Below are 114,349 nucleotides of genomic sequence, written 5' to 3'. Positions count from 1 at the left end.
ATACAAAGGTAAACTCAAGCATCCGTTGGTGAACTTGGTGACTTGAAACAAGATAAAAATGTAAACTCAAGCGTCCGTTGGTGAACTGGTGACTTGAAACAAAGTAAAAAGGTAAACTCAAGCGTCCGTTGGTGAACTTGGTGACTTGAAACAAGATGAAAAGGTAAACTCAAGCGTTCGTTGGTGAACTTGGTGACTTGAAACAAAGTAAAAAGGTAAACTCAAGCGTCCGTTGGTGGACTGGTAGCTTGAAACGATTGATTAGTGACATCTTTGGAACAGATATACTGGGGATGACACCTTTGAATTTGAAATTGATTGATTTGACTCAAATCGCCCTTTTGTCGGAACTAGCCACTTGAAATTGATTGGTTAGTGACATCCCTGGATCAGACACACTAGGATGACACTTTTGATGATAGAAAGGTAATTGTCAACCGTTTGTTCATAAAACTTGTTGTTTGGCATCGTGATAAACGAGGACTTGACTGAAAGGACAAAACCAAAGTTCTGGGTGACCAATGCGAGCATGTATGAATGACATTGTGTATATGTTGCGTATGCATGAATGTATGAATACATGAAAGTATTTAATGTATGAATGTATGGATGTATGAATGTATGAGTGTATGAATGTATGAGTGTATGAATGTACGAGTGTATGACTGGATTGTGACAGGTGAACTCGATGAAACGAGACAAGATAGGTAAGATGGAAAGTGGGTTGACGTCACAGTACAAACACTCGGCAAACTTCCTTGGAGATGATATTATTGTGAATAAATCGAGCCGTTGACGGGGTGAAACCTGGCACAAGGTAGCAACTGATGCCCAGGGGGATAAAGCCCATTGTTGACGAAAAGTCTGGAAGAAGTCGTCATTTGTAGACCAAGCGCACAGTGTTCCTTTATTGGTATGCTTCAGCAGTCATGCTTTTCTTTGAAAAATCCCTAACTTTTGCCTGGACCGCCCTTTTGGGTTCGTAGTCCATCGGGAGTATATTCCTTTTTTTGTGCCCCAAATTTTTTGTCTGGACCGCCCTTTCGGGTTTTCAGTCCAACGGGACGCTCTCTATTGCCTAAGTCGCCTTTTTAGGTTTTCAAACTTAGCGAGCTTTGATTTATTTTTATTTTTTGTATTTTTGGATTGTGACTGCATCATGCTCAAAGAAGAGGTCCTCTTCATAGTGCTTAGCCGTGTTTTTCTTCCGCAGTGTAACTGTTCTCGAGGCGGATGCTGATGCACTCTTCACCTACTCACGAGTTCATAGAGAGTGTGTTTGTTGTTTATACTTTTCAAAAGATGTAAAAAAAAAAGTTTTGTATTTTGAAAAAAAAAATTGCTTCAAGTATTGCTATCAAAAATAGAAGAAATTTTGCAAATAGAATAAGTGAGAGTTCCAAATAAATGGGCACATGTTCAAATTTGATGAATTGAGTGGTGGCCTGCCAATGGCGTGGCTCCATGGATCTTTGAAATTTTTTGGAAAATGGTAAATATAATGGGAAGGGTACATTGAATACAATAACCGTTATACTCCCTAACAACTTTGAATGCCCCTGTTCCGAGTCTTTGATCTGCAGATGCTTCGAATCGGAGGTCTTTCCATAGTTGGATGCCCCAAGTGGATTGTGCTGACTAATGCAGTTACTTTGTTATGATCCTTAACTTTTGCATATATCGCCCTTGCGGGTTTTCAATCTATCAGGATGATCATTTTTATTCATGTCTCTAATTTTGCCTGGACCGCCCTTTCGGGTTTTCAGTCCACCGAGACGCTCATTTTTGCCTAAATCGCCTTTTCAGGTTTGCGACTTATCGAGCTTTTATTTTTTTTGTCAAAGTATTTCTTGATTGCATCAGCGTTCATAGGACGTGTGTGTTCGTCACCAAGAGTCATCGCACATGGGCCTTCATAGTTAGGTGTCCACTTGCCCCTGGAGTCTGGTTGGGAAGATAGTACATTTTTTGGTACAAAGTCTCCTTCTTGAAATTCACAAGGACGAACCTTCTTGTTGGAAGTTTGTTTCAACCTCTTTTGATATAGTTGTACAAGGTCATCATGCATTTTAAGTTCAATCAAGTTTGGACTTTGGCAGAACTCCTATCGTAGGGACTTCGACCTCCACGGGAAGCACCACCTTCATGTTGTATACTGAGGGATGGAGGGGGGGTTGCCCCTGTTGAAGGGTGTACTGCAGTACAATACTCATAAAGTGCAAACGGTAGCATTTCGTGCCAATCTTTGTAAATGAAAGTCATCTTCTGGACAAATCTTTCTTGATATTTACTTGCAACCTTGATGGCTAAGATGCCCCGGTATGCGAGAGATCTCATCGGGAGTCTCTTCATTTTCCTCTTCTTCATCTTCGGACACAGAGAACTCAAAGTTGGAAGATAGTACATGGTTATTGTATTCAATGGGTTCATTAATGCATGATTTGATTATTGATTTAAACAATATGATTATGCAGGTATGTTGAACTGATTAAAGAAAAAGAGATTTTTCAGGTTTTTTGTGTTACCATTTTTTCCAAAAAAAAGCACAAAAATAAAAACAAAGTCGGGATCAAAATGACTTTTTAATTAATGATGAAAATACATAAAGCAAAAAGGCCCTAAACAAGTTCACTTTCGTCTTGGGTGGGACGAGAGGATTTTTTTTTGAAAAACATAAAGCAACAAACAAAACATATTATTTGAACAAATGAGTAGTAGAAATAAACATCAGCAAAGACCCAATTGCATCTAAACATTCCATGTACCACCCGAAGCTTATGGACCTCTTGCTGAAGTCGATCCATCTTTTGTGTTTGTACGAGTGTTTGCATATGCGAGCCGAACTTGGATAAAGACATCGGACCACTTTACTGATGGATTGACCGTTTGTAGATAGAGACACAATATGAGACACGGACTAGAAACTATGAATGCACATGATGTATGAAATGCTTATGCAAAAAATGTACAATTTTTTTTTTGTTATCGAAGGATTAGTCAAGGTGAATTGTAAACATCGCAGATGAACATGATTCCATTTGAAAATTTGTAAAGATATTGCAATCGGTTCTATTTTCAAAAGGTAAGAACGAAACCAAGGAAGAAGTTCTTAACAAAAGCCAAAAGCTTAATTAAGATTTTTAAAGTTTGTATTTCTTGGTGTTCCTCTTTTCAAGGTGGAATATCTCTGATGTTTACAAAAACTTATCTAAGTCCTTCGATGTTTTGATGAGAAATTTTTTTATGAATGAATGCATGTATGCATGATTATGCAACAAGAACAGTGAAAACATGGTGAGGTTAGGTCCATAATGTTGGAGTCAAGGGTAACAACGCCATTTGGTAAGGACTATGGTTTAATTTGCACTTGTAACAAGGGTTCTACCAAGTTCCCAAATTATAACTACCCTTATGAATACATCGGTGTATAGGAATGCTCCTATTCCAATATCATCCATAAGGGAGTCTAGTTTGAGTGTAGTATCGCGTGACAACTAAAGTCAAGAATGCTCTTGGTTCAGCCACCACACTACGTCCTAAAAAGGCCAAGATGGGTTAAGGGTTATTAAGGTCCACGACTTCGACGGACACTCACATTGAAAGTAATAACGTTAACACGAATGCTCATGTTAACAAGACTACTACCTTCCGTGAGGCCTCCACCGAGTAGGGTTATCACTTGTAAACATGGTCCAAGAATGCTCTTGGTATGTCACTATGATTTTACCCCGTCCTAATCTTATGTTTCACTCAAGCCCGGGTATAAGATTTATTTTCTCACCACTCACGTTAAAAGAAAGAAGAATGAAGAAGGTAAAACATATATGCATGTAATTTCCATCTTTTATTTAAAACATGTTTTTTTTAGCAAGTTTATAGCACAAAATTTAAATAATGCGAAGTTAGGCTCAACCCTCTTACTTTTAGTCCCCAGTGAAGTCGTCATTTCTATCGCGTCATTTTTCGGACGGTCGAAGGCCATTTGATTGGCGTTTGACCCACTTTTGATTTCACGACTGAACATTTTAATTTTTTTAAGAAAAGGGGAAAAAAAGTTCAAACACCCCACATTTTGAAAAGATTTAGGGTTCGGGGGGTTAGTTACATAAAGGGAAGGTGTTAGCACCCTTTATGTCTGTAGTACTCTACGGGAACCTCTTGGTCTTATTTAAATAGTGTGCTATAAACTTGCTTTTTTATTTAAAAGAAAGAACTTAAGAATAATGATTAAAAGAAAAAAAAGGAGACCTATTTATCTACATTTTTATTGATTTGGAAGGACGCACGTCTTTTGCCTACGTACCCGTGAAGGATCAAAACCTCGTAGTTCGGGGTAGAAATTGACGTTTGATTTGTTTTGTGTTTTTTATTAGTTTTGAAAAAAGGTTTTAAAATGAAAAGCCAAGTGGCAAATTGGGATTTGTTTGTATTTTTGATATTGAAAGAAAATAGACTTAAAGTAAAATTAAAATTGATTTGAAATTTGATTAAGAAAGAAAGTGAAATGAACGATCACTTGATTTAGAAATCAAGGTTTGTTATGAAAATATTTTTTTGTGATTTTTGACTATTTGAATGTTTTTGTTATTTTGAATAATGATATGAAAATTATATAAGCAGAATGAGAAAAATAATGTTAAGCTGAAATATAAAGTTATTTTAACACGGACCAGAATACTCTGGAGAACGATTATATAAGCAGAAATATAATATTAACAGTTGATTTAGGACCAGAGCACTCTGGATTAATTTAATTGACAAGGACCAAATTGTTCTGGAGAATAATATAATATTAAAAGTTAATTTAGGACCAGAGTACTCTGGATTGAGATGTGTATTTAATGACAAAATTTAAATATCCATATGATAATAGTAGACAATAGGATATAATGCATAAATAAAATAAAAATGCATGAGAACGAAAATATAAAATGCAAGAGAAAATTAAAATGCATGAAAAAGAAATAAAATTAGATGCAGGGGGTGTATGAAGTGATATGGGGGGTGCAGGGAGTGAAACAAAAGCTGTTGGGCTTGTAAAACAAGAAAAGGGCGCTGGGCTTGAGGCAGACCGGTTCAAGCCGGTTCAAAGGCTGAACCGGTTCGGCCTGATTATATATATGTGTAGTGCCGGTTTTTTTCATTTCCCTCTTTCTTACCTTTCTCTCTCTAACTCATTTCTAGAGAGATAAACTCTCTCTTCTCCCCTCCCTCTGTTCTTCATTGCCGATGAGGATTCCGGCCACCTTGAATTATCCGACGCGGTGGTTGGCCGGCCGGAGTGGCGGCGCCGCCGCGCCAGAGGTAAAAGTAACTCCTTTTCTTAATTTTTTTCGTGCTTTCTCTTCTACTCCATCTCCTCTATACGTTTTTGACCTTAAAAATTTCAAAACAAAACCCTAAAGCCCTAGATCTATGAAATACGAATAAAAAAAACTACCTTTTCCTTCTATTTGAGTTCGGTTTCGGGTTTGGATTGTGGGTGGTTTCGACTTGGTTTATGGCTGATGTCTGATTCGGATTCGGAAATGTTGATTGGTTGAGGCCGATTTGTTGGTTTGAATGGGGTTTTGATGTACGGCTTTGATGTTATGTGTTATGTATGTTTGAGCTTGTGATGGGTTTATGATTGATTCTTGTATTGTGAATTTCGGTTGTTAGTGTTGTTTGGATCAAAGTTGCTTTGTTATTCTTTTGCTGGAAATTTTTTTTGTATGATGCACGTTTTTTACTTCTGTTTGTGTTGTTCTTTTCTGGAAAAATCTCCTCCTTTCTTGTGTGTGCAAGCGTCCTCTTTATAGAAAGGTATGAGACATCCGGTGTGTTGAAGGAGCGACAGAAATCTGCCTTGGCTTGGTACAAGGGGACAGGACACTGTTGCGATGAGCTGTTATGGACCATTCAGATATTTTTGGACAAAGTAAATAATAATAATAATAATAATAATAATAATAATAATAATAATAATAATAATAATAATAATAATAATAATAATAATAATAATAATAATAATAATAATAATAATAATAATAATAATAATAATAATAATAATAATAATAATAATAATAATAATAAAAGAGTAATTAACCTAAAATTTAAAATTAATTAACTACAAAAAAAATATAAAAAATAAAAGTAATAATAAATAAAAATTGAGAGAAGAGGGCCCGACTCGGTACCAAATATGAGGTATTTTAAAATACCTCTCTGCCGAAATTTCCGCTGAAAAGTCAGAGACTGATTAGGGTCAAAAGACACGTGTCGGTGTATGAATGTAGGATCCTTAGGTCAAAAATTGGGGTATGACAATAGTATAAATTCTATGATGCTCGAGTACATCAAAATATGGATTACGTACTGTATCTGATACGTATCTTGTACCAATATCTGTCCTACATGCCTTGATATATATTTTTTGAAGGAAGGAATTGATATATATATATATATATATATATATATATATATATATATATATATATATATATATATATATATGACATATCAAATGAGAGGAGTAGTTACAATGAAAGATGAGAGGAATTAATTTGGACGGTTAGATTTAAATCAATGGTTAAGATTAAAAGGGGAATTAGTCACTTTAGTCCCTGAATGGGGAACGATTCGTCAATTTAGTCCCTGAATGCAGATAAATTGCAAAATAGTCCCTGAATGTAGACTTTGTTAGTCAATTTAGTCCCTGAATGCAGACTCCGTTAGTCAATTTAGTCCCTGAATGTAGACTTCGTTAGTCACTTTAGTCCCTAAAATTGACCATGCAGGGACTGTTTTGCATATTATCTACATTCAGGGACTAAATTGACGAATCGTTCCCCATTCAGGGACTAAAGTGACTAATTCCCCAGATTAAAATGCCCTTCAAAAAGGGTCAAATACTGCAACATGTACCCTTCTTCTCATTTCATCGTTCTCTCTCTCTTTGGGTAATTTCTATTGGTTTTTTTTGGGTCTCTTCTTATTTTCATGGTTTCAATTTCACAATTTAGTAAAAACAAAAAAAAAACTTCACAATCACTATCATAAACAAAAAAAGACCCAGTTTTTAATATCACAGCTTCTTTCTATTCCAGACCCGTTCGTCTCCCATTTGTCACAGAATACAGTTTGAGATCTTAACCTCTCTCATTTGTTCTCCAATGGTTTCATGTTTCAAGCAATAATTGGATGATGTGATTATCCCAATTTCTCTTAATAGTTAAAAGATTAACAATAAATAGATTTTATTATCACAATTTGTATTTCATTGTTTGAAAATAGAACCAATTTTGTACGGAAATTGTATTGTAAAATAAATTTCCCCTTCAAAAAATGATTTTCCATATGAATTTTGGGAATGGGCTTTGTTTCAAAATTGGTTCTTTTCATACATAATTTGTTATTTCAATTTCCTAAGATTCCATGTGTTCTAAGGATTAATCTGAGAATCGTTATTTTTCTTACTTTGTTTGGTGTATGATTATTTGTTTACAATGGATGGGGATAGAATCGATGGCATGTTCATGTGTGAGAGAGAAGATAGGAAGGAACAGACATAACTGTGCATGTGAGGCGAGGGATTGAAGGTGCAGCTTAAGAAAAATAATATCTCAACCGTTTGTTTTAATCATGTGGCTATATATCGAGAGTATTCAGAGATTAAATTTTATTTAAAAAAAAAAACAATCGTCCGATACTTTTAAGATACATCGGGGATACGTTAGGGATGGTGCCATTTAGCCTGGGAAAGACTAGTTTTTTCCCACCATGGGAAAGTTGGAGTTAAACCATTAGATTAAATAGGAACATAAATTTTAGGCAAAATTACACAATTAGTCCCTTAACTTAATTTTAGGTAACATTTTCGTCATTTATCTTTTTTTGTAACGATTTAGTCCTTTTATGTTATAAAATTACAATATTTTATCATTTTTTATGAGATTTTTTCAATGAAATTTGATTTTATAGGCTTGTATGATGAAGATTTGCGTTTGTCTATGAGTTTGATGAATTTATTTTGGAGTTTTTGATTATTTTATTCATAAAAAAGGATAACTATGTTGTTATTTTATAACATAAACATAAAGGACTAAATCGTTACCAAAAAAAGATAAAGGACGAAAATGTTACCTAAAATTAAGTTAAGGGACTAATTGTGTAATTTTGCCTAAATTTTATCATAGTCTGACTCCACTATATTTTTTTCACATTGTCTTCAACCTCCATGGCACTGAACTTGACCCACTGCCACCAGCAGATGAAGCCCATCACCTTCATTCTTTCTTTTTCAAATGGAAATAAAATTGACATTAGTTTTATACGAAAACTGAGTTTTTCTTTGATATTGTTAGGCAATAATCACTCATAGTCCTTCTTAAAAATCACAATCATAGAAACAACATATAAATTCACGCCAGTTTTTGTTTTCCGTTTCTAGAAAAAAGACTTCAAACTAATTCATTTATTAAAACTTAATTGAAAAAAATACCAAAAAAGCATTAAAAAAAATTTGATTCAGAACCAAGGTATTTCTGTGAAGATCGGGGTATTTCTTCATCTTTCAACTCCAAATTAACCTACCTCAACTAGGCATGGTAACAAAACTCATACCCGTGGTTACCTACCCGAACCAAACCCAATTTGACGGGTTTTTCTCGTTTTGACTGGGTTTGGGTGTGGGTTTGGGTTTTCCCCGATTTCAAAACACGGGTATGGGACGGGTAACGGGTATATAGGTACCCACCCTGAACCCATACCCAAACCCGTCCCAAATGCAGAAAATTATTTTATGTTGATATGCCATGTTATTTTGTTTGATAATTGTCGTGTTATAAAAGCTACCATTGATATTTAAAGGAGCAACTAAATCAACCGGTCTAAAAAATGTTAAAGTGAACACATTGTTGGATAATGCATTACAATATTTCACAAGGGGTTGCAAAAAAACTTATATTTTTTATTAAAAAATATTATTCAATGCGGGGATGGGGCGGGGATACCTGAACCCGTTGGGGACGGGGATGGGGTTCAATTTCTCATCCCCGTTGGATATGGGTAAGGTAACAGGTAAGTATAGGTAAATATATGAGAATCGGGCATGGGGATGGGGAATGTAAAACCCCACCCCACCCCACCCCATTGCCATGCCTAACCACAACGACAACAACAAGAAGTAGAAGTGTGTGTTTGAGGGAGAAGGAGAAGAACTCTTAAGATTTGCAGTAAAGAATTGTTCTTGTTGATTGCACTCAAGCAACGTATTTAGTTTTATGGGTACAATTTGGTAAACAACATTCAAATTGCAAATTGTGAATTTATTCATGAACAAAAACGAAAACCAACGTTTGATTTACAGCAAAAATAGTGACCCATTTTGCATAGAAAATTGAAGTAAAAAATGTAGGAAGAGAGAAGAAAAATATTTAGAGCAGGGTGTGAAGATTTGTGTGATTAAGTTGTTGGAATGGTAGCCAGCCAAAGTTTGTCTCATCTCATCTTGCCATAATTACTTGTTCTAGTAAAGGAGTGTTCTTGTTGATTCCATTAGAACAAGAATGGTTGTTGTGGTAATTTCAAGCAATTACAATGAAGAGTTAATGCCAAAATCGGTGGTGCTGGTGGGGTTTATTTGTGTTGGTTAATGATGATAAGGCTGAAGACAAAGGTGAAAAAATTTATTGCAGAGAGACTATGATAAAATCAATGTTCCTCTTGAATCTAATGATTAAGATTTACTTTCCCGTGATGGGAAACAACTCTCCTTTCTCATGATATGTTTATGGAAAATCGATACTCCATCCGTTTTAAAATATAAGCAAAATTCACTTTTTAGGTTCATTCATTTAATGATGTATATGGTCCATATTATGAACCACATACATCATTAAATGAATGAACCTAAAAAGTGAATTTTGCTTATATTTTGATACGGAGGGAGTAACTCACTTAGATGATGTTTTTTTTTTGTGAGATATCATATATGTAATTGACTAAGTGTCACTTTTTTTATTATCAAAATTATTTATATTTATATTTCTTTGTTCGTCGTCTATTTTGTGTATTTGTGTTTGTTTGAAAACGCTACTATTGTTGAGTGTGAATTTTATTGTTGTGTCTTATCGTTGTTCTTTGTCTAATTAGTCTATGTTTTGCGTCTATTTTTTTCTTTGAGTTTTTAGCACATAGATTATATTTTGAGTTTTAATTGTAGTTTAAATATAATTTTTTTATTAAAATATCTCAACCATATCATATGCTAAATTTTAAAATTTATATGTTTCGATCTATCAGGGCCATATTGTATCAACTATACAGACTTCATTGTAGTTATTGGATTATATCTCATACTCGTGGTAATCGTTGCGATTAAAAAATAGAGATAAAGGACACCTATCTAATGGAGACACCTAATATATATTTTATCAAACAAAAAAATCTCCATCATTGCTGGTTCCTTATTAAAAAATCTCCATTATTGCTGGCCCCCTTTAATGCGATTAAAACCGACGTGCAAACCTACTAAAAACACATAAATACCTTTTTTTTTTTTTTTTTACAGCAGTACTTCCTTTTTTCCCTTACTTTATTTCATACTAGTGTAGTGACCCGGCGTTGCCCGGGATAGTCATAGAAAATATTAAATAAGGTTATGTTCATGGACACATACATGAAAAAAAATTGAAATGATTTAAATTTAGAAATAAAAATTATTAACGAACATAAAATAAGCTATCTAATCTTGGAATACAAAAGTAGTAGTTAATAAGTGTAGTATGCAAAAATAAAATATAATAATGTGATCATTGAAAGGAATAGTACTTTGTCGATAAAATTAAATCCCAACTAATGTATGAAAGACAAATGCTACATATCTTGCTATATTAAGTTTTCAAATACTTCTTTGTATACAACATTAATTGTTGTATTCGGAAGAAGATCAACACTATTTTCAATAAGTATCCTTAGCCCTTGCTTACTTTTAACCCTTGAAAGAGCAACTTACAGTTGACCATGACTAAAGACTGGTCTTGGAAGATACAACCCAACAACTGAAAGTGTCTGTCCTTGAGATTTGTTAATGTTCATACCAGAACAAATGGATACCGGAAATTGTCTTCTTTTAAACAAATGGATACCGGATATTTTGTAATTTTGTCACTCCACACAATGCATTGAATCTTGCTTCCCTAGAATATTAGAAAGAACAAAAAAGTCAACAAAAATTGTGAATAATAAAACAATAATAAAACAAAATAAATAAAAACCGGTAAAGATTAATGATAATATAAAAAATAACTTTAAATAATGTAAAATCATGTTAGTTTGTAAAAGTTAATAAGGAAAAAGAACCGATGCATACTTTTTCATCCATGAAAACCATATCAATTAAATCAACCTGGTCTCTATCTTTAAAGTTTGGCATTCTCCATATTCTAATGATCCTAATCTTGAATCTCCATACTCTCTACTTATTATTGATTGTTATGCTATCAATGAGGTCAAATTTTGCAGCCATAATTTCTGAAAAAGAAAATTAGAAACCAAATTGATGAAATTTATTGGTTAAATAGGAATCAAATTTGAATGAAGGTATTGCAAGTGTGCGTAAACATGATTAAAATTTTTTAAAATGCTGTTTAAAAATTCGTCTACAAAAATCAAAAAATAAAAATAACAAAAAGATGAAAACATGTTATATTAAAAAGCAAGATTAAAAAGTGGTTGATATATGTATAAAATAATTATTTAGAAATAAGGACCTGAAATAATAGTATAGGTGTTATCATAAAATGATAGTATAAGTGATTAATAATATTAAAATGCTACTGGTGAAATAATAATAATATTTTAGGACCTGAAATATTATTATTAAAATCAAAACGCTACTGATTAATAATATTGAAACGAAAAAGACCTGAAAAAATAGTATATGTGATAATAGTATAGGTGATTAATAATATTAAAACGCTACTGTTGAATCGAAAAGAGAAAAAAATAGTATAGGTGTAGTTCAAGGACGTGAAACAGAAACAATAGTATAAGTGTTAGTTCAAGCACCTGAAACTCGTAGGTGTTTGTAATGGATGTTAGCAACATTAGTTCAAGGACCTGAAAGAAAGAAAAAAACAATCGGTAAACTCACTCGTAGGTGTTAGTTCCCTCTCATATTATATATAAAAATAAAAATCTAAGCATAAGTAAAAGAAACAATAATATAGGTGTTCGTCAAACCTGAAGAAAGAAAAAGCTTAGATCAAAAGAAGGTTTGAGTTTCAGTTTCTGCTCAAAATATGTGTTTACGTGATTAAAAAATTCTCCTTTATTTATAGTTAAAAAAAAAAAATTGAAGCCATTTTTTCCTCAATGAAAAAAACTAATTGAAACTTCTTTTCCTAAAAAAAAGAAAGAAAAAAAGAAAGGAAGATTTAATGGATAGTATTGAAAGTATTATATATAGTTTGTTGAGATATTTTGGCTACACAAAATATTAGGAATTAAATATAAAATTAAATAAAATATTTAGTGGATAAGATCAAAAGTTTGCTGAGATTTTTATGTCAAATAAAATATAGAAAAAAATATAAAAATATTGAGAATAAACGTGGAAGCGACACGTGGCATAAAAAACCTTACTTTATATATATACTATTGATGTTGAGTGTAACTTTTAAAAGTAAAAAAAATATTACAATGACAGTTGTTTATTTTTTTAATATAATATTAATTTTCTGTTTAATTTTGAATTCAAGAAAATAATTTTACTTCACTATATTATAAAAATAATTTGTTTATATTATAAAAATATTTGATTCCACAAAGACTATTTCCTCAAGTTCTATATTCCTTCCACTTGTTTCTTCATTTTTCACCTAAATTTCATAATTTTATCGATGTAAGGCCTTGTCCAATAGGCCAGTCTCCACAACCACGTGGCCAGTGAATTTAGTGGCAGATCCATACATAAGGTTGTGTGGGCTCATGTCTGTACAAACATATCTTTAGCATCCCCCACCATACTTGTAATATAGCAAAATTAGATTTTGTACACTTATTCACTTTATTTTGATTTCTCCCGCCATACTTGTAATATAGCAAAATTAGATTTTGCACACAAATTAAATATATGAATTAGAAAGCACTCAATTTATTCACTTTATTTTGATTTCCCCACCACACAAATAAAACATCTCTCTCTCTCCCTCTCTCCCTCCCCCTCTCTCTAGTGAGGGAAATATTCACCTCAGTAATTATTAAAACATTCTTATTAATTATATAATTAGTTAAATGGTTGAAATGTAATAAATAATAATATGCTAGTGAAAAGAATAATAAATATTATATTTGATATTATAAAATAGACAAATAACTTAAGAAAACAGTAGTAAAAGCTAAAGAGACCTAATTTATGACTTAATATTTTTTTTTAAGGATTGATATATTTTATCAAATAAAAAAAATCTCCGTCTTTGTGAGCTTAACTCAATTAGCAGAGTCAATGCATAATATATACAAGGTTGTAAGGATAAGGTTCGAACGCTGAAAAAAAAAACTCCATTATTGCTGGCCCCTATCAAATAGGGAAATTAATCAGTGAGTTTGCTTTCCTCGCCGATGGTACTGGGTGGTAGGTAGGATTAGGTTGCTTTATTGTGATTAAAACCCACATGCAAAATGTTTAAAAAAAAACCCACATGCAAACGTACTAAAAACACATAAAAATACTTTCTTTTACATCAATATTCCTTTTTTTTCTTTTTCTTTTCTTCCTACTTCCTATTTCATGTTGAGCCAATATTTTAGTTGTCCAACAAATTATCTTAAAGGGTTGTTCAACTAACATTATTCCATTAAATTAAATTTATGCTCTTCTCCCAGTCAAAACACTCGCGCCCTGCAGCTTTGTCGAAAATGTCCCTGCGTTAGTTAAGTAACGCAAGTGTTAAACTCTACGTTACTTAACTAACGTGGCGTGAGTTAACTAATTTATTTACTTTATTAAAATTAATTTATTTACGTTATACTAATTTACTTATTTACTTTATTCTAATTTATTTGTTCACTTTATTCTAATTTATTTACGTATTTACTTTATTCGAATTTATTTATGAACTTTAAATAAATATTGATTCGAATTTATTCATTAAATAAATACAAATATAAATAAAAGGAAATGAACTAAATTAATATTTATTTGGATTTATTCATTAAATACAAAATTAGAAAATAAAAGCAAATATAAATAAAAAGTAATGAACAAAATTGAGGCATATAACATCTCATTTTATTAATAGAATTCATAAAATAATTGATACAATAATTTATTCAAATTCACTAAATAATCTACTTATTTTCTTTTTACCCTCTTGGGGTAAAAAGTGAGCAGCATTCTTAGGGTAAAATAGTGACCAACCATCCTGGGGGAACATCATCAACTTAGATTTAGATTTTGTTCTTTTTTATACCCAAGAAGATTCTTTTTACCCACGGTAAAAAGTTTTTGGGTAAAAAGAGGCAAAAAATCTGCTCACATTTGCCCCCAAAGTGACTATTAAAAAAAAAAAAGAGAAATAGAGAGAGAAAGTGAGGATGGAAAGAAAATGATATGGTGTGAGGTAATAGGGAGGTATAGAGGGGTATTTATAGGTGGGAATGATAGTATAGGTTATAAATACCATTAATGTGGTAAAAAAACGTGTAAATTTGGTAAAAAAAACGTGTAGATTGAATATTGAAAAACTGACCAAAGACAAAAAACGTTTGTTCTTCAGTTTTGACCACCGACCAATGTGCGTGAATTAACTCGCGCACATGCAGTGGTGCGTGACTTAAGTCACGCAGTGTGACTTAACTCAAACAGGGATATTATTGTCTTTTCAACTGGGTGCGAGTGAAAAGTATATGGGAAAAGAGAAGAATTGATTAAATTAGTATATCTCCTCCTACTCGTGGCAATCATTGCAAATTAAAAAATGAGAAAGGATATTTATACATCCATTTTGTGACAACTTTTAAACAACTTTCTCTTTCATACTCACATTATATTCTTACTTTCTCTCTTCCTTTTTTTTCTCCATTGTTTTTGATCAATAAAAAGAGAAAAAAAGAAAGATTGTCAAATAGATTGTATCAAATAATTGTTCAAACATCGTTACTCACTAAAAAAAATAGAGATAAAGGATAGTATACCCATTCAGCGGAGATTTCATTATTTGAATTTGGACAGATGCTATCTGCCAATCTGCAAAAGCACGTGGCCTGTCATAAAAGATAGATAAAACTAGCCACACAGGCACTGGCACATATTCAGTCGTTAATTCTTAATAAAAAAATATTCATTAGTTAATTGCTTTTAATGGCAAGACCAATTTTATATAAAAAATATTCAGGGTCCCAAAATTTGTTAATGTCTGAGGGATTAAACATAAAATATGATATGTTTATAGAAACAAAAGCTTATATAATTCAACTTTTTATATCGTTAACATGTTTGAAAAAAAAATCATTGATTAAAAATCAATTTTATGCTAATATTTCTTTAGGTTTTAACACTAGTTTAAGTGAAACTTCATTCATCTTCAAAAAATTCAACTGTGTCATCTATTAAGGGACGGAGAGAGTATTTCTTTTGAATGCAAGACCCGTTAGTTGCTCATGAGAGAATCTTTATATAATTGTCTGTTAATTAATAGGTACCCAATTTTTCTTCCTCCAACAAGGGTCCTTAGATTAGAGTGAAAGGACAATCACTATCTCTAATTAGTTTATTAATACTACTATCTTCAAAAGATTAATCCAAAGTGTAATATTAGCGCAGAATACATGGCAGGAGGGAGGAAACAAGTTTATAAATATTACTATTTTCCAAAGAATGATGCAAACAAAAAATCTTCAAAAACAGACTCGTTTCTACACTTCCAAAAGATGAGCATCCCTTCCCTAAACATCGTTTCTGCATGTTTCATTAAACCATATCCCCCAATCGAAGACTCAAACCAAATATGTCATTTAACACATTGGGATATTGCCATGTTATCTACACATTATAACCAAAAGGGACTTCTCTTCAAAAAACCAACATCATTACTAAACCAACAACATTTCATAGAGAACCTAGTGGACAAACTGAAACACTCCCTTTCCCTCACGCTTTTCCATTTCTATCCCCTCTCAGGTCGTCTTGTTACTAAAAAATCCGAAGATCCTCATTCTTATACTGTTTTCGTCGATTGCAAAAACAGTCCCGGAGCTAAATTTATTCATGCAACTTTAGATATTACTATCAATGATATCCTCACCCCCATTGATGTCCCACCCATTGTCCAATCGTTCTTTGACCATCACAAAGCAGTCAGCCATGATGGACACACCATGTCTTTGTTATCTATTCAAGTCACAGAATTAGTAGATGGTGTTTTCATTGGTTGTTCCATGAATCATTGTCTTTGCGATGGAACATCTTATTGGAATTTCTTCAACACATTTTCTGAGATATTTCAAAATGATATTCCTGTTTATGGTCCCATTTCACATCAACCTATCCACAATAGATGGTTTCCAGAAGGTTATGGTCCAATTATCAACCTTCCATTTAAACATCACCACGAGTTTGTTCACACATATGGAACACCCATTTTAAAAGAGAGAATCTTCCATTTTTCAGCGGAATCTATAGCGAAACTTAAAGCAAAGGCAAATGCAGAGTCTAATACAAACAAAATTTCTTCGTTTCAATCTTTATCAGCATTAGTTTGGAGATCTATAACTCATGCACGTCGACTACAACAGGGTCAGAGAACAACTTGCAAAATGGCTACAAACAACCGAACAAGAATGGAACCACCTCTTCCTAAGGAATATTTTGGGAATTCAATTTATGCAGTGAGTGCTGAAACGACGGTAGAGGAATTGCTGGAGAATGATCTAGGATGGGCAGCATGGAAAATTCATGTGGCTGTTGTAAACCATAATTATAAAGTGGTGCGTAGGTCGGTTGAAGAATGGTTTCGTTCTCCATTTGTGTATCGAACAGATTTGTTTTTTGATCCTTATACTGTGATGATAAGTGGTTCACCGAGGTTTAATACGTATGGAAATGAATTTGGAATGGGAAAAGCTTTGGCAGTTAGAAGTGGATATGCTAACAAATTTGATGGAAAAGTAATTTCATATCCAGGTCAAGAAGGAGGAGGGACCATAGATCTTGAAGTGTGTCTTTCACCTGAGAAAATGATGGTGCTGGAGACAGATGAAGAGTTCATGAACTCAGTTTCTGTGTTTAATCCTTTGTTCTAATCTTTGACTATTCTATAATGCTCTTTAATGGTGATGAAAAATTATTGTATTTCGATATAAATAAGTGATTTTTATATAGATTTAGGTTGTTTTCTCCGTGATTTCGTTGTTTCAGTGCAATCATGTGTTGTTTGTTGTTTTGTGCAACATTGTTTGATTTTCCATTGTTATAGTGTTCATTTTATGGATAGATAAGTTATTCAATCAATTATTTAAATGTCAACGTTGCAGATCCAAAACATGAATATTCCGGTCACTTTAATTTTATTATATTTTTAGTAGGTGTTTTACCATTGTATGTTATTAACTTGGATGTCACAAGTTTGTTTGCAGATTGATCTTTTACGTTTTTAGCGATGTTGAATGATGTACTCTGTCAATTTCAATAAATAAATATAGTTTTGTTTTTGTCAAAATAAGAAGAAAATAAGAGCCAAATAATGAATTCTAATTTAGAATTTGGTGTTTAACTTAAATCGCACATTCCAGTTTCCCTCTAAAAAAAACTTACAATAAACATTTAGGGTTTGTTTGATTGACTTTTCAAAAACTGTTTTTAATTTTCAAAAAGTTAAAAACTAAAAAAGCTGTTTGGTAAACTTGTTTTACAAAACTATTTTTAAAAACTGAGTTGTGTTTTCTAGTTTTTAGAACTAAAAAAGGAAAATAGCTCAAAGTAGTTTTGCTTTTTAATTTTTGGTTTTGGAAACAGCAAAAAGGCGGATAAGGTGCCATTTTTCATTAATGGCAAATTGAGTAATTATGACATTTTTTCCTACACTCTGTTTATATTTGCTCGTTCAATCTTCAATGTTATTATTTTTTGAGAAATGATATTTTGACAACCACTTTTTGACAACTTTTTGACAACTTTCTCTCTCATACTCACGTGATGTTGTTATTCTCTCTCTTCCTTTTTCTCTCTCCATTGTTTTTGACCAATAAGAAATGAGAAAAACAAGGTTGTAAACAAAGTTGTCATCAAATGGATGTCAAAATATCATTACTCTTATTTTTTTTATACAATTTGTTACTATTATTGCTAAAGCTGAGAACAACTAAACAAATTGCTCATAAACTATTTTTAAATTGTGACTCCCATATTTTGTGAAAGGAAAAAAAAAATACATGTAACTCACGCCTACCAAAAACAAATCAACAAATAAAACTAAAATTAAAACACATGCATTCAAATTCAACCAAATATAAAATTTAAATGAAAATCAAAACTAATACTTTTTGTCTCTATAAATATACAATGTATATTTTTTTTTCATTTTAGTCTCGCTAAAATTTTTCTTCATAAGCTGGGTTAAAAGTATGAACCAAAAATTGTGATGGAAATTTTTTGGGGCTATTGAAGAATTTTTTTAAGAGGACTAAACCGAAAAGTTGGTATATTTATATGGATCGATAACGTATTTCACCCTAAAATGTATACTTTTATGTTTCTAGTGATCTGAAAACGATCAACGGCCGACCAAGTTACGATGTGATAAAGTGTGGTTGTTTTTCATTGAAACATGGTGGATGTACCTTCAAAGACATTTCAACATCCAAATTAGTGATGATTTAAAGAACTTTGAGGTATTTTCTTGGAGCTCTCGATTGGGTGAAAGACTTGGAACATCAACAAGTCATGTTTGAGGTGGATAACAATTAACAAGGTAGTAGCATACCAAATTAACAAGCCAATGAATAACATTTTCACGTTTGGAAAACAATATTATGGTAAGTGTTATTGTATAATTTATGGATTTATTAATTCGCTTTGTCTCTAATGTCAAAGCTTAGTTGCCATCTATCATAAAATTAAGCTTATTTTTAATTGCAATGGTATACTATTTTTTCTTAAAAAAAATAAAAATTGCAATGGTACTATATTTTGATGGGTTTCTCATTTTTAAATCTTATAGTGCTTGAAAAAAAAATTGATATTGCATCGAAATTTTTTATTTTTATTTTTTTTACAAAATTTAGTTGGTGACTAAATTCTACATCTAACAATAAGTATCTGAAATTAATTATTAATTATAATAAAAACTTTTTTACGTTTTATCATTAATAGTTTTTATTAATTTAAATAATAATGATGATGATGATAATTATAATATTAGTTGTAAAATTTGATCTGTTTAAACAATTAAGTTGTACAATTTTGATTATATGATTGAATAAATAAGTATTAATATGTACATAAAATATAATTTATAGGTGGTGCACTTAAAATAGTTTATATGAAATATAATTTAGTTCAAATAGATGTACATTCTTGTAAAAAGAAAATAAGATATAGATTCTAAATTAGTTTTTAAAAATTTGATTAGCAAATAGATTTTCTATTTTTCTCTTTTCTAAAACACTTTTGAAAAGTCACATTACCAAACAGATTTTTTTTCTTTCTCTTCTCAAAAACAGTTTTCTAAAATTGATTTTTAAAACAATTTTTAAAAACTGAAAACAAAAATTGTTTCAAACAAAAAATAATTTTTTCTTCAAAAAATAAACATTTCATTTTCTCATTTACCAAAAGAGAGATGATATTCTTCCTAAAAAAAAAAGATGATATTCATATAACTATTTTGAGACAAATTTTGGAACAATTCTCTCATACTTTTCATTATGTTTTTACTCTTTCTCTCCTTATTGGATTAGCTTGAAGCCATTAAAGTTTCAAATGACTTTGAAGGTAGGATTACTATATAATGGCTATTATCAATTGCCTTCATTCTCAAAAAGTAAGTCATATTATTCCTATCTCTCTTTTCAGAACATGATTTAGTACTCCTTTCTTTCTCACACTAGGTGATATATCTCACATCAATCTTTTAACACCATGTGTTCTAATGCTGATTCTTTCTCACAATTTAAGTCATATCCATCCTATCACCCATTTCTCATCGTGTGTTATGGTAAGTTTATTTTCAAACCTTGCTAAAGTTGGTTCTTTCTCAACATGCCTTACATTAAGGTATTTGTCTTAACGGTGAAAGACTTGCCCCCCACCCCCCCACCAAAACCAATCCTGTGCACGGTTTAATCCACAAAGTGGGATAGTAAAGGAAAACATTTTTTTTGTGAAAACCATTGGGTGAAATCTATAGTCTATTATTCAATCAATGATAGTAGGAAGATTGAGGGTTTGTCGGAACATCCTCCAAAAGGAGTTTTGTAACACAAATACCTTTGTGTTTCCACTTGGAGGATATGTAATGGTTTTGAGTTGTTACACAAACATTCCAAGACTATTTAGTGGTTTACTTCCCTTTTTCTATATCATCTGTGTCTCTTTAATGTAATGTATCGAGCAATTATAATTTGTTGTTTTTGGATTTCCAAATATTTGAATTTCCAAATTCTATTATCTACCGAAGTTGTTACTAGATTGAGTCACGACCAGGTCGCTTTCTTTAAGACGTTTCGTGGCACTACCCAAAATTGTGCAAGGTAGACTATCAACCACGCCGCCTCCAGGATAAAACAAGTCCAGCTACAACTGTGCGGTTAACTACTGCACCGTAGAAAACCGTTCGAGAATTACACCTTCAAATATGGTACTAAGAACACTCTTTAACACTGAAACCACTTTAATATGGTATTATTACCATTCTATTATGATGCTAAGACCACTCAAATATGGTGTTTCCACCATTCTAACCTTTAAGTTCTCCAAACTAACAATATGGTACTATGACCACTCAAATATGGTGTTACCACCATTTCTCCTCAAATAGAAAAATATTGTTATAATACCGTTAAGATCATTCTTAATTCCGACGGGACATTGTTTATTCCAAATAGGGACTATGATCTTAAAAGTACTCTTTATTCCGAAGGGACATATATTATCGAAGGGACTATGAACTTAAGACCATTCTTAATTCCGAAGGGACATTAAACCGAAAAAGGAACTATGGTCTTAAGAACACTCTTAATTCCGAAGGGACATATATTATCGAAGGGACTATGAACTTAAGACCATTCTTAATTCCGAAGGGACATTAAACCGAAAAGGGACTATGGTCTTAAGAACACTCTTAATTCCGAAGGGACAGAAAGGAGTAGAAAAAGGAGAAGGATTTGTCAAACAAGTCGAAGGAGGGAGAAGAGATGAAAGACTCGTCAACACAAGTCAAAAAAGGGAGAAGAGAGAAAGAGTTCCCGACAACTCAATGAAACTCTTTGGTGTGTGGAATGGAGCTCTTTATTTATAGAAAAAATTCACAACTAATATGTGAGAAACTTTGGGAACAAGTAATACATTACTTTGTCATTAAGTAATTCACATATTAGATCTAGTAAAAAAATATCTCAATTGAGTACCAAAATATATTATATTTAGTACAAAAATATTTTAGCAAAACTTGGGGACTAAGAAAGCACTTTCTAATAATGATTAAATTAATTATTTAATTTATCATTTCCAAATAATAAAATATATATCAATATATATTTTTCTCTAGTGCTTATGTACCCCCATTAATTATAGGTACACTCCCACTATATAAACACTACTAATGTGTGTGTTCCATCCGATGTGGGACTTCCACTTTTTTCAATTCACACAACACTAGTTCTACCCATCATGGGAATTTGTGTTTAGTCTTTTTACTCAATTTCCACACATGTTCCAACATAATTTTGTCAAAATATGTGAATAAATATGTTTCATTTAATTTCTATTTCTGTCGAATATGTTAAATGTAGCAAATGCTTCATTATTTTCTATAATCAAGTATGGTTTAATCACACTTAAGCACTAAAATCTTAATAACCCTAAAACTAATAACATAATCAGATCGTATATGTTCATGAAATTCTAGACAACACTGTTTCATCTAAAATCATGGAACTCAAATGAAAGAAACATCGTAAGATTCATAATATGTTCCATTACCTTGCCCGATCCACTAGAAATGAATCTATGCGTCGAAGGATGCGAGTAACGACAACCTCACAGATATGACAACCTTCCTTCTCATCAGCGATGACGAATCTGGCGCTGTAATCGATTACCAGATCTTGGAAGAACTGATGATGAGCTAAGTTGTAAATGTTTTTTTGTTTCGAGAGGGAAAATATTAATGTTGTTTTTATGTATAATTTTCAAAAAACTTAATCGACCATGTAGTAATAAAAAGATTTGATTTTAAATACTTGAATTTCCCTTCAAAATAAAAAAAATATGAATATACTTGAATATATAATGGAAAAAGAAAAAGAAAAGGTATTTGACGGATGGAAGAGAGAAAATGTATTGACTTTGATTACATGATTTGTTGAAAAAATACGACATTCTAATTGGTTGAGAGCGGTGATGGATTTAAATCCATTCAAATTAAAGTGACGGTATGATACAAACTCATTTGTGTATGGTACTCAAATTCAATAACCTTATTTTGAAATTCAATCCTCAAATCTACGGTTAAGCCTATTTTAAATTCTTATTATTATAGTCATAATAAAAACATGTCTTTTGTCCCCAAAAAAACAAAAAATGTCTTTTCTAATAGAGTAACAAGATTGTCAGCAAGCTATTTTTATTGGACAAGTTTTCAGCTAGTGTTCTGATGGGTTAAACCGCAAGTGCACGGTTTACCGATGTAGTAATAAAAAGATATCGTTCCGACAGGGAGTTATGAATTCAATTCACTTTTAACCAATGATTAGATTGAAAGTTTAAAAGGTAGAAAGTTGTATTTTTGTTTAATTAAAAGAAAATAACAAAAGTAAAATAAAAGAGCATTGGGATTATTGGTTCATCATAATGACGAATCCTTCACAAACAAACCCTTAAACTTATAACTTTACGTTAGATCTAATTTCTAAAGACAAGTTTCTCTTTGACCTATCACATCTCCTTTCGGTCTCAGTGAGTGTGTCCTCCAACAACCACGCCTATTTTCATGGGTGGTTGCCTTTGGAATCCTTGAACTCGAAACTTTATGTGTCTCAAGGTTTGCTAGACTATTTTCATGTTTCGCAATCCTTGTCTAAATTCACTTGTTCGAATATCAAAACTCCACTTTCGTTTTATGAATTGATATTTGGGATAATGAATTAACAATTATCAAACCCTCCACTTTCGCTTCTACAGTTTGATAATGGTTAATTCATGTTAAAACGGTGAATTTAGATTAAAAATTAGGGTTACATAAAATTAAGGTTTAAGGCTTGGTTTGATTAGGATTATGTCATTAGACTTATCTAACAATCCCAAGACAAGATAAGTCTACTCACTAACGTTCATTGTAGACATAGAAGAGAAGAAGAAGAAGAAGAAGAAGAAGAACATAAAAGTAAATAACAATAAAATAAAGGTGAACTTTTATTCCAAGAACAAAAGATGAATGTTAATGATAGATGGCTACTCTATTTATAGTCTTATTGTTGACTTAAAACCTAAGCAACTATACAGTAAAATGTTCTACAAGAAACCACGGGCTTTTCGGTCAAAACAGGTAGCTTGCACATGCAGCAAAAGCAACAACATTTCATTGAGAACCTCGTGGACAAACTCAAACACTCCCTTTCTCTCACACTTTTCCATTATCATCCCCTCTCAGGTCGTCTTGTTACCAAAAAATCCAAAGACCCCCATTCTTACATTGTTTCCGTCGATTGCAAAAACAGTCCCGGAGCTAAATTTATTCATGCAACTTTAGATATTACTATCAATGATATCCTCATCCCCATTGATGTCCCACCCATTGTTCAATCGTTCTTTGACCATCACAAAGCAGTCAGCCATGATGGACACACCATGTCTTTGTTATCTATTCAAGTCACGGAATTAGTGGATGGCGTTTTCATTGGATGTTCCATGAATCATTGTATTGGTGATGGAACAGCTTATTGGAATTTCTTCAACACATTTTCTGAGATATTTCAAAATGATGTTCCTGTTCCCGTTCCCATTTTACATCAACCTATCCACAATAGATGGTTTCCAGAAGCTGGTTATGGTCCCGTTATCAACCTTCCATTCAAACATCACGATGAGTTTGTTCACCGATATGAAACACCCATTTTAAGAGAGAGAGAAACTTCCATTTTTCAGCAGAGTATATAGCGAAACTGAAAGCAAAGGCAAATGGAGATCTATAACTCGTGCCCGTCAGCTATAACACCGTGAGAGAACAACTTGCAAAATGGCTACAAACAACCGAACGAGAATGGAACCACCTCTTCCTAAGGAATATTTTGGGAATTCACTTCATGCAGTGAGTGCTGAAACGACGGTAGGGGAATTGCTGGAGAATGATCTAGGATGGGCAGCATGGAAAATTCATCTAGCTGTTGTAAACCATAATGATAAAGTGGTGTGTAGGTCGGTTGAAGAATGGTTTCGTTCTCCATTTGTGTATCGAACATATTTGTTTTTTGATCCTTACACTGTTATGATGGGTAGCTCACCAAGGTTTAACATGTATGGGAATGAATTTGGAATGGGAAAAGCTTTGGCAGTTAGAAGTGGATATGCTAACAAATTTGATGGAAAAGTAACATCATATCCTGGTCAAGAAGGAGGTGGGAGCATAGATCTTGAAGTGTGTCTTTCACCAGATAAAATGATGGCGCTGGAAGCAGATGAGGAGTTCAACTTCTGTTGTTTGCTCCCATGTTCTAGTCTTTGAGTATGTTATGGTTGTGATGCAAAATCTAAGGTTTTGTTTGGGAGGTTGGAGGGGAAGGGAGGGGAGGGCTTTGGGGGTTGGAAATATATAGAAAAATGGACAAAAAATTCATATTTTTTGAAAGAACAGTTTTTTCGAGAATGATAAACTAATACTTCTGATTAATATACTTTTAATTTTAAGAATATAATAACAACATAGATTGGATTTGAAAAATTCATATAAACCCTCCATAACCCCCCAAAACCCTCCCCCAATACAATTTTTGAGTTCCCTCAAATGAGGGGGATTTTTTATTATGAGTAAAAAATTAACCTCCAAAGCCCTCTTCTCCCAATGTCTTTTATTTCTTCCACTTGCTCCTTCCTTTTTTCCAAAACCTTCCCCTCCCCTCCCCTCCAAACTCCCAAACAAATCCTAAATTAGTTTTAGGAAAATAATTTGTTGACGCCCATTTCACACCTTGAAAGAAAGAAAATGAGATATATATATATATTAATGATGTGATAAAAATTGAGAAATAAATGTTTCAGAATAGAGTGTCCAAATATCATTACTATTGGTTTTACACCGGTATAATACTTTTTTGTTTGCTTGAAGGAACCGGTATAATACTTATATGGTCTCTACTTATATATACTAGTATTTCTATCCCAAATATAAACTAGCAAATCACATGTGCACTCACACTGGTCGAGTGTTTTGTGCTAGATAGTTCAATTCAACATTATATTAAGGTAGAAAATATATTGATTTTAATTTTTTATAAATTTGTTGTAAAGCATTATTAAGACTAGCAGAAAGACGGACACTAACATGCCAATTTGTCTGCTGTTTTTTTACGCGCGCTTAATTATGTTTTTTTGAAATGGCAAAATATTATTAATCAACGAGCCCGTGCAAGGCGCACTAATAAGCTCGGGTGGAGAAAAAAACAATGAAGGGGAAATCGGTTGCCGTATATATCGTGGCTCGAACAAAAACCCCTTTAAAAACCACCCCAAAAACGGATAACAAAACAAGAGTGATGACGCAAACGTATACAAGTTATAGACCACAAGCATACCCCCGCGCGCTTAGTTATGTATAAAATGAGATATCAATATTAACATATACTATGATAAAATATGTTTGGTAAATAAGATTAAAATAAGTTACCTAAAAAAAATTAAAATAAACTCTTTTATAACATATAATATTGTTCATTTGTAGTGGAGTAGTTCCTATTTCCCTTACTGGGAGCCATGATTTCCACTAAATCGAAGATCCAACACACAAATGATTCGTGACTGGTATCTGATGAAAAAGTTCGCTGGAAATAGCATCACTCATATTTTCTATTAATAAATAAATTACCGTTGATATATTATAATTATTCTTATTTTTATTTAGAATATATCAAATAATTAATAAATTTCACTTATTGATTAGTGACAAATATTTATCTCATGCTTTTTTTATTTATCAATGACAATTATTTGTCTCATATTTATTTATATTTATCAGTGTTAAAATTTTATTTATTTATTTATTTTTAAAAATCAGTGACAAATATTTATCGAATTTTTTTATTATATGAATGGAAAATATATGTCCTGTGTTTTTCATATATTTTATTTATATTTATATTTATCAATGACAACTATTTGCCTAATTTGCTTGTCAAAAAAAAAAACTTTTGTCTAATTTTATTTTATATATCAATGACAAATATTTATTCTTATTCTTCTTATTTGAACCAACATTTTGTTTTTATCCTTATCTGTCACTCTTACAAATTTAGCACAAGAATTGTTACATTGATTTCAAGTGAATGGAAGCAAGCAAAGTAGAAACACATAATCAATTTATTCCTAGCTATTTCAAGTGAACGTAGTGAGCTGCAATAACAAAAAACGAAGAGAGATAGCAAAAGAGAAGGAAGAAAGAGAATGGTGGGCCTGAGGAGATCTCGTAAAACAAAAAGAAAATAAAATTGAAAATCAAACATTTTAATGAAAATTACATTTATATCCTTTAGTTTTAGTTTTTCCAAAAAACAAAAACAAGGGTCTTTGTGTCCAAATAAAAAGGTGTTAGTTGCTAAAATAGACCTTCATAAAAATGAGTGGGTCTATTGTAGCAAACCTATATATATATATATATATATATATATATATATATATATATATATATATATATACACACACACACACACACACACACACATACATCCATACATCCATACATATTAATAAACTCTTTTTAATTTTCAATACTTTTCATTTTGGTGTAGCCTATTTAATTTTCAATTATACCCTTTTTAGTTTTAAACTCTTGCCGCGCCCACTTATTGGTGGCAGTTTTCTTTTCAAGTTTTTTCTTACGTACCACACGTGGTTATGGATGGTTGGTGCAATTAATTGTACAGTTAATTTTTATGCACTGTTATTTGAAATTAGATACATTTTCTTTTACCACTATCTTCATTCTTCATAAACATTTCTTCTTTGTACCCTTTCTATCAATTTTCTCACACTTTCTCACCCATTTGCAAACTTATTGTGAGAACCAAAACTTGAAATGGCTTGCAACTTTCTGACATCAAATAAGGTTTGACATTTACATTACATCAATTCATGCCACTTCTTTATAGTGTGTACGTACGTATGTTTATTAACCACTGTATTAAATTTCAATTTATGCATACAACCAAAATCATCTTTGTGACACAACAAAAGAGAGGGAGGAAGATAAGAAGAGAGTAAGGAACATGGCTAAGAAAATAGGGGACCATGGAGGCCACCTCTGGATGATGGAAGGTAAAAGTGGCATTTGACACCAAAGGGTTTACTTATTATTTAGAAAATGTTTGGTAGACACCCCATTGGATATGTGCTTTGTAAATCTCTATTCTTAATTTCATATGTAAGTAATTTTCTTCTTCCCCTTTAATTTGTGGACAATGAGATTGTAATGTCAATTGAAATGATTAAAAAGTCGCAAAATTATTGTGCTTCAAGGGATGTAATTTGAAAAGTAAAATGCTTATATTGGACATAATCAACCATCAACTCACTACTACTGTTGTAATATGAATCAATGTGAGAATGTCATCATGATACAATTTAAAATAACAAAATAATTTATTTTTTTTCAAAAGCAATAATAGAAAATAGAAATAATAAGTTAGGATGGGAGGAAGATTCACATTTAATTGCAAAAAGGGAAATATTTCAGTGACTTAGAAATGGTGTCATTGGTGCCATAGCAGAGATCCTGGCCGTTGATGTGTGTGGGTCCGCGTGGGGATGTGTGTGTGATGTGTGTGTGTGTGGTGGAGATGGAATTGGATGGTGCCATTGGTGCCATTAATGGCACCAAAGTGGAACCCCTAGGGGCATCATCAACATTACTTGGAAAAACAAAAAGATAGTGTATCAACTTTTTCTACGATTCCTATGCCCATATATATGACTATTTTATGTACCCAAAATACTTCATCCAGTCTCAAATATAAGAAAAAATTTCTTTTTTAGGTTCATTGAATAATTAATGTTTTTGCTTTATAATGTAGACTAGATACATTAACTACTCAATGAACCTACAAAAGGAATCTTTTCTTATATTTGAGACCGGGGGAGTACATTCAATAAACAAAGATAAGGACCCAAAAAAGAAAAACTAATTTTTCCATTAATTGCCCACAAGTTTTATATAAGATCATCACATGGCAACTTCTGATTCGGGCACGTAATTTAGTCTTTCTTCCCACACCAACTTGGATACAAATGCATCTTGCTCAGGTACATGTTCCTCTAATTCCCTAACCAATTCCTTGGCTGTGAAAAGACCAAAAAATAGTGAGAATAGGGGGTTGCACCCTAAGCAAAGCCACCGAGAGAGATAGATAGAGATTTGAATATGCATACTCATCTATGGAGGATGAATATGCATGAAACATGAGTGGCATTTATGGGGGTGGGTTTGATGAAGACATTAAATTTTTTGATCCTTATATATGGGCATAGGAAAAAGTTGATACACTATCTTAAAGAATGCAAATTTGTTATTAAGTAACTCCATCATAAGGAGAAGAAAGATGAAACAAATTTGCATTTTTTATTTGCAAGATTGAGAGAATTAATGTTAGGTTTGGAAGTGATAAACCAAAAGAATTAGTTATGCTTGGAAGTGCTAAATCTACAAAATGACGATATGAGGCTCCGAAGTGATAAATATACAAAATGATGATATAGAGAATTAGTTAGCTTGGAAGTAATAAATCTGAAAAATGACGATACATAGGGAATAAGTTCGGCTAGGAAGATAAACAAAAATATATATAATAATTTTTTAAAGATGAATAAATTAAATTTTTATTTTGTAAAATGACGATTGAAGCCATAAAATTAAGAAGATTTTGAGTTTAATCGAGAATAATTATGAAATTTACTAGAGTAAGATTTTCTTATTTTCTTATTATAGTAGTAGTAGTTAGTAGTAGTAGTAGTAGTAGTAGTAGTAGTAGTAGATTAGTAGTAAAAATAGATATTTAAATTTGTTGTGTGAAATTGAAAAAATAGTCGTCCGTAATTATCATGATAATATATTGCCTTTTAAAAATAACAATTATAAAATTTATTGCCTTTTAAAAAGAACAATTATAAAATTTGGTTGGATTTCAATTTTTATATATTAATTTTTTTGAAAGAATTTTCTTATGTATTGTTAGTAGTTTAAAAAAAGAAATAAAATTCTAAAATTAAAAATATTTCGAAGACTTATTAATTTTGCATCCAAAAAACAAATATGCGTGAAAAATTGTTATATCCGTGTTTCATAATTATCCTAGAAAAATTTGTTAGACTTGTGATGATCATTATCCGTAATTTTTTTTAACAAATTAATTAATTTCATATTTATTCGTTTAAATTTGTTACAGTTGTGATAACCATTATCCATAAATAATTTGTTTTTTTTTTTAAAAAAACAGTTAAATTAAATTTTGGAAAATGATCATTATGCATATAAATCAAAGGATCATGAATTTTAAAGAGGACGATTATGAAATTTTGTTGTACTTCAACTTTTATATATTGTTATATTGTTAGTAGATTAAAAAAACAAATACTCCCTCCGTTTCAAAATGAGTGTCGTTTTAGCCAAAAAAATTTGTTTCAAAATGAATGTCATTTTCAGTTTCCAATGCAATAATAATTTTTTCTTTTCAATTGTACCCTCCAATTAATACTTTGCACACTACTTCCAAAGTATTACTTTTAAAACTTACCAATAGTTAATAAAGGATAATTTGGTAAAATAATCATTCTCTTTCTTTTAATCATTGCATTTCTTAATATGTGTTTAAACACCTAAAACGACACTCATTTTAAAACGGAGGGATAAAAATTTTGTTGAACTTCAACTTTTATATGTTGTACTTCAAAATTCAAATTTTGTTGTACATCTACTTTTATATATTGTTTTATTTGCAGTTTAAATCGAAGAAAAACTCGTAGGGCCCGCGCTGGTTTAGTCGTAGTACCTATTTCGCATCTCTTCCAAACAAAAGAAATTGACTCTTTCTCTCGTCGCTTTTTCTCTCTTTCACATCTCTCCTAAACCAAACAGGCTGGTCGTGTTAAACAACACCAAACGTTGTTTTGTTGAGTTGCGCTCTCACGCACACAGAAACACACTCCGAGGATGTTCGGTCTCGCCGCCGCCGCCACCGCCACCTCCTCCACCACTCGTGTTCTCTGTGCAACCCTTTACTCTCCTTCTTCTTCTTCTTCTCTCACTTCTACACATCACTTTTCTTCTCATCATCTTCCAACAACTTGGGTATTTTTCTTCTTCATTTTTACTACTTTTGACTTTGTTTTTGTTCAATGTTATTGATTTTGAAATGGGTATGTTCAGGTTTCTTCATCTTCACAGCGATTCAGTTATATTTCTATCAAAGCTATGGCTGAGTCTGATTCATTATCTGCCCCAAAATCTGCTTCATCTTCTCATGGTAATTCTTGGCTTAAACCCCATTTTTTGTTTTTCACTTATTTCATTTATGGTTTTAGTTTATATTCCTTTTTACCCTAAAACTTTAAAAAAAATAAAATAAAATCACATTTTTATTCAAATGGTTTTTTTTTTTTTTAGTGCACCATACCCTTAAATTAATTATATATAAAAAAAAAAAAACAATGTTTTTAATCAAATGGGATGATTTTTATTTTTATGATTTTTTGTTTATATATAAGAAGAAATAAGAAATTCATAACCATCTAGGATTTAGTTCATTTAATTGATTGAGCCTGTTTTAGTTTGAAAGTATAATGATTTTATGCAGATCAACTTGTATTACGCACTTCAACTTAGTAAAACTAGCTTACATTGTTATACTTAGGTTTTAATTAATATTTAACTTTTGTCAATTACGATTACGAGGGTAAAATGGAGAGAGGAAAAATGATAAGCTTTGAGATATTAGCTAGCTACTTGAATTGGCTTATCAAAACACGCTATAAGCTAGTAAAAATAAACTATAAGCTTGTGAGAAAATGACGGTTACCCAATGGATCTTTTTTAGTCATAGGAGCTTATAAGCTATAAGCTCAAATATGTGTTTTGCCAAACATACACTTAGTACTATTATTTCTCTAAGGACCGGCAGAAATAAGTGATTCAGTTGTTTACATCACAGTTTGCACCGTTTACTATGACCAATTTGCCACTAAAATAAGTGTTTTTTTATCAAATCTATCAATGCACCAAAACTCTCTTCATATTTACTCTTAAGATTGTTTGCTAATGAATCAATATGAACTCCATATTGTAGAAAGTTATGTTAGCAAGCGAGTCATTTACACTACCTTTCATCTGTAGAAAGTTTTAGATCCAGGGTGACTAGGACTCTCCAGATTTATTTACATGATTTTAGACGATACGATGTTTACAATTCCTGATATTTGTTTTCATGAAACAGGCAGCAAGCAAGCTTTGATATCGTTGTCAGACAAGAAGGATCTCGCATTTGTTGGAAAGGGACTCCAGGAATTAGGGTAGTTATTACAATTAATGGATTTTTTTTGTTCATTTTTTAACATGTTAGAATATTATTCTTTTCACGCGTTTGTGTTTTTTTCATTACAATGATAGATCCTTTATTTTAATGTTAGATTCACTATTGTTTCGACTGGAGGAACAGCTTCTGCATTGGAGAGTGCTGGAGTGGCTGTTACTAAAGTTGAACAGGTTACGCAGTTCCCTGAAATGGTGAGTTTACATGTAGCTTCAGTTCTCCTTCTATTTTGTATACCATTGGTACATATCTGGAGAGATTTTATGTCAATGAACGTCGCTTTTCCTTGTGTATTTTGATCAGTGTTATTAAATGGCAACTATGGTGAGGCAGAATTTTTTACAACCACCATAGCCAATTTGTGTAGGAATGCCTGCCATAGGCCGCAATTGTGTGTTTGTATGGCGGATCTTTGGCCCTTTGCCATATTCTGCCATCCACCATTGACAGCACTGATTTTGGTCAAGTTCTATCAGTATGAATTATAAAAGGGTTGTGTTAACCAGTGCCCCCGGGGCACTAGTTAAGAAAGTTAAAAATAGATTTTTTTTTTATTAAAGACAGCAACTTTTTGACTTTTCTGAAGTGAAACATTCCACTTTTCATCATTTCCCAATGTAAAGTTTCCATATTAATTTCCTTAACTAGTGCCCCGGGGGCACTAGTTAACATTTCCCATTATAAAATTAGGGACAATACGCCTTGCATTTTGATTTTGAAATCTCGTACAAATTCGGCTTTGTAGTTCTTAACATAATTTCTAACAATGGCTGTAATGATTTTTCTACACAGCTTGATGGTCGCGTCAAAACTCTTCACCCTAACATACATGGAGGTATCCTTGCTCGAAGAGATCAAAAACATCATATTGAAGCTCTCAGTACACATGGAATTGGTAAGTTATTTTATCAGCTGTGTTATGAATAGTGTTGTCAAATGCAGCTGTAGCGTAGCACAATTTGAGCAAATCTTCATTGTTCCGCAATACACTATTTACTACAAAGTATTGTCAAATAGCAGCATAGCAGCCCTGTAGCGTAGCAAAATTTGAACAAATTGCTATTTTTCGCTATCTCTGATTGATAACATTGTTTATAACAAACACACTGACCTATATAATGAGTTTGAAGTCGTCTCTCAGTTTGAGAGATTTAGATGTTCTATTGATTTGCTGAAAGTTTTCCATTTCAGGTACTATTGATGTTGTGGTAGTGAACTTGTATCCATTTTATGATAAAGTTACTTCAGCTGGTGGCATTGAATTTAAGGATGGAATCGAAAACATTGACATTGGTGGTCCAGCCATGATTCGAGCTGCTGCAAAGGTTGTTTATTAGACTGAAAACGGCAGCTTTTTTTTAAATGATTTTGTCAAAGTTTTATGTAAAATGATTCAGAAAACATTTTGTTGGCCAAATACCATTGAACTTTGGAGAATTAACAAAAAATTACCCTTGTTCATTAATACTGTCCTTCAGCTGAATTTTTATTTTTTCTATTGAAATATCTTTTGAATATAAGATGATAAATTTGTTTTTGAGCAGAATCACAAGGATGTTTTGGTAGTGGTTGATTCAGAAGATTACCCTGCCCTTCTAGAATTTCTTAAAGGAAACCAAGACGAACAGTTCAGGCTAAAGCTTGCATGGAAAGCTTTTCAGCATGTTGCTTCATATGATTCTGCAGTAGCTGAGTGGCTATGGAAGGAAAGTGGGGGAGGTACTGTACAAATTTGTGTCGAATTATTATACGTAACAGTTACTAGTGATAAAGAAATGTCAATTGCAGGAAAATAAAATAATTTACAAATATAATCCTAGAATGGAAAAGCTTGTTCCATACCTAGCAGATTAAATGGCAAACTTAAATTTCATTTAGTTTTTTATTCAGAAGATTTAGAAATCAATGAACGTATTTGAAACTTTCCGCTCTTTTTATTACACTAATGTTTGAAAATTATGAACGTTGTTTTTTTTATAAAATTTTAATTTTGATTAAAAGTAAAAATATAAATGTTTTTTCTTTCAAATTATAGCAGATCAAACTAACGATGATTATATATTTCAATGAAACAAACAATATAACAAAAAAAATATAATCTTAATTCTTTATTTTAATGACACCAACAACGATCTTTATTATAGAAAAATTTGTTTAAGGGTATAATTGGGATAATGAAAAAGTAAGTATAAATATATTCATCTAGTTTGTTACACTTTTTAAATGATACGGGAAAAAAACAGACATGTGGTATTTTAAATTTATATTCATATCATGTTTGTTACATTTGTTTTAATATTTAAATTTATTCTTATTTGTTACATGTGGTATTTGTATTGAAAATTGAGGTTATTTTTGGAAAAAAAAAAAGAAAAAAAAAGTCCAACCCAAAAGTGTTAAAAGGTAGTTTTTTTTATATATAGTATAGATATAGATGACATATTTGATTCCAAAAACTAACTTGCAAGCAACTCCACCAAAAGTGTCTGTATATTGTATGAAGGCATTGCATGATGTAGAGAATATTGGTATTCTGATTGAAATATTTGAAGCATGGTTATTATATTGAGATCCATATTGGAAGAACTATTTTTCAAATCGTGAATCGAATCTTACTTTGAATCGTAAAATATATTGCTAATAGAATACGATATTTTTAAGTAAAAACAAGTGACATGGCTAAATTATAAGCTGATATATCATGTACGAACCCCAATAGTTTTAGATTAAAGTCATATCATATCACATGACTAAAAAAATGGCTGACTAAGCAATATTGACAAAAAGAGGCTGATTACACTATCTCCATGTAATAAATACACACTAGGGATTCGTATGAATTTACTTCAATTTTGTATCGAATCGAGATACGACTTCCATGCATCGTGCTATACTATATTAATCATGATTTCAAGAACTATTAATAATAGTAATGTGCACTATGATTGACTTGTGTTCTCATTTCAATGACAGATAAATTTCCTCCTAGTTTGACAGTGCCTCTTTCACTCAAAAGTATTCTCCGTTATGGTGAAAATCTTCATCAAGAAGCTGCATTATATGATGACAAAAGACTTGCAGAGGTCAACGCTGGTGGAATTGCTACAGCCATCCAACACCATGGGAAGGTGCGAGTCGGCTACTAATTACTTTTATCTAAAAATCTAAAATTACTGGCGATTGTATACTTTAAAATTATATCATGTTTCGAGATGAGAGCTTTTGACTGAAAATTTGCAATATTTTCTAGTAATATTTGTTTAAGTTAATGCCATAACATTAACATTCTTCTGCAGGAGATGTCATATAATAACAACTTGGATGCCGATGCTGCTTGGAACTGTGTGTGCGAGTTTAGAAATCCCACATGTGTAGTTGTGAAGCATACTAATCCTTGCGGCGTAGCTTCACGTGATGACATTCTCGAAGCCTACAGACTAGCTGTTAAAGCTGATCCTGTCAGTGCATTTGGCGGAATTGTAGCTTTCAATGTAGAAGTTGATGAGGTAATTATCCCAATGCAATTGAAAAAACTCGGGTCCTACATTGAAAAGAGATAAGACCTGAAAAGAGTTTATATAGAATGACACCCCTCACCTTACAAGCCAGTGAGAATGAGTTAGGCCTAGTCGAAAACCTAAGAAAGATTACAGGGTTTGTGAAGACAGAGGCTCTTTTCCTAGGTTACATTTTAAATTTCCATCTTAGCGAGGATGAGCAAATGAAATTTTTTTTAATGCTGTTTTTATATGTTTTAGGTTCTTGCTAAGGAAATAAGAGAATTTAGAAGCCCGACCGATGGCGAGACAAGGATGTTCTATGAAATAGTGGTTGCACCGAGCTATACAGAAAAAGGACTCGAGATTCTTCGTGGAAAGTCAAAGACTCTGAGGATTCTCGAAGCAAAAAAGAATGAACCCGGAAAGCTTTCACTCAGACAAGTTGGTGGAGGGTGGTTAGCTCAGGATTCAGATGACTTGACTCCATCCGACATCAAGTTCAATGTAGTCTCAGAGAAGACTCCTCAAGATGGTGAGCTTCGCGATGCGGAGTTTGCATGGTTATGTGTGAAGCATGTCAAAAGTAATGCTATTGTGATAGCTAAGGTACTACCTTGTATACATAATACATTATGAAACTTGTTTATGATTCAATGGAGGTGGTTTACGAATCTGATTTCTTCCTTTGTTAAATTTTTGCAGGACAATTGTATGTTAGGTATGGGAAGCGGCCAACCAAACCGTGTCGAGAGTTTAAGAATAGCAATGAGGAAAGCTGGAGCTGCTGTTAAAGGAGCAGCCTTGGCTAGTGATGCTTTCTTCCCCTTTGGTAAGTGTTAATGGCAATACAGTAATATTTTTTATGCTATGTTGTAAAGAAGACTTGGTTGTAGATTGACTAATGATTCTTCACCGAGAAGATAAAATTGAGTAACAGCAAATTGGTTGTGGATGGATTAATGATTCTTTTTGGTGCATATATTGGGAGAAAATAACATTAAGTAACAATAAATTGTTATATCAGAAAAGGTTTGCATATTTTTGGTCCTTGTAATATACTCTTTTTCCATTTTAGACCCTATTTTGGTCCTTGTTTGGTTTAGTCCCTAATATGATTTTTTTTTCCTTGTTTTTTGTGTTGTAATATAGTTTTTTCGTTTGAATCTTGTATCATGCAGGGATTAATTGCTTATAAACCAAATATTACAGTGACTAAAACCTGAAAAAACCATAAGTATATTATAGGACTAAAATGAAAAAGTTAAATATATTGTAGGGATAAATGTATTTAAACCTATCAGAAAATGATAGTGAATTCTCAAGTACTCTTCAATGAAACTTTATCAAATTAGAACTAGATATAGATATAGAATACTCGTTTTTCTTTTGTTTTAACGAGAATGTGCCTTGACTATTTATGAACAGCTTGGAAAGATGCTGTGGAAGAAGCATGTGAAAGTGGGATTGGTGTTATTGCAGAACCAGGTGGTAGTATAAGAGATCAGGATGCTATAGACTGTTGTAATAAGTATGGTGTTTCACTACTCTTTACCAATGTGAGGCACTTCAGGCATTGATCATTTTTGTTATAGGAAAACTTTCTGTTTCAAATATCTAAAGCAGTGCTTCTGAAATATGTTTTTGACATCAAGTAGGTCATAAGGATGTTGTACTATATATTTTATCAGCGTTGTTAAATAGCGGCTATAGTGGTGCTATAGTGCTACAACGCAGAGGAACTTGAACAAATTGTTGTTTTTCCATATGCTATTTAGCTTAAAATAGTCAAATGGCAGCTAAAGCGACGCCATATCATTGATGTGTAGCGGAATTTGAACATGTCGCTATTTTATGCGATCTGACAAAATTGCATTTTATGTATCAAAATAATGCTTTTTAATTATGTTTTTATTAGCTTTTTGTTCTTGAAAATTGTGTGATGTGGTAAATCAAACATGAACTGAATCAAATTAGACATCATTGTTGCAGCTATAAATTTATTATGCTATATTGAGATTAATACTTTACCAAAGCTAATGGTGAAGGTAAAAACCTAGACATTCATTTGGAGATAAGAAAAACAATACATTATTAGAATCCATTTGGTTTAGTGTATGATTGCTATCACGGTGGTATGCTAGAATCATGGAGCGTCTCCGTGATTTTGACATACCCACAGTGGTACCATTTATTCAAAGCATAGAAGGGCTTTCCCTGTTGAAAGTGAGTTACATATGACGGCACATGAAGAATTTTGTCACCATTGTACTTTGAAAGGCTATTGAAAATCACCCGTCAAATGTTGAGATTCAGTTCAATCCCCACTGCATCGGTAGCAACTAGAACGTTGTATTTGGTACTTTGATTGTTTGAACAAATCAGCTTGTTGCCTACAGGTTTCTGGTGTCAACGCTCCTTATATGACATGACATCGATGGCTAAATTAACCTCAGATATATCTCCTTGAGAATGCAACAACACAATCCCCATATGAGCAAACAACGATCATTTTGATCCTGAATGTCTGAGATGTTGTCACTATCTTTCATACATGTATGGAAATCAATTGTCTTTTTGTTAGTTATTTTATTAATTGAATTGAACTACAAAAAAAATACATTTGAGCAACAAATTTACCACCCAAAAACATATTAAATGACCAAAATTAAGGGAAAAAAGGAGCTCAGAGGCATTATTTTTCATCCTTAAGTTTCAGGATAGGTGATGTTACCTCACATCACAAATATTTTCATCACAGCTCCAACCAAAATTAAGGGAAAAAAGGAGCTCAGAGGCATTACTTTTCATCCTTAAGTTTCAGGATAGGTGATGTTACCTCACATCACAAATATTTTCATCACAGCTCCAACCAAAATTAAGGGAAAAAAGGAGCTCAGAGGCATTATTTTTCATCCTTAAGTTTCAGGATAGGTGATTTTAGCTCCAATATTGCACCAGCCGGGAATCGAACCCGGGTCTGTACCGTGGCAGGGTACTATTCTACCACTAGACCACTGGTGCTTTGTTGTTGTTCTATTGATAACGTTATTACATGTTTAACATCTAGACACTGCAATGATAATAAGACAGAGAAAACTCAAAATACATATTGGAGGAATGCACTAATTAAGAAAGAAATACACCACATATAGATTCATTACAACATATGTTGTGTCTCCAAACCATCCAAAGTCAACCATGCTTTTGTCTTGCTATAGATGTTACTGCTCCAACCTTGAGACAGATTCACCTCTATACCGATTCACACTCTTTACTCTTTGAAAATTGTATTTGAAACTCTATTTCCATCACTGAATTTTGAATCCTAGACATATAGTTAATTTTTTTTTCTTGGTGACAAATTTTGATCTTACACAGACACCTCTAGGATTAGGCGTGTCGCGGTGTCCGACACGCGTCGGTGTCCGACGCTCCTATGACACCCGTACGACACGTGTCGAACCGGTGTCCTAAATAATTGTTTTTTTCTTTACTTCGACACTTCTACGATCGGTGTCCGACACCTGTGTAAACTCTTACGAGCCGTGTCGGACAACCCAGACAAATATCTAAAACAATTTTTTTTTCTCTCTTGCTTCCGCACACCATAGACACGAGTTACATATCTTTTGAGAAATGTTGATCAATTATGGATTATAGACATTATAGTTGATTATATCATTTTTGGCTTTTTTAACGGCAGATGAATTAAGGGTTAAATATGTTTTTGGTCCCTATAAATATACAAACTTTTCGTTTTAGTCCCTCTAAAATTTTCCTTCAACTTTTAGTCCCTATAAAATTTTCAATCACTACTTTTGGTCCCTATTTTTAAGTTAATTTTTGTATTTTTTAATGAAATTATGCAGAAATGTGTAGAATATTGTAAAAATTATTCCGCAAAAAAAAATAGAATTTTTTAACAAAACATGAACTAAATATGAATTTTTAACCGTAAAAAATATAAAAATTCATATTAAATTCATGTTAGGTTAAAAAATTCCAATTTTTTTTGGGAGAGATTCTTATAATATTATGAATTTTTCTGCAAATTTTTATTCAAAAATATGAATTCTACATATGATTTTACTTTAAAAGAGGGACCAAAAGTGAAAATGGAAAATTTTTTAGAGACTAAAAGTTGAAGGAAAATTTTAGAGGGACTAAAACGAAAAGTTGGTATATTTATAGGGATCAAAAACATATTTAACCCATGAATTAATAAAGGTCAAATACTATGATATTTTATTGTAGAACTTTTTCTAATGACATAAATTGCTCAAGTTAGATGTTTATATATGTATTTTAGTTTTCATTTTAGATCGTCTTTAAATAAAGTAACATATATGTAACGGTGTCGGTGTCCTATATTTTTTACATTAGTGGTGTCGCGGTGTCCGTGTCGTGTCGTGTCGCGGTGTGTGTGTCAGAGTCCGTGCTTCATAGGGTAAAAGTGAGTTGAATATAGTTATGTATGAATCACGTAGAGTTAAAAATTACAAATTATAGCTTCAACGTAGAATCAATTCTACACACAACAACAAGCAAAGAGCTGAAGCTAACGGAATGAATTGATTAGAGCTGTGTAGTTAAGATAGAAATTTAGCATGTAATCAAAAGCATTTAAACTATTCAAGGTGAATAATATTATCAACTCTTGATGTTCATGTTCTGCAACTGTTGAAGAATGTGATGAGAAATGGCACCCCTGATATTCCTCTGACTCCCACCACAAATTCTCAGGAATGCTGTTACTTGAAATACTATTCACCGGAACAATTCACAAAAAGTTCAGTGATGCCCTACGAAGAAGTGAAAACTTATATTAGTAGCAGAATTACTTCCAGGATAAGGCATCCTCTTCTACCAGCTCTTCCTGCAAATTGGTGGAACAGTAAGAATTTTGTCACCAATGTACTTCGAAAGGCTACTGAAAATCACCCTCTGAATGTTGAGGTACAGGCCCATCCCCACTGCATCACTAGCTACTAGAACGTTGTGTTTGTTACTTTGATTGTTGAACAAATTTCCTTGCTGACTACGAATTTCTGGTGGCAAAGCTCTCATAATGTTTGCTCACACAATTCATCTCCTAAATCTTGACATACCTTTCTATAGACCAAGATTTTCGGGTGTCAAGCCATTGATTGGACTTGAACCTTCAATCTACCGGACTTGCTCAATTTTATTCTTGGGAAGGGAAAAATGAGATTGAAAAACCCTTTTTTGGATCCGGGGGTCGGTTACGATTCGGGAAGGTGTTAGGCACCCGCGTCGTTCACGGTACTCCGTGAGAACCTCTTTCTAACTTTATTTTTATTTGAAAATTTGTTGTTTGAAGTGAAAGAATGGAGGGAGAAGAAGTTTGAGTTTTCGTTATTTTTATTTGATCGATTTGAAAGGAATAAAGCCTCTGCCTACGTACCCTTAAAAGGGATCAAAACCGCCGTAGTTCATTCTCAAAAATATTTTTGGTGGGTTGGGTTGATTTTAGTTTGATTTTGAAAATGGTTTTAAGAAGGGTTGCGAGACCTCAAGGTATAGAAGAATAAAATAGAAGTGAGGTTGTTTCATTTTATTTGAGAAATTTGGTCTAAGTTTGATTAAAGTTCATTTAGGAATTTGATTAAGAAAACAAAGGGAAAACCACTTGGATTTGGATCCAAGGTTTATTAAGAAAACAATTTGACTTTTGCTTATTTGATTTTTGAGATAAAAAAAAAGCTTTTTCTAACTTAACGGTAGGCTAGCGTAACGATGCGAAAAATAAAGCGAGCGTAAAGCGATAAATAAAGTGATATGGTGTCGGTGCAAGTGTCGGTGCTTGTGTTACCTACATTATTACAAAAATTCCTAGATACATTCTATGGCCTCTTTGCCAAGCTACAAATCAATGGTAAAAATATACATCCATTTCCTAGTTATACACACTAATCAATTGAAATATAAAGCATTTAGAATGAAATAAAAGCACCAAAATGCAAGCAAAGCATATACTAAATAAAGCAAGAATAAGATAGGCGTGAATAAGTTTTAGAGTTTAAGCCAAAGCAAAATGCATGTGCAATGAAAAGTTTAACACTAACTAAACTATAAACGATACTAAATAAAAAAAGATGCATGTTTAACTAAAATTTTTGTAATGAATGCAACAAGCTTTTAAAATATCAAATAAGTTAAGTAAAATGCATGATGTAATCTTGGCACAATTAATTGAAATGTAAAAAAAATGCGTGAATTTAAAACGGTGCAACTATGAAAAATATATGCAGAACAGGGGTTGCAGTAGGCATGCAGAGGGGTGCAGCAAGCAATCAGTAAAAGACAGTCAGCAAGCAAATACAGGCCTCAAATCATCACAGATGGGCTTGGATCGGTTCAAAGAAGCTGGACCGGTTAAGGAACGGGTCGGTTCAAACCGAACCGGTCCAGCAAGGGTGATATAGAAACGATCCAGCAAGGCTTCTTCTTCCTAAACTACCAGCATCCATTTTCCTTCTTCCTTCATGTTAACAAAAAGCTTTTAAAACAACTAAACACTTCTTTTCTACTCTTAATCCTTCATTTTCTTCGAAAATCTTCACACACACAATGAAACAGAATCTTATTAAAACAAAAACAACAACAAACGCATACCTCAATCTTCTTCTTGCTGATCCAGATCGATTCTCCTTGTTGATATCGTTGGAGCAAGCTTCGGTTTGACTCGGATCCACCTTTCACTTTCTTCTTTCTTCTGTTTCGAATCTGAGGACTTGGATACTTGTGAGCTCCGATCCTCTTTCTTCTTGCCTCAAATCCGATTTGGTTTCGCTTGGCTTAGTTGAGGCTACTAACACTACGAATCCACTGACGTGAGAGCTCAGAGAACAGAATCATGCCTTTGATGTTGCTGCTCGGTTCAGTTCTTGATGAGTTGTTGAGGACCGGTTTAGTGACGGTTCACTGAGATTGATTTATGTTGGAATTGAAGCTTTGTTGAGCTGATTTGATGACTGTGTTAAAATCGTTTGAGGATTTGTGTTGGTGTAGTGATGATGGTTTTGATGTGGTTGTTTGGTTTGTGTTAGTGTGATGAATAGATTAGGAAAATGAGAATTGGAATTACATTATGTTGACCTTTCTGGATCTTTGATTTGAGCTTTGGAGGAAAAAAAGTTATGGAATTTGTGTAGGAAGATTTGGTAATGAAAGGAATGGTAGTTGGAAAATTTGTTGTGTTTTTTGTACGCAAAAGAAACTTATGGATTTATTGCTGGAATTTTCTTTGAATATTCTTGAGAAAAACTTGAAAGAAAAGTGTGTTTGATCTCTTTGAAGACTGCCGATTTGTGAATTGGTGTTTCTATAGAATTCAGTGCAGCCTCCTTTCACCAATGATTGGGGGTCTATATATAGGGACCAACTAGGTTAAATGGAATGAATAGACAAAAGACAAGACTGCCCTTAATGAAACTTGGAGAGAAAGAAAATGCTTTGGATGCTCTTTGGACCAATAACAATGTAACAAGTGGACTTAAGACAAAACAAATTGTTGATAAAAACAAAATAAAAATGACATTAAAAGCAAAAGAATAAATGGTAAAAATGAAATAAAATAAAATAGAATTGTAAAATAAAATAAAAGTGATAAAAAAAGTAATAAAATTTAAAGCTGTCGAAACTTCGACTGAGACGACTAAAACTCGCGGTGTTTTTTAAAACACGAACAAAACGTCTTAAACAATTTAATCATACGGACAAAAGGAATTTACCTAAAAAGGTTTATTTATCAAAGAAATGAATAAAAGGCTTTAAAAGCACGCGTCAAAATTTAAAAATGCCAAAAACAAATAAAGCGATTTCAACTAGATAAAGCGCGAACAAAATTTTACTTGCAAGATAAAAGACTTTAAATTATTAAACAACGACTGAAGAAATTTTAACTGGTTAAAGCGAATAATAAAAAAAAAGAAATTAAGCCGTTTTGAAATACAGACAAAAATGGGTAAAAACAGAGCAACATGGTCAAAATTTGGGGTATGACAGATGCCCCTATTTAAGTTTCTTCGTCACGAAGATTTGAAAGAAGACTTTTAAATCGATGGGTCGAAGAGACTTAAATACTTAAGTACACCAAATTTTGACCAGCTAAAAAACTAAGAATGCGATGAATATAATGATATGAATGCATGTGATGCAAGTATGAATGCAAAGACTGCGAAAATAAACTGATTGGGGAACAAACTGATAGGTATCACTGGGGAGAAAAGACTGTCTATTACCGACTACCGTGGTAAAGACGAACATACAGAAGATAAAGCTTGAACGGAACATAAAGCTCAGACGGAAGATAAAGCTCGAGACGGAAAATAAAGCTCGAGACGGCAAATAACGCTTGAGACGGAAAATAAAGCTCAAGACGGAAAGTAAAGCTCAAGACGGAAAGTAAAGCTTGTCCATTACCGACAGCCCGTGGTAAGGACGAAAGTACAGAAGATAAAGCTTGTCTATATTGGTTAGTATTGATAAAGTGATTACTGGATGGGATCTACCATTTGAACACAAATTGATTGGTGACATTTATGAATTAAACACCTTGAGGATGACCTTTTTATGTATTGGATTAGTGACGCCTCTTGAACACAAGTTGGGGACGACATATTAAGGGAATGACAGGTAAACACAAGCTGTCCGTGGTTTGGGACTGACCATTTGAAGCAAAATAAACGTTTGCTAGAATCCACTCGGCTTTTGACGAAAGGTTTGCGAGAATCCACTCGGCTTTTGACGAAATGTTTGCGAGAATCCACTCGGCTTTTGACGAAATGTTTGCGAGAATCCACTCGGCTTTTGACGAAATGTTTGCGAGAATCCACTCGGCTTTTGATGAAGGGTTTGCGAGAATCCACTCGGCTTTTGATGAACGGTTTGCGAGAATCCACTCGGCTTTTGATGAAAGGGTTGCGAGAATCCACTCGGCTTCTGATAAGAGGTTTGCGAGAATCCACTCGGCTTGTGATGAAAGGTTTGCGAGAATCCACTCGGCTTTTGATGAAAGGTTTGCGAGAATCCACTCGGCTTTTGATGAAAGGTTTGCGAGAATCCACTCGGCTTTGTAAACATTTGCGAGAATCTACTCGGCTTTGATAAAAGTTGGCCAGAATCCACTAGGCTTCATAAGAGTTTTGCGAGAATACACTCGGCTTCATAAGAGTTTTGCGAGAATCCACTCGGCTTTTGATAAGAGGTTGCGAGAATCCACTCGGCTTTTGATAAGTTTGCTGGAATCCACCGGGCTTGGTAAGAGTTCGCCGGAATCCACCGGGCTTACAGTGAATGACATCTCTGGACCAGACACACTGGGGTAGACGCTTTTATGAGATACAGTTGAAATAAGACACGAGGTGGTAAATGCAATGATATTTTATATGCATACAATATGTGCATGAATGTTTATATGCATGAATATATGTATGAATGAATGTATGAGTACATGAATGTATGAATGTATGACTGTATTTGACAGGTGAACTTGATGAAACAAAAGAGGATAGGTAAGATGAGAGATGGGCTGACACCGCAGTACAAACACTCGGCAATCTTCATTGGGGATAACATTACTGGAGATGAGTTAAACACTGTCAGGGTAAAGCTCATACTCAGACCACTGGTGGGGGAACAACCCATAACCACACCACGGAAGGGAGAACGCCCCATAATCAAACCGCTTGGAGACAGAATGCCCCATAATCAATCCTCTTGGGGAAACAGCTCATCAATCAACAATTTGGCAGAAGTCGCCATCTCTAAGGGATAAAATACATCAATCAAGCCACAGATGGGAGACACCGTCAATTAAACCATAGGCAGGAGTCGTCATTCATCAAATCACCGGCAAAAGTCGCCATTTCTCGGGATAAAACCCATCAATCAACCATTCTAGCAAAAGTCGTCACTCGTAAGCCAGCACAAAGTGCATTCTTTCCATTTGGCCCACTTGAACTGTGATACCTCTGTCTTTTTTCATTTTTTGTATTTTTTTTTTGAAAGTCCCTAACTTTTGCCTGGATCGCCCTTTCAGGTTTACAATCCACCGAGAGTATATATATATATTTTTTTTATGCCCCTAATTTTTGCCTGGACCGCCCTTTTCGGGTTTTCAGTCCACCGGGACGCTCATTTTTGGCTTAAGCCGCCCTTTCGGGTTTTCGACTTAGCGAACTCTTCTTTTTTTTGTATTTTTTTTTCTTCTTTTTTTTTTTTTTGACAGAGGTCATCACACAGCACTTGTCCATAACTATCTTGCAGAGTTTAACTGTCCTTGGGACGAATGTTGATGTATGTTTCTACTACTCATAAATTCAAAGAAGATGTACCTGTTGTTTATGCTTTTCAAAAGACATTAAAAAAGATTTTTTTTTTATTTTTTGCTTTAAGTATTCACATCAAAACTAGAAGAAAATTATGCAAACAGAATAAATGAGAATTTCAAATAAATGGGCACAGGCTCAAATTAGATGTAAAGGAGTGGTGACCTGCCAAAGGCATGGTTCCAAAGATTTTAAAAAGTTTGGAAAATGGTAATTATATTGGAAAAGGTACATTGAACACGATAACCGCTATGCTCTCTAACAACTTTGAATTCCACTGTTCCGAGTCTTTAATTTGCAGATGCTTCATGTCGAAGGTCTTTTGACAGTTGAAAATGCCCCAGATGAATCATATCTGAATTGATGCAGTTACCTTGCCATAAATCGGACGTCTTTTGACGGCTGAATTGCCCCAAGTGAGTCATGTCCGACCAGATGCAGTTACTTTGTCACAATCCTTAACTTTTGCATAGGTCGCCCTTGCGGGTGTCAACCTATCAGGATAAGCACATTTTTTTTATCACTTTTTTTTTACATGTCTCTAACTTTTGCATGGACCGCCCTTTCGGGTTTTCAGTCCATCGAGACGCTCTTTTTTGCCTAAGCCGCTTTTTTAATGTTTGCGACTTATCGAGCTGATTTTTGATTTCTTTTTTTTTTTGTCTCTAATTTTTGCATGGACCGCCCTTTCAGGTTTTCAATCCATCGAGACGCTCTTTTTTGCCTAAGCCGCTTTTTCCAGTTTGCGGCTTATCGAGCTTTTCATTTTAACAAAGTATTTCTTGACTGCACTGGCATTCATAGGACACACAAGTTCATCACTATCCTTGGTAATTAGGCATACATTGCCCCTGGAATCAGGTAACACATTTTTAGCACAAAGCCACTTTCTTGACTTTCACGGGGACGAGCCTTCTTTGTCAAATACTTGCTTTATCCTTTTGACATAACTGTACAGGGCACATTGCAATAACACTTTTAAATTCAATCCAGCTTAGCTTTCATTGGAATTCCCGTTGACAGAACTTTGACCTCCATGTGGGGCACTGCTTTTATATTGTATATTGAGGGATGGTGGGGGGGTTGCCCCTGTTAAAGTGTGCACTTGAAGTACAATATCCCTGCAGGTAGATGGAAGCATCTCGTGCCTGTCTTTGTACATGAAAGTCCTCTTCTGGACAATCTTTCTTGATACTTGCAGCTTCGACGGCCAAAATGCCCCCGTAGGCAATATATCACATTTAGGAAACTTTCATCCTCCTTTTCTTCAGTTTCGAACACAGAGAACTCAAAGTCGAGAGAGAGCATAGGGTTAAAGTGTTCAACGGGTTTATTAATGCATGATTTGATTATTGATATAAACATTATGATTATGCAGGTATGTGAAAATGATTTAAAGAAAGAGAATTTTTTTGGTTTTTTGTATTACCATTTTTCCAGAAAAAGCACAAAATAAAACAAAGTCGAGATCGAGACGACCTTTTAATTAATGATGAAAATACATAAAGCAAAAAGCCCTAAACAAGTTCACTTCCGTCTCGGGTGGGATGAAAGGATTTTTTTTGAAAAACATAAAGCAACAAACAAACATATTAATTAAACAGATGAGTAATAGAAATAAACTTCAGCAAAGACCCAATTCCAGCTAAACATTCCATGCACCAAGATCCGCTAGCGGATTAACTTGCGTATTCAAATTCAAAACTCTTCAAAAGGTATGAGATTTTTCTGGATCAACTTCTGGACTATCTTCTGCAATGCACAACAGTGCTCAATATCATGACCTGGTGCCCCTTGATGGAAAGCACAAAAGAGGTCGGGCCTGTACCGGGCTGACAATTTTGTTGTCATTGGCAGAGGTGCCTTGGTATAGACCAAATTCCTTTCAAGCAACTTTGGAAGCAACTCTGCATACTTCATGGGAATGGGATCGATCTGCTTCCTTGAAGTCCGTTGTCGAGGCTGTTGTTGATATTGCTGAAACTGGGGTTGATAACCCACACTTTGCAGAGCATTTGTGACAGGCATAACAGCGGCAACAGGGTAATAAGCCGGATACAGTTGTTGAGGCTGACTCTCCTCCACACTCATTTCCTGGTATTCCTCCTCTGAACCATTAGTGGGAACAACTTCTTTGATCAAATGTCCTTTTCGAACCCAATCTTCAATACGCATGCCCGCGGTCATCATATCCGCGAAATCGCCAGATGCACTTGCAAGCATATGCTCAAAATAGAACGGATCCAGAGTTTCCAGGAAAATCTCGGTCAACTCTTTCTCTTCTAGACGTGGACGGACTTGTTCGGCGACATCTCTCCATCGTTGGGCATAAGCTTTGAAGGATTCATTATCATTCTGAGTCATGGCCTGTAGTTCCTTTCTGTTTGGGGCCAAGTGCAAGTTGTAGTTATATCGCTGGACGAAAGCCTCACACAAATCACTGAAAGTTTTGATATCATCCTTGCTCAGACCCATGTACCATATCAGTGCGGCACCAGTCAAACTATCTTGGAAATAGTGGATAAGGAGCTCATCATTACCTACTTGAGCAGACATCTTTCTTACGTACATTACCAAATGAAGCTCAGGGCAAGTGTTCCCTTTGTACTTCTCGAAATCAGGGACCTTGAATTTGGGCGGTATCACCACATTAGGAACCAAACAAAGATCATAAGCATTTTTCCCAAACAGTTCTTTCCCACGAAGAGCTTTCAGTTCCAACTGTATTCTATCAAATTTTTCTTCCAGTTCAGCTATCCGGTCGTATGCAACCACATTTCCTGAGTGATAGATCACCCCATGGCCCTGCTGAGTAGTATGAATCAAAGGTGATGAGTAAGTCATAGAAGCATGAGAGATAGGCTTTGTCTGTTGCACAAGAGGAGTTTGAACCTTAGAGACACCGGGATGGAATACTTCACCAGAACTTAAGGGTGTGCTCCAAAGATAACCTTCAAGCATAGCATGTTGAGGACTACTAGCAAACACTGTTGAAATCGGGGTTGTGGAAGCAACCATCTGAGCTTGAGTGATACCAATAGGAAGAGACAATGGCTGACTCTGTGCAACCGTCATCAAAGATACTAAGTTCCTCAAAATCTCATTTTCGGCCCGGAGAGTTGTCACCTCTTCACGAAGCTTGTGGTTCTCTTGTTCAAGATGATCCATTCTGATTTGCTCGAGTGTTGTAGATGCGAGTATACTGATGAATTGACCTTCTATGGAGAAGACACGGTGTGAGACACAGACTAGAAACTATGAATGCACCTGATGCATGAAATGCTTATGCAAAAAATATACACATTTTTTTTTGAAGGACTTATCGAAGCTAATTTGTAAACATTGTAGAGGAACATGGTTTCATTTGAAAATTTGTAAAGATATCGCAATCGGTTCTTTTTTCAAGAGGTAAGAACGAAACCAGGGACAAAGTTCATTAACAAAAGCAAAAGCTTAGATAAGATTTTTTGAAATTGTATTGCTTGGTGTTCATTCTTACAAGGTCCATATCTTTGATGTTTACAAAAAACTTGGCTAAGTCCTTCAACATTTTTTTTATGGATGGAAAAAAAAGGTTTATGGATGAATGCATGTATGCATGGTTATGCTAGAATACATAAAATACATGAGGGGTTAGATTCAAAATGTTGGAGGTGAGAGTAACGCCATTTGGTAAGGACTATGGTTTCAAGTTGCACTTGTAACAAGGGTTCTACCAAGTTCCCAACTTACAACTACCCTCATGAATATCTCGGTGCGTAGGATTAACTCCTAGACCAATAATTCGTAAGGAAGTCTAGTTTGAGTGTAGTATCGCGTGACGACCAAAGTCAAGACTACTCCTGGTTTAGTCTCCGCACTACGTCCTAATAAATGGCCAAGATGGGTTAAGGGTGATCTAAAGGTCCTCAACGCTTGATGGATTTCAAGAATAATAATGCCAATCACGACTACTCATGGTGACGTATATGTACTCTTGAACCCACGTTGAGTGGAGTTATATCACATGCACACATAGGCAGGACTACTCCTGGTATGGCACTATGACCGTACTCCGTCCTATCTTAGGTTTCACTCAAGTCCGGGAGTAGGACTTCTTTTCTCACCCCTCACGTATAAACATTTACAAAGTATATACAAATAATAAAGCATGAAAGAAAGAAAGAAAGGTGGGCTTAACCCGCGTAGGATCCCCAGTGAAGTCGCCAATTTTATAGACCAAGATTTTCGGGTGTCAAGCCATTGATTGGACTTGAACCTTCAATCTACCGGACTTGCTCAATTTTATTCTTGGGAAGGGAAAAATGAGATTGAAAAACCCTTTTTTGGATCCGGGGGTCGGTTACGATTCGGGAAGGTGTTAGGCACCCGCGTCGTTCACGGTACTCCGTGAGAACCTCTTTCTAACTTTATTTTTATTTGAAAATTTGTTGTTTGAAGTGAAAGAATGGAGGGAGAAGAAGTTTGAGTTTTCGTTATTTTTATTTGATCGATTTGAAAGGAATAAAGCCTCTGCCTACGTACCCTTAAAAGGGATCAAAACCGCCGTAGTTCATTCTCAAAAATATTTTTGGTGGGTTGGGTTGATTTTAGTTTGATTTTGAAAATGGTTTTAAGAAGGGTTGCGAGACCTCAAGGTATAGAAGAATAAAATAGAAGTGAGGTTGTTTCATTTTATTTGAGAAATTTGGTCTAAGTTTGATTAAAGTTCATTTAGGAATTTGATTAAGAAAACAAAGGGAAAACCACTTGGATTTGGATCCAAGGTTTATTAAGAAAACAATTTGACTTTTGCTTATTTGATTTTTGAGATAAAAAAAAGCTTTTTCTAACTTAACGGTAGGCTAGCGTAACGATGCGAAAAATAAAGCGAGCGTAAAGCGATAAATAAAGTGATATGGTGTCGGTGCAAGTGTCGGTGCTTGTGTTACCTACATTATTACAAAAATTCCTAGATACATTCTATGGCCTCTTTGCCAAGCTACAAATCAATGGTAAAAATATACATCCATTTCCTAGTTATACACACTATTCAATTGAAATATAAAGCATTTAGAATGAAATAAAAGCACCAAAATGCAAGCAAAGCATATACTAAATAAAGCAAGAATAAGATAGGCGTGAATAAGTTTTAGAGTTTAAGCCAAAGCAAAATGCATGTGCAATGAAAAGTTTAACACTAACTAAACTATAAACGATACTAAATAAAAAAAGATGCATGTTTAACTAAAATTTTTGTAATGAATGCAACAAGCTTTTAAAATATCAAATAAGTTAAGTAAAATGCATGATGTAATCTTGGCACAATTAATTGAAATGTAAAAAAAATGCGTGAATTTAAAACGGTGCAACTATGAAAAATATATGCAGAACAGGGGTTGCAGTAGGCATGCAGAGGGGTGCAGCAAGCAATCAGTAAAAGACAGTCAGCAAGCAAATACAGGCCTCAAATCATCACAGATGGGCTTGGATCGGTTCAAAGAAGCTGGACCGGTTAAGGAACGGGTCGGTTCAAACCGAACCGGTCCAGCAAGGGTGATATAGAAACGATCCAGCAAGGCTTCTTCTTCCTAAACTACCAGCATCCATTTTCCTTCTTCCTTCATGTTAACAAAAAGCTTTTAAAACAACTAAACACTTCTTTTCTACTCTTAATCCTTCATTTTCTTCGAAAATCTTCACACACACAATGAAACAGAATCTTATTAAAACAAAAACAACAACAAACGCATACCTCAATCTTCTTCTTGCTGATCCAGATCGATTCTCCTTGTTGATATCGTTGGAGCAAGCTTCGGTTTGACTCGGATCCACCTTTCACTTTCTTCTTTCTTCTGTTTCGAATCTGAGGACTTGGATACTTGTGAGCTCCGATCCTCTTTCTTCTTGCCTCAAATCCGATTTGGTTTCGCTTGGCTTAGTTGAGGCTACTAACACTACGAATCCACTGACGTGAGAGCTCAGAGAACAGAATCATGCCTTTGATGTTGCTGCTCGGTTCAGTTCTTGATGAGTTGTTGAGGACCGGTTTAGTGACGGTTCACTGAGATTGATTTATGTTGGAATTGAAGCTTTGTTGAGCTGATTTGATGACTGTGTTAAAATCGTTTGAGGATTTGTGTTGGTGTAGTGATGATGGTTTTGATGTGGTTGTTTGGTTTGTGTTAGTGTGATGAATAGATTAGGAAAATGAGAATTGGAATTACATTATGTTGACCTTTCTGGATCTTTGATTTGAGCTTTGGAGGAAAAAAAGTTATGGAATTTGTGTAGGAAGATTTGGTAATGAAAGGAATGGTAGTTGGAAAATTTGTTGTGTTTTTTGTACGCAAAAGAAACTTATGGATTTATTGCTGGAATTTTCTTTGAATATTCTTGAGAAAAACTTGAAAGAAAAGTGTGTTTGATCTCTTTGAAGACTGCCGATTTGTGAATTGGTGTTTCTATAGAATTCAGTGCAGCCTCCTTTCACCAATGATTGGGGGTCTATATATAGGGACCAACTAGGTTAAATGGAATGAATAGACAAAAGACAAGACTGCCCTTAATGAAACTTGGAGAGAAAGAAAATGCTTTGGATGCTCTTTGGACCAATAACAATGTAACAAGTGGACTTAAGACAAAACAAATTGTTGATAAAAACAAAATAAAAATGACATTAAAAGCAAAAGAATAAATGGTAAAAATGAAATAAAATAAAATAGAATTGTAAAATAAAATAAAAGTGATAAAAAAAGTAATAAAATTTAAAGCTGTCGAAACTTCGACTGAGACGACTAAAACTCGCGGTGTTTTTTAAAACACGAACAAAACGTCTTAAACAATTTAATCATACGGACAAAAGGAATTTACCTAAAAAGGTTTATTTATCAAAGAAATGAATAAAAGGCTTTAAAAGCACGCGTCAAAATTTAAAAATGCCAAAAACAAATAAAGCGATTTCAACTAGATAAAGCGCGAACAAAATTTTACTTGCAAGATAAAAGACTTTAAATTATTAAACAACGACTGAAGAAATTTTAACTGGTTAAAGCGAATAATAAAAAAAAAGAAATTAAGCCGTTTTGAAATACAGACAAAAATGGGTAAAAACAGAGCAACATGGTCAAAATTTGGGGTATGACACTTTCCAAGCAGGGTCTTGGCTTCAACCACCAACTGTTTGAACCTCTCATATTGTTGCTCGCACAACTCATCTTCTGTATCTTGACATATCTTTCGAACAATATGCAAAACACTAGGATCACCGCATAAATGTAGCTCATGATCGTTTAAACCAAGGAGCACTCTAGTCCATCTGAATTTCGTCAACAATAGTCACATCATACACCTCCTTCGTCAAAGCCATTTCCACCGTACATGCGTGCAGCATGATTTGAAAAGGGATAAGTTTCTTCCCTTGACAAGTTAACATACTCCAATAAACACCTTTCACGTTAACCTTATCAAAAACTTCCATAGCCAACAATCTTAAGGGACGACAATAAATCCCTTTCTTTGCCTCCATAAATCTCTGCAAAGCATTATAAGTTTTACCACTATTGGTAGGACCACATAGATAAACAATCTTCCTTTTCATCGGCCTCAACTGTAAATTTATTATGCTATATTGAGTTGTTGGGATTAATACTTTATCAAAGCTAATGGTGAAGGTAAAAGCTGAGAAATTCATTTGGAGAAAAAAATAATACATTATTAGAATCCATTTGGTTTGACAAACGCCTAGTTATTCCAACTGTAACTTGTTCATCACCTTCATGCACTGAATGGCAAAAACTTATATCTTTCATTTTTTTTAATAACCATTTCACGCAACAAATCATGGACTTGACATCTTTTAACTTTCCCATCAAAGCCAAGTTTGGAAACCTGAACCAAACTTCTCTGTACCAACTCTGTCAAGTACTCTTCAGCAACTTCCTCCAACGGTCTTGTGTGTTCATTATTAACAAACCCTTCAGCCATCCATTGCCTAGTAAGTCTTTTTCGATTGATGATGTAGTCCTCTGGATACATGCCAAAGTATAACATGCATGATTTCAAATGATATGGCAGATCATCATAACTAAGACATAAAATCCTTATTAAACTAGTCAAATGCACATTGCGCTCTAACTCCATTCTCAGATTTTGACTTACCTTTCTCCACTCAAACAAGGTTTTTGCTTTTGTCGACAAAAGACCACCAATGGCCACAATTGCAAGTGGTAGCCCTGCACATTTTTGAATAATATCCTTGGACATTTTCTCAAGATCTTCTGGACACTTCCCTCTAAATACCTTGTTGCAAAACAGTTCCCATGCTTTGTTTGGAGTCAAAGGTTTTAGTTCGTGAATATGAACAGGAAAAGATTTCTTAAAATATTCTGCTACATTCATTTTTCTAGTGGTCACGATGATTTTACTTCCTTCGTTATTACTAATTAAGGCATGTTCAATCTCATCAGAAAAGTTTTCTTCCCAAACATCATCAAATAAAACCAAGTACCTTTTTGACTCGAGGTATTGTCTTACTTGAGTAATCAATGTTCTGTCATCCATCTTCCGCAGACCCTTTGGAATAGTCTCATTGTTGTTCGTGCAAGCTGTTTTTATCATATCTATCAACAACTCCGTCATAGTGTAGGATTGAGAAACTGTTATGAAAGAGCGGAAATCAAAGTGGCTTTTCACCAATTGGTTATCAAAAACATGCTTAGCAAGAGTTGTTTTTCCGAGTCCTCCCATGCCTACCACAGAAAGCAGCGTGCGCTCATTGGCTCCCCCCACCAAAAGACTAACCAATTCATTTGTTGGGGACTCAAACCCAACAACTTGAGTCTCTTCAATGAAATAAGGAGCCATTCGAGGGTCACCAATTCTAGGAGCTTTAGTCCCTCTGTAGCTTTCTGATCCACTTCCAGACTGAAACTCAAACCTTGTACTTCTTTCTTTAATTCCAGCAAGTGATAATTTGATGTCTTTAATCTCTGAAGCAATCTGGTATTGTGTACTCATGGTTTTAACCAAGGCAGGAATCGCTCGGAGTGAAGCTATGAATCCCGAATGGTCGACCCTTTGTGCCACATACTTGCTATACTCATACTAATCAATCACATCTTCTATGCGAAAAGATGCTTCTCTTAGCTGCTTCACCCAAGTTTTGATTCCTTCGTTGGCTCCTCCTCCTCCTTCATCAGCAGCCTTTGTGTCTGCATCCTTGAGTGAAACTTGAATGCTCTCAAGTTCATATTTGATGTCTTTGAAGTCTCTCTCAATCCCTGTCAGTGAATTTCCTTCTTCTTTTACAAATTTAGAGAGTTCCTCCAAAACAAATGACACTACAGCATCTGTCATTTCATTTCAATGTTTTCATCAATCAGGTAAACTCTTGGAAGCAATTTTGGCAATCCAAACAAGTTCAAGTACCTTGTTTTGGTGCTTAAGCTTTTCTGTACCATAGACTTCAACTAATGAATAGCTGTGTTTATGAAATTATTTTTCTATGGTTTGAGGACAAAGACAACTATTTTCAGTTTTGTCTGATCTGTTTTTGTTTGTTTTTAATAGAGCCTGCAGAACATGTTGGTGTGTAAGGTAGTTATAACTTAATAACTTAATTATCTAGCAGTGTTTTTAATATATAATTAATATATAATTTATTTTCTTAATCTTATTTTACAGCTTAATCTTTTATAATTACCAAGAATCAAAGAAGCAACCAATGAGTGTGACTTGTGAAAGTAAGCAAGAGTCTTGGTCTTTGGTATATTATTTTCTTAGTCTTATTATATGTACCAAGAATCAAAGAAGCAACCATTAAGTGATCCATGATAGACATGAACCAATGTTATTATTTTCTTAATGTTATTATATTTGCATACAACAACAACAACAACCAAGCCTTATCCCACTACGTGGGGTCGGCTACATGGATCAAATGACGCCATAGTGTTTTATCAAAAACCATATTTGGATCCAACTCATTGACCTCTAAATCTTTTCTAATGGTTTCTCTAATGGTTTTCTTAGATCTTCCTCTACCTCTTTTAACCTGACTCTCCCCTATTTGATCTACTCTTCTTACAACGGCATCTACGGGTCTTCTCTCTACATGTCCAAACCATCTAAGCCTATTTTCTACCAACTTTTCTACTATAGGTGTTACCCTCACTCTCTCTCTAATGGTGTCATTCTTAATCCTATCCTGTCTAGTCTTACCACTCATCCAACGCAACATCTAATCAATAGTAATTATAGACACAAACTGATTTTGACATATTTGACTGTGTTTTAGTAGATTATTTTTGCATCTAGAATAAATTCAGCCTTAAATGTTGAGTTTTGAAATTTGTGCCTCAAAATGTAGTTAATTTTAAGTATCAAATATATTGTTCACCTTCTTATTATATTAATACATTTGAACATAAATCATCTTACGTTCAACATTTTACAAATCCAATTTATACAAAATCAATTTTGGTCACCGCATAATTATATTTTGATAGCTAAGAAGACAGAAAATATCAAGTACATTTTATTCTGCAAATATCAAGATGATACAAGAAAACAAACTTCTTACCGAAGTAAAAAAAGTTGATAACAAAGAAAGCGAAAGAGCTCCTCATCCAGAGAAGGGGAAGGAAAACTTATGGCTCCTTGCAGCAATATATATACCCTGTGTGCTTAAAAAACTTACAAAAACATGTGCCATTGCTTGAAGCCAGCAACACTAGGGCAGTGATTAAATATAGGAAGGAAAAAAACTTGAGTTGATAAACACAAGTTGTATCCTACCATATAACTACAATGAGCCATTAATATTGAATAAAGCTTCCCCTTTCATCTTGGAAAAAAAGGAAAAAGACCAACTTGAATTACAATACCAACTTTATCTATACATAGTATACTTGTCTTTCTGTTTCTTTCACTGGTCCCTTCTCACAAAATTTATTAGTGATTCCGGATTTTGGTGGACAAGAGGATTTTTCGAGATTGGTTCCGAGTCACCATCTGAGCCTGTGTTGAGCCTTATCTGTATATAAATCTAACATCAGTACTGACCACTATATCCTAATTAATGTTACAACATCCAGTGAATTATGGAATAGCAAATTGAAGAAAATACCAGTAACTTATGTCATTTATCAAACTTTAAATTTAGTTTATTCATATTTATTCACTTTGCTATAGATATAGGACATCGACTTCTTAAAAGTCACAAGACACTGATTTCTCATCATGCTTAAAGTGTCACCATTTCGTTCACATAGACTAAACATTTTATTACAGTTTTTAGGTTTTTATTACATAACATTACATTGTCCATTCCATGGCTTTCTATTCTCTTCATTTTTTGTTTTCCTTTCCTTATATGACAAATTCAACATTTTTACAGTTCTGCAATTTTATGATTCAGAATGTTTACATGTCCTTCATTCGTAACAGAAGTAGCAAGAACAATAATAACAGTTCATAAGACGAACCTGATATTTCTTGAGATTCAACGTGGAGGTTCTTTCTACATGTCCTTAGTTTTCTCCCATTTTCATTCATTATCTCACTTCACAGTTTTCTAAGCCAACGGCTTGAATCAATTTCAGGTCCCAGCACCATTAAACAAATTGGCCTTAAACGGTATTCTACTGAATAGACAAATCGTATACCAGAAGTGGACTCCTTACATAAATTGAATCAGTGCATTTAGGAATCATATAAGAAGATTAAGTATAGGATTTAAGACTCTAGGTTAGGATAACCGGAGAATCAACAAAAATAAATGATCCGGAATGAATTTTAATTAAGAACTGGATAAGTAAAGACAGAATAAACAAATTGCAACCTTATCCTGTATTTCCAGATGCATGACAAGATTAGTCAATACATTGGCGATTAAAGCAGCTGTGGTTTGACATCCATGAAGCATCACACGCATGATATTCCCACAAGGTTCGTCCTTAGAATTTTGTTGATCATTAAGGTCACGAAAGAAATGGAAATTTTGGAATCCACCATTAGAACGGCACTGCGTACCAACAGCTGACTTCATTTCCTGGTTGGAACTCTCACTACAAACATTTTGATCGATATGACCTAAATTCTTGCAGCTTTTTCTGCGATGTTGAAGGATATCTTGAGTTAAGTGTCTTAACTTTGTACACAAGTGTTGATACCTCCAAAATCCTCGTTTCCAAAGCGAAGTAACATCGTTGGAAGCCCAAAAGCAGGTTTCTTTAGCAATCGTCATAGTACCAGTCAGGATCATAAGGAGCCAACTCCTTAAACCTTGCAGTCTAAAGTTGTAAAGAACTGGTTTTCTTTTGTTTTTAACCAGATGGTTTGCTGATTCCAGAAAAAATGATGATCCATTCTCTCTCCTTAGAAGTATCTCTCCAGCCACCGTAACTAACTTCTCTGGTGGCATTATACCTCATTTTTGCTTCATTCTTCTCCATTTTTGTTGTGTTCTTCTGTATCTTGATACGTCTTTTGAACACTAGGATCACCACATAAATGTAGCTCGTTAGGGATACCCTCTATACCAATCTGCCGTCATCTGAATCTCGTCAACAATAGCCACATTTCTGTTGGTGATTTCCAAAATAATGTAATCACTTTAGAACCAAAAGTTGTAACTCTTCATGGGAATCATTCATATACATTGGAATATTATTATTTATTGATAGATAATGAACCATGACATTGATTCAAGTGTATATGGTTATAACATTTGGCAAAAGGGTGCTTAATGAACCATAGCATTGATTCAAGTGTATATGATCATAACCTTTGGCAAAGGGGTGCTTAATGAATCATAGCATTGATTCAAGTCAAAGGGGTGTCTTCTCTCATGTGAAGAGTCATATAATGTACTATAAATGCTTGTCATTTGGGCATTAGTTGGATACACAAAATACAAATAACAAGAACACTGATTCAAGTGTATATGATCATAACCTTTGGCAAAGGGGTGCTTAATGAATCATAGCATTGATTCAAGTCAAAGGGGTGTCTTCTCTCATGTGAAGAGTCATATAATGTACTATAAATGCTTGTCATTTGGGCATTAGTTGGATACACAAAATACAAATAACAAGAACACACAATTTTGGACAGAATTTTGTTACATTAACAACATAATTCTTCATCATTCTCTTACTCTAAATCATCCATCAATTCTCTAATGCATGAGTGAATTGCTGGAACCATAAATCTGTAAAATACTATTAGGAGATACGTTTGCTGTGGTTGTGCAATACACGTCAAGGAACTCATAGTATCCTGAAGGGGATTCACCAGTCATTCCTTATTGCATCCAATATACAGTTATTGGCGGGGGCAAATCGAACCTAAAGGTTAGTGTCGCAACACCATACGCTTTGAGTTTTACATGCATAATCATTAAACATTTCAGATTTCAAGTGCAGCAGCCTCTTCCCAACAAACAAGATATATAACAATCTTTAGGTTCGATTTATGATTTACTTGTGATTAATGGCTGCAATTTTGGGTGAGATGAAAGCTTACATTTTCATTCATGACTACGGTGAACGGTAAACAAATTCCTTTTATGAATATATGTTATGGAAATTTATGGATAAATATTTCATATGTGATGTGTTTATGTTAAATTTACATGTGGTTGTAGATAATATATGCATGATAAATTTTGATATGTATAAAATTTATCGTTTGAAATTTGTTTAATGTTAATTTGAACATGAGATAATATCCATATAAGTGATGACGTATTATGAAATATTTAGTGTTCTAAATGCATGTGTATAGTATCTAAGTAAAATATGAATATGTTAGATTTAACATGTGGTGACATATATATGCATGATTTAGAAATTGTTCAAGTATATGAATTTTGATGAGTATAGTAATACGTTAAGAATGTTTAAACACTATTTTATTTATGAAAGTAGTGTAGATAAATTGCCAAAATATCAAGTGGTTGCTTTAATGATAGTATTTACTTTGTGTAAGAAATTATTATCATTAATATTGTGTTGATATTATATGTACACGATAATATGAAAAGTAATGGTTAATTTCTTGTTTATCATGATATTAAAATAATTTGGGTATGTTTTGAATTATTGTAAGTTGATATATGTTCATGGAAGAAAGTCATAGAAAATATTAATGATTTTGGTTCATTGTTTATTCTTCTATGTCATTGTTTATTGAGATTTAGTATTGAACATATTTAAACATAAACTTGAATTTAACACAATGAATTTATGATATATGTATTAGTTATATGATAACTAAAATCAAAATGATTGTGTTATGTTTAATTTTATGTGGAGTATATGACTTACATGTTTAATCCCATCTTATGAAGTTTATGACATTCTTTTATGATCAATTTTTAGTTTGCTATGTATGTTTAATGCATTCAATGTATGATATATCTTGGCTAGATATAAAAGAAAAGTTGAAGTTCAAATTGAAATGCATGTTAAATATTGTTATAGCAAAGGTGTAATGACATAAAAGTTTGTGCATTATTACAATATACTCAATTGACAAAAGTGTGTCATGGTTTGATGATAGTTGGTGAATACTATCAAGAGTATATAAGTTGATCCATAGACATAGCTATGAGAATACAAAATCTATGTGAAGAATTGAATATTCAAAGTTTATAAAAGTTAAAAGAAAATATTGCAATTATTTGACGAAATGATTGACAAGGAATGATGTCTTTGGAAATGATGTTGAATACATTGAAGACATTATTAGGGATGTGGTACAAACCCAAATCCAATTGATTACCAATGGTGGAAACTCAACCCACACTTGAGTAGCATCAAGTCTTGGGTTCAATGGTGAAAGTACACTATTAGAGTAATTGAAGTACTTGACAATAGATAACATCCCAAGGGGCAAAAGTACTTGGACCATAAGAAGAAAAAGGGTAGGATGAGGTTTTCCTCTTAATGGACATATAGCATATATTTGCTGGAATGCATACTTATGGGGCATTTCCGATATAGTCTACCTATGTGAGAATGAAGTTTGGCCGCTTCACGGAGTTCAAGGGTTTGACTCTTAAATTCTCATGAAAAGGGATATATGACACAAGGCCTTCTTAATGTGTCATCTTACAAGTCTCTTTATCAATGGTACCGAGATTCTATGTGTAAGTTATGCACACTTGTTCTAATGAATAGTTGGTTCAAAGCTTGCCTACCATACTATTTGGGAATGAGCGAAAACTTAACTTACTAAGTAATGGTTCAAATCGCGAGATACCATTATCTAAAGGCATGGAATTTCCGGATTTATGTGATTTAGTATTTTGAAAATGGTGGGGGATTGTTGGTGATTTCCAAAATAATGTAATCACTTTAGAACCAAAAGTTGTAACTCTTCATGGGAATCATTCATATACATTGGAATATTATTATTTATTGATAGATAATGAACCATGACATTGATTCAAGTGTATATGGTTATAACATTTGGCAAAAGGGTGCTTAATGAACCATAGCATTGATTCAAGTGTATATGATCATAACCTTTGGCAAAGGGGTGCTTAATGAATCATAGCATTGATTCAAGTCAAAGGGGTGTCTTCTCTCATGTGAAGAGTCATATAATGTACTATAAATGCTTGTCATTTGGGCATTAGTTGGATACACAAAATACAAATAACAAGAACACACAATTTTGGACAGAATTTTGTTACATTAACAACATAATTCTTCATCATTCTCTTACTCTAAATCATCCATCAATTCTCTAATGCATGAGTGAATTGCTGGAACCATAAATCTGTAAAATACTATTAGGAGATACGTTTGCTGTGGTTGTGCAATACACGTCAAGGAACTCATAGTATCCTGAAGGGGATTCACCAGTCATTCCTTATTGCATCCAATATACAGTTATTGGCGGGGGCAAATCGAACCTAAAGGTTAGTGTCGCAACACCATACGCTTTGAGTTTTACATGCATAATCATTAAACATTTCAGATTTCAAGTGCAGCAGCCTCTTCCCAACAAACAAGATATATAACAATTTCCACCGTACCCTCTATTGGTAGGAGTAGGACCACATTTCTCTCATTCACCATCATCCCTACTATTGCTAAATTCAACAAGAGAACTAACAAATAATATACAACAAAAATAATTGCAATATACAACAAAAATAATTGCAAAAAGAAAAATAAAAAGAAGGAGCTCAGAGATATGATTTTCATCCAATGTTTCAGGAGGAGTGATGTTACCGAACACCACAAATGTTTCCATCATAGCTCCCTCAATATTGCACCAGCCAGGAATTGAACCCGGGTCTGTACCGTGGCAGGGTACTATTCTACCACTAGACCACTGGTGCTTTGATATTCAATTGATGATAATGTTATTAGATATTTAACATCTAGACACTACAATGATAATATGACACGGAAAACTTCTAAAATCTTAATTATCCAAATTTCTTGATCAAAATTGGAGGAATGCTTGGAGGAATGCACTGAGTTGAAAGTTTTTTTTCCCAAATGATTTTCTTTGAGATTTTTTGACAATTCCGACTACTCATATGGTTGACAGGTTTTTTAAAATGAGAATTGCTATATGGTGCGAAAAATTGTAACACGGCTGGCACACGATACAACCCTTATATGTAGACGTTTTCTTGAGTTCAACTCTCGGTTAGGTTCTAAAGAGAAATGATATTTGAACATCCATTTTTTAACAACTTTTGTGACAACCCTCTCTCTCATACTCTCATTGTACTTTTATTCTCTCTCTTCCTTTTTCTCTCTCTATTGTTATTGTCCAATAAAAAGAGAGGGAAAAAGTTGTCACTAAAAGTTGTTGGAAATTGGATGTCAAAATATCATTCCTCGGTTCTAAATGCTACAGCAATGAAAACTATAGGAAACTAGCTTCTAGGCTAAAACAACAAGAGAAGAAACAACTACAAAATAAAATAAAATACAATTTTATTCATTCATTTTGGTTGATTTGCAAGGTGTCTCAAAAGTTAATCCAGGTGTTATAATTTGGTTGGGCAACAACAAAAGTATGGAACTTTATATAAGATTTGTTCATGGGAAAATTACCCCTTAATTCGTCTGCAGTCACACAATCCAACTAAGTTATAAATGATTCTTAATTGTCATGACTCGGTTGGTAAGAAGTTGACTCACTCGTAAGATTGTGGGTGCAACTCTCCCTGTTGATGTGAAGACATTTTTGGTGGGAGATTTATAAATACCTCTCTAAATACTCTTTATCTTTGGCTGATTCCCACTTTGGCCGGAGACTAATTCACATTTAGTGATTTTGTTTTTAAGTCACCAAACATAGTTCCTTGGCAATTAATAGGTGGTTAAATTGTTTGGATATCACTAGGAGTTTGCCTTTTATGAATACTCATATTTTTTGTGAAGATAATCGTTGTGTTGATAGGACAGCAGCTCTTGGTTTTCATATTGCGGAATTTTATACCTTCTAATATCATAGATGTTTTTATTAGGAATATGTCTGGACTTCCTGAGTTTAGATTTTATTAGTCATGAGATTGCTTGTTTTTTGTTGCTTTGCACTGCACTTTTTTTCCATTCACCATGGTTTTATCCCTCGGCATTTTTCTGGTAAGATTTATAACACCAAGTAACCAATGTCTGAAGCCATGCCTAAGCTTTCTTTGCATATGAAAAATTTTCTTATCAAAGTGATTTGATAACTATAAATATCAAGATAACACTTGGTGCTTTTGGATCACTAACATCAATAGAGGAAAAACGAAAACGATCTTTTGACGATAACCCTTTGGATCTTCTCTAACATATTAGCAACTTCTTTATGTGATCATGTTAACACAAGTATGACTCGTCAAAACGGAATTTTCACCGAATTTTTCTGAGTGCTGCTTGGTTGGATGTAATATTAGGAAGTTGTCTGGGAATAAATTTGACCTGCTCATAAAAAGGAAAAGGCCAACCTTAGTAGCATGATCAAAGGGGTTTCAAACACTCTATCAAGTAAATCAAATCATCTAAATGCAAGGTTGTGGTGAGTCAATTGAGATAAAGGCATCCTCTTCGACCGGCTTTTCTTGCAAATTGCTTAACTTGTGACACCGGTACACGAAGAATTTTGTCACCATTGTACTTCAAAAGGCTATTGAAAATCACCCTTAAAATGTTGAGATTCAGTTCCATCCCCACTGCATCGCTAGCAACTAGAACGTCGTATTTGGTACTTTGATCGTTTGAACAAATCAGCTTGCTGCCTAAAGTTTCTGTTGGCAATGCTCCGTGTATGACATAACATCGATGGCTAAATTAACCTTAAATACCTCCCTTGAGAATGCAACAACACAATCCCCCGACCGAATATTTTCAAAATTTCGAAGCAGGGTCTCTAGGCTTCAACAACCAACTGTTTGAACCTCTCATAATGTTGCTCATACAATCTATCTTCTGTATCTTGACATATCTTTCGAACAATATCCAAAACAAAACATCGCCACATAAATATAAAAAAAAAAAAAAAAAATGGAGCTCAGAGGTATTATTTTTCATCCAATGTTTCAGGACAGGTGATGTTACCTCACATACAGGTGATGTTACCTCACATCACAGATATTTTCATCACAGCTCCACAGCTCCAATATTATTATTGCACCAGCCGGGAATCGAACCCGGGTCTGTACCGTGGAAAAAAAATGGAGCTCAGAGGTATTATTTTTCATCCAATGTTTCAGGACAGGTGATGTTACCTCACATACGGACAGGTGATGTTACCTCACATACAGGTGATGTTACCTCACATCACAGATATTTTCATCACAGCTCCACAGCTCCAATATTATTATTGCACCAGCCGGGAATCGAACCCGGGTCTGTACCGTGGAAAAAAAATGGAGCTCAGAGGTATTATTTTTCATCCAATGTTTCAGGACAGGTGATGTTACCTCACATACAGGTGATGTTACCTCACATCACAGATATTTTCATCACAGCTCCACAGCTCCAATATTATTATTGCACCAGCCGGGAATCGAACCCGGGTCTGTACCGTGGCAGGGTACTATTCTACCACTAGACCACTGGTGCTTTGTTGTTCAATTGATGATAATGTTAAAAGATATTTAACATCTAGAGACTACAATGATAATATGACAAAGGGAACTTCTAAAATCTTAATTATTTGAATGTCTTGATATCAAAATTGGAGGAATGCACTGTGTTGAAAGTTTTTTGTCCCAAATTGACAATTTCAAGAACTCATATGGTTGGCTGGTTTTTAAAAATTGTTGTATTGCTATGAAATAATAGAAGGAATCATTTGATGGTCCAGATATAGTAGATTGGAAATTTGGAAGGATCTCCAAGAAGACATGTCGTTTTATGAAACAAGTGTGGAGATGGGCAAAGAGTGTTTTTCTTTTTCCAACAAAACTCTCTCAAACTTAATACTGCTGCATTCTTAGAGTTGGGTTCAAGCACATGACTTTGGTTAAGCTAAAAGAAATCTCTTAACATCTCATTCAAATGCTCGGGTTTATGACAGAGTTAATTTAGAATATTTTAGGTGAAGAATTTACGGTTGATATGTTCTATTAGTCTTTATAGCAACTTCAATGGTGAACTCCTATATGTAGGTGCTTTCTTTTTCAACTCTTGGTTAGGCTCTGAATGCTACGGGTGTGTAGCTCAAAATCCTAACCCCCTTACAGGCTGCAGCTGCATTTTCGCCGTTTTAACTTAAAAATCATCACCCTGCACGGAGCTATTGTCGATGATTACAATGAAGCAGCCGCAGCTTCTGTTCAACACTTTTCCAAGAACACACTTCAATACCATTCTCTTTAGGTTTCTTTTGTTCCTACCTTTCTTAGTTTCTCAGCAAAGCAAAGAAGTGAAAGACAGCACCACCAGGAAATATGAAAAACAGACCAATACTTTCTCCAAACATAGTAAAAGAAAAAAAAAAGTAGCAAGTCATCCTAAGTAAGAAAGAGATACACCTACATATAGTTTCATTACAGCATATATCTAAAGTAGTAGCAACACATGTTCTACTACTCACACCTACAGATTATATATTGTCGCAATCCAAAAGACAAGACCCCGGAACATAGGCAATTTTCTTAACTTCTGACGTTGGTACAGGAAGAATTTTATCACCGTTGTACTTTGGAAGGCTATTGAAAATCACCCTTCGAATGTTGAGATTCAGGCTCATCCCCACTGCATCGCTAGAAACTAGAACGTTGTATTCATTACTTTGATCGTTGAACAAATATCCTTGCCGACAACGAATTTCTGGTGTCAAAGCTCTCATGATGTTTGCTCACACAGCTCTTCTCCTGTATCTTGACATACTTTTCCAAGCAGGCTCTTTGCTTCAACCACTAACTGTTTGAACCTCTCATATAGTTGCTCGCACAACTCATCTTCTGTATCTTGATATATCCTTCGAACAATATGCAAAACACTAGGATCACCGCATAAATGGAGCTCATACTCCTTTAAATCAAGGACCACTCTAGTCCGCATCATCTGATTCCTGCATTGGAGCCATTTCCATCGTACATGCAACATATGATTCGCAAACTGGACATGCTTCTTCTTTTGACCAGTTAACAAACTTCAACAAAAACCTTTGGCATTAACCCCATCAAAAACTTCCATAATTCAACAGCAGAATTAACAATAATATACAACAAAAATATACACTACTTGAAAATTGAAAGAAAAACAAAAAAGAAGGAAGGAGCTCAGAGGTATGATTTTCATCCAATGTTTCAGGAGAAGTGATGTTACCGAACAACACATATACAACAAAAATATACACTACTTGAAAATTGAAAGAAAAAAAAAAACAAAAAAGAAGGAAGGAGCTCAGAGTTGTATGATTTTCATCCAATGTTTCAGGAGAAGTGATGTTACCGAACAACACATTAAATGTTTCAGGAGAAGTGATTTTCAGGAGAAGTGATTTTCATCCAATGTTTCAGGAGAAGTGATGTTACCGAACAACACATTAAATGTTTCAGGAGAAGTTTCAGGAGAAGTGATGTTACCGAACAACACATTAATCAGGAGAAGTGATGTTACCGAACAACACATTAAATGTTTCAGGAGAAGTGATTTTCAGGAGAAGTGATTTTCATCCAATGTTTCAGGAGAAGTGATGTTACCGAACAACACATTAAATGTTTCAGGAGAAGTTTCAGGAGAAGTGATGTTACCGAACAACACATTAAATGTTTCAGGAGAAGTGATGTTACCGAACAACACAAATATTATCATCATAGCTCCCTCAAGATTGCACCAGCCGGGAATCGAACCCGGGTCTGTACCGTGGCAGGGTACTATTCTACCACTAGACCACTGGTGCTTTGATGTTCAATTGATGATAATGTTATTAGATATTTAACATCGAAAGACTACAATGATAAAATGACAAAGAAAACTTCTAAAATCTTAATTGTCCAAACTTCTTGATATCAAAATTGGAGGAATGCGCTGATTGGTATGTTTTTTGTCCCAAATATTTTTCTGAGATATTTTGCCAATTTCAACAACTCATATGGTAGACTGGTTTTTTAAATTGTTGTAATGCTATGAAATAATAGAAGGATTCATTTGTTGTTCAACTATTTTTCACTAAATATAACTTAAAGAATCATTTTAACTAGGTTAAAATATGGGTTTAGTCCTTGCAAGTTTTACTTGTTGTATGTTTTATTGTCTTTCTTGGTCTAAGGTGATGGTATCTTGTACTTTAAGGGGTTCCATTTTTGCCTTTTTTTCATCTGAACTTTAAAGTGTGGGACTGGGTTCCCACCCAGCTGTAGCTTGTAGCATCAGTTGTGTTCTGTTTAGTGAGTGAGTTGCTGTTCGAATATTTTATGGAGTGAAGTTAGATGTCTTTTGTTGCTATCTGGATTTTTGTTGTTGGTTGCTGTGGTGTTTGATATCTGCTGAATCTTGTTATTGCTTTAACTTTTCACCCCAAAATAAGCCTAGTACATTTGTGGTGATTATATGTTAACATATTTGCCTTTGTCACCTGAACCAGATGATCTAGACCTCTTTAAAAATACTCAGAAGTATCAGTTCGTGCAAGTAGGAGCAATGAAGCCAATTTTGATAGAGGGCAAGATACGAGTTTCAAAAAAACATAAAATTTTGATGGTGGCAATTTTACAGAGTAGGGAAACTATGACATCGGAACATTAAACATTTCCTTAGCACTTAAGAGATAAAATTAGAGCGTATTGATTATAGGCATTTTCTTCACTCAACAACATTCTAACTAAAATCCAGCAAATGTTTTCAAATCAGCAGTGTATGAGTGAAATTAACATGTAACTTGAGTGTTTATAAATAGGGTTAAATAAGTTTTTCGTCCTTATAAATATAGCAAATTTTGATTTTAGTCCATAAAAAATTAACATGTAACTCGAGTGTTTATAAATATATAATCACGTCAGATGAAATCAAAATCTGACTTGTTCCAAAGAGATTTAACAAAACCACATTTACTGAATGTAAAATGAAAGGTTGGGAGCTTAGGTGCTACCACCAACAAGCAAAACTTCAAGTAGAGGTGAAGTGAGGAAAATTAAACATGCCATTCATGCTTGATAATATGCAGATGCCACATGATTGTTAATAAGTTGTAACTGGGAACAAGCAGTGAAGATATAACAATGCAAGACGGTTGATAGGTATAATTATGTAAAGCAAACTTAACAAACAAGAATTTTAAGGGTGAAATTCCAAAAATTCCAGTGAATAAAATGTGACAAGACAATCTAAAAGACTAAAGCAACATAGCATTGAACAAGTCTTAATACATAAGACACTCAATAACTAAAATCAAAATTGAACATTATCTTTGTTATCATCACATATCTCAAAACACAAAACTCAACACAGATCAAGGTGCAATAACAATACGTCCAGCAACTTGGTCCAAATCCCTCCTGCCACTGGAAGTGATCTTCCTGCCACTGTGATAAAGAAAAATCAATGTTAAAAACATGATATGAAGGGCTGATGCAGAATAGCATAAACTATTTTTGAGCAAATGCCAATCACTATAAATAAAAGCACAGATGCAGAAAAGCATCAACTACTGCTCAACAAATGTTGGTATCAGGATACAAGTGAACATTAAAATAACTATTTGATTTACATTGCGGCTTAGACTAATCTATTGTTACTATTCTCTTAATCGTCCTATTCCCTATTGTAAACCGTAGCAGGCTAACAAAGATAATGAGTTCTTACCCCTTGGTGTCCATCTCAATAAGGTTCATGTTCTGCAACTGTTGAAGAATGTGGCGAGCAATGGAACCACTGCTCTTGCAGAAATGAGGTGGACGACTGCCATTTCTCTGACTTCCACCATAAATCCTCTGGAATGCACCAACACCGAGTCCACCCCTCAAGTAGATCTTCCTGGCCATGGAAGCTGCGGCACAAAAAACACATTGCAATTTTCAACAACAGGTTGATCAAAAAATGTTCCCTCGAAAGTTATTTTTTTGTTAATTTAAACAAGGGACCAGGAAATGCACAAAATCAAACACAAGAAACTCACCAGCTCTGACGTAGTACCAGTCAGGGTCATAAGGAGCCAACTCCTTAAACCTTGCAGTCTTCACAATATCTGTCCATTCTGGAAGCTCCATCTGTTCATAACAAAATAAGGAAAACAAAAAACTATAATTAAAATAATAATCCAACTAAATTTGAACTATACAATTACACAGTCATTTCATTCGTATCATTATAACCTAGATCACACCAGTAAAGTAGAGCTTGAATACATAATACATAAAAAATCAAAAGCATAATGAAAGTTATTTCTAAAACTAAACCAACACGTGAGTTGAAACCATGCCCAAGTAATCTATGTGATTAGAATAAGGATCCAACAACAAATTTTGAAAGTTCAAAAGGGACATTACAATTCATAGCATAAAAAAAAATAAAAACTGTCATCAACATCATATAATACAGAAAATCATTCCTAATTTGATTAACAAAAACAATCATAATCAACTTGAATGTTTTCACTAAAACTAATCAAAAACAAGTGTAAGAGAAAAATCACAAATCTATCATGTCACTAGTTTTCTGACAAATGCTTACTCTAAATCAATCACTAATAAAAATTACAGCATATTAACATCACAACGAACATTTTTCTATTTATTAATCCAATCAAATCAAATCAAAAACATTTTTTTGCTAGGATTAGACAAACAAAACTACATTCAACAAGACACAGCAACGAAGTAGATCAAGTTATAAACTTTAACCAAACCTAACATAAAACATAACATTAAAAACACAAAAACACAAATCTAAACAATAAAGCATGACAATTTATAAACTAATAAAAAATAACAAAAACACAAAAGCTCCTAAAACAGATTAATTCGACAAAAATTCATGAACCCGTTAAGCAAATCAAAACAAATTCCTCTTCAAAAAAAAAAATCAAAACAAATCGAATCATACACAATCAAAATAGAAAACCAAAATGAAATTTTTGAGGGGATTGATTAACCTTGCCAGATCTTTTGAGATGAGCAGAGTAAGCTTTGACAAACTCGTGTGAAGAAACATCTTGAACAGTCCTTGCGGTAGCCATGGTTGTGCCGCTGCTTTGCTTGCTCGAGCTTCTCTCTCTCTCCCTCTCTACTCACAAAGCACAACTGAATTAGGGTTTCTGAAATGTGAAGGTGTGAGGGGTTTTTGTTGTGAAATTTTGACCCGAACCAATTTCTATTGGATCTGGATCTCATAGCTTTAGGCCCAACCCATACTTTGATTTATTTTAGTTTTCCTTTTTTTATATACTAAAAAAAACTTATTAGATTTTTATTTTCTATACATTAATCACTGTATTAATATTAATATTAATATTAATAATGTATTAATATATAAACCATTTTTACACCTCTACAAAATTTACACATAGGAACATTGACTTATATATGTAGGAATTAAGATTCAAACTGCGAATTACCCATTTATTTAACTTAAACGTGAAACTTTAACCATTGAATTACTTGACATAAAATATTTTTGAAAATATCTATTAATAAACATCCATTCAATCACATCATAAATATATCACTGAAAATATCTATTAATAAATTATATACGTAAAAATATTTCAGAAATAATAATATTAACACTCAATTTTTTTTTTCTTTTTCAATTGATGTTTTATAGGTACATGTATAGGTACATGATTTAATATTGGGGCTATGAAACGATTTTCACGTATAGGTACATGAAACGATATATATATATATATATATATATATATATATATATATATATATATATATATATATGCTACTTTATTTCGCTGCAAGCTAGAGAAGTTTGGATGGCAAGAAAACAATCTCATAGTCATATATCGGTAACGTTTCACATGGGAAGGTTGATTCCTTTCCCATCATGGGAAAGGTGAACTATGGCCATAGATATATTAATAAACAAATGGAATGGCTAGGATTGTTCACCTATAACCCTTTCATAACTTTTTGATTTTCGGCATTTAACAAAAATTCGGACCCCACAATCGGACCCCACCTATAGGGAAAATATTATTTTAATTATTGGGCTTTATACACAATTTTAGACATATGTAGCAATGGGCTTATGTAGCTAACCAAAAATCTTCAAGCCCAACTGAACATTTATATTGAAACCCCCACGTTACATTTTTGCCTCACCACATATAACAAAAACATTGAGTAAAATTTGGATAAATAATTTTGATTAAATAATTTCGGCCTCCAGAAGTATGTCGAAGCATAGAGAATTGATGAAATATTTTAATATATTGTTATGGAATTTTTATTGATGATAAAAGTTAAAAAAAATTAAAAACTTTTGCTTTAGAAAAATTACAATGTGGTAAGCATGAATGGAAAATATCATTTAGCGTTGATGAACAGTTCATACAACCAGTTCCACATCTATGTTGTAAAATCCAACGACGTTAGTAATGGAAAAGATTTATATAATCATCGGATTGGTCTAAATCGACGGATTTAATTTAGGATTTCGAAGGTTTGAACCGGATTTAATTCGTATGAATTTAATTTCTACTACATTTTCTAATAATTTGAAAATACAAAAATTAACATTACAAACTATCCCCTCGGAAACTAGTCAACTTAGGAACTAGTTTACTCCATGGACCTAAACGTGCCTATCATCTTAACTGCAACAAGTACAATCAATCCAACCATTCAAAATGACCTTCTTAAACCTAAAAGTATACAGAAATGTGAATTTGTCAGATTGGGTTCCGGAGGTAAGTCGATCGAACAAACTATCCCCTCAGTAACTAGTCGACTTAGTAACTAGTTTACTTTGGGAACCTAAACGTGGCTACAATCTGAACGGCAACAAGTACAATCAATCTGACCGTTCAAAATGACCTTCTTAGACCTAAAAGGATATAGAAACTTGAATTTTTCAGAATGGGTTCCCGGAGGTAAGTTGATCGGACAAACTATCCCCTCAGAAACTAGTCAACTTAGTAACTAGTTTGCTCCGGGGACCTAAATGTGACTACAATCTGAACGGCAACAAGTATAATCAATCTGACCGTTCAAATTGACATTCTTAAACCTAAAAGGATATAGAAACTTGAATTTTTCAGATCGGGTTCCCGGAAGCAAGTCGATCGGACAAACTATCCCCTTAGAAACTAGTCAACTTAGTAACTAGTACTTGGTTGAACGTTCACTGACTAATCAAACTCTTGTTATCGACTGAAAGAATCTTGATTAGTCAGTGAACGTTCATCAAAGTACTTTGACTCCAAGATTCTTTCAGTCAAGGCAAGAGTTGTGAGTTTAATCAGTCGTGATGAAATCTTTGTATTAGCTTAGGTCGAAAAATGTTGTCATTAGGGTTACAGTTGTCATTAGGGTTAGAGTTGTAAGCTTGGTCAGTCGATAACAATAGTTTGATTAGTCAGCGAACATTCATCCAAGTGATTTGACTCCAAGATTCTTTCAGTTAGTGTAACACCCCGTTTTCCCAACGTAAAAATTTCACATATAAATCAGAGTCATTCAACATAAACGGTATGCTACACTTCTTAAAAATCATAAATGGAATAAATAACAATTCATCCTTCATAAATTGGTCAACATAAATATTCAAAAACTTCGCAGCGGATTTTAATTCAACAACATAATTAGTCTTGGCACAAAGGTCTCATCAAAACATCTCGTAATAATCCAAAAAACTAAATCATAGTCATGTAAAATCATAAGCAGTTCGTAAGGAATAGAAAATAGCCACAAAAGTTCCCATTCCATTACGTATCAGAGCACCTAAAGACACAGTGAGAGATAGCCACTCACGACAGTAATCAACAGCTACTTATTCTCGATCGTCTGCAAGTTACTCATACGAAGAGCAACATTTCCATGCAGAAGGGGTGAGATTCACAAACAATAATGTTAAGCATATAATTCAACAATTATATTTAACAACATAAACATCATCAACATATCATAACAATGGTCATGTAGCATCATTATCATCATCATAATCAACTTCATAATCAACATCAATATCAACTTCATAAATCAACTTAACAACTTGACTCGACAATGCAACTTAACTCGACTATGCAACTCTATCATTTTACTCATGCATGTGGTACCATTCTAGGGCATAAGCCCTCGTCGCTTTTGAGCATAAATATACTCCTAGGGCATGAGCCCTAGTCGATATTGAGCAAAAGCTCCTAGGGCATGAGCCCTCGTCTTTATTGAGCATAAGCTCCAGGGCATAAGCTCCCTTCTTTAAGGTGAATGACAAAGCATTCCAGGACATGAGCCCTCTTCTTTAATGATGATGCATGGACTCAACAACAATACTTTCACGACCAACAACTTCAACGACATCGACAAACAACTTAAACGACATTGACGAACTACTTACAACTTTGAAGACATTGACGACAACTGTGGTAACGACAACGACAACGACTTCACATCATAATTTCATATTCATCAATCATAAACAACGTCATATAACATCGTGTTTAAACATCAACAATTCATCATATAACATCGTATTCAATCATCAACAATCCATCATATAACATCGTATTTAAACATCAACAATTCATCATATAACATCGTATTTAAAAACATAATAAATTATACACAACAAATTTTCATGTCAAACCAAGGCTACTGGAAAGATATCACAATTATTAACAACTTTCATGTTTATACCAAAGACCAATTCAAAATAGAAAACGTGTGAAACAGACGCAAAAACATGAAACAAAGAATGTTGTCACCGTATAATTTCGCTAAGACCTTCTTGTAGTATTTTCATCATAATTCAAAAACTAAAAATCATATTCACGTCAAACCAAAGCCACTGAAAAGCTAACAAAATTATCTAAAACTTTCATGTTTACACCCAAGGCCAATTTTGTACCGATCAATACCAGTTTTCATTTCAATTTCGAAAAAGTTGTGCAGAAAGTCCATAAAAATTCACTGTGACCTACGTGCAGTAATTTGACCATAACTCAAGTTCTATAAATCATTTTGACGTCAGACCAACGACATTAGAAAACTAACATCCATACCTACAACTTTCGTGTTTACACCTAAGACCAATTATGTACCGATCAATACCAGTTTCTATTTTAAAATTCGGGACAGAGATAAGAAAAAATCAGGAAAAACAACTTATATTATTCAAACTTCACATTCATTCAAAATCATCACAATCAACAACAACAACTCAACATAATTCATACCCAATTCATAATATGGCATTAACAACAACAATCATCAACAACCACAAATCAACAACAACATAACATAAATCATCAATTATCACTCTTAACCCTAATTCTCCAATTCTCAAAAACTGAACCTACAACATGTTAAATGAAATTTTCAGAATCATTGACTCAAGATTATTGAATGATAGTCTCACCCTTACCTTAGATTGATTGATTGCAAGGATTCTACTGACTTCTCTTCTCTGGTTCTTCTCTTCTCTAGGTTTCTCCTCTTTCTCCCAAAAACAGTTTGCACGTAATCCTTATTTTCTAACTCTGACTCTCCTCTTTATATATAAATCCTTAACCTACTTATTTTCTCTTAATTCCAATTCTGCTCCAAAGCCTCATTATTCTAAATAATTATATTTTTCCACTAAATATATTCTTCCACTAATTATATTCTTCCACTAAATATATTCTTCCACTAATTATATTCTCCCACTAAATATATTCTAATGAATAATAAAATAAAGCCACTCAATAAAATATCAACATATCACATAATTAAATAAATCATATAATTCGACTCTATCTCAAGAAAAATAATTAAATAACAAGGAGCGTTACAGTTAGGGCAAGAGTTGTGAGTTTGATCAGTCATGATGAAATATTTGTATTAGTTTAGGTTGAAGAATGTTGTCATTAGGGTTATAGTTATTATTAGGGTTAGAGTTGTAAGCTTGGTCAGTCGATAACAATAGTTTGATTAGTCAGTGAACGTTCACTGACTAATCAAACTCTTGTTATCGACTGAAAGAATCTTGATTAGTCAGTGAACGTTCATCCAAGTACTTTGACTCCATGATTCTTTCAGTTAGGGCAAGAGTTGTGAGTTTCATCAGTCGTGATGAAATCTTTGTATTAGTTTAGGTCGAAGAATGTTGTCATTAGGGTTATAGTTGTCATTAGGGTTAGAGTTGTAAGCTTGGTCAGTCGATAACAATAGTTTAATTAGTCAGTGAACGTTCACTGACTAATCAAACTCTTGTTATCGACTGAAAGAATCTTGATTAGTCAGTGAACGTTCATCCAAGTACTTTGACTTCAAGATTCTTTCAATTAGGGCAAGAGTTGTGAGTTTCATCAATCGCGATGAAATCTTTGTATTAGTTTAGGTCGAAGAATGTTGTCATTAGGGTTACAGTTGTCATTAGGGTTAGAATTGTAAGCTTGGTCAGTCGATAACAATAGTTTGATTAGTCAATGAACATTCATCTAAGTACTTTGACTCCAAGAATCTTTCGGTTAGGGCAAGAGTTGTGAGTTTCATCAGTCGTATGAAATCTTTGTACTAGTTTAGGTCAAAAAATGTTGTCATTAGGGCTATAGTTGTCATTAGGGTCAGTCGATAACAAGAGTCTAATTAGTTAGTGAATGTTCATCCAAAGGTTTAGAACACTTGAAAGGTTCATTTACTAAAATTTAGAATTTTTTAACATGAAACGAATTAAATATGAATTTTTTAAAACTACAAAAGTTAAAGATAAAAGTAACAAATATCACGACATAGATATCAAATTTTGCGATATTTTTTTGCGGGGGAACTCTTAGTTATGTTCTTAACACGTCTGCAAAAAACTGCTTAAAAGGTCCCAAATCTATAGGGACCAAAAACATAGTTATCCCATTTTTTAATTTGATTTTAATAAGTGTATAAAATATTTATTTCACATTACATAGATCAAATGACGTAAAAACAAATGTTAGTTAGATCAAATGGCCAAAAGCCTGCCAGGTGGCACTAAAACAAAATATTATTCTTAGAAATCACATTTCTTAATCCAACAACAAATAACTCGTATCAACAACTAGTCTTCTCGCCATGACAGACAGATCGAGTCAACAATCCTCGTCGTCGAACAACAACTGAGGAAATCTCCCATGGGAGGGCTTCGAGTTTGGGATCTGCATCCGAAAATTGTTCATCGCGTCCGAGGGGCACTAATTGCTAGTGTGGAATGTGTACAGTGCTTTTGACGTGTAGGAAAGGTCCAAATTTTGGCAGGAAATTTTGGAGACGCTCATCCTGGATGGTATTCAATTTTATGTTAATATTTTGTTTTAATAGATCTTAAATCAAACATCTGTATACATGAAATTGATATTATTATTTTTTTTGTTTATTTTGAAGACACCAACTGACTGTGGAAGTTTATTTGGGAGGACGAAGCAAAGGACTCTGAAGAACATGATAATAAGGCCGAATCTGAAGTTGGTGCACTCACAGTTGAACTTGTAGAAGAAGAATGGTAAGCTTAAACTGAAGTTAATTGCAGAGAGGTCTGAGAAAAAAAAATTATGGTCTTGTTGGTACTGTCTGTAATTGTTAACATAGGATTTGTCAAGAGTTGCGGGTTTTAGTGTATTTTTCTTTGTTTGTGTTAGTCAGTTTCTATTTTCAGGCTAAGTTATTGATGTTGTGATGTTATGAACACTTTTATCAATGAATTGATGTTACTTCTTGTTGCTTAAGCTGAATGTTTTGTATGAAATCTGCAAAATTTCTGGAAAATGAAATCCACCATATCAATGAAATCCATTTGAAGTTCTAAAATCTGGAAATCCACTTGAAGATGATGAAGATAGGTATGAAGTTTTAAAATCTGTGCAGGGGCTATTTTTGAGGTGCTGCAGTTGCTGTTAGCAGACAGGGATTTTGGGTGCTCTGCTTGAAGGCCTGTTGTTTATTGGTGTTGATTCCGGATAGTTTTTGCCTGTTTGGTTTTGTTCCTATTCTGTCATAGAATTTGGACTTTGGGGCATTTTTTTATTGAATTTTATCTTGGTGGAGAGGTGCCTTCCATTTGTTTGTACTCTTTTTCCTTCTATTGCAGTTAAGTGCACCTTGCGCTAGCCTTTGCCTAATAAAATTTGCCGTTTCAAAAAAAAATAAAAAAAATTGAGCATTAGGAACTGCTTTATTTACTTGAAGTTTACAATTTGGAATTCATACATGATGATTACATTAATGTCTATTTCTTTTAGTTGTTTGAATATGTAAGTGCCTAATATGGAGAATTTTTTTTATAGCATTTTTCTTTGTTTTGGTAATTTTTGTTAGATGAATGAAATATCACTTTTCTCACATTCTATTTCACATTCTGCTCGCACTCTATCTTTTTTACCACTCTTTCTTAACGAATCTTCCAAAAGATTATGATTTTAGTCACACTGTTCACATAATTCTTTTATACAAATGCAAGGAAATGTTGCACCCAAACCCTAGAAAAACCTTAGGTTTGCCCATGTTTTTTTTTTTAAACTAAAATGCCCCCACATGGCCGCCAAAATGCATGGTTATGTGACATTTCCAGTCTTTGACAATATCCAGCAATCAAACCATGTAATTTGTATCAAAGTTTCTTCTATGAAAATCATTATGCGAATGTTATTATTATTCAAATATTTGATGCATTCTTAAGCAACCACAACAATATTTTGTTAGCCTAGATAAGAAAACAATGATTTTGTTGACAACCTATACATGAAGGCTACATATATACTCCATCCGTTCCTAATTATAAGCAAATTTGACTTTTTGAGTTCATTCAATTAATGATGTACGTGGTTCATATTGTGGACCACATACATCATTAATTGAATGAACCTAAAAAGTCAAATTTGCTTATAATTAGGAACATAATACATAGATAGGTGCACTGTTTTATGCACCTTAATCGTCACCCTATGCATAAAGGCTACACTGTAGACTTTGACTTTAGTTTAAAAAATGACAATATATTAAGTTTAACCAGCTTTTAATTTATTGTGCTCATTATTTACCCGTGCGAAGCACGGGAGCATGATCTAGTTATTTAAACATTCACTTCAAGTTTGAGTTAGTTTGTTAATTGGATTAATTAATTGTATGTAACATACTCTTTTGGTCACTATTATAATAAAAAATCAACTTTTAGATTCATTCAATAAATGAAGTATTTGGTCAAAATACATCATTTATTGAATGAATCTAAAAACTAATTTTTGCTTATAATAGTGACCGGGAGATTGGTCTAGCTTTGTAATTAGTGTAGCAACTAGGGTTGGTCTAGTGGTGAGGGGTTTGGATAGTATGCATGAGGTCCTAGCTTCAAATCTCATTAACTCCATTGCAATTTTTTCTTTCTTTCCTTATGTAATTAGTAAATAATAGCAGGATGTAATTAAATATAGGAATTTTGGTTGACACATTGAGAGAGAAATAAATAAAGTGATATAATAGGTGCGATGGATTAACGATATGATAAAATGTGAGATATAGAAATAAAACAAGGTGTTTTATTTGTAAAAAAGTTTTATGATAATTATTTGATTTTTTGACTCAAGTCGAATTTCAAGAAAGTTGCTTGATAGACGCCTTAATTTTGCTCCCGATCGGTTGTTTTTTTGCGTAAAATCTAATCAAATCATAACTTCCGATAGGCTTTTTTCAATCAAGTGAGCAATTTTGAGATGCCTATTTAGCATCCATCGAATTCCAATGGTCGTATAATCACAACAAGAATAGTTAGATTAGTCCAACAACAAAAATTGATACTGACCACCTATGAATACCAATGCATTAGATTTAAACCCAAATCAAAAATAGACTTAATTTAAACATTAGACAAAAGGAGGGAGACGAAAAGACTGACTACCACTTTGTTTGAATGTGTTAAGAATTGAAAAAGAGAACTTGATTATAATAATGATTTTAATAAATTTCTTTTCTTCTATGAGTGAACACATTGTGAAGGAATACAGTGTTCTCAACAAGATCATTTGACGAGCCAACAACCGAAGCACGGAATCGACAAGGCAACGGTTGTAGGATATTTCAAGAACAGTGTTGTTGATGATAAAACTATCAACATTGAAGCAGAAGAATTGGTGTTAGGATGCAAGACATTGAAACATCAGAACCACAAACAATTTCAAAACATCAAAAGTAGCAACAGAAATCCATACAAAAGCAAGTTTAAATAGTTATTGATACAAAAACAAAAAAAAAGTTACGCAACATTAACTTTTTCATTTTCCGTCATCAGTTCTCTTTCTTTTATCGGCAGCGGTTTCATCTGTGTTTGCCTCGTTTGAAACTTGTTGATCAAAAAAATCCTTCATTTTCTCCACTAAATCAGTCAAGGCAGCATTATTTTCTTTTTCCTCCAATATCAAAAGGTATATGGTTAAATACATTAAATCAACTATACATCAAATCAACTAAAAACTTAATTAGTTAACATATACAATTTTATAATCTTGAAAATATCCACAAGATCAGATGTTACACCGGTACCAAAATAAGATCATAAACAAATTTTTAACTATTAACCAAAATAGATATCACACAACATACCTCTTTAATTGTGCCAAAAGCATTTTCCAATAGCGTGTTTAGATGTTTATTTACGTTGGTTAATTCTTCAAGTTGCGTATATGTATGTAAGTTAGTGCACAACATATATGAAATATGGGATAATCAGACAAAAAAAGTAGGCTTAAAAATGGCATTACGATTTTTTTTCTTTCTAAAATGAATAAATTGAAAACAAAACCTTCTTCTGGGAATCAAAGTACATGCACCGATAACTGAGTGCCGTCGGTGGGGATTCAGATGTGCCAACATTTCCATCAATCTGTTATGTGTTCGAAATATATTCACCAATGCGGCATCACACTTATAACAAAAAAAAAATAACAACGGCATGTTGTCTTAAGTTTATAGTATACCTTGGTTTGTAACACTTCTATTATCTCATACAAATCTTTGATTTTGAGCAATGCATAATCAACTTTTACATTCAAACTCTTTCCACTTAAATTTCCAGACGTGGCATTTTTCTCATGTGGCAATACTTGCACTGGCTCAGTTTGAGCATATGTTAGATTTGGCTGTGGCAATACTTGCTGTGAATCAATTTAAGAATCCTCTTCATCATCACTATCACTACTACAGGGGATATATTCAATGGATTTGCCCTGGTTCGAGTTTGTGTATTGAATGCAGTTTGTGGATTGAATGCGTGCAGAACGCCTTAAATTATGTGTCCATCTCCCCTGAGGAACTGCATTAGCAGCAGTCTGTGGAATGAGAAAAAGACAATATTGAGTGAACATATATGATACATGATTTGTTAATTCAATCATAAATCCATAAACAATTCATTTTTTCATAAATCAATATATGATATTTCATGCACAACAAATATCACTAACTGATATTTTCATCAAACGGTTAAAACATGACAGATAACTCTCTAAAGTGAGAGTCCACTTCATAGAAGTTAAATCCGAAATGGCGAGATCCACTTCCAAACGACACAAAATTAATGTTTTTTTTAAATGTGTGCTTCTTCACGTTAGAGGAGCCAGATCCAAGTCAACCACCTTGTGTACACCAACCACTCACACTAAATCGGATCCCATGGTAAAAACACATAACCTTGAAAAGTGAAAACATCTTTTAAAAACATTTCAAAAATTAGATACAAAAGCAAGCTTTCCACATAGAAACTACAAAATAATGAAAAGTCAACAACACACTCACGAATGCATGCAACCACAAAACGAAAGCTCTCGTATTTCTCCTAACATTCGTTCATGAAAACATTGGAAAATCAGAAAACCCTAGCTAAACCATAAGCCCTAAACTAAACATGATCCATGAAAAAAAAACACCAAAATAGGAACATGGTAATGAAAACGCAACAACGAAACAAAAAAGACGAGAGAGAAATTTGCATACCAACAAGAAAGCGTCTTTGTTCTTGGAAGTTCTACCCATGATGCAGGAGAGAAAGGTGAAGAGCAGAGAATGAGTATTGGGCTAAGGCTGAGTTGAAAGATTTTGAGTATTAGAAGAAGAAGAGAAAGAAAATCACAAGCGACCTCTGTTTTTTTCTCTCTCTCAATGTTATAAGAAATTATGGTAATGTGTGCAGGTGTGTAAAGGCTTTAAGAAGTAAAGTGAGGTGAGATGCTAGGGAGTTTAATTAGGAGAAGACATTTATTGATTTGTGGTTTCATTTCATTGAAAGGGAAAAAATTGGGATAGGGATTTGTCAAGGTTCTGTGTTGAGGTGAGGTGATGGGAAGTTTACTTTTATGAACGATAAAGCAAAGCACTTTTGTAGCATGTATTTGTCAACTTCAATTATTTTTTATGGTGAAAACTTAGACATGATTTTGTGTCAAAGTTAAAAGTTTCTGCTCCATATTGTCTTCTAGTTGGATAACTTGGTCTGCCTTCTTTCATTCAAGTCTCAAGATATGGTTAGGTTGGAACTATGGTGACGTTTCACATTTATTCCACAGACTAGATGATTGGCTGGTTACTTAATCTTAACATTTTGTTGATACACTTAAAACAAAAAAAGGCCCCACAATAGTTGTTTATCCTGGTTTTTTTAAGTGCAGTAATAATGGGTCACCCTCAATGTGTTAATATCAGTACATATTACTTAATCTTAACATTTTGTTGATACACTTAAAACAAAAAAGGCCCCACAATAGTTGTTTATCCTGGTTTTTTTAAGTGCAGTAATAATGGGTCACCCTCAATGTGTTAATATCAGTACATATTCGAAACAAACTAATCAATTCTACAGTCAACTCAAACATAATATTTTTAATTCCAGATATTTTTTTTTGGCAAATTTCTTAATCCGGATTTTGTAAAAAGAAAAATAAAATATCGAAATATGACAATTAAATGCAACAAAAGGTTGATTTTGTTAATTTTTGTATTTATACATAGTTTTGTTTTTTGTTTTTATAACATAGTTGTTTGCTTAAGCTAGTAATAACGTAATAAATACTATTTTTTAAAAGGACAATTACTCGATTAAAATTGACATGAGGAAGAATCTAATGTACTGATTAAATGCAGATGAAACATCATTGATACATAAAAAGCACATGATGAATATTTGTCATTGATAATATAAAAATACTGAATAAATATTTGTCACTAATAATATAAATACGGAATAAATAAATATTTTTTTATAAGATTATACCTTATTTATTGAATTCCACTTCAGTTAACTACTCCGTAATAAAAGTTTTGTTTAAAAAAACTACAATTAATGAAAGTGTTTTAATAAATTATACTCATTTTATCATTAAAATAAACTCAACTAATATCTTTTTTAAAACTACACGCAAATTTAAAGCGACTATTAAAATGAGTCAGTGGGTAGTTTTTTAAGATATGTAAAAGTGAGAAAGGAAAGTGCAGTGGTTTTATGACTAGTAGCTAGCATGATTTTGAAAAACAGGAGGTGCATTAGTAATGTCGTTCTATTATATTATATTTTGTTTGGACAATTGAAAAAAATTAAAACATACTATAAAACCTACTGAACAGGGGTGTGGTTATCATGCATAAGGAATCCTTATGCACCATGCATAAGTCTCAACCCATTAACTGATAGCCCAACAAAATTGCTTCTTACACCCTGCATAAGTGAACCAAACGCGGAACCAAGTAAAACGTCTTCAAAACGAACCAAACAGAAACAAACTCTCATAACCGGAAACAAACTTCCATCACCACTGGAATCTTCAATCTCATCATCAACACCACCGGAAACAAACTTCCATCACCACCGGAATTTTCAATCTCATAATCAACACTGTCGTTCATCATCATCACCACTGTCATTCACCGTATCGGAATCATAATCATCATCACCACCGTCATTCACCGTAACTGAGATTGGAACCATCATCTTCATCATCATCATCGTACCAGAACCATCATCACACTCATCACCGTCATTCATCATCTTCAAACGAAACAAATAGCAAAAATGATGAACACAAAACAGGTTTGAATTTATCTTGTGCTTTAACATATTAGTTTTGAAAGTGTTTCTGTTAGTTGGAAATGGTTTTGTTTAGTTTGGAAAGTAATTGCATCTGTGTAACCCTAAATTGACAGTCATATTTCGAATTGGGGAAAATCAACTCAAATAAATAGTTTAAAAATTGTATATGTTAGTTGGAAATGGTTTCAGAGTGTTGATTTGGAAATGTCCTTATTATAGTATGTTTTGTATAAAATTATACCAAAACCATTTTGCTGTGGAAATGGTTTCTATGTGTTGTACTCCAAAACCATTAGATATAGTGTGAAATTTGCTTAATGTTGTTACAAATTGGAGGATCTATAAAGCTATAATTTAGTAGAATTTAATAGAAAATTCGTATTGTTTCGCCATATTTAATTTAGTAGAAAATGTCTTAGGTTTACTAAACTATAGAATTTGCTTAATGTATTTATGTTTAAATGTCTTAAGGAGATTTTAATGGTAATGGGGATATGTCTTAGGGAGATCTAGGTTGCAACATAGCAAGATCAACGTATTCTTGCAGTGACCGTTCTTGTATGTAAGTATTGACTAATATTATACACTGAAATTATTACTGAAACAATAAGTATGGTTTAATGGTTTTGATAGTCTTGTATGTGAAACCAATATAATTGTGTAATGGTTTTAAATGATGAAATTATTATTGCTACATGGTTTTAAATAATGATTAAGATGTTATACACTGAAATTATTACTGAAACCATAAGTATGGTTTAATGGTTTTGATAGTCTTCACTGTGAAACCAAAATAATTGTCTAATGGTTTTGTAATAAAACAAAAGAACAAATGTGATAAACATTTAAACCATTATTCACTAACTATAGTACACACTTATAATATTTAAAACAATTACCTAATGTGAATTAATCAATCAGTGACCACTTTTTTTTTGTAAAGCCTCATCATCTCTCTTTTGTTTCTTCCGTTGTAAAACGAATTTCTGCCTTTGTCTAAATATAATTGTGGTTTAAAGGTTTTGATAGACTTGTATGTGAAAGAAAAATAATTGTCTAATGGTTTATAAAATAAAAGAATACTGAAAATTATTATTGATAAATTGTTTTAAATAATGACTATTACTGAAACCATAAGTATGGTTTAATGGTTTTGATAGTGTTCTATATGAAACCAAAATAATTGTCTAATTATTTTGTAACAAACTATAATCATCAATACGTAACAACAAAGAATGTGAAATGTATAATTTCCAATAGATCATATCCAAACTATAATCATCAATACATAATAAAGAATGTGAAATGTATAATTTCCAATAGATTATATCAAAATATTCCCAATAAAATCTAGTACAAACTTATAACATAAAAACAATCAATAAGTGACCACCGTCGAGAAAAATTTCAGATGCCTCCAGATCTGCACAAAAACGTGTAGAAAGCTGAACTGTAACAACACAAATTTGTTGATATCGTTGTGCTTGAGTGGTGTCTTCAGTGCCAACATTGATGGTCGATTTCAGCTTATCGACAGACGGACGCACATCTCTAATCTAATACTTTAAAACATATTGTCCAGGTATTGTCTTCAAAAAATGATATTGCACATAACCACCTAAGAACTCCAAGATCTTCAAAACATGTCGACATAAGAAGCCTCTGTTCTCAAACATACGACATGAACAACTAAAACTTTTGCTTCTAATGTCAACTGTGACAACCCTTTCATCAAGTCGATCATGATCTTCAAAACTTGGGAAAAGGTTTTCTTAAAGTTCTGCATCCAAAACATCAACATTGGAAGGCCCGTCATTATCATTATCAGCATCATCATAATTATCATCAACTTTTTCAATTGTAAAAACTTTGAAAAACTTGTTCAAGGCAGACCCTTTTGTTGTGTCCTCCTCATAATAGTATTTGAAGGAAAGGTCATACTGCCTGTGAATAAATGCAAAGCAAGCTGGTGTGTACTTGTTTACAACGAACCGCATCAGTTGACTGTTGGGATAATTATTTTTTGATATAGTGTTTGCAGCCTTGAAGTCCAACTCAGCATGATTATCCCTCATTCTCTGAACCATAATGTTGAAATGACTAAAGAATCGAACAAGTGAATGGTCTGGCTGCAGAAATCCACGAAGAAAAGCATTGAAAGACTCACTTAACTGAGTCGTTTTCAGACCAGCTGTAAAATGTAACTTAACCCAAGCTGAAGACCAATGCATAAGATTTCCGTAAGTTTGGACAAGCCACCTAAAGTCTGAAGTAGGCCTTCCATTAAAACAATTTTTCATCATCTGATCCCAATTGTAGTCGAAATCTGATTCATCGTCTACATTTGAAACCAAATTAGTTAACTCGTAGAAAAATGCACTGTTTGCATGAGAGCCGAGATTTTTCTTTGCATTCTCTGCCATGTGCCATGAGCAAAGCCCATGAAAAACACCTAGAAAAATATTCTGAATTGAATTCAACAACGCACTAGCCTGGTCTGTATATATCGTCTGTGGTTTCTTATTGGACATACACTTCAAGAATGTTGTAAACAACAAATCAAAAGTAGTTGCTGTCTCATCATACAGTAGCGTAGCACCAAATAAAACACTCTTACGATGATTGTCAAAACCAATAAAGGCAGCTGAAATGTAAATGACCCAAATCAGAACAAAATACAACCTATATATAACTTACATTAAATGATGAAAGCAATCACTAATTTAAGTGCATTCCAACCCTCAATTAGAATGCATTTATGTTTCTTATAATTAGTGATTGCTAGTCTGTAATCACTAATTATAAGAAATCACGCCTCAGCAGTGAGTAAACTCAATGATAAAACAAAAATGAGAAACTCTCGATCATAGCATATCTAATAAGTATGTACTAAAGATCGATCACACAGGACAATTTCTGGATCCTGTTCAATACAAGATGTATCCTTGCTTAATGGTTGCTAAGTAAAGAGCATTCTTATGATCAAGGCGGTTAGTTTCAAAAATGCCTGCAACTTTATCAATCTTACAGTCAAGTTGCCCACTGATCTCTTAAACATAAATGCATTTGGAAAAAAAATCAGTAGACTAGAGATCTCTTAAACTACAGACTCGGACACATATGACACACACACCTACACACTAGGCAGTTCAAAATGTACTCCTACCTATACTATCCATGCCAGAACAAAATACAACATAATGAAAGTAAACACTAATTTAAAACCTAAGAGAAGTACAAAATACTAACCTAATGGCCGATATTGATTGTTTGTTCGGTAGGTTGTATCAAAACTGATGACATCGTCAAATAGAGAATAATCTAGTTGCATAATCCCATCTGCCCAAAAAATGCTAGCTATGTCTTCTGCAACATCAACTTGGATATCATAGTAAAAAGATGGTTTCGAGAGAGCTTCATTTCTAAAGAATTCTTGAATTACAGTTGTTTCACCAATCACCATCTCCTTTTGACGAATCGTCATTAGATAGTTCTTTAAGTCTGAAAACCGAAAAGGAAGATTCTCCGTGCCTCCAACTCCTTGACCCATAACTTCATAAGACGTTCTCATCGACATTCCAGCTTTAAAATTTATTACAGCGAGTTGTCCTTGAACTTCATTTACTTTTCGAAATGATCTCAGGTAACACAAATGCTCTGGTTTATGTAATGGATGACAGTGAGCCACATCCCATCTATATATCTTATAGACATTCAAAACTTCATCTAGCTTCAAACATATTCCAGCTTTACAACCAACCCTTTCCTCAGGTTTTTCTTTCACTTTCACAAACTCAATAACCACTGGACTGTCTGACGTTGGCCTGTTGTTAGGATTAAGCAGACTTCCCTTCTTGAAACCTTGTTTGTTACAAACATAACGTACATAATGTACCTTATTTGATTTCTTATTTTGTGAATTGTTCTTCGACTTCAACATAGTCCTAATAGAAAATCCAGTGTTATATGCATAATTACCATAAAAATCTTCAATCTCTTTAATAGATTGAAAGACTAAAGACTTCCATGATTCTTTATTACTAGGGGAGTAACATTGAGAACTATCAGCATGAATCAGTGATGAAGTTTCAACACTCAGTTGTCCACTCTCAGATGAAGTTGATATCGAATCCATTGAAAACAACAACAAACACTACTAAGAACAAAGAACCGTTAGGTATCATAGATTGAAGCTAAATTGTTCCTTTACATATTCAATTGCTACAACTCAAAATTTTGAAATGGTTTTGAAACTACAACTAAAGCACAATTTTGAAACTACAACCGAAGAAAAATTGATCCTTATCCAATTGCTACAATTGAAGCTAAATTGATCATAATATCAACAATTGAATCACTAAATTTGAATCACTAAATTGATCCTAAGAGCAGAAAACCATTAACAAATCCGAAATTTGAATCAAAACCTAAATATAACAAAAATCATATACATGATTACCTCTTCAAAATGCAGTACGAATGTCGCTGGAGAAATCACATCGGAGCGCGAGCAAGGGTGAAATTCGTGCAACCTCGCCGGTGAAATCATGTCGCAATCACGTCGTGACCTAGCCGGAAAAACCACGTCGGAGCGGCGAGCAAGGGTCAACACGTCGCAGCGGCGAGCAAGATTGAGTCGTACGAGAGTGTGTGCGATCAGATTGTGGGGTGTGAGCTGAGAAGCCTAGGATTATTACAAGTGTCCAATAAATCTGATGGTTGTGAAGTTCTTATGCATGGTGCATAAGGAAATGGCTTATGCACCATAACTTTTGCCGCTGAACTGCCACGTGCAAGTTAGAATCCAATTGCACCATCATGGGAAAGTTTTATGTAACATCCCGATTTTTCGATAGATTTATTTTATTATTTATTTATGAGTGTTATATGTGCTCTTATGTGATTATTTGCCTCTCTGTGTATTTTTGGTCTGGAATTGTAGAATTCGGTGTTAGAAGAGTATTTTAGTCATTTTGGACTTAGGGGTATTTTGGTCATGTTGAGAGTAGGGGTAATTTAGTAATTTCGTTGAGGATTATTTTTAGTGCTTAGTGAGAGTTGTTATTTTACTAAGTGTTAGGGAGTTATAGTAATTTATTTTATTACCGGTAGGTGACCGTTAGTATTACATTTTACCGTTAAGTGAGTAGTAACATTTTGGGTTAGAATAGAATTGGGTTAGGCCCATTAAGGCATTGTGAGTTGAGCCCAATTAGGTGGAACCTATATAAACTCTAATTTGTAGAGAAAATAGGGTTTTACCAACATTTTCACAATTGAGAAGAGATAGAGATAGAGAGAAGATAAGGGTTTGAAGAGGAAGATCTAGAGAGGGCTAGAGGGAGCTAGAGATTCAAGCTTTGGGAGCTAAAGTGAAGCCCTAGTTGATTTTGTGAAGAATTAAGGTAAGGGGGTTAAACTTTAATCATAATCTTTAGTTGTAGCTTCTTCCCTAATTCTATGCATAAGTGCTTAATTGAGATAAGTGATTATTATGAATTTAATTGATGAAATTCGTGCTTATGTTTTGATGTAATGTTTGGGTAAGTGAATTTGTTGATAATGAAGTTGTTGTTGATGAAATTACATTCTCAATATATGTTTATGTGTATACTTTGTGGATTTTGCTCAATTGGTATGAATTAGTGTTGTTGTGGTTGATTGTGATGAATTCATGTTTGAATGAAGTTGTTGTTGAATTAGATATGTTGTTGTTGATTTATACCACGGGTATTCCATATTGTGAAGTTGTTGTTCCTTAATGAGTTGATTATGATTTTGGATGTGAATTTGATGATTTGAAGTGGTATAAGTGTTTATTACAAGTGTTATGATTATGGTTAATGTTTTGATTTAATTTGGGAGTCTTGTGTTTGAGTCTAGTGATTTAAGAGTGAATCTTAAGTGAAAAACATATTTTTAAACTGATTTTTGAACTGCTGTGAAGCCCAAAATCGGCCACCGAATTGCCAAAATCGGCCACCAATTTCTGAGCTGATTTTCCAGTTTTGACACTGCAAAAATCGGCCCCCAATTTCTTAAAATCGGCCAGCGATTTTCTGTCAGGCAAATCTGGGAAACATTCACATTTTTCACCCTTTTTCGTTTTGAATTGGCTGTTGGTGTAAACATGAAAGTTTTAGACAATTTTGTTAGCTTTCCAATTGCTTTGGTTTGACTTGAAAATGTTTTGTGGATTTTGAGTTATGATAAAAACACTCCAAGTGGGTCTTGGAGAAATTTTAAGGAAACTTAGCATAACTATTTCTAAGTCAACCCAAATCTTATGGATTGTGTCCAAACTTCAAAACTTATGTATTATGAGTTCAATTAAGGTGTTTAATGGTATTTAACGTATGTTGTGATGGATCTAACTTGGTTTTGTTTTGAAAAATGAAATGGTTTTGCAAAGTGATAAAGTGAGACGAACTTTTTGATTTTCATGATTTCGTCGTGTTTAGCCGGTGAAACGCCAAGGTATACTCTACTGCACTTAAAGGTAGCCTAGAGGTATACTTAGTTGAGGCATTGTATCTTGTTTACTTGGTTTTGGTTCAATAACTTCAATTATTTTGAAAATGGTAGTAAGATAGACGAACTTGGTTGAACATGGTTCCTTTGAACCAATTGCATTATAAATCTTTCATGAATGGTTTTATATGATTAATTGAGGATGTGTGGATGATGGTTGAAGGTTGAATAAGATGTTACCATGAAATGCTGTGTTGTTCCATTTTACTTGGTTTATGAGGAGTATATGAATTGTTGCGATAGTTTGTAGTTGATGTTGATGTATGTTGATCCATGTTGATGACTCTTATTTGAATTGTGATTTGTTGAATGTGTAGACATGAATACTTGATAATGCAAATGTTATTGAGATAGTCAATGTAATTGGAGGTGTACTTTTATATTGTCGTTGGTAGTTGTTATGTTGAAGTTGTGCATTATCGGGTCGTTGTTGTATGTCCATGCATCATATCATATTGAGTCATATGTTGAAATGTAAAAGGAGGTGTACTTTTACATAGTTGTTGTAAGAGGAGGTGTACTCTTACATGTAAGAGGAGGTGTACTCTTACATAGATGTGCGGTTGGCATCTAATGACTGTTGTTACGGTACCACATGCATATATGTGTCAAGTTTAGGCGCATTGCATAATGATATGAAGTCTTGTTGTAAGTGTGAATAATGTTTGTTGATGATAAGTGTGTTTGATGAATACATACTTGTGACATTTGGAATTGATTGGTTGATGAATTGTGTCATATTGAATATGTGACTTGATGAATTGTGCAATTTGTTGAATGTTATGAACTATGTGGATTAGTGTATATGTACATTGGTGGATTTTGTTGACGGTTGTGAATAAATGAATTTTGCTCTAATTGCATGTCTTACTTGCTTGTGCTTATACACTTGGTGAATGTATTCGATGATAATTATTTTGGTGTTGTTAGTGATGAGGTGAGAATTGTATATGTGTATATATATGAAGTGATGATTCATTTGATAATGACGATTGCTTGCTTATAACTTTGAAATGATGAATTGTACTTGTTGAGTTAAGTATGCTAAATGAGGAATGAGGTGAGTAATCCTTTCTTTGATTGTTGCTGATGAATGATGAGCTTATGTCGAGGACTTGATTAGAGATTGAATATGCATGCTATGCTATGTTAGTAATATGATAGCTTGAGGTGTTTGGAACAGGGGATAATAATCATGTGATGCTAGTATTCTAGGAGGGATGATTATGTATATGTGATATGCATGAAATCTTTGAATGCTTATGTTTGTTTATGTTGATTATGATTAATGTAATGCTTACCCCCAGTGGTCTGTGGTGGACCGCCTACCTGTTTGTATGAATGGATAGACGGCGTGCAGGTTTAGTTTGCTTTTGGTGAGTTGCTTGGTGATTGCTTGGATAGCAGGAGCTAATCTCCGTTATCATTTGAAGTCGTAGGTTTAGGCTCTGATTAGGGTCGGTGTCTTTATGTTCACTTGTCATAGGCTTGGATTCTGTTTTTATTTTAGTTGAGATTTGTCCACTTGTCGGGACTTGGAGGATTTTATATGATGATGTATTGTTGACCATGACATGTATATTTGGAGTTATATGATTTGTATCCGCTGCGACTGTTGAGATATTTTTGCATGGATGAATTTCAATTTTTTTTTACCAGGACCAAAACCCAAACTCGCTATATTTGCAGGGACCAAAAGCATATTTTAGCCTTAAATAAGTACTCCCTCCGTCCCTATATGTAAACCACCTTTGCCTTTTTCACATTTCTTAAGAAAAGTTGTTAGTGTAATTAATGTGTCTATTTTGTGTGTTAATATTACCAAATTGTCCTTTGTTTGTATGTGTATTAAATTTGACTTTACATATTTCAAGACAAGTTAATAGTATTAATTAGGGGCATGTTTAGGAAAAAAATAATAAATGCATCTAGTAATTTGAAAAGGAGTTTACATTTAGGGACAAATATAAAATCAAATAGGTGGTTACGTATAGGGACGGAGGAAGTATAAAATAAGTAAAATTGAAATACTGAAAATTAAAAATGTACGATATTGTCTCTGTTACAGATTTTTCTCCGACATCACCGTTGTCTTCCATGGACGTTGATTTCATGTATTCATCATGGGTTTTCTTCCTATTTCTTAGTTTGTTTTTTAACCTGAGATAATGTAATTTTTATCCTTGTTTTAATTTACAACAATAAATATGCAATATACATACAGTAGAAACTCTTTAATTTAATACTCGGTAAATTAATAAACTCTCTAAAATAATAAATTTGTCCGGTCCCGACTTGGGCCAATGTAAAAAATTGAAAATCTCGATAAAATAATAAGATAATAATTTTTCGGGAGATCCCTTTATAATTTTCGGTCCCAAGAAAATCATAAATTAATAATTCATAAAAACTGAAAAAAAAATATATTAAGAATACATTGACCACATTAATTCCTCTTGTTTACATTTACTGTACTTCAAAAGTCATTATTGATTTCCAATGCATATGAACACAATAGTTACTAATTTACGTTGAGTCCCAAGGTTCGCTGCAACGTAATTCTAAGAGGCATAGACTAATTTGCCTTTTTGTTTGGTATGTACAGTATAATTACTTAAAATCTCTTTAAATTAATAATTATTAATTTATCGATAAATTAATAACTTTCTAAATTAATAAATTTCTCCGGTCCTGACATTATTAATTTATAGAGTTTCTACTGTAACTGAAATTAGAACATCAAAAACAAATCTGGAAGATGGCCATAGTAATCACAATGCAAATCATCAACGTTGCTATTGCTTTCTTTGATGCCGCCGGAGTTGAAATTTTTTCTTTAATGGATTGTAGCCGGCATAATTAATCATGAGAAAAAATGATGAATAATAATTGAATAAAGCTTGCAAGTAGCCTTACCTGGAAAACATAGGTGGTTGAGGAATAGAGGCGGTTAGTGTTTATTACATGTATTTCAATTATATTTTATTTTTTATATTTATTAATTATGTGTAAATTTTTTATTGGCTACTTTAAAAATGACGTGTTATGTTCGACTTCACCTAAGAATTTCTTGTGAGACACATAAAACAAATGAGGAAGAAGTTTGGTCAATTGTGGCATTCCAAGGCAAAAACAAACATACAAATGTGGACGGGGATGGACGAGCAGATGGTATTAAGTGCCACTTTTGCTACAATTGTGTCGTTCACTCTTCAAACTCAATTAACCACAACTGAGAAAGATTTGAATGGAAAGAATAAGGGGATGACCATGAAATGTTAGTAGGTTACTGTTCACTCTCTTTCTATGTGTGATATGTTTCTACGATTTTGAATATTCATCCATGTTTTCTTCTATTGTGATCACACACTATTCATTTACCATTATTTTTTCTTCGTTTCCTATTTTATTTTATTTTTCAAATAATTTGGCGGTTTTATAATTTTGTTTATGAGAGTGTGATATCAATTGAAGTTCAAAGGATGTAATTTGGAAATTTAAATGCCTAAACGAAGGCCCTAATAGATCTTGGAATCGAAAGAAAAATTGTAACAGCACAAGAATAGGAGAAACTGTGATCTTTTGCCTGAGTGATGAAGGAAGAAAAAATGGCTCTTTTTCATTGGATTGGCCATCATTGGAGCATTAATCACCAAGTTTTTCCTTAGTCTCTAACTGGTAAATCACTTCCTTTATCTTTCCTCATTTCAAATACTTCTTAAAAGTTTATTTATTTGTTTCTGACCTATGAGTCATAATTTGAATATGATTTTTGTTTATTTACATTTTCACATATGAGAATGTCAATCTCTCAAAATTGTTCAATCCCCCCGCATGTAACTCTCCCTTTTTTCTACATTGACATATAATAATGGAAGTCCAATTACATTTTAGACTTTGCTAAAAGATATTATAATATGAATGCCTCAAACATTAGAGATGATAAGGTTAACACGATCTTTTGTTTACTTTGCCTTCGCATATGTATTTTTTTCTTATTTGAATAAGCATATGGTTTGATCTTATGAAGCACCGACACTGACACGTCGACATCGATAATAATTAAACACGGAAAAATCAAATGTAATCACGTGCCTCAATATTAGATATTGATATGCCTTTGATTACTAATGTCAGTGCTATGGAGGGTTTCATGAATATTCCGTCTATTTGTGTCAAAACTTGTTGAGCAAAAGGAAAAAATATAATGCACCAGGTAGAAAGAAATGAGACTGGAATTGGTCAGATCATTTTTCCTATTATTTTCATTTCTTTATATGTTTTCTATGTTAACAATATATAACATTCTTCACTTATTAGTGAATAATGTCGGTAGCATGTGATTGTGAAGAATAGAGAGAAAGAGAGAGACAGAGAGAGAGGGAGAGTAAGTAATGGTGAAGAGAGAGAATGAAAAAGAGAGAAGGGTGTTCTCCCCGCACGATCATCTAGCATGTTGTTAGTGCGGCGGAATGTGCCTAAGCTGTGTTTTGATCGGTTTTACTTTTTTAGATGTTGCTTTATGAGAAGGGTTTTCCTTTATTCTTTATGATGTTGATTCTTTTGTTATGTTCGCTTTCTTAATGATGGGTTGTTAAAAATGAAAGGTGTGACTCAAGGTGCATATTGCAAGGATTGAACAATGTTTAAAAACTGAAATTGTTTGTATTCATTACTCCTTGATTGTATTAATGTTTTTTCATCATGCTCTTCTTCTTTAAAAAAATAGATGAATAAGGGTAGTAACATTTTTCATCTTTTTTTTTGCATGCAGAAATTGATTTAGGGATATCGAATTACGTATAGCTGCAGAGTAAAATGGGTAAAGTTCATTTCATCATGCTAATTGGGGGTTAATGTTGTTAGATAATAAAATATCGGGTCTGTTAGTTTAGAGTCGGACTATGTTATTGGGCCTGTTAATTTGGAGTCCGTTAAGTTATATATATATATATATATATATATATATATATATATATATATATATATATATATATATATATATATATATATATATATATATATATATATTCTCTAGTAACCTTTTTGTAATGTTAAGTTATTGTTATTCTAATGAAATCCTAGCGAGATATTATAAATGAAAATAGGGAACCATTTATATGCTTGCTATTAATTTTTTTTTCTATATAAAATATTTTTTTTTAAAGAACTATATAGTGCGATCTGAACAATAGGTAAATTAAGTTACTGTAAATAAATTTTTTAAAGAACTATATAATGCGATTTGAACAATAGGTGCGTTAAGTTACTAGTTTGTCAAAAAAGTTAAGTTACTGGTTAAAATTGTTTCTTCAACTTGCATTCTTATCAATTCATTAAAAAATATATGAGATCTAATTAATAGTTTCTTATTTATATCTCATATTGTTTTTCTCACACATCACTTTCTCTTTTACTATTTTAATTGGCAGTGAGTGTATGACACAAATACTCATTTTGCCTACCAAATATCGTACAAAGATAAAATGTTTTTTATGTCTTGTTCTGTCTAGAGGATAAGTAACAATGTAAAAAAAAAAAGGTCATTAACAAAGAAGAAGGGAGAGAGGCCCGTGTTGCATGAAGAAGGGAGAGAAGCCCGAGTTGCATTACGCACATCGGTGGGCTAACAGAGTGGCCAATGTGTCTTTGCTTTCAGATTATATATAAGGTTACATAATCACTAAATCAAAGTGTATTACGAAACATGTATATGAAAATTACTTTTTTGGCTTTCTCCTTTTCCTGTAGAGCATTGCATTATTTTGTACTCCTTAAAGTAAAAATTATTACATGCATATTAATTTGTATGATGACCTAACCTTTCATTTTTTATAGGTCTACTAAAATTGAAGCAATATTAATTTGTGTGGTGACCTAACCTTTCATTTTTATGTCATAATATATTAATTCATATATATATATTTTTTTAGGAACATTAATTCATATATTGTTAGTAGATGTTAAAAATCACTTGTATAGAGTTGAACGCAGTTACATATGGTTGTCTTTCATAGTGTCTATCATTAAGCCACACAAGTTTTTGTTGATTTAATTTCGCTTTCAAAATATATATTCAATATACTAATCTCCTATTCCTAAAAAAAAATCTCATATTAATTAAACCTCATCAACAAACCTCTAAACTTGTCCGCCACTTCTTAACCCACCTCTTCCACTTTCCACAAACTACTATTTTCTCTCTCTTCGCTAAGTGTATTGTTTTTCGTTCTTAAATATTGGTTCATACCATTATTTCGATGAATTGAAATTAAATAGTCGTTATCGTGTTTTGCATGATGCTCCATCTGTTGCCAATTATAAGCAAATTTTAACTTTTAGATTTATTCAATTAATGATATATGTGATTCATAATATAAACCACATACATTAATAATTGAATGAACGTAAAAAGTCAAATTTGTTTATAACTAGCAACAGAGGGAGTATTTAACTTGAATTGATTTGAGTTTGTTCAATTTGTATGAGTTAATATTCATTTTTTATTCACCGACTTTGTTGACACAATTTTGCTTGTAATTTGCAGACTATGTTCGATTAATGGGATTGATATTGGTTTCTACATTTCCTATGCATGTTTCATATTCAGAATCCCTTCATAACAGTCATTTATCATTGACCATTTTTTTCAAAAGAATGGTTTGACCGTTTTCTTTAAAGTCTCCGTTTAATTACTTATGTCATTTTTTAAAAGTCAAATTTTTTTTGTTTTCTCTTTTATTTTCTTCTAGATTTCTCCTTACTTTATATCACTCTCGCTCTTCATTTAAATATTATAGAATAATTAGGAGAGAAAAAAAGATTATGGGTGTTTGATATGTTAAAATGTAAGTATTTGATATTTGATATAACAACACAAGATAGAAAAATACAACATAACAAAACATAGCAAGTCAAAATTTTTAAAGTATTAAACATTTTTGGGTCATGTTAACTTGTGCCCCAAGGGCTTGAGTCATGTTAACTTGTGCCCCAAGGGCACATGTTAAGGAACCCAAATTGAGTAAATTTGCATTGAAAAACATGATAATTTAGCTTTTAAGAAGTTGACTGCACGACTTTTCATACGCATATTTCTATAATGAGTTCCTTAACATGTGCCTTTGAGGGCACAAATTAACATTTGCCAACATTTTTTTGTTGTACAATTTTTGGTGGATAAAAAATTATTTTAATATTTTAGATAATTTGTACTTATAACAAAAAAAATCGTGATGTGGTTAGGGGAATGACACAATTTTTAGTTGTTGTTTAGTGCATTGTCTCCCGGTTTGTCCAGTTCTAAAAACAGTTTTAAAATAAAAAACACAGTACAACTGAAGTTTTCATATTCATTTTTTTTTAAGACCAAACACATATGAAAACTATAGAGTTAAGAAAGCTATATAGAAAAATTGGTAGTACATGTGAGCATGATATAGTTGGCAGAGACAATGTATTTTTATATACATAGGTTAGAGTTGACAAAAAAAAAATGGTTTAAAAGACTGGGTTGACCATTCTCTTTCACATTTATTTCTTTTGGACAAAAGTTGACCATGCAAATACTCAATTAATGCCTTTTTGTGGAAAAAAAAATTACTCACTTTTCTCCACATCTCTCTTGCTCTCTCTATTCTTAAATACATCTTGTAGTCAACTACTCCCTCCGGTCTCCAATGTAAGAAATTTTTCACTTTTTTGGTTCATTCAATAAATAATGTATGTGGTCTATAATAAAGACCACATACATCATTTATTGAATGAACCAAAAAAGTGAAAAGTTTCTTACATTTGAGACCGGAGGGAGCATAACATATGTCAAAATTATAATTAATACTCGCTCCGTCCCTATATCTAAACACCCATTTGATTTTATTTTTGTCCCTAAATGTAAACTCCTTTTCAAATTACTAGATGCATTTATTACTTTTTTTTCCTAAACATACCTCTAATTAATACTACTAATTTGTCTTGAAATATGAATAGTCAAATTTATTACACATACAAACAAAGGATAATTTGGTAATATTAATACACAAAACAGACACATTAATTACACTGACAACTTTTCTTAAGAAATGTGAAAAAAACAAAGGGGGGTTACATTAAGGGACGGAGGGAGTAATATTGTAGAAAGGATAAAATTTCAATTATAATATTGTAGAAAATAGTATCAATAATTAAAATCTCAATTATAATAATGTCTATAGTTATAATTCAAAAAAATAATCAAAAGGATAAAATTTCAATTATAATATTTTAGATAAATTGTAAATTTGAAAGTAAAAAACAAAAACTACATCAAAGTTAAGTGTTACTTATATATATATATATATATATATATATATATATATATATATATATATATATATATATATATATATATATATATATTTTAGGGAACCTTTATAGTCAATTTTGTTTACTCTTTTACATTTATATATTTTTTGGTTACATTTATATATGACATATAATTCATTGATTTATGCAATACCATATACTCCCTCCGGTCCTTATTATAAGAAACAATTGACTTTTTTGATTCATAGAATAATTAATGTATCTTGTTATAAATATAGACTAGATGCATCACTTACACAATGAACCTAAAAAGTCAACTTTTTCTTATAATAAGGACCGGAGGGAGTACATAAAAAAAAAAAAAGTAGTTTAATAGTCATCGTGTGCACTCACTAATTGCCTATATAAACACATGTCTAAAGAACATAATTTACATGTCTAAAGAACATATTTCACATATTAAGATGAACACAACAAGGATTTCTCTTCTCAAATTGGCTTTCATGTTGTTTTTTCTCATCGTTACAACAGGTCTAAAGCCAAACAACAATTGAATTTCCAGTACACCAATTATTTTTTTTTTCATTTATAAAATTTTTCCTTCATCTCTTCTACATGTTGCACACAAATTTTTTCTTATGTTTTGTATATTTTTTTGTCGCAGATATGTGCACGGAAGCACGAGAAGATTTACCATATATTCCTTGTCGCACGTTGAAAGAAACTTGTGAAGGGGATCGTGTCAAAAACCTTCATTGTCCAGCCAAACATCCTCCTGTATGTTGGGATAGCGTTTGCATTTGTGATCCCCGTTAGCCAGAATCCATTACAAATTGAATAACCGATTATTCTGATGAGAAAATGTATCAATAAAAGATGAATAAAAAAAGGGTTGTTGCATCTTACTTTTAATTCATATATTATGAAAGATAGAAAAATTGTTTTATTTTTTATATATTGTTATCTATCTTATTCTGTTGGCAATTCTTTTTTTATCTATCTTATTCTTTTGGTAAATTTTTTTAATGGAAAACTGGCGAGGTTTGAGAAGGTAAAAATATGCAAGGATATGGTCTGAGGATGAGATAATCAATGACTAAGGATCCTCTCTATTTGTCAAAATATATTAGAATGAGGATTGCTATATCCAACGAGAAATCATTTCCGGAATGAAGTTAACCACTTAAAACTCATTCTTTTCCACAATACAAGGAAGTTAGTAGTGTGGTGGGAAATTCCATCTCAATTTGCCTCAATTCACGGAATCCACTTTTTAGTAATTGCTCGCGAGAAATAGCATTATTCATATAGAATATGCAATTTGGGGAGAGATAGACATAAAATATAGATAGTGAATCCTACAATTAAGTGAGTCCCATCATCATTGATTATTTTATAGGTTTCTCAAGCTTTCTTTGTGATTTTCAAATGGAGAAAATCATGAATATAGAGGATTCTAACTCATAATTAACACCGTAAATCAAATTAAGAGGTTAATTACATTTATGATTGAGTAAGTGTGAATATTTGGGTTGTCGTTAGTGGTTTAGGGAGTTGGCATATCAAAGAAAAATGGGAGATCAATGAAAATGTGTTTTGGGGAATGAGAATGTGTATTAGAAGTGACACATCGGATTATTTGTGAGGTGGCACAAATAGTTTTACTTGACATCGAGAAAATTGATGTGTTGCATGAGAATTTGGGTGTCTAATTTATTATATTATAATATAATAAGCTTAATTAATGATTTGGTCCCTTAAGTTATTTGTTGGTTACATTTTGGTCCCATAAGTTATTAACGTTACAATTTGGTCCCTTAAGTTACTTTTTGGTTTCGTTTTGGTCCCTTAACTATTAAAAGTTTCGTTTTGGTCCTTTAACTTATTTTTTGGTTTCGTTTTGGTCCGTTAACTCTTCCTTCGTCAACCACTTTGGTCCTTTACGTTAGGATGAATGTATTAGAGTTAAGGGACCAAAACGAAACCAAAAAATAAGTTAAGGGACCAAAACGAAACCAAAAAATAAGTTAAGGGACCAAATCGAAACAAAAAAATAAGTTAAGGGACCAAAACGAAACTTTTAATAGTTAAGGGACCAAAACGAAACCAAAAAGTAAGTTAAGGGACCAAATTGTAACGTTAATAACTTAAGGGACCAAAACGAAACCAAAAAATAAGTTAAGGTACCAAAAAAGTAATTAAGCCAATATAATAATACTCCATCCGTTTCAAAATGAGAGTCGTTTTAGGTGTTTACACACATATTAAGAAATGCAATGATTAAGAGAAAGAGAATGATTATTTTACCAAATTATCCTTATTAACTATTGGTTAGTTTTAAAAGTAATACTTTGGAAGTAGTGTGCAGAGTATTAATTGGAGGGTACAATTGAAAAGAAAAAGTTATTATTGCATTGGAAAACTGAAAGCGACACTCATTTTGAAACAATTTTTTTTGGCTAAAGCGACACTCATTTTGAAACGGAGGGAGTATATTATAAAGTACTTACTTCGCAATAAATGACTTAATTGAAATAAAAAAACTTCAAATAAATATGTAAAAATAATGACAATATAATGATATTATATACCACCTCCGTCCTTAATCATAGGACTCTTTTGGAAAAATAACAGAAATTAAGAAAATTAAAAGTGATAATAAATTTGTTTGTAATTATTATTGTTTTTACAATTTTATCCTTTAAAAGAAAGATTTAGTGTATATTTTCAACATAGTATTTAGTGATGATTGAAGAAAAAGATATACTTCCTCCGGTCTCAAATGTAAGAAACAAAAAAATAAAATTGATGGTCTCAAATATAAGAAAAAGTATAGTAAAATGAACCTATTAAATGCCACTATTCCAAGTTTACCCTCATTAAAACCACTTCATTAATGTCTTTACTACTCCAAGACAAGGGTAAAATTAGAAAAATAATACTTTTTATAATGACTTAAATGTGGTCAATCCACTTTCTTAATATGTGTGCATTTTTTTTTTCTTTCTTACATTTGAAATCGGAGGGAGTAAATAAATAGGGGTATATTGGTAAAGAATAAATTAATGTACTTTTTTTTTTGAAAGAAAATTAATGTACTTGAAAATACCAAAAGAGACCAATTCTACTCTTAATATTGATGACATATTTAATCCACCTTAATACAATTAATTACTCCCTCCGTTCCTTTTTAAGTGTCACTTTTGGAGAAATTTTTTGTTCCTATTTAACTGTCCCTTTCAAAGTTCAATGCAACAATAAATGTTGTTTTACCAACATTACCCTTAGTTATTTATTGCGGAGGGAGAAATATATGAAATAAGATATTAAATGACTAAGGCTATTGTTGTAAAAGTATAAATTATTGTATAAGAAAAAGTAACATTTATTGAATGTATTGGTTTATGTAAAATGTCAAAAAGTGACACTTAAAAAGGAACGGGAGTAGTAAAACATATAATATATTGTAGCAATAATTAAATAATTTAGGATTTTGTGTTGTTAAAATCTTGTGGTATATTAAAGAGTAGTAAAAAGAGTTAGATGAGAAACACTAAAGAGAGTATTATTGGGATAAGAAAGTGTGCTTTAACTTTAATCACATAAACACATATTAACCGGTGCCTCCACATAATCCACACAAAAGTACAAAAGTCTTCTCCACAAAATCATCTTCTAATGGGTACCTCAAAGTCATTAAGTCTCCTCGTTACCTTCAATTCCCCTTCTTCCACACTCAACCTTCTTTCATCAAAAGTTCAATTTATTTATTTATTTACAAAATTTGGGTCCCAACTTACCCTTGTTGGATCCATATAGGTTTTCTACACTCATTTGGTATCAAAGAAAAGGTAAAGTATATTTTATACAGATCACATTATAACTGTACGTTTTTTTTAACATGAGATGATACTGATCAAGAGTTAGAATCCGATCTCATATCAAAAGGTTTGTTTTGATCATTTTAGATTCACGAAATTGCATCGTCAGAGGCGGAACCCTTCATGGGCTGGGGTGGACCACGGCCCACCCGAAAAAATTAAAAAATTAATGACCGTAGGTCTATTTTGCGAGATTTCAAACAATTTTGCTTCGGTTTTAGCCTTCGACATATCTAAATCCCCACTAATTGGTGTAGTGGTCCACCTAAAAAATTAACAAATTAAAAATCATAGGTCTATTTTAAGAGTTTTTAAACAAATTTTCAATGGCTTGGGTTTTCAGCTGTTCTAAAAGTCGCATACAATATGTGATTTTTGTCATGCCTGTACTTAGTTGGGTATCAGAGGTTTACAGACCTTCTAATTTTTTGGGGTTTCAAAAAAGATTTGTAATTTATGGCAGTAGTAGACTATGTAATTTATTTTTTTAAAAGTTCCTGAGCTTTTTAGTCAAAATTTTAATGGCCACCCAAACTATTTTTTCTGGCTCCGCCATCATTTTATTACATTTTTTCTGTTATGTGTTTATGTTTTAATTTATTGTTCCTAGTTTTGTTTTACGATGTATTTATAGATATAGTTAAACCTCCTATTGATTCAAAATCAGAAGTTTTAAATCTCATGTAGATTTGAAACCACTGTTCTAATTTTAAGTCATTCTTTGTTTAAAAATGTTTCAAAACTTATACTACAAGTTTGAATCAAAATTTAATTTTCAATAACATCAGAACATATCTTCAATGACTTATAAAAATAAAAAACAAAAATCACCAGTTTGATTCATATATCTATTTAAAAATTCTCAAATAGTTCAGTAAAGTCCATCAAATAAAAAAGTTTAGCAAATAACAAATTAATTAAATAAATTATTTATATATGTATGGACAATGCATATGTAAGATCCAGATTCGAATCCCGGTCACGACAAAAAAAAAGACAATTAATTTAATTTAATTTAATTTAATGTGTAATAATAATTTACATTGTATGTTATTTTCTTTAAATATTTGATTGATGTAAAAATTTAGACCCTTTTGAAATCACATCGGAGCGTGTATGAGTAGCCGTTTCACATCCAACGGCCAGTAAGAGCGTAACTTTATTTCTTCCCTCTTCAATCTCCAACGGTCACATAATCTCTTCCAAATACAAATAATTCCCTCTTTCAACCTCACTCTTCATTTCTTCAACTCAACCCAAAAAAAAAAATCAGATTCTTCTTAAATCTTGAAACCTTTCTCCCAAAAGCACTTAAATAAAAAAGCACTTAACCAAACCATGAACAACATAAACAACAACAACATTCTTCATTCCACACAAGTTCAAGTGTGGAACAACGCCGCATTCGACGGTGAAGATTTCGCGATGAATTCATCTTCTGATTGCATCAAAGAGAATCTAAACCCAACCTTGCTCAATGTTGTGTCTTCTTCAAACAAAAGAACCATCGACGACGAAATCGCGGAAATTGAAAGTGAAATTAAGCGATTAACTTCGAAGCTGGAATCACTTCGTGTTGAAAAAGCTGAAAGAAAAATCGCTTCTGAAAGGCGCGTTAGTGGAATTGGTACTGGAAGAATAATAGCGGCGAAGTTTATGGAACCGAAGAAAAATGTTACTACACCGAAGCGAAACGGCGTCGTTTTCAAGGAGGAGACACCGAAACGAAACGATGTCGTTTCTGATACGCCGAAATCTAGGGTTAATTGGAGAAGAGGAATGAGTTTAGGTCCGATGGAGATTGCCGGGAAAGTGATGGCTCCGCCGGTGATGGCGATTACTCCGGCGACGGTGAATCGGAGGAAGTCTTGTTTCTGGAAACCGCAGGAAAGTGTTGAAGTTATACCGCCGGGGATTACTCCGGCGACGGTGAATCGGAGGAAATCTTGTTTTTTGAAACCGCAAGAAAGTTGTGAAGAAAATCGAAGAAAAACGATTTGCAAACCGAATTTGAATTCAAATTCAGTTAATTCTGCGGTTCGGAAGAAGAAAGATGAAGTAATTGCTCAGGTTCAACCGAAGAAACTGTTTGAAGGTGAAAAATCGGTGAAGAAATCGTTGAAACAAGGTAGAATTGTTGCAAGCCGGTATAATTCCGGTGGTGATCCGAGGAAAAGATCGTTTTCGGAGAATAATAAGGGTTTAGGGAGTGAAATTAGGGCTAAGAAAAGGTGGGAGATACCAATTGAAGAAGTTGATGTGAGTGGTTTTGTAATGTTACCGAAGATTTCGACGATGAGGTTTGTTGATGAGAGTCCTAGAGATTCTGGTGCTGCGAAAAGAGTTGCTGAATTGAATGGAAAAAGATCTTATTTTTGTGATGAAGATGATGATGAGGAGAGAGTGATGGTGGAGGAAGAAGGTGGTTCTGTTTGTCAGGTTTTGAATTTTGCTGAAGATGATGATGATGATAATGATGATGATGATGATGGTGAGCAAGGGTAATCGTGGAAATTGGAATTGATATGTTTTTGTGGGGTTGTGTGGAACTGGCTATGTTCTGCTTGATTCTTTTGTATTTTGGTGTGAAACTAAAAATAAGGTGAAAAATTTATGCTTGTTTAGATTTGATTGGTTTATATGTTTTGAAATAATAATAACAAGCATGTGTCTTGCTTAATAATTGTATATTGTTTTGTTTGTTTTATAATGATATGGATTTAATTTGTATACACAATATAATATAGTATGCATGGAGAGAGTTTTTCATTCAGTATTCTGATTTTAGTGTTTATCTCATTTTAGAAGATTGTATTTTGAGGGTTTTGCTAGTTTGGATATTTGCTGAATATGATGGTGGTGAACAATGGTAATCTTAGAATTGATGATGTTTTGTATGGTTATGCTCTGCTTTGAACAATGGTAGTATAATGTTTATTGAGGTGAAACTGAATGAGGTGATAAAACTTGTGCTGGTTTTGATTTGGTTGTTTTTAGATGTTTTGAAATAATAAGATGAAGATGTCTCTTGCTATATGATTATGTATTGTTTTTATATACTTTTGTTTATTCTATAACATTGTATGAGGGGTAACCTTGGCGCAACTGGTAAAGTTGTTGTCATGTGACTGGAAGGTCACGGGTTCAAGTCCTGGAAACAGCCTCTTGTGTAAAAAACAGGGGTAAGGCTGCGTACAATACACCAAATGGTGGGACCCCTTCCCAAACCCTGCGTATGCGGGAGCTTTAGTGCACCGGGTTGCCCTTTTTTTTATAACATTGTATGCATTGAGAGAGTGTCTCATTGTAGTCATTCTGATTCTTCTGTCTTAGAAGATTGTGATTTTGGGGGGTTTTGGCTATTTTGGATGTTTGCTGAAATTGATGGTGGTGAACAAGGGAAATTTTGATTAATCAAGGTTTTGAGAATTATTTTGGAATTGATGTTTTGGTTATAGAACTTCCAAGTTTTGCATGTTTATTTCTTATGGCGTCAAACTCAATGAGGTGAAAATATGTGTGCTGGTTTAGATTTTCTTTTTTATGTAACAATGTGTTGTGATCATTAGGAATTGAACTTAGTATCCAGTTGTTTACGACTCTCGCGCACACTATGTACCAACCATTTCCGCTAGACTCTATTGGTTCTTATATGCAGTGAGGCTTTGCTGTCTATTCTATTATTCATTCTGTTTCTTCTTTTTTAGAAGATTGTCTTTTGAAGTTTCTGGGATTATGGTCTGTATCTAGTATCCACTGATCCTAATGGGCAAAGGCAACCCAATGCTTTTCTTGTTATAGTTGTTGTGATTGTGATAATAGGCCAATAATGTAGCATCAATTGGTTGATGGAAACATAGTGAAATGGATAATTAGGAGTTCCTTAATTAGGGGTTCCCTTGCTAATAGGATATTTTGCTTTACTCTGTTTTTGAATGGAATGGAGTGCTGCTGGATGGAGTCATCAATGCCAGCCAGCAAGGGAAATTGGATGTGTGTTTTTGGTCAAAATAACTTTCTCAGTAAAAGCTAGAGTACACAAGATGTAAAGGCATGGTTCAATCCCAACCATCTGAGATTTTTTTTTTTTCAATGGGTTAGATTATTGACTACATCAAATTCCATTTTCCCAATACCATAGGAACACCAAAACACTGCCCCCTTCACAGTAATGAATCATCTCACACGGGAGTATAAAGTGCGATCTCTCATCTTATCTAAATTTTCTCGTGTTTTTCTCTCATTTTGAATGGTGAGATATAATTTTACTTTCTCACATAAAAATTACACATCAGATGATCCATTCTTAGTTTCTTTCGTATATCTTGCTCCTTTCGGATGGGTGAAATTTGAAAGAAATAAATATATTTTATTCTTGACCTAATTTGTTGTCTTTAATCTAAATCTTGTTTGGTTGCATGCTTTGGAATAACAATATAACAATCAGATACTAAATGATTTGTGCTTCTCTTTACTTTACCATCATTTTGGTATCAACCAATTTCGTTGGATTTGTTTTTTGAACTATAGATTGCGCAAAATAATAATATTACTCACAAAATTTCCAGAGAATAGAATTGGCAGTAGCATAAAATATTATAAGAAACTAATTTAGTTTTTGGAAAATTTATGATAAGGTTTAAAAAACAATACATTCTTTTTTTTTTTTTTTTTAGAAAAGTGGAATATTGGTTTTTTGGGAAATTTTAATCAAACTGAACTATTATGTACGTTTTCTAAAATAAATTCTGGAAAAATTACGTATCGGAATTCGGAGTTGTAACATGGTGGTGAACTTATGCCAAATCCAAAAAGATTGAAAGTTGAAGTAAAACATGAAAGTGTAAAAAGTAAAATAACAAAAGGGTAAAATTGACATTTTCAAAGGTTTGTTGCTGTGAAGGTAAAGGGATCTCCTACTTGGAAGTTGGAACTCTATTGTCAAAACTATAGAGCTCCTTAAACATGGATTTCAATTCAAATTGGTGGATGATAATTCGAGTTTTTGGTATATCCCTTGGATAGATAAAGAACCTATCTGTACTCATGTGCCTTACATTCACTACTATGATATGGGAACCTATACTTTGTTGCTCGGGGAAGAAAGTTGGAATTGGATTTAGTGTCTGTGTTCCTTAAAATATTAAGTTCTTTTTATGGCAATTGTGCCACGACTCTGTTCCCTTCAAGTTCGTTTTATTGTCTCGTAATTTTATATCTTCTAACTTATGCTCTATTTATAATCAAGGTAATGAAGATATGTTACATGCTTTGTTTTCCTGCCCGCATGCTTAGGACGTGTGGTCCTTTTGTCACCACCAGTTGGCCATCCTCCGGATCGAGATAATTTGCGTACTTGGATGAAATAAATTATTTCAAATATTGACCCATTATCATCAGGAAGATTTGGTGGTCTCGCAACAAATGTATCTTTGAGGATATCAAGCATTTGATCCAAAAAATTGGCACTCAAGTGTTATCATCTCTGCCTCACGTCTTGAAAGCCTTTGCTTATCTTACCTCTCACATTGTTCAGTAGCCTGCACGTGTTGTCAGTTGACAACGACCTAGTATGGATTAAGTAGGTCTTAATGTTGATGACAATGTGTTCCTTGATTCCAACTTGAGAGGTTTTTGTGGTCTTAATTAGAGGTTCTTTTTGCATGGTTTCTTTGGAAAAATTAGCAGACCTTTGCATATCCATGTTGAGATTTTGGATTTATACCATGGTTTGAACTTTGAAGTTGTATTAGCTCTCCATGTTATGTTAGGATATTCAAATATTGTTGTTGACCTCGTCTAAAAGGATTTAAATGTATGTATAAAAATTTGATCATGGCTATTAAACACCTTTTTCATAGAGATTGGTGGTTAGTTTACGACATACTTTACGTGAAGGTAACGCTGCAGCTGATTTCCTAGCTAAAAAGAATGTTCTAAGTTATAATAGTCTTGTTATTTTGTATAAAACCCCTCCTAATATCGTCTCTGTCCTCTTAACAAATGTCATGAACATTGCGTTCGACCCTAGTTTAGGTCTTTTCCTTGTCTTTTCATGTTTTTTTTTTCCTTTTTTGTTTTTCCCCTTTTGTTAAAAAAAAAAAAAAACTATATCAATTGATCGCCGTCATTCATTTTGATTCTTTTGCAAATGTTAACTTTATATTGTTCCTTTTTTTTTCTTCCCTTTATATTGTCGTCGGCAAGGTTGGTTGAATGAACCTAGCCTATGTTCAGCCAAATCTTATCAGTAGCTTCAACAATTTGCATGGAGCCGTCACTAGTTTTCAGGCTATTGCATCACATGCTTGCTGTAGTTTTGACGGCAAATTATTGCAATGGATGAGTTTGTCAACTTATGATGCTTTTCCTTCCTACAATAAAATCAATGGTTTCTAATCAATGATTGATTTGTATCAACTCAATTTTTATTTTTTTTAACGTTAGTTTGACATGATGGACCAAATTCGACGGTTTCTAATTTTGGAATCCAAAAAAAAAAAAAAAACGAACTTGGAGAGACTAACACTACAAAATATGGATCAAATGCATTTTTAAACTTCTAAATAACTACTAAAATAAAAGAGGAGTGCTAAGAAAGAGCCGTTTTAACAATTTTTATGATAGTTGTTCTAATTTTACTCTTTTTCTTTTTTTGATAGGTATAGTTAACACTTACTATTTTAGTTGGTAAAATTTATCTGTACTTTACCGTTTTAAAAATGGATCCGACCTATACGATTCCACTAAATAAGAGAGTAGGCATGAAAAATAAAATGTTAGATTGAGTGTTTCTAATACTACTCTTAATAAAATTATAATTATTAGAAAATAATAAAATAGTAAATCTCAGTATACACTTTTTTTATTACGAGATTAAATTTTTAAAAATAATTTTTTTACTATAACATCGACATTCAAATTAGTAGAATGCATCACATAATACAAATTTAAAATTGTTAAAACTGGAGAAAAAAATATTGAATTTGTAAACAAAGTCGTAACATTCAAATTTATAGTATAAAACGACAAAATACCTATAAATATGACAAAATTAAAGTGTTTAAAATACTCACGCTTCCAGATTTATAATGTTGACAATGTCAAAACCATTGATTGAATTTGTTATACCGAATCGAAACCAATTTGTCAATTTAAACCGAACAAACACGACAACGAGATAAGAAAACAAAACACCATCGTACCAAGACGACAAATATAACAACGTGCAGTAAGACACATAAATTTTAAAATAAAGTACAAATATATGTGAACATCACTTATTTAAATGACATGAAAAGAAAAATAATAATTTGGAGGAGTGATTTTGCACTAAATATCACTAGGCATGGCAATGGGGAGGGGTGGGAATGAATTTTACCTTCCCCGTCCTTATATCCTACTCCCGAATACTTACTTGTTACCCTACCCATATCCAACGGGGATGAAAAATCGATTCTCATCTCTGTCTCTGATAGGTTCGGGTATGATGTCGATCCCCGTACCTGTGTTTTGAGATCAAAATAAACTTAAAACTGATATCCAAACCCAGTCAAAGCGGGAAAATCCATCAATTTGGATTTAGTTGAGACACGATATCCACAAACACGGATTTTGTTGTCATGTCTAAAAATGACCATAATTATTACCATCTTTAGTGGATGAAGAAGAACAAACTATGATTACAAAATGTGGACGACTGCTTACAAGAGAGGGATGATATATAGTAAAAAAATTGACGGGTATAAAATATATTAATCAAAAGAAATAATATGTATTGGTCAAAACTAATTTACCTTTCAAACTTTTGATTGAACACATACGAAATCAAATTGCTTCCACTCACACATTTGGCAATATTTTTTTTTGTTAAACAAAAGTGCTTATAGCATTTCATTAATAATCAAAGTCTCAATACAAAAGGGTATATAAAAATAAACAACGGGACTAGCGTGAAACGTGGCCTCACCTGCGAGAGTATGAGCAACCACGTTTGCTTGTCGCCTAGCAAACTCCACCCGAGAGTTGTTGAATTTGGAGGAAAGTAGAGCTCGGGAAGCTGTGATGATATTGCCTAATTCGGAAAGTAGAGTTATTGAATTTGGCAATATCTGTTTGTTGGATTAAGATGGAATGCCTTAAATTTTAATGCATATGGCTTTCTTTTAAATAAAAAATTGTAGAGTTTGAGATTTAGATTGTTCGATCAAGATCCAACAATTACATATATACCGATTACGCAAATCCATCAAAATAATAACTACAAGCAACCTGTAAGTTTGGACAGATACATGTGAGATTGGATCACGTTGCCATGGCCTACTTGAATCAAGCAAAAAAAATCATTCTATATTTGGAACAATTTTCGCTTGGCTATTTTATTTTAATTTTTAGTTTTGACTTTTCTATTTTTAAATGGAGTCGTGATAATGGAATATGCTTGTTATCGCGAATTGGAACCTCGGGACAATTTCCCGACCGCTTATTTCAGTAAATTCAGTAAATTTCTTCCATAAATTACACCCATGCCCCCCTTGTTTTGTGGCCATGAAGCAATTGTATTGGTTAATTGATCTATCGTGAATCGTGATGTGCTCGGATAAAACCCCTCGGGACAAATAGCATGGCTGCGTGATAATATAGTTGTGAGATAAATAAATTAAATATACTAATAATTATTTCAATCACTGTTTGAGATTTCTTATGTGTATACGTCACTTAGATATAAAATACAATAAATTAAAAATCGATTGAAATCCATATATCTATCTTCATACACGAGGTAGTTTTATAATCGAAATAGACAGAACAACAAGGATGTATGTGATCTTTGCTTTAAGATTTACTTTTTGTAACGAATTTATGAACAACAAACAAAAAATGCCACTGCTAAGTATTTATTACACATACTACTTTGTCTAGGTTGACTTGTCAACAAAACTAAATTGAAATTTTAAGCCACTTGCTTAAGAGTCAGATGACGGTGAGGGTTGTACAGTGCAGGTCCAACTTGACCACTATTCAGGGGGTTTGAATAGCATGCATCAGGTTTTATGCTTGACACTTTCGACTTCTTAACACCAGAAACTGATCATTGACCTTCAAACAAGTTTTTATAAGATTGAGTCAAATCCAACCTAAATTCTAAGATTTTTGTGTTGATAGATGTATTGAAAGTAAGATTCAAGTCTATTTAACATAAGATTGGAGCCGGATTAAGATTGTTATCGTGAAATTGAACCAACGCTAAACGCGGAAGTGGATATTTAAGTTGTGCTCGAATCTCATTAAAAAGTTGTGCTTGAATCCCACCAGAAACATTTAGACACTTTTGTGAATAAGATCCAAATTCATTTGTTAGTAACATCATTAAATTTTATTGCACTATTCATTAATAATTCTTATATTTCCATTCGTCAATAAAAAAGTACATAATATTTTTACCACATAAAAAAGAGAGAAATGATATTTTGACAACCATTTTTTGACAACTTTTGGACAACTTTCTCTCTCACACTCACATGATATTGTTATTCTCTCTCTTCCTTTTTCTCTCTCCATTGTTTTTGACCAATAAAAAGTAAGAAAAACAAGGTTGTCAACAAAGTTGTCATCAAATGGATGTCAAAATATCATTACTCTAAAAAAATTATGAAACATGATGTCTGAATGTCACTCGTGTAGCACACGGGTAGATAACGTAGTACTTCAAGTGCATCATTTGTGCACTTTTTTCACGTGTTTAATAAATAACTAATACTACAAGAAAAATCAATCTTTTCTAGTAAACAAGTTGAAAAAATCCTCAAATTTTTGCTATATATACTTGTGGCTTGTGGACTAAAGTATCATATCATATACCAATAACTTCTAGCTAGTTAGAGCTATCCAGAGCTATATACAATATCATAGCTATTGGTTTTAGTTTATCATCTTATTTCAATGTCTTCAACAAAATTTGCCAAAATCCACACAACGGATATAGATGAATCCATTGAAGAACAAGGTCAACTTATTAGCCAAGAAAACAAGAAACTAATTCTTTCTCTTCCAAGAGAGAAAGGTTGGAGAACACCTTATATTTATCTATTCCAAGGATTTTGGTGCCAACCAGCTGAAATCCAAGCCATAACCACTTTCCAAAAGCATTTCCAAGCTAAAGATAGTGATGTTTTTGTTGCAACCGTACCAAAATCAGGCACAACTTGGTTAAAAGCTCTTACCTATGCCATTATGAATCGCCAAAACCATTTCATTTCATCAAAAAACCATCCTTTGCTTAGTTTCAATCCACATGATCTTGTTCCTTTCATTGAGTATACGGTTTATGGTAAGCATGACAAAATTCCTGATTTGTCTAAAATTCATGAGCCTAGACTTTTTGGTACACATATTCCTTTTGATGCATTGTCCAATTCAATCAAAGGTTCCAATTGCAAGATAGTTTATATTTGTAGGAACCCTTTTGATACTTTCATCTCTTCTTGGACTTTTACCAACAAAATTAAGCCACCTTCTTTGCCTACTTTGAATTTAGAGGAAGCTTTTGAAATGTATTGTAATGGTTCAGTTGGGTTTGGTCCATTTTGGAATCATATGTTAGGTTATTGGAATGAGAGCAAAGAGAGACCAAAAAATGTGCTTTTTTTGAAGTATGAAGACATGAAAGAAGATTTAAAATTTCACTTGAAAAAATTGGCTGATTTTTTGGATTGTCCTTTTACATTGGAGGAGGAAAATGAGGGTGTGATTGAAAATATAATAAAGTTGTGTAGTTTTGAGAAAATGAAGGGGTTGGAGATAAATAAGACAGGAACATTTGGAAGGAACTTTGAGAATAAGTTCTTGTTTAGAAAAGGTGAAGTTGGTGATTGGAGTAATTATCTTTCACCTTCAATGGTTGAAAAATTGTCCAAGGTCATTGAAGAGAAATTAGGTGGATCTGATCTCAATTTTAGAGTGAAATAGTGTTGCTTCAACTCTCCTAAACTATGAAATCATCTTATCACTCTATGAGATAATGTTGATTAATAGTTAATCAAGAATCAAAATATACAATTGTGTTTGTGTTATGTGTAACTCAATGCTATACAACTAATTGTATAGTGATGAGTCTCATTATATAATATGTTATGTTGCTTTTAGCTATTTTATTTATATGCAACAACCATGCATGAATTTCATAAATGGTGTTGCAAATGTTGTTATGGTATTTCCTTTTCATAATAAATAATAAAAAGGTTTTATTTGTACCCTACTACTCTTATATACTATTTTATGTTGCATTTAGCTATTATATTTATATGCAACAACTATGCATGAATTTCATAAATGGTGTTGCAAATGTTGTTATGGTATTTCCTTTTCATAATAAATAATAAAAAGGTTTTATTTGTACCCTCAATTCAATTATACCTCATGTTTAGGTTTTATTTGGACCACATGTTTAGGTTAATATATATACCTCAATTCAATTATTTCCAGCAAGAATCAGCTGTGTTTCTATACGAAGTTTCTCTAAAATATAAGGTATGCTTTTTGTTTTGGCCAGAAGTGGCTAGGTATCTCTTTTTTTTTGAAAGAAGTGGCTAGGTATCTCTTGTTATGTGGTCCTATGATAATCTGAAGAAAAAAAAATAAGCATTAATGTTTTTGCGTTAGTAATGAATAATGAGGTGATACCAATAAAGATTTGAGAATTTGATTTTTTTTTTTTTTAAAGATTTGGGGATTTGATTGTTGAAGTGGTTAGACTCCCACAATATAATAAATCAAAGTTTCTTTTTGGAAGGCAAACATTATATATATATATATATATATATATATATATATATATATATATAGAGAGAGAGAGAGAGAGAGAGAGATAATAAAAAAGTCATAAGAGAAAACCATGGAAAAATAAACAATACAACAAACGTCAGTCAAACGGTATCAACCAAAATAAAAGTAACTGCTAAGAAAAACTCGAAATCTCCTTTCCCGTTCTGGGGAAGGGGAATCAAAGTTTAAACTATGACTAAAAGAGGTGTCCACGTTTCAGTATTCAACGGTGGCTCAAATAGAATAAACTTGGATGGAAGGAACTTAGAAAAAAAATAAATGTGAGAGGCCATTCAATTTTGGTTGTTGCTTAATTAAAATTTTACCTT

At 33.0% G+C, this 114,349-nt stretch overlaps 9 protein-coding genes, 2 long non-coding RNA genes, 6 other non-coding genes and 2 pseudogenes across 17 annotated transcripts; 7 read left to right on the top strand and 12 right to left on the bottom strand.

The window, feature by feature from the left end:
* The first annotated feature begins 15,774 nt into the window (after positions 1-15,774).
* Positions 15,775-17,509, top strand: LOC146935578 (putative acetyltransferase At3g50280). Its single transcript, XM_085750727.1, has one exon. The coding sequence runs from the start codon at positions 15,814-15,816 to the stop codon at positions 17,284-17,286; it is 1,473 nt and encodes a 490-aa protein (XP_085606853.1). The 5' UTR covers positions 15,775-15,813; the 3' UTR covers positions 17,287-17,509.
* Positions 17,510-23,758: 6,249 nt separating this feature from the next.
* Positions 23,759-24,358, top strand: LOC146935577 (putative acetyltransferase At3g50280). Its single transcript, XM_085749067.1, has one exon. It carries the CDS (start codon positions 23,759-23,761, stop codon positions 24,356-24,358), a length of 600 nt encoding a protein of 199 aa, XP_085605193.1.
* A 36-nt stretch (positions 24,359-24,394) lies between these two features.
* Positions 24,395-24,938, top strand: LOC146935576 (BAHD acyltransferase DCR-like). Its single transcript, XM_085757639.1, has one exon. The coding sequence runs from the start codon at positions 24,438-24,440 to the stop codon at positions 24,921-24,923; it is 486 nt and encodes a 161-aa protein (XP_085613765.1). The 5' UTR covers positions 24,395-24,437; the 3' UTR covers positions 24,924-24,938.
* A 5,640-nt stretch (positions 24,939-30,578) lies between these two features.
* LOC146935575 (uncharacterized) lies at positions 30,579-37,389 on the top strand. Its single transcript, XM_085750730.1, has 12 exons — positions 30,579-30,749; positions 30,828-30,924; positions 31,891-31,966; positions 32,084-32,180; positions 32,779-32,881; positions 33,178-33,311; positions 33,531-33,705; positions 34,960-35,114; positions 35,283-35,492; positions 35,745-36,092; positions 36,189-36,315; positions 36,912-37,389. Exons 1-12 carry the CDS (start codon positions 30,612-30,614, stop codon positions 37,061-37,063), a joined length of 1,812 nt encoding a protein of 603 aa, XP_085606856.1. The 5' UTR covers positions 30,579-30,611; the 3' UTR covers positions 37,064-37,389.
* Positions 37,390-38,165: 776 nt separating this feature from the next.
* On the bottom strand, positions 38,166-38,247 carry LOC146935574 (small nucleolar RNA snoR114). Its single transcript, XR_015033865.1, has one exon. It is a non-coding gene; the product is annotated as a small nucleolar RNA snoR114 (small nucleolar RNA).
* Positions 38,248-38,270: 23 nt separating this feature from the next.
* Positions 38,271-38,352, bottom strand: LOC146935573 (small nucleolar RNA snoR114). The gene has a single exon (XR_015033866.1). It is a non-coding gene; the product is annotated as a small nucleolar RNA snoR114 (small nucleolar RNA).
* Positions 38,353-38,436: 84 nt separating this feature from the next.
* TRNAG-GCC (transfer RNA glycine (anticodon GCC)) lies at positions 38,437-38,507 on the bottom strand. Its single transcript has one exon. It is a non-coding gene; the product is annotated as a tRNA-Gly (tRNA).
* Positions 38,508-46,562: 8,055 nt separating this feature from the next.
* LOC146935571 (uncharacterized) lies at positions 46,563-49,006 on the bottom strand. Its single transcript, XM_085749066.1, has 2 exons — positions 47,667-49,006; positions 46,563-46,689 (listed from the first exon to the last, which is right to left on the bottom strand). Exons 1-2 carry the CDS (start codon positions 49,004-49,006, stop codon positions 46,563-46,565), a joined length of 1,467 nt encoding a protein of 488 aa, XP_085605192.1.
* Positions 49,007-52,973: 3,967 nt separating this feature from the next.
* LOC146935570 (disease resistance protein RPM1-like) lies at positions 52,974-55,412 on the bottom strand (annotated as a pseudogene).
* Positions 55,413-56,330: 918 nt separating this feature from the next.
* Positions 56,331-58,121, bottom strand: LOC146935569 (uncharacterized). Its single transcript, XR_015030278.1, has 2 exons — positions 57,304-58,121; positions 56,331-56,852 (listed from the first exon to the last, which is right to left on the bottom strand). It is a non-coding gene; the product is annotated as an uncharacterized LOC146935569 (long non-coding RNA).
* A 3,982-nt stretch (positions 58,122-62,103) lies between these two features.
* TRNAG-GCC (transfer RNA glycine (anticodon GCC)) lies at positions 62,104-62,174 on the bottom strand. The gene has a single exon. It is a non-coding gene; the product is annotated as a tRNA-Gly (tRNA).
* Positions 62,175-63,480: 1,306 nt separating this feature from the next.
* On the bottom strand, positions 63,481-66,749 carry LOC146935566 (DExH-box ATP-dependent RNA helicase DExH18, mitochondrial-like; annotated as a pseudogene).
* Positions 64,835-64,905, bottom strand: TRNAG-GCC (transfer RNA glycine (anticodon GCC)). The gene has a single exon. It is a non-coding gene; the product is annotated as a tRNA-Gly (tRNA).
* A 375-nt stretch (positions 66,750-67,124) lies between the features above and the next one.
* On the bottom strand, positions 67,125-67,195 carry TRNAG-GCC (transfer RNA glycine (anticodon GCC)). The gene has a single exon. It is a non-coding gene; the product is annotated as a tRNA-Gly (tRNA).
* A 1,313-nt stretch (positions 67,196-68,508) lies between these two features.
* Positions 68,509-70,539, bottom strand: LOC146935564 (small ribosomal subunit protein eS19x). The gene is made up of 4 exons (XM_085750729.1): positions 70,385-70,539; positions 69,410-69,500; positions 69,097-69,280; positions 68,509-68,816 (listed from the first exon to the last, which is right to left on the bottom strand). The coding sequence occupies exons 1-4, from the start codon at positions 70,466-70,468 to the stop codon at positions 68,744-68,746; spliced, it is 432 nt and encodes a 143-aa protein (XP_085606855.1). The 5' UTR covers positions 70,469-70,539; the 3' UTR covers positions 68,509-68,743.
* Positions 70,540-86,557: 16,018 nt separating this feature from the next.
* On the bottom strand, positions 86,558-87,628 carry LOC146935563 (protein FAR1-RELATED SEQUENCE 5-like). Its single transcript, XM_085757638.1, has one exon. The coding sequence runs from the start codon at positions 87,614-87,616 to the stop codon at positions 86,726-86,728; it is 891 nt and encodes a 296-aa protein (XP_085613764.1). The 5' UTR covers positions 87,617-87,628; the 3' UTR covers positions 86,558-86,725.
* Positions 87,629-98,741: 11,113 nt separating this feature from the next.
* On the top strand, positions 98,742-99,228 carry LOC146935562 (uncharacterized). The gene is made up of 2 exons (XR_015033089.1): positions 98,742-98,847; positions 98,981-99,228. It is a non-coding gene; the product is annotated as an uncharacterized LOC146935562 (long non-coding RNA).
* A 4,162-nt stretch (positions 99,229-103,390) lies between these two features.
* On the top strand, positions 103,391-104,970 carry LOC146935561 (uncharacterized). The gene has a single exon (XM_085750726.1). The coding sequence runs from the start codon at positions 103,536-103,538 to the stop codon at positions 104,700-104,702; it is 1,167 nt and encodes a 388-aa protein (XP_085606852.1). The 5' UTR covers positions 103,391-103,535; the 3' UTR covers positions 104,703-104,970.
* Positions 104,971-112,047: 7,077 nt separating this feature from the next.
* LOC146935560 (cytosolic sulfotransferase 15-like) lies at positions 112,048-113,454 on the top strand. Its single transcript, XM_085750725.1, has one exon. The coding sequence runs from the start codon at positions 112,140-112,142 to the stop codon at positions 113,163-113,165; it is 1,026 nt and encodes a 341-aa protein (XP_085606851.1). The 5' UTR covers positions 112,048-112,139; the 3' UTR covers positions 113,166-113,454.
* The last annotated feature ends 895 nt before the right edge of the window (positions 113,455-114,349 follow it).

The sequence above is a fragment of the Medicago sativa genome, chromosome 3 (genome assembly GCF_051527215.1).
Source record: "Medicago sativa cultivar Bolivia chromosome 3, Bolivia_mono, whole genome shotgun sequence".
Lineage (NCBI taxonomy): Eukaryota > Viridiplantae > Streptophyta > Magnoliopsida > Fabales > Fabaceae > Medicago > Medicago sativa.
This window is presented reverse-complemented; position numbering and strand designations above follow the sequence as displayed.

Bases quoted from the DNA above. Each gene is read 5' to 3' on its own strand.
- LOC146935578 (XM_085750727.1), top strand. From the start codon at position 15,814: ATGGCAGGAGGGAGGAAACAAGTTTATAAATATTACTATTTTCCAAAG.
- LOC146935577 (XM_085749067.1), top strand. From the start codon at position 23,759: ATGCAGCAAAAGCAACAACATTTCATTGAGAACCTCGTGGACAAACTC.
- LOC146935576 (XM_085757639.1), top strand. From the start codon at position 24,438: ATGGCTACAAACAACCGAACGAGAATGGAACCACCTCTTCCTAAGGAA.
- LOC146935575 (XM_085750730.1), top strand. From the start codon at position 30,612: ATGTTCGGTCTCGCCGCCGCCGCCACCGCCACCTCCTCCACCACTCGT. The intron at 30,750-30,827 runs GTATTTTTCTTC...GGGTATGTTCAG, and splicing joins ATCATCTTCCAACAACTTGG to GTTTCTTCATCTTCACAGCG. The intron at 31,967-32,083 runs GTAGTTATTACA...TTTTAATGTTAG, and splicing joins AAGGGACTCCAGGAATTAGG to ATTCACTATTGTTTCGACTG.
- LOC146935571 (XM_085749066.1), bottom strand. From the start codon at position 49,006: ATGGATCATCTTGAACAAGAGAACCACAAGCTTCGTGAAGAGGTGACA. The intron at 46,690-47,666 runs GTACAGGCCCGA...ACCTGATTCCAG, and splicing joins ACAACAAAATTGTCAGCCCG to GGGCAATGTATGCCTAATTA.
- LOC146935564 (XM_085750729.1), bottom strand. From the start codon at position 70,468: ATGGCTACCGCAAGGACTGTTCAAGATGTTTCTTCACACGAGTTTGTC. The intron at 69,501-70,384 runs GTTAATCAATCC...TGTTATGAACAG, and splicing joins ATCTCAAAAGATCTGGCAAG to ATGGAGCTTCCAGAATGGAC. The intron at 69,281-69,409 runs GTGAGTTTCTTG...TTTGTGCCGCAG, and splicing joins CTGGTACTACGTCAGAGCTG to CTTCCATGGCCAGGAAGATC.
- LOC146935563 (XM_085757638.1), bottom strand. From the start codon at position 87,616: ATGGATTCGATATCAACTTCATCTGAGAGTGGACAACTGAGTGTTGAA.
- LOC146935561 (XM_085750726.1), top strand. From the start codon at position 103,536: ATGAACAACATAAACAACAACAACATTCTTCATTCCACACAAGTTCAA.
- LOC146935560 (XM_085750725.1), top strand. From the start codon at position 112,140: ATGTCTTCAACAAAATTTGCCAAAATCCACACAACGGATATAGATGAA.